The sequence below is a fragment of the Megascapheus bottae genome, chromosome X (assembly GCF_031878675.1).
Source record: "Megascapheus bottae isolate mThoBot1 chromosome X, mThoBot2.hap1, whole genome shotgun sequence".
Lineage (NCBI taxonomy): Eukaryota > Metazoa > Chordata > Mammalia > Rodentia > Geomyidae > Megascapheus > Megascapheus bottae.
Genome location: NC_143547.1, coordinates 53,549,909 through 53,694,087, shown reverse-complemented (window position 1 = coordinate 53,694,087; position 144,179 = coordinate 53,549,909). Strand labels below are relative to the sequence as shown.

The 144,179-nt window shown below is 34.9% G+C and overlaps 1 protein-coding gene across 2 annotated transcripts; it reads left to right on the top strand.

The window, feature by feature from the left end:
• Nucleotides 1–25,683: 25,683 nt before the first annotated feature.
• Nucleotides 25,684–105,876, top strand: Rps6ka6 (ribosomal protein S6 kinase A6). 2 transcript variants are annotated; one of them, XM_090326757.1, is made up of 23 exons: nucleotides 25,684–25,860; nucleotides 45,460–45,519; nucleotides 52,058–52,117; nucleotides 58,753–58,869; nucleotides 66,049–66,130; nucleotides 66,767–66,847; nucleotides 68,446–68,525; nucleotides 73,949–74,055; nucleotides 74,309–74,346; nucleotides 75,029–75,171; nucleotides 77,374–77,444; nucleotides 78,044–78,132; nucleotides 78,921–78,979; nucleotides 80,611–80,713; nucleotides 81,661–81,791; nucleotides 82,491–82,613; nucleotides 83,148–83,237; nucleotides 85,159–85,317; nucleotides 85,899–86,060; nucleotides 90,218–90,294; nucleotides 91,923–92,040; nucleotides 100,129–100,266; nucleotides 100,713–105,876. In XM_090326757.1, exons 1-23 carry the CDS (start codon nucleotides 25,786–25,788, stop codon nucleotides 100,836–100,838), a joined length of 2,289 nt encoding a protein of 762 aa, XP_090182883.1. In that variant the 5' UTR covers nucleotides 25,684–25,785; the 3' UTR covers nucleotides 100,839–105,876. The 2 variants fall into 2 exon arrangements, with proteins under 2 accessions (XP_090182883.1, XP_090182882.1); XM_090326756.1 differs by lacking the exon at nucleotides 45,460–45,519 and having other exon boundaries at nucleotides 25,717–25,860.
• The last annotated feature ends 38,303 nt before the right edge of the window (nucleotides 105,877–144,179 follow it).

Below are 144,179 nucleotides of genomic sequence, written 5' to 3'. Positions count from 1 at the left end.
ACACACACACACACACACACACACACACACACACACACACATGTCCCACTACCACCACAACCAGAATATGTGCCTGGATTTTGGCTGTGTGTGATCAAGACAAAATAAACTGCTATGCATTTGCAGTAACTATTAATACAGCACCCTCTGTCTTCAACTGCCCCCTTAAAGTTGGTAGACACTTTTATGAATTATCTTTCATAATCCTGGTAATTATTACAGGAGATAAATCTAATTACATAACTTGAAAAATTAACAAAATGGAAGCAAGGAGAACTTATATGACTAAGGTTACACAGATAGCATGTAGTAAGAATCATAATTTAAATCTAAGTCTGGCAGGTGCTGACATTTGTCAGTGACACAAAGAATATTAACAAGTAATCAATAAAATAATTATTAGTTAATAAATGCCATTACATACAAAAATTTATTGTGTTATGCACGTTTACTTGGTATCCAATTTGGAGCATCTGTTAGCTTTGTAACTCAAAATATCTTTTAAAGATTTGGACTCAATTTTCCACATTATTTTTTAAAAACATACAAATTCACTAAGACTCTTTGAGGCATCTATCTTTATGACACGTGCCATTCAATAAGCCTTCTTGCATTCAAGGCAATACAAAAAGAGACATGCACAAAGATGTAGTAAGAGAAATATGCACAAAGGTAAGGCATAACATGAATAAATACTTCTTCAACAGTTATTTGCAGAGAATCTACTGTATGCTACTTTGGATTGCTGGGTGATAGAGATATGACATGGTGACAAAAGGTAGCCTAGCCCTACCAACTTAATTTGCATCTACTGAGGGAATTGGACTACAATAAAATAGTACATGTACATGTATGTTTGTAGACTGTATGTGCAAATGAAGTAAACACACTAATGCTGTTGGAAGCAAAAGCAAAATAATTTTGTCTATTCTATCATTTCAGACAGATTAATGCATAAATGTATTCTTTAAACAAATATTTGTTCGATAATTCCCAAGTGCCAGAAAGCAGAAATCTATTCAGATAAAAGAATTGAACAAGATAGATATAGTTCCTGCACCATTGAAGTTGCATGTCCAAAGCATTTGCTATGTAATTGCTTTATTTGAACTCAGGTTTTATAATGTTAGCTACATGACCTAAGAGAAATTGCTTAATGTTTCAAAGCTTTCTTTACTAAATGTAAATATAAATATCATTCATCTTATAATAAGTTATCAACATACAGTAAAGTACTTTAGTAAATGGGATGGGGCTAGTGAATATATTCCAAAGTAAAAAGAGGGACAGGAATACTGAATGAATAGGAATTAGATAAGAAAAATCTGAGAAGTTGGGAGAAAGGTCGGTCTAGCTAGAATTGTATCAGGAAAAATTAAAGTGAAGGTGAAGATGTACAGAGAACCTTATGGTTCATTGTAAGGAGCTTGTATATTATTTTTATGTACATTGTAAATCAAAAGATGCTTTTCAATAAAGGAGATAAAATGGTCTCATTTCCATAGACCTAAATAAACTTGTCAAATACTTGTGGAAATGAAAAAAGATAGAAGAACAATAGACAAAACAGCAAACAAATGACTATGTTTATGATGTGTCATTAACAGAGCATAAAACAGGACTTATGTGTATGTACTGACTGGGGCTTGAACTTGGCATGGGCACTGTCCCTTAACATTTTTACTCAAATCTCACACTCAACCACTTGAGCCTCAGTTTCTTTTCTGCTTTTTGGTGGCCAATTGAACACAACAGTCTCATTGACTTGCCTTCCTGGTTATGATCTTCAAATGTCAGCCTCCTGAGTAGCTGGGATTACAGACCTGGGCCACTAAGTCCCTGGAAATAGTGGAATTTTTATGGTAGAAAGAAATAATGAATTTGACTTGTGATTTATTAAATAGAAGCGATGAAGGACTTTTATGTAAACATATTTAGAAGATGATACTTAGTGCCCAGGATAGTAGTGTTGCTGAAAATACTGATTTAAGTGTCATTAGTATATAATGATATGGTTGAAGCTATGGGAGTAGATGATAGATGGCATCAGTGACAGAGAGTGAATGTGTGCACGTGAATTGAAAGGAAATGAATGACCATGTTTGAGAGGCATTCAGAGGAAGAGTTGTCATCATGTCACCATGTAGCTGAGGAAGAGTCATAAAGTTATGAGAAAAACTAAAGGATACATGAGGCAGAAAGGTAACATGAAAGATAGTAAAGTGTAAACATTAAATAGTCATCTATCATCATCAATACAGCCTGACAAAAATCATCCTGCTGTATGGTGTTTTTTTGTTGTCATTGTTGTTGTTTTATGTTTTCACATTGTTTAGAGATAAATGTCTCACTATCTTGGCTTAGTATTGAACTCCCAGGCTCAACTGACCCTGCCATTTTAGCTTCCCAAGTATCTTCAGGAACTATAGGTATATCTGGCTCTAATAGTTTTCCTTTCTTCCTTCCTTCCTTCCTTCCTTCCTTCCTTCCTTCCTTCCTTCCTTCCTTCCTTTTTTCCTGCCTTCCTCCCTCCGTCCTTCCTTACTTCTTTTCTCCTTTCCTTGCCCTGCTTCACTTTTTTTCCTTTTTATGGTGCTGGATATTGGAGGCAGATCCATGAGCATTGCAGCAAGTGTTCTACCATGGAGCTATATTCCTAGCCTGACAGATATTTTATTTTGCTACACAGAATAACTATAAATGAGACAGAAAGTTGTACACACAGTAAGTTCTAGGATTTTCACTGTAGATTTAGTCCTAGGTAGGTGAAGAAAGAGGGTAATGTAAATGAGTAAAAAAAAATACTACGTTTGAATACAACTGTAGGAAGCAAGTGTAAAGAAACCCCTGCAGCAAGGCTTATATATGGAGAAATGGGGAAAAAGTGAATGTAAATAGATAAAGGGCAAAATATGACAGAAGTAAATTTCTTAGACTTATACATTTTTGCAGGAAGAATCTATGCTTCTGGATTAGATGCTGCAGTGTGATAATTTCCCATACAGACTAATTGTATTGACAGAACTTTATAGCTAATTATTGCTGACAACAGAATAGCTAAGGACTTCCTTTGAAAAACTATATAGCATATGAAGTTTTCTCAAGTTTGAAATCAAGACCTAGAAGTTGCTAGGAGAGGTAATTATGCTTGTGATCTGAATTACTTGTGTGGCAGAAATTGGGGAGATCAGGGTTAAAGCCCAGCCTGGGCAAAAGATTAGGAAGATGGCATCATAGGTGATGAAAAGCTAGATGTGGTGGTGTGTGCCTGTCCTCTAAGCCATGAGGTAAACATAGATAGGAGAATCATGGTCCTGGCTGGCTCAAGCCAACCCTATTTGAAAACAACAACAATAAAAAGGGCAGGGGGTGTGACCCGTTTGGTAAGCACCTGCACAGTTGTTCAAAGTATAGGTTTAAATCTCTATGACTGAAAAATAAGTCTCAGCCTTTGAGGACTAATATTTCTGTCTTATCTCTCCTCCCAAATAACACATTTTAGATATCTTGACAAGTTTCTGGAGGAAAAATGAAGGGACCTAAGAGTTGTTGCCAGTCTCCTTGTAGCATTGTATTTTACCATGATATTGATACCTTAAGTTCATTGGGGGAAAAGTACTAGTCATGTAAAATAAGCCTTGTATTATATTTTAGTCACGCTTTTATTTTTATAAATTATACTTACTCATTTTAGTTATTCCAAAACAGACTAAAACAGGGTATAATCATAAATATTTCAGTTACAAACAAACTCTTCTTACAAATGATTGAAAAAGAAGACCTGCCACAGTTTGTATCACTGATGATACACAGTTCATTTCTATAATGGTTATAAAGTCAGGCTGATTAAATATTTTTCTAGGAACTTCAGTTTTATCTCCAAAAATATGGGATTGTTTATTACGATGTATAAATATTTCTACATAAAGACTTTTATTAAAGTAAATAGGACAACATATACAATATACCTAACTCTGCATTATGCATGTAAATCAAAATACAGATTATTTTTAAGTATAAGTAGGGAAGTGAAATAATGTACTTTTTAAAATTAGAGGCATATTTGCTTCTATGGTAGATGAAAATCAGCTAATGTAAGCAGAGCCCTGTGTCTCAGATAAAGGTTTGAGTGTTGGTTCTAATAAGGCTGAGATCAATAGTGCATTGTTCCCTTTCTATAATGCACACGAAATAAATGGATGACAGCAAATTAGGTCTGAGTAAATAGATAGCCATATCAGAGTAAGACAATTAAGATTGATAAGCATCATTATTTGAGTAGTTAACATGAATGCAAGGACTGAATAGATAAATACCAAAGGTTTCACTCATCTATTTGTGTAGGGTTTATAAAATATCAAGACTTTAAATCTCTCTGAAATACAAGGACAGAGATTCAGCATTCCAGGTAGAAAAGTATACTAAGGGTGCTTAAGTGGACTGCACCTGCCCATTGCCAATAGAAAATAGTAGCCATGGATGGGCCATTTGCAGGCCTAGTACTGTAGTGGTCCCTACCCATTTTCTCATGATAGGCTTAAAAATATTACTGAATAGATGTACTGTATTAAAGGGCTTTTTTGTTGCTAGAGTTCAGAATTACAAATGTAATAACTGGAGATTTTATGTAGCCACTAACCCTTCAGGGGTGCACAGAGAATATGGCTTCAAGCTTTTTCTATTTTTATAAATTATTGATGACTGTTACTCTTTCTATAGTTTAGCTACTGTCCAGCTTTCACCCAATGACCAAAAGAGAAATATATTTATTTTTCTTAGTTCACAATATTGAATAACTCAAGTGATATTAATCATTATCAAAGAGCATGGGTAAAATAGGAAAATTTCTATATGTAACTGAACATTACATGAATAATGTCTTTAGTGGAATCAAGAGCATTATCAGGCTATCAAACCTGTAATTCATGGGTTTTGGAGATAGGAAGATCATAGTTTGAGGCTACCCCAGGCCAAAATTTGTGAAACTAACTCAAATCAAGCTGGACATGGCATTTCATGCCTGTGTTCCCGGGAAGTAGAGATAGAAGAATCATGATTCGTGGCTGGCCCAGGAAAAAAACACAAGACCATTTCTGAAAAATAAGCTAACAAAATAAATTGACTAGGTTGTAGATCTAGTGGTAGAATAGTTACCTAGCAAGTATAAAGCCATGAGTTCAGTCTCAATTACTGCCACAAAAGAAGTCTTGACAGCTGTAATTCAATTCCCCTTCCCCCTATAATTCCTTGGATTAAACACATAATCTTGTCTAGTAGTGAATATTATTTGTTCCAACTTCACAATCTTAAGCATAGGATTATTCAACATATAATTTATTCTAAATGATTTTCCATTTCATTATAATCAATGCATTAGCATCCTTTTTAAAAAATGATATTCAATTGTAATGAGAACCAGAACACTGTTTGCCCTTTTTTTTGCCAGTCCTGGGGCTTAAAGTCAGGACCTGAGCACTGTCCTTGGGCTTTCTCAAGGCTAGAGCTTTACCACTTGAGCCACAGCACCACTTCCGTCTATTTTCTTGTGTATATGGTACCAAGGAATCAAACCCAGGTCTTCGTGCTTTCTAGGCAAGCACCCTACCACTAGGCGAATCTCCCAGAATTGTTTGCCACATTTTTGGGCCTGGGTGCTATCCTTGAGCTTTTCAGCTCAAGGCTACTGTCCTGCCCCTTGAGCCACAGCCCCACTTCCCGTTTTTTAGTGGTTAATAGGAGATAAGAGTCATTCTTTGGTGCCCTGGCTGGCTTTGAACTGTGATCCTCAGATCTCAGCCTCCTGAGTAGCTAGGCATACAGGCATTTGCTCCTTGTTTGCCACTTTTTATATCAGGGAATGCAGTTAAAAGCTTATGAACTGCATGATGTTGGATGGCCATTTTAGAATAAGCTTAGCTGCAGAAAGTAAAGACACACTCATTGGCAAGTTAGAATTTCCATAGGTCATGGTGGCAGCTAAAAGGTGATAAAGTGATGTTATGGAGATATTAGGTGAGTGTTTCATAGATTAGAGAAGGAAGTAAAATGAAAATGACTTGGGAGCAAGAAAGTGAGTAAGGATAAATGAGTAGACAAAAGGATGGGAGCTGGGTCTAGTAAGAATAGAATGAGGTAATGAGGTAGAAGGGAATGAGTAGTGGATATAGGACAGAAAATTTATTGTATCTTGACTTTTAATTTTGCAAGAAATCTATTACAAATATTTAGTCTTTTATGTAAATACTACCATATACTCAATTTCTTCATTTCTTTATCAATATCCATTTCACTAGACAAAATTAACCTTGTTAACATACATTAATTTATATTTATTTGTAGTATAAACCATTACATAGCCAAGATTGTTGTATACATGTTCATATCAGTGAACGTAATTTTATGTCTTTATGATACGTGATTTATGTCAAAATATTTGTAGATATTTATTGAAATTTGTGCACCCTGAGTTCAATCCCCCAGGACCAGCACACACACACACACACACACACACACACACACACACACACACAGTCACATGAAAAATAATTCATAATGCTTTAAGAAATGAATAATCATACAGAGAACTTTCCATATTCTTAAATAAAAATGGACATGGGCCACGAGTTTGGCCTAGCGGTAGAGTGCTTGCCTAGCATCCACGAAGACGCAGATTCAATTAATTCCTTGGTACCACATCCATAGAAAAAAACTGTAAGTGGTGCTGTGGCTCAAGTGGTAGAGGGCTAGCCTCAAGAAAAAAGCTCAAGGACAGTGCTCAGGCCCTGAGTTCAATCCCCAGGACTGGCAAAATTAAATAAAAATGAACATGCTTATTGTGTTACTGGATTATAGGGACAGATAGGAGAGTGATAAATGGCATAGTAATTTGTTAAGCACTCCCCAAACCATTCATCTCTAATATAAATCCAAGCAAGGCATAATATTGAAAAACACCAATATTTTATGTATAACTGTTTAACAATGGTTCTTGAAAAACATTATTCAAAGAGTTCAGAACCCGAAAGAGGGAAAAATTTTAAGGGAGCAAAATTAAATAAGGCTCTTAAGAGTTATTTCAGAACATGTTGAGAGGAGTGAAAAAGAACTGGGAGACTGGGGGGAAAAAGGAAAGTTAAAGGAGGTGAGGCATTGTGAGAACAACCAGCTGGTTATTATAATTTGATGTATTTTAAGTAAAGAGGATGTATGACATCTGTGGATAATTTAACTTCTATTAATTTGAGTCATTTATTTAATTCCCATTTCTTTGCTCCAGTAAGTATAAACAATGTGGCTCCTTAAATTTTCTTGGCACGTAAGCAGGGTAAATAAATTATATATGTAAAAATGTGTTAATAAATAATTCTAATTCTTCTACTACTAATTTACCTTACTAAAAAACAGGTATAATTAAGATTAAGCAACGAGATAATTAGCAATGGCATGTAGCCACCTGGTTGGGAGGAGTGCTAGTTACTAAGCAGACTGGTCCTATGGTTATCATTTCTATTTAAAGAAGTCTAAAATATCACTTTGTTTTTCTAAAATACATCTCTCTCAAATCAGGATCACAGGAAAAGTAGTAATGTGATGATTAGAAATTCGGTATCAAAGGCCTAAATGATAATAAAAACTGCAAAAATCAGTAAATAAAAAGTGAAATCACCTTTCAAAGAATGTATTTGTAATATCAGTATTGATTATATTTCAACAAATATGTCTTGTGATATGAAATATAAAGATTACCTTTGAAATGAATTACTTTCTCCAAATGCCATTTAAGAACATATATTTTGAACCCATTTCAAACGAAGGAGTCTAAGAACACGCAAATGATCGTTCTATTTTCTTTGGTATCACATGCTAAAGATTGAACTGCATTTTAAACAAGTCTCTAATGAAGAAATCTAATTTATAGTGGTCATACTCAAATAACACATGAAATTAAAATATGTAAATTTGGATTTATTTATTTGTAAAAAGTATCCATCAAAATCTCTTAGTGTGAATTATTCTAGGTTATTGTATTTTAGGGCACTCTCTCAGAACCTTCCATTTCTGCCCTCTTTAAAGGTACTATGTTGCTTGCACTGAAGAAATACATTGTAAGGAGAATTACTCAATGTTAGTGGGAGGGAAATTCTGGTGATATAATAGGCTGTTGCTACAAAGGTTTTGATTTGTGATTATATGATAAACACATAAACACATTCACTCATAACCAAAGTAACAAAGGCTAGTTTGGTCACAAAGTAGTCCACCCATTTAAATACTCTCATTGGGTCTCAAAATGCCGTCTTGCAAAATCTCCCAATTTTCCTTCCACTCATAACTTAAAATCATCCTCCATTATTGTTAATTTTTTGAGACACTCATTGTGTAGCATAGAGAGGCCTCAAATTCTTTTTTTTTTCTTTGCCAGTCCTTGGGCTTGAACACAGGGGCCTGAGCACTATCTTTGGGTCTTCTCAAGGCTAGAGCTCTACTACTTGAGCCACAGCACCACGTCTGGCTTTTTTCAGTGTATGTGGTACCGAGGAATCAATGTCGGGTCTTCTTCATGCTAGACAAGCACTCTACCACTAGGCCAAACTCCTGGCCCCTTGAGGCCTCAAATTCTTAAGCCTCAAGCCTCAGCCTCCTGAGTGCTGGGATTATAGGAATTCATAATCAGGCTGGATTTACCCATCTCTATTGCTCATTCTTTTTTGTATCTAGATGTGTATTATGTTTCCCTTTTTTTCAGCTTGTTTGATGTCCATATTTTATAAGTCAAGTTTACAGAGAATCTTGGTACATATTATAATGTATTTTAGAGTACAGTTTACTTGTTTTCTTTTTGTTTGGTTGTTTTTGCCAGTACTGGGGCTTGAACTCAAGGTCTGGGCACTGTTGTTGAGCTTTCTCAAGGCTAGTGCTCTACCACTGAGCCACAGCACCACCTCCAGCTTTTTCTGTATAGGTAGTACGGAGGAATTGAACCTGGGCGTGGAGCATGCTAGGCAAGCACTCTAGTACTAGGCAATACTTTTGGCCTTAGAGTACAGTTTTATAAGTTTAGCAAACATATATTATCATATAGCTACAGCAGAAAATAGTTCCATCACTTCCCAAAATTTTCTGGAATGTTGTACAAAACCTTTGCACTTTCCATTCACATGTAGCCTCTGGCAACCACTTTTTTGTGCCTCTGCTGTAGACATTTTTCAAAATGTCCTACAGTTTGAAATCATGATATATTAGGATTTTTCAGGCTAATAGTTTTTTCATTTGAATAGTGTGTTTACAATTTATCCACTTTACTGCAGTAATTTCTGTCTTCACATTCTTAAGTACTATTCCTTTGAATAAATGCACCACACTTTATCCTTTTTCTAGTTGAAAGGAAGTTTGTTGGTTTCCAGATTGGGGAAATTATTGTTAAAACTGCTATCGCCATTCATATAAAGCTAGGTATGTTGGTGTATGCTTATAATTTTATACACTCTGGAGGCTGCGGTAAGAGGATCATGAGTTCATGACTAGCCTGGGGAATTTAGCGAGGCCCTGTCTGAAAAAAAATCCTATTTATAGGGACTGGAGCTATAGCTTCAGTGGTAAGTGATAGAACACTTGCTTAGTATACATGATTCCAGCTGTGGGTTCAATATTATGTACTGCAAAAATAAATAAAATAGGTAATATAATAAAATGTATACTAATTTACTAAGAAAAGAAAAAAATCACAGCTTTTTATTAAAGAATTTATTAACATTGATTTTTATATCGTATTTCAAATGATATATTTAACAAACAAGTATTCAAAAAGGGAACTTCTACAATCACTGGCATTTAGATTTTAGAACATAACCCAAGATATGATATGGACACCTGCTCAGGAAGTGGATGAATCTCGAGCGAATCATGTTGAGTGAGACAAAAAGATTTTTGTGTGAACAAAAATTTTCATTTTCTTGGGTAAATAATTGTGAGTGTGATGGAGCTCATATGAGTGTATGTTTAACTTTATATGAACAAGTCAAACTGTTTTCCAAATAGGTGTACCATTTGAGTTCCCATCACCAATGCAATTTCTCATGTGCTTTTCTCTCATCTGCATAGCTTCTTTAATGGAATGCCTACCAAGCTGCATGTTTTCTTTTTGTTTTTGTTCTTTTTTCTTATAAGATTCTGAGAGTTTTTTTTATATATTCTAGATACAATTTCTTTTCCAGACATATGATCTGAAAATAGTTTTTGGTAGTATGTGGTCAGCTTTTTTAATTCTCCTAATAGCTTCTTATAAGTGTAAACAAAGTTTCTTTTACGAATCATGTATTAATTTCCAAACTGAGGAAGATTTTACCTAACAAGGAGTCACAAATTTTTCCTTTTTTGACATTTCTTATTTTTCTTGGCCACTGCTTTTGGGTTTGATACCTGGGCTGAGGCACTCTCCCTTAGCTTTTTTACTCAAGGCTGCTCTTCTACTACTTGAGCCACAGCTTTACTTTAGTATTTTGCTGATTAAGTAGAATTAAGAGTTTCCTTCCAAGGCTGGCTTCAAACTAAAGTCCTCCTATCTTAGTCTCCTGGGTAGTTCTTCTTTTAATGTTCTTAATTCTAGATTTTGTTTATAATTTTTAGATTTTACATTCATATCCATAACTCATTGTGTGTTATTTTTGTGTTTGCAAAGTGGATTAAAATTCATTTTCTTCTAGAAGTATATTAAAATTTTACCATACCATTTTTTAAAAATATTATTCTTTCTCCAATGAGTTGTCTTTCTAACTTCATAAGAAGTCCACTGACTATATATGTGTAGGCTTATTCCAGAAATTTGTATTCTGATCTATTTGTCTGTATTTACCCTAAATAAAGCACCGTCTTGATGACAAGAAATTGTAAAGTTTGGTAGTATAAATAATTCAATACATTGTTTCTTGGCATTCAAGAACTTTGCTTTTCTCTATCAATTATAGAATCATCTTACAAATTTCTATAGAAATTGTATCAGGTTGTTAATTAGAATTGCAATGAGTCTATAGGTCATATTGGGAAGAATTAACACCTTTAACCATTGAGTCATTGGATCTAATGCTGAGTTTTTTCCAGTTTGTAGTTTTGGTGTTTTCCACATTTTGGGGGGAGGGGGTGTGTCATGGGGCTAGAACTCTGGCCTGGGCACTGTCTCTGAGCTCTTCAGGTCAAGGCTACTGCCCTACCCTTGAACCATAGCCTACTTCTTATTTTCTAGTGTTTAATTGGAGATAAGAGTCTCTCAGCTTGGTATTGCCAGGATGGCTTTGTACAGCGATCCTCAGATGTCAGCCTCCTGAATAGCTAGGATTACAGGCGTGAGCCACCACTCCCAGCCTTCCACATTTTTTTTGGCCAGTTATGAGGCTTGAAATCAGGGCCTGAGCACTGTCCTTGGACTTTTTCTCAAGTCAAGAGCTCTACCACTTGAGTCACAGCACCACTTCCAGCTTTTTTCTATGTATGTGTTACCAAGGAATTGAACCTGGGTCTTGGTGCACTTTACACCAAACTCCCGGGCCAAACTCCCGGCCCTCCACATATGTTTTTGATACTGGTTTCAAGTTTAATTCCATTACAGTGTGAGAACATACTTTCTATGATTTAATATATTTTAATCAGTTAAAAGATTTAGTTTATGAACTAGGATGTACTCTGTTTAGTGCATATTCAATTCATATTTGCAAAGCATGCATTATTCTGATGTCAGTTGGAATATTGCATAAATGTCAATCCGCTTACATTGATTGAAAGAATTACTTGGATCTTCTGTAACCTTACTGATTTTCTGTCTTATTTGTTCAATCAATTGCTGAGAGAGAAGTGAAGTCTCTTGGAAAATAATGTTGAATCCAGGCTATTATATATGTGAATTTATTTCTCCTTTCAAATCCATCAGTTTTGTTGCATGCATTGTGAGGTTTTGTTGCTATGAACATCTGCAACTGGGATTCCTTGAAATATTTGGTGAATTGAACTTTTTACCTTTATGCAATACCATTTTCTATTTCTGGTAACAGTGTTTCTCTTGAAGTTGATTCTGTCTGATTATTATACAGTAACTTCTGGTTTCTTTTAATTCCTTTTATCATGGAATATTATTTTCTTCCTGTGTATTAATCTAGCTATTTTAAGTAGATTTCTTATAGGGAAGTTATAGTAGGTTTTGCTTTTACATCTACAGTAACCATTTGTTTTGATGGATTTGATGATTTACACTTATTAAAATTACTGACTTTTGAGCCTGGAGTTTGGCTTAGTGGTAGATTGCTTGCCTAGCATGCACGAAGACCCGGATTTCAATCCTCGGTACCACATACATAGAAAAAAGCCAGAAGTGGTTCTGAGGCTCAAGTGAGAGAGTGCTAGCCTTGAGAAAGTCCAAGGACAGTGCTCAGGCCCTGAGCCCAAGCCCAGGACTAGCAAAAAAAATTACTGACTTTTGTTAACTAATATCCTTTTAAATGTTCTCCATTTGTCCTTCTTTTTTCAAATTTTTAAAATTTCCCCAATGCCAATATCTTACACAGACATTTTATAATGCCAGGACATTTATATTAACTCAAGTATATACTCATATTTTTAACCAATTTTGGTTTTCAGTCTCTAGATTTATGAATTTTTATTACGCTTGTAGTTAAAGTATCCATTGACACAATCTGGACACAGAATTTATACACACAACTGAATCACATGTAGCTCAATTACCAGGTGCTGGCCAACACTAATCTTTTCTAAGATTTTTGTTATTTCAACAATATTATACAAGGTAAATCATATACTATATAATCTTCTGAATTCAATTCTTTTAAAACAGAGCAAAATGCCCTAGAGATCCATTCAAGCTCTACTTTATTCCATTTTTACTGTCAATCCTGGGGCTTAAACTCAGGACCTGAGCATTGCCTTTGTGCTTTCTCAAGGCTAGAACTCTACCATTTGAGCCTCAGAACCACTTCCGGCTTTTTTCTTATACTCCTTTTTATTGCTAAGTACTGTTTGCTTGCACGAATGTACCATGATTCGTTTATTCACTTAGAAATTACATGGTATTTGAATCTTATCCAAATATTGGCTAATAAATACACATTACAGACATGTGTATACAAAGTTTTGACATGAACCTGGATTTTGTTTCTTTAATATAATGTTTCTCTAAACTTCTGTGTATGTGTTTAAGAAACTGTCAAACTTTTTGGAGACTAGCTGTACCATTTGATTTCCCACCAAGCAATGACCAAAATTTATATTGCTTCATATCCTTGTCAAAAATTGATAAGGTTAATGCTGACCAGTATTTCAGATGATTTTTATTACACATAACCTATTTGGTGCCATGTTTTTTCGAGTATTTTTCTATTTTCTAATTAGGTTGTTCTTTTCCCAATACATTTATGGAATTATTTATTTATATTTTCCATATGAAGGACTGTTTTAAGATATGTGATTTATAAATATAGTCCTAAATCCTTGCCATGTGCTTTTCAATCTTTTGACCCAAAATTGCAAATGTGCTTTTAAAATTGATACAGTTTAGTTTATTATTTTTTAATCATGCCTTTGATGTCATGTTAAGGATTCTTTCCCTAAGGCTAGTAACTAACTGAAAAAAAAAAACAACTTTTCCCCCTGGTTTTTCCCGTAAGTTTTCTAGGTTGCAGTTTTGCTATATGATACGTATTCAGTTAATTTGCTGTTGATTAGATTTTGGTATTTGCTTGGATAGCAGTGGGACAGGGGCTTTCTTTGTTTCCCTAGTTCAACCACAGTCTCAGGATCTCTGTCATTGGTTGTCAGGACTGGAGTTCTCTCAGTGACACTCCCCACCTTGGCAGCCAGGCAAGCCTCTGAGGAAGACAGTGTTCTACCTCTGCCATTTGTAGGAAGCCTACAATTGTCTTGGATTAGGGTAGTTTTCTGCTCTTTCCTAAGAGTAAGCATTTTCTTTTCACTTTTTCAAATTAATGGGGGATGGGATATGATGTGCAGCCTCCCTTCTATTCTGATACTAAGAAACCTTTGTGGAGAGTTTTGTCCTACCTGCAATAAAAGCTTTTTCCACCACTACCCCTCTACTCCCATCTCTCCTCACCCCTCCTCCAAGCCTGCAATACTCAGAAAGGATTTCTCTAGCAATCATTCTATTGTACAGCTTTCTCATGATCAGCACATAGAAGTTGGTAGAAAATAGTCTGAGCATGAAAACCAATTTTCCTTTTCTCTGCAGCAACAAGTCTATAAACTCTTGTAATGTCACACCTGGCCTTTAAATATTCATTAAGAATTTCAAGTTTATTCTCCTACTTTTAAATTTTTCTCTTGCCTTTAGGTACTCTTACTTAATCCAAGGCTTGCATTGTCTCACCTTGGAAGTGAAATAGTTGACTTTAGACCTTTTTCAGATTTGCTTTGGACCTTACTGGGGTTTGAACTCAGGATCTCACACCTGCTTAGCAGGCATCTACTACTAGAGACTCATCCCAACCCCATTGTATTTAATTATTTTTCAGATAAGATTTCACATCTTTGTCCAGAACAGGAATGAATCTATGATTTTTATACCTACAACCTCTGGACTAAGTCAAAAGGTACATGCCATCACACCTGGCTTACATGTAGAATTAGAGTCTCAATAACTTTTTGCTATGATAGCAAACCATTATTTTCTTGATTTCCACTTGCTGAGTAACTGAAATCATGGGCTTAGCCACTTTACCTAGCCGTGCTTTGCTTATATATTTTTGTTATTTGTTTGTCTTTTGCCCTGAATATGCCAACGGACCCAAGAACTGTTGTGGTAGGGTAAGATGTAATTCAGTGGCAGACTACTGGTCTAGTACGTACAAGACACTGGGTTCCACCCCCAAGCACTATGAAATAAAAGATAATGTAAGGATACAGCTCCATGGCAGAAAGCTCTTTTTTAGTATGAATAAGGCCTGGAGTATATTACTCAGGTATACACACACACACACACACACACACACACACACACACACACACACACACGTTATGGGCCAAGAGTTTGGCTTGATTCCTCGGTACCACATATATAGAAAAAGCCAGAAATGGTGTTGTGGCTCAAGTGGTAGAGTGCTAGCCTTGAGAAAGCCCAAGGCCAGCTCTTGGGCCTAGAATTCAATCCCTGGGATTGGCAAAAAATGTTATAATTCTGTTGCTAAATTATCTCTCTGGTTGTTAGCAATGATGATGTTTCCATCTTTCTATACCCAAGCATAAAGTAGAACTATAATTGATATCTTATAAAAATTAATTTGTTCAAAGAAATCACATGGAGTATACATTAGTTTTTATTTGCTTTTGAGTGCCATACCTCTGTTTATATAGGCATAGCTTTTATTGTCGCTCTAATATGATGTAATGCTAATAATTTAAATTTTTAAAAATCTGCTAAATCTCTCAATTTGTTATTTATATGTTTAGTGATAGAGTATTCTTGTTTCATTGTTGTATGATAAACAAGAAAAGTGTTTTTAGGGTATGGTATTAAATTCAGTTTTAATAACTGTTCATTTAAGAAGAACTTAGTTTAAATTATTTTCATTAAATGGATTAAAATTAATGAGGCATGAAATGCTATTGATAGAGTTCTGATTAGTTGCAAGTTTTAATTTTGCCTTAATTAAATTTTCATTCAAATTTACTAGATCATGCTCAAAAATATAAATAGAGTAATAAAAAGCAATGCTAGCTTTGAACACTTTTAATAATTATATTAGATGTACTTTACAGGAACATGCTGAGAAATTGTGAGATTATGATGTGTAACATTAATATTGAAACACATCTTTTAACGACATCAGGTGAGCTAAAAATATCATCTAGGAGCTGGTATTAGTTCACATTTTTAGTTTGGGTTAATTCTTAGCAGGCTTGTGCACACACACGCGCACACACACACACACACACACGCACACACAAATACATGCCATGTGAAGTCTGAGTCACTACAATATAATTGATGTTTTCAATCATTAATTCTTCATCTATAAATTAAATCATCCACAGTCAAAATATTTGGGAAGAAATTATGTCTATACTAAAAATGTACAGATTTTTCATTTGTTAATATCCTATTAATTGTTTACATAATATTTACATTGTATCAGATATTGTAAATAATTTAAAATTGATTTGAAGTATATAGGCTATATATAACTATACCCTTTTTTGTAAGGAAATCAAGTTTACATGAATTTTAATATCTAAAGTGGGTCATGGTTTTGGAATTAATCTTTCATGGATACTGATGGACAATTGTACTTTTTTTAAAGTGACATTTTATGGCCAGGAATTTGGCCTAGTGGTAGAGTACTTGCCTAGCATGCACAAAGACCTGGATTCGATTCCTCAGTATCACATATACAGAAAAGCTAGAAATGGTGCTGTGGATCAAGTGGTAGAGCTCTAGCCTTGAGAAAGCCCAAGGATAGTGCTCAGGCCCTGAGTTCAAGCCCAGGACTGGCAAAAAGTCAAACTTTATTTTATACAAAGTCTCTCTATATAGCTCTGGCTGTCCTAAAACTTCTGATCATTCTGCCTTAGTGCTGAAATCACAGGCATGTGCCACCTCATCTAGATGGACTTAATTTTAATTTTGTTTTGTTTAAGAAAATTGACATATACCTACTTGTAATTAGATTATTTCTATGATGCCACAGATTAGGCTAAAATGTATGTGATTTTCATCTGATAGAGTCTGAGTAATGTTTTGACAATACTGGGATTTGAGCTCAGGGCTTTGTGCTTGCTAGTTATGTGCTTTACCACTTGAATCATCCTCCTCCAGGCTTTTACATATCAACTATTTTTGAAGTTTGGTCTCACATTTGTTTTTTGTTCTGGACAGTGATTCTTTTACTTATATATTCTCAGTAACTGGAATGTCAAGTATATTATATCACTTCCAAAATTTTTGTTGTGATAGAGTCTCCCTAACTTTTTTGTTGTTGGTGGTGGTGGTCATGGGACTTGAACTCTAGGCCTGGGCATTGTCTGTGAGCTCTTCAGCTCAAGGCTACCGCCATACCCTTTGAGCCACACAGCCACTTCCAGTTTTCTGGTGGTTAACTGGAGTTAAGTCTCACAGACTTTAGTGTCCGGGTCAACTTTGAATCGTGATCCTCATATCTCAGCCTCCTGAGTAGCTATGATTACAGACATGAGCCACCACGCTTGGCTTAACTTTTATTTTTTAAATCAAGGGTAGTATTGAACCACAACCATCCAAATCTCTGTCTTCCACATTGCTGAAATTACAGTTGTGAACCACCACCCTTAGACAAAGAATGAAAATTACTGAGGAAATTGTAATCCTCCACTCTATTTCCCAGGGACCCAATTTTACATAAACACAGGATCATTTAATGTTCCCAACTCAAGAAAGGTTTGTGCTCTAAATAGAAACTGGTTGCTAACTGGGGAAGGCTTACTCAAATAAAATTCTCTTCCAGAGAGCTCTCCAGGGTTTTAGGCCATATCTACTTTAATTTGTCTTAACCTATTAGGTATGCATTCCATGCCCATATCAATGTTTACTTATCTTCCTAATTTTAATTTGCTTATCCATGAATTATTGACAATAAATAACCTACCTATCACCTATCTTAGCTGTTTTCAGTATGATTATATATTATATATTATATATGCCCTTTATATTATACATGTCCAAATTTGCTGATTTTCCCAACTGAATTACTAAACAGAACATTAGAAAAGAAGGGCATTTTTATTAGTCTAAGGCGAATATACTAACAATAAAATTGTTATTAGTATGCCAACCCAACTACTTTTTTTAATATTCTTTTTATTGTAATGGATAGAAGGGTTACATTTGCCAGACAGAGGTGCATTACTTCACAAACATTGAAACCCCTTCTTAGGTTTTTTTCTCCATTTCCTTTCCCCCACCCCCTTCCTTCATCTTGTTTTCCCCCCTTCCCTATCCAATTTCAAATAAACAAATAAACATATATACAATATACCAGATAACAAGTTAAGATACTCTAAAAATATGAGATAACCAAGGGACAACAAAAAAGATGAGAAATAACATAGTATATTAAGAACAACAATCATACATTGTATGGCTCTTCTTTCCATATCCTGGAGGTCCTTTCATTTAGCCTCATCCTATATGGCCTAATATATCTCGGTCAACCCAACTACCTCTATTATACATATACATACCTGATATAAGATTTTCTTTGTACATTCTTTTGCAGTTCTAACATATGATTAAATTACCTAGATTCTTGGAATTGATATAATTTGTGAAACACTTTATTTGCTTTGACTATAACTTAGAGTGATAGTTCTTAGAATGTCATCTTCATACAAACAACATAAAAGTCACCTGGCTACTATGAAGTACAATTAGGAATTAGAAAACAGTTAAGTTTCCTGAACCTAAATGTCACCCCTTTCAACATTGTCACCCACCCTCTCATCTCAACCCTCCCCTTACTTGTCTCAATTTAAGGTTATGTATTGAATAAAATCCATTAAACAGAGCAGTTCTGAGTACAATGCAGATTTATCTGTGTCATAACTTCAACATCTTCACTCCCATTTGACCTACCCTTTCTATTATGTGTTTCACTTTGGTGGTATATACAATGAGTTCTTGCCTGATTCCTTCCCCGTTGTTCTCCTCTTCTCCTTGTGGCCCCAATGTCTCCTTTTGCAAGTACTCATTTCTTAGTGACTGCTTCAGTCTTGGTGACTGCTTCTGCGAATGGCAACTATGAAAAAGAAGGATTATGATTTTGGTAGGAAAATCATTTTGTTAATTTTTTTTATATTGCCAGTCCTTGGGCTTGATCTCAGGGCCTGAGCACTTTCCTTGGGCTTTCCTCAAGGCTAGAGATGTACCACAGTAGCCACAGTACCACTTCTGGCATTTTCTATGTATATGGTACCAAGGAATCAAACCCGGGTCTTTGTGCATGCTAGGTAATCACTCAACCACTAGGCCAAACTTCCGGTCCTGTATTTGTTTTAATATACTTTAATTAATTAGCAAATTCATTTTGGGGCTTTGATTCCAGGAAGTTCTGGAAGTTTCAATGTAGTCCAGACTGGCCTCAAATTCATTATCCTCATGACTAATCCTCTCTAGAATTGGAATTACAATTATATGCAACTAGCTGGGTGTTTTCAAGTATTTTTAATGTTGCCATTGAATTTTCACAATAAACCTTTCCATGCACAAAAAGTCTCCTAAATCAGAAATGTTGAGAATGAGTGAAGCAATCTGTTTGGGCAAGCCTTTGTGATGATTCTGATGTACGCCTACCAACAGCTTAGAGTCAGCTGTTAAATAAGATTGTACTGAAGAACTGGGAATGTGACTTTGTGACAGACTGCTAGCATGCATGAAGCCTCGGATTCCATTCCTCAGTACCACATAAACAGAAAAGGCCAGACGTGGCCTTGTGGCTCAAGTGGTATAGTGCTAGAGTTGAGCAAAATAAGGTGAGGGACAGTGCCCAAGCTATGAGTTCAAGTGCCAGGACTAGAAAAAATAAGATTGTACTGAAATCTAAAATTCTCTGTTTTAGTTTAATGTAAATTCTATTTACAAACCTTGAATTCCAGGGGAACTTAGTGTGCAAATAAGAATGGGCCCAAGGAAATATTTTATTATTACTTCAATGAAGAAAATATTGAGACAGGGTCTCATTCCATACCCGAGGCTATTCTAGAATTTATGGTCCATCTGCCTTGCTCTCCCCAGTTCTGGGATTATAAATATATACCATCAAATTTGGCCTGAATGGGGAGAATTCTAATTATATGTGTGATATTAGGTGATAATAGTTTTACAAAGCTGTATGCAAAAGAATCTAGGCAAAGTGATAAATGTACATGTATGCAACTTTTAGCTTAAAGATTTAGAAATGTGTGATGTTTGAACAGAGTAAAGTAGCTCCTTCCATGCCCTTTAAACAAAGCTTGACACACCTTTATCTCAGAAGAAATTCTCCTGAATACAGTTCCCCTTCTGGAAGAGACCCAAATTGAAAACTGTGAGTTAAGGAAAAGATATCAAATAACCAGTCAAACTGGCTGACTCAACATGGTGAACAATGTTGTAAAGGATATTGCAGTCAGATTATCTCCATATCTGATGTTTTTGCTTTGACTTATAAAATGTATCTATTTTTCAACCATGGATAGTTATTACATTTATTTATATCATCCTTGAAATTCATTTCCCATTGAGTAGATGAATCCTTATGACATATTGACAAGCCCACTATTACAACTTACATTTTCCAGAAAATAATAAGATACAGAAATATTTTACCTCATTTAAACAGACTTAGGAATAGCATAAAACAATAAATATAAATACCTTTCATAACAGTTTTTAGTTAGACTACAAAGGCTACTATAGTTCCTCCTCTCTATTATTAAGAGACTTTATGTTCTACATATCATTTAAAGTTTATTTTTTCCAAAGATGGAAATGGGTCAAATTATTATCATGCTTTCATTTGTTCATTGCTTAAATTTACTTATTTCAACAAATAGGCAATAATAAGCTTGCATTTCACAGGTATTTGTGAGTTATTTGTCTTTCTTCAGTTGCTTTGTAGGGGCCAAATTTTAGTCAGCATTTTTAGAAAAGGAAATTGTTCTGAAATTCCTAAAGATACTGACTATTTTTATTAGTACTTCAATCCTTAAAAGTTGCATGTTTCTATACATAAATCCCATTTAATTTTGGTAATATTATATCTCTAATATAGAAAGCAAGAATCTTTTTGTTTCTAATAGTGCCTTTATGTTTTGTGTTCACCCAACATTTTGTAACTGTTTGGATTAAAACTGTGGGGAAATAGAATGTTGAGAGTTTCTGTTGCTCTGTCTATAATTATACCATAAATATGTATTACTTTGTATATGTCACAGTTTCAAAAATCAGACCCACAGTATTTGAACTGTGGGTGGTCTGTGATCTGCTGATCAAAGCCCTTCAGTTCATATTTCACACCCCTTTAGTGGGGCCATGATGGGTCAGTTAACTTTTTTCCCTTAAATTACGTGACCACCACTTTCACCTCTGACCCTGGTCATCCAACGTGTGCCATTTGTCACAGGGTAGAACAGTCAGTGGAAAGTTTTAAGTGCACCCTTACCCTTATTCTAGAAATACTCAGAACACATTTTCTACTGGTAGTGGAGCCCAAATCATCATGTGTTATGACAAATATTATTTAGAAAATGTATGCAGTATACCTCAAATACAAAATCACTAAATATTACCAAACATTGTGTAATTTACAATACTATGCCATAGTAATTGAAAATCCTGAGAGTCATAGGCATGTTGATAATTTCAGGCTAAAAATTTCCTGAAAACAACAATCTCTGCTCCGTGTACTTGGCAGAAGACTGAGAAGCTAAAGCCTTCACTAACACTTGCTTTTATGTTTAAACAAGATATCATGTATTTTTCACCAATCTTTAAAGTGCCTTCTGAGGCAGATAGTTAAAATGCTTGACAGGTCTTGCTTAGCAGTAATTTGAAATCAAACAACTCATTTTTTGACATAGCCAGTGTTGAACAAATAAGCAGTAAGCTCTATAGAGTTAGTTTTATTTATTTTTGTATAAGCTGACATATGCTGTGAATGAAGAGCTTAATAAATTCTCTACAGACAAAGGCTTAAAATGGCTTGCTAAGGAAAAATGTAAAGAAGAAATAAGGAATTGGAAAATATGTTATGGGAATGAAGAATAATGACCAACTAAATTTTCTGTACAAGATGAGTAGAAGGAAAGAGGAGGAAAGGTAAGACATGAGAAGATTCAGAAAGCATAGAGTGAAGTAGAACATTTGGCATCAGTGAGAACTGGTTTTAATTATAGATTTACCATGTAATAGGTTTGAGATCTTGGAGAAAAAACAATCACTTAACCTTTCCCAAACTCTGGTTCCTTGCTGGTAAAATGTATTTTTTTTTAATTTATCAATAATTTTAATGGCTAGATGGACACATTATGAGTTTCTACCTGGAAAATAGTAGGCTCTTAATAGATAGTAGATGTTAGGATCGGTGGATATTAAGAATAAATTACCGAATGATACCTGGGAAAGGTGAGATGTACATAGATTTTATTATAATATGTAGTGAAGGAAAAACTGGAAGATAGATGTAGGATGGCAAAAAAACATTTTTATTCATAGCTATGGAGTTTGGATATTTTCCTGGAGATGATAGAGATTATTTCAAGAACTGTGATTACTGAAATGTCAGTGAAGAGAATGGATTGTTACGAAGGAGACAGAAAAAAAACAGAGTCAGAAAAACTAGTTAAGAGGAGATACTCTTAATTCCAGGAAATATTCTAAGAGTTGATCTGAGTTAATGGGAGTGTTGATAGAGCAGACATGTAAAAATATCCGACTTAAAAAAAAAGCTTGTTTATGAATAGAAAGTTGTAAGCAACAAATTTGTCGTGCCATGTAAAATCTGGGAAGGGTTTTTGATTATGTTAAAGATAGAAAGATGGGCCGGGAGTTTGGCCTAGTGGTAGAGTGCTTGTGTAGCATGCACGAAGGCCCACGTTAGATTCCTCAGTACCACATACATAGAAAAAAGCCAGAAGTGGTGCTGAGGCTCAAGTGGTAGAGCTCTAGCCTTGAGAAAGACCAAAGACAGTGCTCAGGCCCTGAGCTCAAGACCAGAACTGGTAAAAAAAAAAGGATAGAAAGATATGCTGGTTGCTGATGGCTCACCATCTATAATCGTAGGTACTAAGAAAACTGAAATCTGCCAGCCTGGGTAGGAAAGGCTGTGTGATTATTATCTACAATTAAGCAGCAAAAGCTTGGAGTGGAGATGTGGTCTGCAGCACATAAAGCTAGGTGCGAGTGTGAGGCTCTTAGTTCAACATTCAACTATCAGTACTGGCACCCACACAAAAGGTTATATATATATATGTATATGTATATTTAAGATAAATATAGTTACGATGTTGAACAAATGAAACTTAAAATTAAATTTTTACTGAGGATTGAACCTAGAGATTTGTGAATACTAAGCATGCATTTGACTGTTTTTTCTGCTCACTAGCTTTTATGTTAACTTTTATACGAAAAGGAAAGGAATATACACTCATTAGGAGGAAACAACATCTATATATAGGTGATTCGGTATATTTATCAAATGCATGTGACAATAGTAAAGAACAGATTCATTCAGAAAACTAATGAGCTGCACAAATTATAGTCCACAAATTGTGCTAAGTTCTGAGGAGAATAATTAAACATATACCACATGTTCATTGTTGTCATGGATTAAAAGCAGGGTGCAGCTGGATGCTGTTTTAGATAGCATAGATGTGGAATGACATTCTGCAATGAGATATGAGTAGCAAATTGGGGGGATAGTGAGAGACCATGAGAGGAATAGATTGATTGGGGTCAAATCAAGAGCTCAGTTTTGAATAATCTGAATTGGAAAGACATGATCGATATTCAAGTAAAGATGTTGAATAGGCATTTGCTTTGTGATGGCAGGTGATATTGTACATTCTCAGCATATATATGGGATTTAAACTGCAGATGTGGATGAGAAAAGAAAATACCTGAAACACTGGGGAATATAGAGGTCTAAATATTGGGGCTCCAATAGTAAGTTACTGAGAAGACATAGGTGACATAGCAGAAGAGACAGAAGAAATTGCCAGTTATACAGGGCGGGGGGGGAGGGAATGAACATTTTTATTCCTGAGACTAAGTGAAAATAATATTTACAGAAAGGAGTCTCACAAACAGCATCAAATACTAGGAAGTGGCTAAGCACATTGCAGTAAATTAACAACATGCTTTTTCTGATGGGGTTTAGTAAAAAGAAAATAGATGATGTGGAAAAGCAAATTTCAGAACTAAAAATATGAGTAAGGTAGTGGGAAATGAGAATCAGAAGCTCTGAAGGATTGGTCTTCCTTAAGAACAGTGTCAGTTTAGCTAAACATAAATTTATTTGCATATATGCTCCATGTGTCCATACTTTTCAAAACAGTTCCTTTTGCATAACCATATTCCTAAATTTCCCTCTCGCTCTCAATTTTAAGGTAAATAAGTGGCAAGGCACTAGTAATTCATTGCCAATCTCTGTGGCCTGCTTTGTCACCTCTAACACTCAAAGCTAGGTGGTGAAATTAACGGAGAGCATAGTTCAGTATTGTCTGGGAGGAAAATTCAGTTGCTGTGGGTGTAAAATGGGGAAGAAACCAGAGTTAGTTTAATGCAAAACCTCTCCCAGATACTGAGGTGGTTTAGGCACTGTTGCAATGATTTTGTTTATTGGATATGCCAAAAACAGAACATTTTTTTTCCTTTGAGGGTTTTGATGACAATTTTGATCATACAGTCTCTGTGTGATCGAACTTTATCTCCAATATACTGCTATTGCCCATTATAGTGCAGAGTTTAGAGAAGCAAAGTAATAAAGTTGGATTTTTGGAAGATAAAAAAGATTATAATTACTGTGAATATTCTCAGAACGGATGGTGGAGGTAAAGGTACAATCGTACTCTCTTCCTTTATTGTCCTAAGTAGTCAAATAAGTAGCCTGCACCTCCATCTGTGTCTGTGAGTGTGCATTGGTGTCATCAGAAGTGTAAGAACAAACATGTGGAAAGAGAAAAGCAAAGCTTTGAGAAGAGCAGATGTGTTAATTTTATTTCAGTGCTTTTCTTTCTGATCGTAAGTCCTAGGGAGCTAACATATAGTGGCTTAGAACCTCTGCCTTAGTAGGTGTTACTAAGTAAGTGGGCGTGGTTCAGGTACAGGACACCTGTTTTTGTTGTTGTTGTTGAGTGTGTGTGTGTGTGTGTGTGTGTGTGTGTGTGTGTGTTGTGTAAGTCCTGATGGCAAATATTCATGGAGCAATGTGCTAGTACTGGCTCCTCAAGCACTCAGAAGGGTCTCGCATTTCCCCGCATCCTTTTTGGGAATCTCCTGCCAGCAAGGCTGCTCTGTAGTATTCAGAAGGCCTGCTGAGCATGTGTGAAGAGCGCCGCGCATGCTCTGTGGAGTGGGCAGGTTTACCGAGGCGCTAGCATTGGCTTTTACTACTCTTCACCCGCCTCCCCCGCCCAGCAACACCCCCTCCCCTTCTTTCCCAACCCCAGCACGCGGTCCCCCGCATGTACCCCGCCCCTCTTGCCCCCCCTTCCTTCACTTCACCCCAGGCTGGGGAATCTCCATTGACGTTCGGGTGACGCCGAGCTGCCGCCCTAAGGGAGGGGGGGGTTGTTCCAGGCGCCGTACAGGTAACGCCGTCGCTGCCGCCATATTGACCGAGTGGGGAGCGGGCAGCGGGGAGGGGGCACGAGGAAGTGGGGTAGTGGCGGGGCGGTGGGGGAGGAGGGAGGGAGGGGAGTCACCGCTGAGTGGCCGTCGTTGCAGCGGCAGGGGTGAAGCTAAGAGCCGCGCGCGGCTGCTGTGGGAAAGGAAGCCCAGAGTTGTGTTCTCTATGGGAGCAGCAGCGGGAGGCGGAGACCCCCCGCTCGGAACGTCGGAAGGAGTCGGCGGTGCGGGCAGTGGAAGGCGCTGACGGCCGGGCTGGGGGTCGCGGAGGCGGCGGCGGCGGAGGCAGAGGAGGCAGAGGCGACGGCGGCGGCGGCGGCGGCGGCAACAGCAAAGGCAGAGGAGTTCCACAGACAGGATGCGCGGCTGTGCTGGTGGCCGGCTGCTCCTCTTCCAGTGCTCCTGAAGGGGCGATGCTACCCTTTGCTCCAACGGAGGAGCCCGGGGATCAAGAAATGGAGGTGTTCGGCGGTGCGAGCAGTGGCGAGGTTAGTGTGTTGCTCACGACGGGGCTCCAGCCCCTATCTCCCTTTTCCCCTAAGCATCCTGACTTGGGGCAAAGAGGGGAGGGTGTGCGATTGGAGAGTGGGAGTACTGGGGTAAGCCCCCCTTTTCCTCCCGAGGATGCCAGGCGGTGGAGTATGCTCTGTCCCAATTGTGCTTTCGCTGGGGGAACGGGCGGTGGTGGGGTGCAGGGCGGAAGGAGTACGGACCGCGCGCTGGGGCTGGGCCGCCGGAGCGCCTAGCTTGCGGGCCATGCTGGAGTTGTTGGGACTAAGTTTCTTCACTTTGCAAGCTGTGGAGGGACTGAGGGGGGGCGGGGGTGCCGAGTTTGGATCGGGTGCGTCCCTCTTTTCTGCACGGTGCTCGGCTTTGCTAGTAGAGCACACTTGGGGTACAGCTGCAGACGACAGCTCGCCGTGGAACCCTGGGCGCTGTATGAACGAGCACCCCGTGCAGCAAAAACACACCAAGGTTATCAAGTAACTCTGGGGACCTGTACGCAAACGGAAGAGCGTTTCTTGGTAACAGCTTTGTCGTTTCTTGGTGACTTGTTACGTTCTTTTGGTTAACACCCCAAGTGCAGAGGAACTGGCAGTCAGGTTTGGCGACATTCAGGTGAGGATGTTCAGCTGCCGCCCCTCTAGGTTTCTTTTATGTTCCTGCCCTTTCTCCCCGCCCGTCACCTTTCCCCAATTGCTGACCCCGCCCCGTTGGGGCTGGAGAAAAAAATGCAGGGTGAACCCCAGCCTTTATAAGAGGAATCTTTAGAAAGGCTGAGCGCAGATCCAACGAGGATTTCGATCCTTCTCTCTTTCCACTCCGAAAACTCATCTGGCGTGGCTCTGCTCAGCTGTGCGGTCAGAACTTAGGCTGGGCACAGGTAATTCATTGTTCGACAAAGCAGGCAGTGAGTATTTAAGGACAAAAAAACCCCGTGTCGATTATACAAAGTTGGATGTTTTTTTCTAGTCGCTTAATCAATGGCGTACTCCTCCAGTAGAGGCCACCATATACCTCCTAAAATAGTTGATGAATGGCAAATTGATTCACATTTTAAGATTTTTTTTTTGAGGTAAGACTAATCGTCCACATCTCCGCGGTGCAACTTTCAAGTATATGCTCGATCTTAAAAAAAAAAATACCCCAGACTGCTATACTGCTATTAATGTTTTTTTTTCTTTCTTTAATTTTTAAAATCTGAACCGGGGTTAAATTACAAGGTAGAATAACATGGAACAAGAGATACGGTGGAAATAAATTCAAAAGTACCTTGAAGTTGAAGCATTTAGCCTCATAGTAAATACTGTATTTGTAAACTAAAGCAATTCCAAAATGAATTGTAGTATCTTTATCTGTTTCAAACAAGTTGAAAAAAAATATTTTCTTCTTGAACTGGTGGAAATGTAGCCGCAAACATTTTGTAGCGACTCCACTGAAAAGCTGAAGTTTGTTTCCTATGTGTAATCCTTTTACTTAGACTCAGGCAATTAACATAAAAATGGATGAGTGCTTTTAAGAGAAGGATGGGGTGGGGGTGGGGATCTTTTTGCATGTCTATTTTAACATTTTGCTAACTTTAAATGTAGTATGTTTTAAACTGTGATTACCAAATATGGTTTTTTATTGTTTGCAGTATTTTTAGGTTTTATAGAGATTTAACAATGGGTCTTTCGACCTCAACAATTTGGAAAAATACTCCAGTGGAAATTGTTAATCCCTATGAAGTAAAACGAAAGGTGAAGGTAATGTGGTGAAGATAGTATTTCTGCTTTATTTATCTAAAGTAGTTATGATTTATGACATATAATCCTACAAGTAACATAGTTAAAATATTCCAGGTAAAAATTTTATGCTACATTTTCAACACACTCAGTTCTTACAAGAGGTTTTTTTCATGAGACCTCAGTTGATAAGAAGGAAACAGTTTTAATTCCAGGAATTTATATTTATGTTTAATTATATGTTGCTTGTTGTTGGCTTTAAAAATGCTGACTTTGAGGTGTGAACTTTACAACCCTCAATTGGCACAGTTTCTAAGACTAAGGTGCTTTTCATTTTGTATACCTGTGTGTGCGCTCATGTGCACACACCCCCACACACATATGCTGAAAACTTAAAACAAAATTTAGGTAAGGGGGCTATGATTGTTAGTGTCAAATAATTTATTTTTGTTTCTGTGGTATATCCTGGTAAAATTAGAGATTATACATATTACCATATATTTTGTATTCTATTTTCAGTATGATTTACCTTTCTTGCCTGTCGTGGTGTTTGATAGCCTTTGAATTCACAAGTATGTCAATTGGTTATTTAGTATACTTCATATAGTATCCTATAGCAAAACTTATGTTATCCTACACTTTTAAACCTAGTACTAAAATATACTAGTGAAGACCCAAACCACTGACAATTTGTCCTGTGCTAAAATGTCAAGGTTTTAATGAAGAGCTAATTTGATTCAGTTGAAAGGTGGAGAAAGGACCAGCATAAGAGAAACGCAGCCTCCATTGGTTCTTAGAATCTGGGAAATCCGGGATAAGCAAAAGCACTGGTTGCAAGAGCTCCTGCAACTGTCTCAATTAGGTCTGCTGGGAATAGGAACTTCAAAGGGCATCACCCCTCAGGCAGCCACAATTTTAATTCTTGCCTGGATTCTGTCAGGATCAGGGAAGAGGTGTTACATGAGGTGGGATGGGATATTGGTCATTCCTGGGCAAAGGTCACAAAGAACAGCCTGTCTGAGTAACATGACCTTTTCTGAATTAGTGCCATGAACATTACAGTTTGTGGATTCAGATGTTGTTTTCTGGCGAGGGAGTGCTTGCCTCTTTATGGAATGTATATTTCATATTGTACATCATACAATATATTTAATCCCTGGTATTTTTGTATTTAGGAACACTGCTTTTGTTTAAGGAAATCAATTTTGAGAGTAATACATGATAAATATTGATAACAAGTACTTTGGGATTAAAAGCTTTGAACATTAGAATTATCGCCAGGATAGCAACTAATGGAAGAAGTTTTAATTAGTTTTTACTAGAACCTGTACTAATAGAGGAAAGGACATGAGTTTGAAGCCACATACATCTATGTTTTGACCTCACTTCTAACTCACAGTAACTGTGTGCCCTAGTGCATGTTGTCTCAGAATCATTTTTTTTCTTCATCTGTAAAAGGAAGAAAACTTTCTTCAAAATGAAATGCTTTGCTCTTTTAATACACTTAATAAAGTATCAAGCATGTAGTTGATGTCCAGTATAAAGCAGTCCTTTTTTTCCCACTAAACTTTGAATTATTGTCATTTATAATAAAAAGTTTGGGATTTAGGTAGTCACAGCCATAGCCTCAGCGTTTCTGTAGTCTTTCTAAATCTGACCATTTCATCTAAGTATATTGAAGCTCTTACTCTGTGTGCTTATAATCACAGAGTGGTTTGGGGATAAAATATTAGTTTTTATTTAGAAATAGTTTCAGGGACAAGAAACAAGTACTTTTATTGTTACAACTGGCTAATGAGCTGTTTCACTGACAGTTAACTTTGTTAGATTTTTTTTTCTTTTCTTTTTTTTTTTGCCAGTCCTGGGCTTGAGCTCAGGGCCTGAGCACTGTCCTTGGACTTTCTCAAGTCTAGAGCTCTACCACTTGAGCCTCAGCACCACTTCCGGCTTTTTTCTATGTATGTGGTACCAAGGAATCGAACCCGGGTCTTCATGCATGCTAGGCAAGCACTTTAACCACTAGGCCAAACTCCCGGCCCCTAGATTTTTTTTTCTATTTGGAATTTCTAGCAGGAATTGGTTTGATTCATCAAGTGTTTATTAACTATGGGTCAGTGCAATTTGTTGTGCTGTAATATGAAATGCTTATATCACAAGAGTTCCCCTTACACCCTCAGCATTAAATTTAGGAAGGGAAGATAGGAATTATAGAAAAAGGTTATGATAAAAGTCAGTCAGTGGGGCCAGGAGTTTGACCTACTGGTAGAGTGCCTGCCTAGCATGCATGAAGGCCTGGGTTAAATTCCTTTGTACCCAAAACATAGAACAAAGCTGGAAATGATGCTGTGGCTCAAGTGGTAGAGCTCTAGACTTGAGAAAGCCCAAGGACAGTGTTCAGGCCCTGAGTTCAAGCTCCGGGACTGGCAAAAAAAAAGTCAGCAATGGCAGGGGAGTCTGCTGGTGATGGTAGATTACAGGTGGAAATGATAGATACAGCTTTGTGAAGGAGGCAGAATTTGATGAGGATATTTTAGAGTGGTAATTTTTTCAGAGACGAAAGGAACATATTTCTGGTACATGGAGACAATATAAGAGAAAACACTCTAGAAAGAAGGAGTGATCTTACATTCCATTGCTACTTTATTAGTCTGATATAGGAATGGGATATGTGAGAGGAGGTAGGGGATCTATTAAAAGTAGGCTAGGCCTAGATTATAGACTGTAAAGGTTTAATTTTATTTTGTAAATGGAAGCCACTCAAGGTTATTGAGGGCATGAGAATATTCATGCTTTGAAGAATAGCTACACTAGAACAGGGGAGTTATGGAAGGTAGGAGGTATCAATTAAGAGACTTTTATGTTATTAGAAATACTAGTGAGAATTTTAAACTGGGACCACAGTGGTATACAGATGACTGATAGGAGAGTCTTGCTAGAAATAGAACATCTAGAGTTTAGGAACAAATCGATGTTGAGGATTAATTCAGATTCAAACTTTTTTAAAATTTTGGTACTGGGGTTTGAACTCAGGGCCTCTTGCTAAGCTTTTTTGTTCAGCTTCCTTGTTCACTGTTGGATAATTGGAGGGGGAGTCTCATGGATTTTCCCTGCCTTGATTGGCTTTGAATCACAATCCTCCAGGTTTACACATCTTGAGGAGCTAGGATAGAAGTTTGAATCTCTAGGAATGTAAGTATAAACCACCAGTACCTTGGTAGCTTCATAAATGCTTAATATGTGATTGGTAATAACTTTATGCTACCTTGTAAACTAATACAAATATAAATAGATCTTTGATACATAGGGAGAGAGAGAAAAAAAAAACCTAGTGAACTTCTTTCCTCTCATATTGTCCTGAACAATGTAAAGCTTTATGGTTACACTTGACATATTTAAAATCTTAATTACTAAAAGTGAATGTGTTTTTTATTTGCATTTTTCCCTGCCTTTAAAAGTGGATTATAGGCCTATAATTTTTGTTACGGTAGTATTCATGTTAGTGAGAAGCCATGGTTCCCAAAGTGCTGTTCTAAATACACTGCTTTCTCTAGTAGGGAAAGAAAATAGGGACATCTGAATTTTTGTATATTTTAACTGGGCTTGTATGAAATAGACAAAGGAGTTATATCAGAAGGAGCATGGCACTCCCACACACCAGGGCTTTCCTAGTTCCTTTAAGTCTTAACTTTAAAAAAAAAAAAAAACAGCCTAGTCTGGAAATATTCAGGTCAGTTCCTCTAGGGCAGGGCCTTTCCGTTTCCCTACCTTGATTTGTTCATCAAGGTAACTAATCATTACCTTGCTATTCCATAATGGGCCTAACAATGTTACAGTTGCTTTCCTGGACCATATTACTTCAGTACTACCTCACTCAATCTCCTTTATAATTTTGAGAAGGAATTAAGATTCTTTTCCTTTCTTGTGATTGCTTTCTTGATGACATCATTGTAATTAGCAGCAGCTCTGAAAATTTGGTTACCCTAAGGAATTTTGAGGTAAACCTTTCAGTACTTGTCAGCATTTGACAAATAATGCTTACATTAATTCCAAAGATTGTTAGCTGTTTTGGTTGATAGTTATTTTCTTTGTGTATTTTTTTCTTGTTTGTGTTTAGATGTGAAAAAAATGTGTATAGGAAAGAGGTTTAAGAGCTAAGCTTAATCTGGCTTTTGCAGAAAATAGAGATGTTTTCAGATTTGCCCTGTAGGCATTTTGGCGTTCTGTGTAACTGATTTACTGCTATATTTTAGCCTTTTTCTGTACATTTGAAGTAGTTGTTGCTCTGTGTGTGTGGGGGAGGCAGTAGGGAAAGTATAAGAGAAAGAGGAAAGAAACAGTATTGTTAGTTAATGCTTTTATTTCATAAAGAATTCAAGAAGCTTTATGCGAAATATGATCCCAAACAACCTTTTGAAATTTATAAAAAGGGAAATCATGAAATGGACAATGTAAGCGTAGATGGATACAAAATAGATTAGAAATATAGGCAAGGAAGCTCAAAGGATACATTTTTTTTTTTGCCAGTCCTGGGCTTGAGCTCAGGGCCTGAGCACTGTCCTTGGATTTTCTCAAGGCTAGAGCTCTACCACTTGAGCCTCAGCACCAGTTCCGGCTTTTTTCTATGTATGTGGTACCGAGGAATCGAACCCAGGTCTTCATGCATGCTAGGCAAGCACTTTAACCACTAGGCCAAACTCCCGGCCCAAAGGATACATTTTTAATTGTAGGTGACATATAAACTTGACCTTGAGCTTCCTTGAGGTGATTGTTCTAAACTGATTGTATGTTTGACTAACCTGAGAAATAAAAAAAAATATGTGCTAGTGCTTCACACACACTTAACTAATCTTATGAGGACCTGTACATCATTCCTCAGATGAATATGATATATAGACAATGTTTTTAAAGAAAAAGGCTCTAGGATAAAATAAAAACAAATAATTATCCAGGAAAAACCAATATTATTTCCTAAGCTAGCAAGTAGGAAAAAAATATTTTCTGTGAATTAGGATATTCTTTGTAATTTCTTGCTTTAAGAGTTAATGGAAGTATTGAAATGTTATATAATGATCTTAATATTTATTTTGGAAAAAATGTTTTTATAAGAAAAATAATAAAATTCGAGTATCCTAATTTTGATATAATTTAAGCCAGTTAGTTGGAGACATTTTAGCTCTGATTACAAATTCCAAAGGTTTTCTGGGAGTGTGGCCTAGTGGTAGAGTGCTGGCCTAGCATGCACAAAGTTCAAGGATAGTGCCCAGACCCTAAGGTCAAACCCTAGGACTGACAAAAAAAACCAAAAGACCACAGGTAAGTATATATTCCTTTGCTTCTCTGATTAAATTGTGAGGGATATCAATTTTAATATCTATTATTTTGGTCATACTGTGGTTTGAACTCAGGGCATCATGCTTATTAGATTGGCATTTTACCAGTTGAGCAATACTTTTAGCCCTGCTTTCTGCTGGCTATTTTGGTTTTGGAGTATAGAGATCGTCTTAGCTCAGACTGGCCTCTAACTTTGATCCTTCAGTTAGCCAGGTGAAAAGCTAGTATTTCAGATGTGATTCAGTAGCATGTGGAAACATCTGTACATTTTATTTTAACCTCTTAACTTTGTCTAACATAATAGAGAAAGCAGTAGGACATTGTGGAATATACCAGAAATTATTAGATACTTGTCTCCCATTTTTTTCTTATTTGGATGAGAAAAAAAAGAGCTTTTATATATGGTTAAGAAAGACTTGGGACAATAGCATGGCCTAGTGGTAGAGAGCTTGCCTAGCATGAAGGAAGCCCTGGATTTCTTTCCTCAGTATCTCATACACAGAAAAGGCCAGGAGTGGTGCTGTGGCTCAGGTGGTAGAGCTCTAGCCTTGAGAAAGCCCAAGGACAGTGCCCAGGCCCTGAGTTCAAAGACTTTTTAAGCACTGGTAAAAAAAAAATTCTGTATGTCAAATAGAATGGTACTGATATCATTTTAATCCCTTAAAACTTTGTTTATTGTGGATCACATGACTTGAACTTGGGCTGGGTGCTGTCCCTGAGCTCTTCAGCTCAAGGCTACCACCTTATCCTTGAGCCAAGCACCACTTCCCCTTTTCTAGAGGTTAATTGGAGATAAGAGCCCCAAGTCCTTTTCTTTTTTTTTTTGCCAGTCTTGTACTTAAGGTCAGGGCCTGAGGACTGTCCTTGGATTTTTCTCAAGGCTAGAGCTCTACCACTTGAGCCTCAGCACCACTTCTGGCTTTTTCTAAGTATGTGGTACCAAGGACAAGCACTCTACCACTGTGCCAAGTTCCTGCCCTGAGCCTCATGTCCTTTTGTGCCCAGGCTGGCTTTGAACCTTGATCCTCAGATCTCATCCTCCTGAATAGCTAGGATTACTGAGGCGTGAGCCACTGTGCCCAGCTTACCTTAAAACTTTTGAGTTGAACTAACATTTTTAGTAAAATAGTCTAATTTTATTTATTCAATTTAGGGCTTTGAAAAAGCAAGATATTAAAACAATTATTAAATAAACCCAAATTCCATAAAACTAATCCTCCCAAATGTTCTTATTACATTACAGCAACTTTCAAAAGTTCATATGGAATCATGAGATTTGAGAACTCATCACAGAGGCAGTGTAAGAAATTTTTATCAGCAAATGTAATTGATCCTATAAATTAGAAGTTGCTAAATTCTACTTTTGTATTTGGTTTTATTTGGTTTTATTTATTCTTCCAAATAGCACAGCATTTCTTAATGAGAGTAATTTAAAAATTGTTATGTAAAGGTGATGTACAGAAAGGTTACAGTTATAAAAGTCTTTTTGAGCAATGTCATCCCTTCCCTCGCTTTCTCATAGTCTATTCCTCCTATCCCCACCTACAAGTTGCATACTTAAGACAAAAGGTACACAAAACAAAAGCAGCAACAAAGGGAAAAAGCCTTGTTTCCATTTCATGTAGTTCATTTTGATAAATAACATATATGAGCATATGTCCATAGCAATTGAATCTTTGTGATCCTAAGAATATCCTCCTTTGATCTCAATGTGTGAATGTCTGGAGACCTGTATAATTTTATGTCCAAGTGTATTTTTAACAGTTAAAAATTAATCAAAATAGGCTTAGGCCTGTAATCCTAGCTACTCAGGAGGTTGAGATATGAGGATCTTGGTTCAAAGCCAGCTGGGCCACTAGACTCTGTGACACTATTATCTTCAGTTGACCACTAGAAAATTGGAAGTGGCCCTAAGGCTCAAAAGGCAGTAACCTTGAGCTGAAGAGCTCAGGCACAGCACCCATGCCCAGAGTTCAAGCCCCACAACCGACAAAACAAAACAAAACAAAACAAAAAAATTCTGTGCACTCACACGATTTTTTTTTTTGTTGTTGTTCTTGTTGTTGCCAGTCCTGGGCTTGAGCTCAGGGCCTGAGCACTGTCCTTGGACTTTCTCAAGGCTAGCCCTCTACCACTTGAGCCTCAGCACCAGTTTTGGCTTTTTTTCTATGTATGTGATACCGAGGAATCAAACCCAGGTCTTCATGCATGCTAGGCAAGCACTCTACCACTAGGCCAAACTCCCTGCCATACTTTTTGTTTTTTAAATGCAGTATTGAAAGAAGGATTTGAATGACATGATTATTCACAATTTAAAAATTAAGAAAAATGATTGAGTCGTTAGGTTTGATTGGATAAAGAAAACTTTTGTATTACCTACCAAGTGCAAGGCCCTAAGTTCCAACCCCAGGACTGCAAAAACAAAATTAAAAAAATGCTTTACATTTATGCTTGCTCACTCAGGCAAATACAACATTTAACTTTTACCAAAAAGAGTGTGAAAAAGAAAGTCACTTGAAAAAATTCTAGCAGTTTTCTTATTTTTGTTTTTGCAGTAAAGCAAATACCTTTGTTTAAATATTGCACTTGTTTTGCTTCCCCACAGAAGAGCATTGATTGGATTATGGTCTAATTAAATATAGTTTATTATAAAGTGATCTACACATTTAAAAATGATAAGCTATTGTATTATACTAACCATTATTTTTTTAAATTCCTGCAGTTTGTTAATGTTTCTGTAAGTGGCTTCATCACAAAACTGAACTTCAAAATCATTTAAAAAATGTATCTCAGAGGGACTGGGAGTTTGGCCTTGTTGAAAATGCTTGCCTAGCATGCACGAAGACCCAGGTTGGATTCCTCAGAACCACATACATAAAAAGGCTGGAAGTGGTGTTGTGGCTCAAGTGGTAGAGTGATAACCTTGGAGAAAGCCCAAGGACACCGCTTAGGCCCTGAGTTCAAACCCCAGGATTAGCAAAAAACAATGTATCACATAGAAAATATTTTAACAAATGTTAGGAAATCATTTTGCTACAAAATTCCCAAGTTTTATGTGCCCCTAAATTAAAATTTTTAGAGCAATAATTATATATATAAATATCAAGTATGAAAAGTGAATTGATGAAATAATACTAGGTTACAAGTCTAGTTATGAAATTATGAAGTGTTTGGGAGAAAACCCATAGTGTTAAAGAGAGAAAACTATCAGTGTTATTGCTTGCAGTAGTTGGCCATGTTAAAATGTTGAGTTAGAGAGAAACGTGTAGAAACAACATATTATTGAAAAATTAAATTGATTTTTATCATTTTACATTATTTGTGGTTTTTCTCATCTCAGACTAGAAATCTTCATGTTCTGTGTTGTTGTAGAGCCAGCTATGCAGTTACCATTTGCTTATTTTCCAAAATTATCGCCTTCATGTCTTTTCATATTACTTGTGTTTCTAGAATGAAGAACTACATAAACCTTTGGCACTTAAGAATGACATTAGTTCTATTAGAAACTGTTAACTGCCTTAGTATTTTTACTGGCTTTGAGCTTAGTTAATGATATGTCCCCAGCCTTCTTATGTTAAAGTGTAAAATGACAGTATTGTGCTAATTAAGTTGATTGTTATTCATAAGGAAAAATAAAAGTCGGTTAGCTATCTCAGATTCTTTTAGCAATTCTGAACAACATAGCATATTAAAGAAGGTGCTATACAGCGAAAGTACCTGAGTTTAAAAAATTTTGACAATTTTTTTAAAATGTGACCAGGAGAAATTATTTCTTAATGTTACCTACCTGCTTTACCTAGTAATTACTTTTAAATATGTCACCTATAATCCAAGTTATTGAAGATTAGTATAACTACTACATGATTTAAAGCATCCTATATAATTTTGGAATGATTAATATTTTTTCTTTAAAGGCTTTTTGTTCACAAATGCCTTGGTCATTTGAATCTCCATGTGCCTTAAATTTTGAAACATCTTTTTCCTTGATTAGTTATAGTATTTTTCTTATTCATTCCTCAAGAGGACAGTGTTATTTTACTGAACTATTTTCTATATCCTCTGAGCTTTTGTCGTATGTCTATTGAGCCATGATTTCCTCCAGATAATATCTTAAAAAAAACTTATAATGGAAAAAGGAGCATACATCAGACAGGATTTTACCTCAAGCTAATAGTTTTGAAGTAGCTGCCTTTCAACCTTTTATCTCTGTACATTATCATTCTGAATAAATTTTTTAGTTTTTCCTATTTTTTTTTTACAAAGTGACAAGAGAATAATGTATAGGGCATTTAGGAACTGTGATTCAGTGGTAAGTTTTCATTTTGGTTGTAGTGGGTATTGGACTTAGGCCCTTGTACCATTGTAGTATTTGAACCACATCTGCTTAGAGTCCTTTTGACTTTTAGATTTTTTTTGCGAGGGTGGGGCACAGATAGTGCACTTTTGTGCAGTGGCTTTGGAGTATTCTCCTGCTACATCTGCCTCCTGAGTGTCTGGAATTGCAGGTGTTTACCATCACACTGGGCCCAACAACAATCTTCTAATATGTACTGCATGGGTGTACTTAGTATAACTTGGTAGTAAATTAATAATGTAAACACTAGTACTCTTAGTACTAGTATAATGGTATTTGTATTGATTTTAATTCTGGACATTCTGTAAACATTTATTCATTAATTGATTATTAAATGTTTACTTTGTGTAATGCAAGTTAGTTACTTAATTGGATTTATTTGGTTACTGCTAGAGGTTTCTGCTTTAGTAACGAAAGTTCAATTAGCTATACATCTATTCATTTTACATAAAGATAAGGGCATGTATAAGCAGGGGATAAGTTATAAATTTAGGACAATAGAAAGCTTTTGAAAAATATTTCTGATGTGGGATGTTTTAAATCCTGTGATATTACTCAGTTGCTCACGGATCTTTTTGCCATCTTCCCTTAAAAAATATTAACAGCAGTTGGGCACGGGTAGCTCTCCTTTCTCTTATTATGACTGCTCATGAGGCTGAGATCTGATGATCACAGTTTAACGCCAACCTACATAGAGAAGTCTGTGACACAATCTCAAGTTACCCAACAGAAAGCCAGTTTCAATATTGAGTAAAAAATATAAAAAATATAACTGAACATGGGTGATACTGATGGCTTACAACTGTAACTTTTTTTTTTTTTGCCAGTCCGTGGGCTTGAATTCAGCACCTGGGCACTGTCCTTGGACACTTTTTGCTTAAGGCTAACACTCTTGCCACTTGAGCCACAACAGCACTTCTGGCTGTTTCTGTGTATATGGTGCCAAGGAATCGAATCCAGGGCTTTGTGCATGATAGATGAGCACTGTACCACTAGGCTACACTCCTAGCCTCATGCCTGTAAATTTATGTTCAGAAGGCTAAGATTTGAGGATTGTGGTTCAAAGCAAGTTCAGGCAGGAAAATTTGGGAGACTTTTATCCAAAATAAACTACCAAAAATAAAAAATACCCCCAAACCCTGGAAGTGGAGCTGTGGCTCAAGTGATAGAGTGCTAACTTTGAGCAGAAGAAGCTCAGGTATAGTGCCCAAGGCATTAAGTTATAGCCCCAGGACTGGCAAACACACAGTATGTCAGTTCAGTTTGTGACAGCTATTTCCTCTTACTCTGGTGTTAGATTATAGAAGATAGAATTATTGTGTGTGGACCTTTTACAAAAAATTTTTGTCACATGCAGAAGGAAATATTTTTACTATTAAATTCATCTTTTAATATTATCTAAATGAATGGCTTTTGAACTGAGTACTTTTAGCTCCTGAATTAATAATGAAATGATGAAGTTTCTAGTGGTTGGTTTGATGGGAGAGCAGAATACTTTAGAGGGAGTGATTTTTTTTTCAATTTAGGAATATTTGATTTAGTATATTTCACAAATACCTGAAGTACATGCTGAAGCTATGTTATAAAACATACACCTGATATAACAATCCCAGAATCTTGCAGAGAATCTATTTTGCTGGCCACTTTATTTGTTTTAATTGATTTTTGTGCTGGTTCTAGAATTTGAACTGGGTTTGTCCCTTGGCTTTTTTACTCAAAGCTAGCATGCTAACTCTTTTTTTTTCTTTCCATGTATTTTTATTGTAATTACTAGAAGAGTTACATTATATTTACCAGATAGAAGGTGCATAACTTCACAAACATTGATACCCTTTCTCATGTCTTGGTTTCCCCACTCCCACCCCTCATCTTGTTTCCCCCCCTTCCCTATCCTATTTCAAATAACCCAATATGCATATATACAATATATCAGATAACAAGGTAAAATACTGTAACAATATGAGATAACCAAGAGACAGCAAAAGAGATGAGAGATAACATAGTACATTAAGGACAACAATCACTCATTATATGGCTTTTGTTTCTCTATCCTGGAGATCCTTTCATTTAGCCTCATTCTATATGGCCTTATGTATCTAGGTTTTCCTCTATTGTATATCTCTACTTGGAGATCCCAAGATTTCTACTGATTATGACAAATGAGGGAAACCATTGAGTCTATGTTGTTTGGAAAAAAAGATTAAAAAGACTCAAGAAACACTGTAGTAAAATAAGGTGGAATATGGGTTGAGTTTTATAAAATTATGAATGTTTTTTGTGGGTAATACAATATCCTGTATGTAGTATAATAATTATGAGAGAATAATTTTAGTTGCCGCTCTTTAGTCTTGCTAGGCTGATAATTCTTGAGGCTTTTTTAAGGTTATACTTACTATTTAAAAACTATATATTTTATATATTTTATGACAAGCCCTGTTGACGCACTACTGTAATCCTGTTTAATCATGAGGGCAAGACCTGGAGGACCCAAGTTTGAAATAAGTCTGGGCAGAAAAGTCTGTGAAACTCCTATCTCTAATTAGCCAACAAAATGTCACATTGGAGACAAGTTTAAGCGGTTATGCACCACCTATGAACAAGAATTGAGACAATGAGAACTTAAGTCCCAGTATTGACAGATTAATTTAAAGGGGCATGATTTTTTCCCATGAAGTAATGGTATTCAAATTCAGTTTTTGATAGTTATAATCTTGAAGGCCATATTTACAGTAAAAAAGTTAACTCTTAAAAAAAAAGTTAACTGTTAAAAAATATAACCTTTTGGAATAATTTCCATGCAAGATATAAAATACAAGAGTATTGTTTTTAAAAGAAATCTGATGACTAATGCATGCTAAAATATTAAAAATGATTTTGATTTGAAAACCTTTTGTCTTTTACAATTTAAATTCAGAGATTATTAGAAAAATGACGCTGGAAATACATTATGAAACTAGCTTTCAGAGTTGATTTTAGACGTTTCAAGTAAGAAAATAGAACAAATGCATTCCTTATTTGAAGTTATTTTATCTATATTCATCCAGATCCTAAATTCAATAATTGCATTCTATAAATATTTTAAATAATATGTTAGATCCTAGAATTATGAAAAATAATAAAATAATATATGCTGATGGCTCACACCTGTAATCCTAGCTACTAAAAAGGTTCACAATCAACCCTGGGTAGAAAAATCCAAGTCTTACCCAGAGTTAACCACCAAAAACCAAAAAAACCAAAAAGAAAAATTAACAAACAAAAAAGAGCTACAACTGGAGCTGTGGTTCAAGTGGTAGAGTGTTTGTTTTAAGCAAAAATATTTAGGGGCAGTGCCCTGGCCCTGAGTTCAAGCCCTGGACACAGACATTTGCCTCACCCATGTGCACGTTGCACACGCATGCATGTGTGCACACACACATACAATGGTGATATCTGACAGAGATGTGGATTCAGATAGTAAAAAATATGTTTATTGATAGAAATCTGTTGAAGTATATCAAGTAGAGGGAATAAGGGAAAATGTTGATTTGTGTTTTGATACAAGTTAGATGAGTTAACATTCAAAAGCACAGTAAATCTCACTGTGATTCTGTGATTAAATTTGATTATTTCTATGCATTAATTTGAACTGTGGACAGCTAATTCATTTTGCAGCTGAGCATCACAATTTTTCTTAAATACTTCAGTAAAGGATTGAGCACATGTGTGTACGCACACAGAGAAGATGAGCCTTTGCAACTGATTTGGAATAGATTAGCCCTTTCTTAACAGTTCCCTGATGCAATGCCATTGGTTAGGGCTAACAAACTGAGATAAAACAATGAGAATATATACTGTAGCTAGAAAGCCAGGAAGGATCAAAACAGATAACCTTTAATGAACGTATAGGTTACATCTGATTTCCCATAATAGTAAGTTGACTTTGGAATTCAATCTAAAAGTTTAAAATCACTAAAATTTAGTGCAGAAGTCATCATAATTGTCAGTAAACCTGTGAAAAGATTTGATAGTTTAAAAGAAAGCACTTGGATTGATCTTTTGTAGAATATAAAACAATGGAAAAACAAAGACAGGTTATTTTGAGAAATGCCCTCTCAACAGACTATTTAGAGAAATGGATAAATTGTGTTAGAGTAAAATACACAATATAATTTTTTGCTTCTCTCTAATTCTTCCTTCCTTCTGTCTTCCTGTCTCCTTCCCTCCCATCCTCCCTCCTTTACCCCTCCTCCAATCCCTTCTTCCTTCCCTCTGTCCCTCCATCAGGCCATCTGTCTTGTCTTCTGTGCTAATTTTAGAGATTGAAATCAGGCCCTCATGCTCTTTGGTTGTTTTGCCCAAAGACTTGTGCTTTACCATGAAAGCCATGCCTCCACTTTGCCAATTTGTTATTCTTAAAATAAGAAGAATACTTGTGAGTATGTATATACCTTTATGGATTGTTTTGGGAATTTTTTTCAAGTTGTTTTGAAAATTATCTCACAAAATATATGAAAACTAAAACTACTGGGTCAACAGTATATGATTTGTAGCAGTGTTTTGATTCACAGAAATAACGTTTTGTAAATAGATGACATTCAAATTCTGTATTTTGAAGTATATGATATATTAAAATTATCTTTATGTAGCTGTGCAAAGCAGTTCATGAATGCCGTTGTTACTAGTCACTTTGAACTATTTCCTTTGAACTATTTATTTTTGTGGATTTACATCTCCTTTTTCCTCTCTTCTCCATAATACTTTCAGCCTATGATATACACACTTCTCTACTTATAAGATCACTTTTAAAAAGTCCATTTTGAGATCATCATTAATTTGGAAATGTGAAATCTAAAGCATCCAAAATTCAAAGCATTTTGAGTGCCACAGGATGCCACAAGTAGAAGGTACCGCATCTGACCTTCTGTGATAAGTTAAAGTCAAAATATAGCAACACTAAAAATCTTACATGAAATTAAGTTCAGAACCAGGATGTGGAAATATTTTTTGGAGGAGGCAAAGGGGAGGCAGTGTACACTAAGTTACAGTGGATATGGATGAGAAAAGGGAAGCAGGGGAGAAAGAAGGAAAAGGTGATCAAGAAGCACTATATAACTTGACTTACAGATTTGTAACCCCTTTGGACAACTACTTAATAACAAAGTAAATGCAAAATTGCAAAAAAAAGTTCAGAATATATATTGTACACATATATCTATGTCTATGTATATATATATGTATATGTATGTATGTATAAAATAAATTTTGTACTTGAAATGTAATCTCAAATAACTAAGGTATATGCTAATATTCCACTTCCATTCTAAAGTCTAAAATATTCTAGCTTCATGCATTTCAAAGATTATTCCCTTTTATTTATCCTGTGATTTTTTTTATTTCACTTTGCATAATATTCTCTAGGTTCATACATTTTTGCCTTGAAAGACAAGATTTCATTTTATTTTGTGATCGTCTAGTATCCTAGTGCATAAGTATGCCACATTTTCTTTATTCATCCACCAATGGATATTTAGGTCGATCCTGTATTTTGGCTGTTGTAAATATAGTTGCATTAAACATAAAGGTTCAGATTATCTCTTCATACTGATTTCATTTTTTTCAATTTTTGTACAGATTTTAAATATAAGAGCATGAATGAAGGAAAACTGAGAAAGAAATGGAGAAACATTTCTTGGTCCCCATGAGAACATGAAAGTAAAGATTCCCTAATTTCATTTCTTTTGGATATAGTATAGTCATGGGATAGCTACATAATTTTTGGCAATGTTGAACAGTACGACAGTTATTCTGTAAGATTGCATTTCCTAGTAAGATTGTATGTATTTTAGTTTGAGTAAGTATATGCTATAATGTTCACATAATAAGTTGCTTAAGGACACATTTCTCAGAACATCTTGTCAGTAAGCAAGGCATTAATGTGTACCCAGTCGTGACATTATTGTTCATGTAAGTAGAAATTCTATATTTAGTTTTGTGTATGTGTGTGTATGTGTGTATGAGTGTGTGAAATCTCCATGTTCTTCTCCCTAATAGCTAACTGAATTTTTGTTTTATTTTTTTCCTATATTTTGGTTTTGGCAGAAAATATTCACACATAATTCACACATAATGCCTTTCTTACCGTTGCATTTTAACTGAGTTAACTGACTACAAATCATGCATTTTTAGGCATTTGTCAGACGTGATCTCTTGTTATCTTACCAAAGGAAACAGTGCTCTAACACAAGCTCTCGGTTTTCCTTCCTGTCCAGTCCCTACCACCCACTAGTCTCCATTTTATCTCTATAATTTTCATTCTTTTGTACCCCATATAAGTGGGTTATTCAAAATTTATAGTTTTGAAACAAGCTTATTTTACTAAGATTGATGTCTTTAAGGTTCATTCATGTTTCAGTATGTGTCAGTTTTCTTCCTTTTAAAGGCTGAAAAGATACCCCATTGTATGGATATGCTGCATTTTGTTTGTTCATCTGTTCACACATGTTTAGGCTGCTTCTTGCCTTTTATATGTTGTGAATACTGCTATTATGACTGGCTGTACAAATATTTCTTTAAGGCCCTATTTCCAGCACTTTTGAATCTATACCCAGAATGTGAATTGCTGTATAGTATGCTCATTCTATTCTTCTTCTTTTTTTCCAGTCTTGAGGCTTGCACTCACGGCTTGGGCACTGCCCTTGGACACTTTTTGTTCAAGGCTAGCGCTCTGCCTCTTGAGCCACAGTGCCAGTTCTGGCTTTTTCTATGTATGTGATACTGAGGAATCGAACCCAGGACTTCATGCATGCTAGACGAGCATTCTACCATTAGGCTATGCTCCAATCCCTCTATTCTTAATTTTTTTGATGACCAACCTTTCTGTTTTCGATGGTGGCATTCTTTTTTATCACCAACATGATACACAGAGATCACACTTTCTCCACATTTGCACCGATTATGGAATTTCTTAAAAAATATTTTTATTGTAAAGACTAACATTTTTTGAAAAATATCAAATTTCAGAGCTGGGTACTGGTGGCTCACGCCTAGAATCCTAGCTACTTGGGAGGATGAAATCTGAGGATCACAGATCAAGGCCAACTGGGGCACAAAAATCTATGATACTCTACCTCTAATAAACTACCAGAAAACCAGAAGTGGCACTGCTGCTCAAATTGGTAGAGGGCTAGCCTTGAACTATTCAGCTCAGGAGCATAACCACACCCAGAGTTTAAGCCCCACAAGCAACCAAAAATTTTTCCAGTACGTGTTCTGGGTTTAGTATGCATTGGGCCTTTTTCTTTACATCTTTCATAGCAACAAAGCTATGCTTTTGGTATGTCATGTTCAGAGGAGTAATGATCAAGAAATTGAAAGTAGAAACAGGTTTTCTATAATGCATTAATAATTGATTTTTATAGTAAGCAGCATTAAATAACAAAGATGTAACTGTTCAATATTTCCTCTCTTTTTTAGAGTAAGAATATATTAATTGCACAGAGAGGTTTCATTGTGATATTTTCATACAACTCTTCAGATCTTAATTTAGCCCTAATTGGCCAAATGTTTTAAATATTTGTAATATTTTCTAGAATGATTTAGTGGCATGTAATTTACAGTTTCATGTCAACAAATTGAGAACAAAGGCATTTGTTTAATAAGGATGTATTTCTAAAGTATTAAACTAAAATTTTTCTCTAGAAATTTAAAATTATAGTATTATTCACTAATATTGATTGTAATGATTATTTCTGTATAACAACATAATACAAATTTATTAGATTAAAACCAAGATGGATTTATTCTCTTACAGTTTCTATTGGCCAGGAATCTGGGCATATGACTCAACTAGGCTCTCTGCTTAGTCGAACAAACCTGTAATCAGGGTTTGGCTCTTCTGCATTCTTATCTTGAGGTTTGACTTAGATGAATCTGTTTGTAAACACCCACAGATTCTTTCCTTAAGGTTGTAGTAAGTACGATTCTGATTTCTTTTTAATATTGACTGGAGATTTTTTTTTCTCAGCTCCTAAAGGCTACCTATACCTCCTAGAGAATGACCATTATCCCTTGCCATGTGAGCTTCCTCAATATCACCACTTAAGTCATGCCAAAAGAGTCGTTAGAGCCCTTTATGACAATATGATCATATAAGTGAAATACCATCACCTGCTATTTTGTTTTTGTTTACAATCCAGCCACAGGCTATGTTCACGATGAAGAGGACAGACATTATACCAAGGCATGAACATGAAGAGGTGAGAATTGCGGGGGCAGGGGCCCATCTTAAATTATGTCTGCTTTATTTAATCAACTGGGGAAAAATTTGTTATGCTATTGGCTTAATTCAATATATCTATATTACCTATATCTATATTATTGTAGGTAGATGTCAACCCACATCTATTTATTTAAATGAAGTTAAAAATTTCAAGTATTCATTATAAAAGTTACAAGTTGCCAATATATACACTAGAAGTTGATTTGACCAAAATTTTCTTTAGAATGTTAATTTTGTATACATTTCAATATTAGATACTATAAAAATGCAATGATTTTGGTTGCTGAGTACATTATAGGGATCCTAGAAACTACTTGTTAGTTTATAGTACTATCAAATATGCTGTGGAAACTTGTTTTTTATATATGTTCCGATAATCTTAATCTTAATAATTTATATTACCTGTATTTTTTCTTATTAGTTTCTTTTCTTTGTATATCTCTATTGTTTCAATACAATTTTCAATACCATACTTTTAGATTTATTATTCCCCAGTATAGCACTGAGAAATAAGTGTACTATATGTGTCTTAGAATCATGGCCAGTTATATGAAGCCTCTTTCATAACTGTTAGTTTATATTTCACTTTCTCACATTACCTCCAGTGCTAAGCATCTGAAAGAGAATAATTTTCTTGGTTCAATCTGTGTTGATTGTGTTATTTTATCAATTATAAAGAAAATGATAGACTTGAAGTGGCCTATGATATTTTCTTACATCAAGTGACTAGTATAGCAGCTCAGTTTAGTATTTTTATCTGCCTAGTATACTTGAAAATGATTTTGAGCATGTTTTGATAAATAATAATTCTAAAGTACTCTTTACTAGGCTGTGAGATGAGAGTGTTCATTTCGAATATCTGAAATGATTACCGTCATTATATTCAATTTTTTGGAATCTTCTGTAGGAAGCTATTTCTTCCCCACTTAACACTTAATTGGAGAAAACAACATGTTTATGTTTTTCAAATTTCAAATTTTGTGTAAGTTCAGGAATCATTTCTATAGTTTATTCAAATAAAAGGTTACTGTGAAAATTCTGAAAATATTTTTTTGTTTTTATGTGAGTAAAAAGGATTTAAATTTTAGTAATCAGTGAATACTATAGTCCTCTGTATTCTTATACAAAAGCCTGGCAAAAAGAAAACCTGGTACCTTGAGAGTAGATGAAATAGGAATATTGGAATACTTTTGTTTTGCAAGGCTGTTAGTGGTGACTGACATGATTTTTAGGATAGAGTGATCCTTTTGACTCAAATTCATTTTATTTCTAGTTCTTTCAGACCCACAGCTTCATGATAAATTAGTCATAGGATGGTATGAATAGGAAGTAACCAAGTAGTAGCTAGGTAACAGAGGAAAGAAATATTTTTGCTACGGGTAATCTTTTTTCTATGCATCAGCCTAGGATTTTTGTGTAGAAAATCAAGGAATTCTTATAAAAATCTTTTTTTATTAGAATTCTTACTGGCTTCTTGATGTTTTGCTAGATGCTGTATGTTAATGATGAATCTTGTGCTTTTAGAAAGTATCCCAAATTGTCTTTCTGTTCTGTTGAAGTGAGATGGTAATGCAGAAGTGTCATTTATTGAAATATAGGAAATCTATAAGAAGGGAAAACATTCATTATTATATTGTTTATTTTGAAGAGACACGTAAGAAGTGGGAGTGTCAAGTATATATTCGGATATGTGACCAGGAATTCATAATAGTCATTACTAGATGTGAATTGTATCTCAGTAAAATGGTTGAAGACTCAGAGTGCTTGATCACCTGTGACATGCTTCAGTGGGATAAGTAACATGAGGATTGATACAGCTGCAGTAATAAAATAGACATCATCAGTGACCTTACTTGATTTTTGTATTTTTAGAAGAATGTTACTAGTTAGATAGATGGGACTTAGTTTACATTGTAGTAGTTTATTTTAAAGTTGTATTAAGTGAAAATATTATTTGCATGATTGTAAGAAGAGACAAATTTTAATGCCATACGATCACCAATACATCAAGATGAATTTTTTTATTTTTATTGTTGGAGTAATTTATAAAGCGGTTACAGTTACATTCATCAGGTAGTAAGTGCATTACTTCTCGAACATTGATACCCCTTCACATGTTTTGTCCCCCTTTCCCTTCTCCAATTCCCTTCCAATCATCTTGTTTTCCTCCATCCCTTCTTTATTTCAAATAAACATATATTCAATATACCTGGTAACAAAGTCAGATACAGGGATGACATGAGATTAACCAAAAGAGGGGAAAAAGGGAAAAGAAATAATTGCACATAGTATTTTAAGAACAATAATCACAAAGATAAATTTGTTTCCATATCCTGGAGTTTTGTTTAGAATCATCCTATATGTCTGTATGTACGTAGCTTTTGAGCTATTGTGACCTTTGCTAGGAGTATCCTAAATGTGTACTAATTATTACAAATGAGGGAACCCATTGTGCCTATGTTCCTTTGGGTCTGGCTTACTTTGCTTAATATGATTTTTTCCAAGTCTTTCCATTTCTTTACGAATAGGGTGAGTTATTCTTTCTGATAGCAGCATAGAATTCCATTGTGTATAAGTATCACATCTTTTTGATCCATTCAAGATAAAGAATATTTTTAACTACTCTGAATTTACATATTTTGCATCATGTATCTTTTTGTCTATATCCCTGTGACCACTTTGGGTTTTTTCAGAATGTGACGTAAACAGATTAGTACTTTATTTTCTTTTATCCAGTTCTTTTTTTTCCAGTCTTGGGGCTTGAACTCAGGGCCTGAACACTATCCTAGGGCTTTCTCAAGGCTAGCACTCTACCATTTGAGCCACGGCACCACTTCTAGCTTTTTCTATATATGTGGGGTACTGAGGAATTGAAGCTGGTACCGAGGAATTGAAGCTGGTACCGAGGAATTGAAACTGGTACTGAGGAATTGAACCTGGAATCCTCAGATTTTAGCTTTCTGAGCAGTTAGTTTTCAGGTGTGGGCCCCAAGTTAGTACTAGGGTTTTGATTCCGGGCCTCAATTGCTTGGAATTTGCTTTATTGTTGTACCACACCGCCAGCCATTTTGTCTTTGTTTTTGTGTTTGTTGTGTGTTTGTGTATGTGTCTGCTGTACCTGGGTTGAATTTAGGGCTCCACTCAGGCTTGTTAGCTTATGATTGCTCTTCTGCCGCTAGACAAGTGTGAACGTGTAGCTGGCTTTTTCCTGGTTCATTGGGCATACAGTTTTGCAGACTTTTCTTCCTGGTCTAGCTTAGAACCATGATCTTCACGGTCTTAGCCTTCTGAATAACTAGTATTACAGAAATGAGCTACCCCTGCCACCTTGGCTTTTGTGCTTATGGTCTGGCTTCCCACTTGAGCATAGGCTTGGACTGCAGTTTCACCTATTTTAAAGTTCATGTCATTGATGTGATGACAAGGTTTGTTTGCCATCACGTCCATCTTCCCTGTGCATTGAGTTTTTATTGAGTCTCTGAGCTACTTGAAAAATGCCATCCTTCCTATTTTAGTCTGGCATTTTCTTTAGGATGACAAACACACACCACTGCTTGCAGGTATGGCTTGAGAAGGGATATCTCAACATTTTCTGACTGGGTTATCCCTGAATTGTCATTCTCCCATTCTCAGCCTCCCAAGTATTTAGGGTTGCAGGTGTAAACCAGCAGCACCTGGCCATATTTCTTATGGGATACTACTAACATGGATTTTGGACCATCTGATATTGTTCCACATGCTTTTGGGCCCTTGCTTATTTTTCACATTTATTTTTTGGTCAACCATTTGACCAAGTATTAAATATAGCATGATGTTTTGATTCATGTATACATTTGGTAAATATCAATTCAGTAGAATACCTTAAACTTTTATCATTTCTTCATGATGAGTACATTGAAATTTTCTAAGTGTTTTAAGACACATAATACATTATTGTTAATTATATTAATTCTTCTGTGCTGTAAGGAAATAAAACTTTTCCTGTCTGATAATATTGTACAGATTGATTGACCTTTGTTGCTCTTCTGTCCCTCCTGTTCTCCCTAGCTTCTGTAAAACGAATTTTCTTTCAACATCTATTAAATCTACATTTTAAGGTTCAGATATAACATGTGGATGAGATTATGCAGTTCTTGTCTTGTGAGCCTGACTTGTTTAGCTTTATATAATGTTTCCCTGGTCTGTCTGTTTTATTTCAGGTGACAGGATTTCATGTTTTAATGATTCAGTAGTATTCTATCATGTGTATGTACCAACTTTTATTTATCTATTCACCTGTTGTGGACATTTATGTTGATACCATATAGTGGCTATCAAAACTTATCACATCATATCAGCATAGCATGTGGTAGTGTATTGTAAATTCTGCTGCAAAAATCTTTTTGGGATCGTTGAAAAGGTGATTTCATTTTGCTTTGGTTATGAATACAGTAGTAAAATTGCTGGGTATGTAGCAGCTGTTTTAGTTTATTCAGTGTTCACTTAACACTGGATGACTTCTGATGATTAAGTCCTCAGCATTACTATATTTTCTTTCATCTGTATCTTTCTTTACTGAGTCCTGCATTTTTGAAAATTCATTCATTTTTTGGCAGTTCATCTATTTCTAAATTAATTTGATTTTTTTGCCAGTCCTGGCCTTGAGCTCAGGGCCTGAGCACTGTCCTTGGACTTTCTCAAGGCTAGAGCTCTACCACTTGAGCCTTAGCACCACATCCTGATTTTTTTCTATTTATGTGGTACCGAGGAATCAAACCCAGGTTTTTGTGCATGTTGGGCAAGCACTCTGCCACTGGGCCTAACTCCTGGCCAAATTACTTTGATTTTTTTATTAAAGAAGTTATTAACATTGATTTTTACATCATATTTCAAATGAGGTGTTTAACAAGGGAATCTCTATATACACTTACTGGCACTTATGAGAGATTTTTATTATCCATTCAGATGTATTTATTTCTTGTCCTAAATAGTATAGCCAAGATAGCTATTTTCAAGTGTTTGACAGGTATTTGAACATTTGAGTAATTTTGGAATTGGTAAAATTTTTTCTTGCTTGTTTCAGCAAGCAATCTACCTTGTTTGGTGACTACAGATTTCTAGTTCTTTCTCTCTGGATAATGGTTCCAAAACTTCGTTTTGTTTTCACATTATTTGCATCCGTGTTCTGCAGATGCCACTCAGCGTGCATACTAATCCAGAGCTCAGTGTGAGTCTTGACCAATGTTTTATATTGAGCCTATTTGGTTGAAGTCCCTAAACATACAGTTTTTTGTTGAGAATATAAGTTACAATGATTAATACACACAATTAGAAGGTCTCCAATGAGCCATGGTAAAATCTTTTCTCTAGACTAGCTCTCTTTTGCTTAATTTTCAAACATTTTATATCAGTAGTTGTCACATGCTTTCTGTTAAGGGCCAAAAATAAATATTGGACAACTTGTAGACACAGTTTCTCTGTGTCAAATACTCAACTCTGCTCTTCCAGTGTGAAAGCAGTCATACACAATATGGAAAGAAGTGGTGTTGCTAGCATAAATATGACCTGGCGTAGACCATATTAAGCCCATAGGTCATAATGTATAGACTTTTTAAAACTGTTGTCCATTTTTTTATTGTATTGTGAGGGTAATGTTTAGAGGGGTTACAGTTACATTCATCAGGTAGTGAGTACATGACTTCTTGAACATTGATATCCCTTCTCATGATTTTGTCCCCCTTTTCCTTGTCCCATCATCTTGTTTTTCTTCTTCACTTCCCTATTTCAAATATATATACATATATATATATATATACAATATGTGAGGTAACATAGATACAATAACAACATGAGGTAAACCATAAGGGGGAAAAAAAGAAAAAAAGAAATAACTTCACATAGTACATTAAAAACAGCATGAGGATTATCTTTGTGATTATGTGTAGATCTTTGAGCTAAGCCCGCTACTTTTTCTTTATTTGTAGTTGAGAAATATGCATAATTACCTTCTTAGCTTTGTATGTTGAAATAATTTTGTTTCCATGACCACTTAACTGCTTTGTCTCTTTGATTTATTCTTTTGACTGGTGTCTTATGATTTTAAACAGAATCTTATATGATATGAGAGGAATTCAACACCAGTATAATTATATAAAATCCTTCTCATCCTAATGTACTTTAAATATATACAGGCTCTACTTAAGAGTTATACTTTTTTGTATGATAAACCTTTGTTTGAATACAATCTTAATGAAAATACACAGTTCATATACTTAGTATATGGTCATCCATATTCTAAACAAAATGAAATGAAACCTAAAGCTCTGGGAAAATCAAAGATTTTCATGTAGAGTCTGGGACTCTATTAATAGTGTTACTTTTTCAGGTGCCTTTTCCTTATCCTTTGCTTTTATAATTTGCAGTAAACATGGACCATGTTAGATTGTGAAGGGAAATTCTTAGGGTTATATTTTTCTTAGTTATTATTACTATTATTTTGCTATTTCTGAACCTTAAGTTTTAAACATTTTTTTCAGATAAATGGTAATAAAATGACTGAAGAACCAATGGAAGAAGGAGAAGCAGATTCTTGCCTGGTAAGTGCTCATGTTAATTTATTAAGTAGTATTTTTAGCTGATAAGAAATTGGAAAAAATGCAATAATTGGAAAGAAGACAATGTATTGAAATTTATCAAGGTAAGTTAATGGTAAATAAGTACAATGAGTAAATTAACTGTATTTTTAATTATAAGGCACATTTTTATTATTTTTTATTGTAATTAATAAAAGGGTTACATGATATTTGCCAGATAGAAGGTGCATTAGTTCACATATATTGATACCCTTTCACATGTCTTGGTCCCCATTTACCTCCCCTCCACCCCCCCCCATCTTGGTTTTCCCCCCTTCCCTGTCCAATTTCAAATAACCAAATACAAATAAATCTAATATATCAGATAACAAACTGAGATACTGTAACAATATGAGAAAATCAAAGGACAGCAAAAGAGATGAGAGATAACATAGTACATTAAGGACAACAATCATTCATTATATGGCTTTTGTTTCAATATCCTGGAGGACCTTTCAATTAGCTTCATACTATATGGCCTTATGTATCAAGGTTTTGCTCTGTTGCAAATCTCTGCTAGTAGAGCCCAAGGTTTCTACTGATTATGACAAGTGAGGGAAACCATTGAGCCTAAGTTCCTTTGAGTCTGGCTTACTTCACTTAATATGATTTTTTCTAAGTCTTTCCATTTCCTAAGAAATGGGGCGATGTAGTTTTTTTCTGACAGCAGCATAGAATTCCATTGTGTACAAATACCACATCTTATTGATCCACTCATCAACTGAGGGACATCTAGGTTGTTTCCATATCTTTGCTATGGTGAATAATGCTGCAATGAACATTATTGTGCTAGTGGATTTAGTATGCCCTAGTTTCTGGATGGTTGGTAAATGCTTAGAAAGGTACATCAAGCTATTCTTTTTTTGTTTCTATGCATGCTTTTAACAAATCCACAAGTAAATGCTTCTTGGAATTTTCAAAATTATCATTTCCCCCCCAACGAACTGGCCTATTTCCTCTCAAATAAAGCAACTGTTTGAACAGATGGATGTTATGTTATTACATAAAACCCAACAGATTTTGGCTTTAAAAATCCCTCTTCTGTTTTGAGTTGTTTTCTGGACGTTAGTTATGAATTACTTGAAACTCTTGAGTGATGTCTAATATATCATTAATAGGTTATCAGTACCTTTTCTTCTAATTAAAAGTGATTTCATTTATGTAAATAAGTTGTTAATAAATGGTGCATTAGTGCATTTGTCAGTTTATAGTATACTAAAAATGTTTATTAGTGTATTTTTACAAAGAGGTTTTATGTATTTCCATATGTCCACATATTATACTTTAATCCAGTTTCTCCTCACGGTTACTCGTTTTTTCTTTCTCTGGCTATTTTAACAGGTTTTGGTATATTTAAGTATACTCTTTTATTTTTGCCAGTCCTGGGCTTGATTTCAGGGCCTGAGCCCTGGCCTTGGACTTTCTCAAGGCTAGAACTGTACCACTTGAGCTTTAGCACCACTTCCGGCTTTTTTCTATGTATGTGGTACCAAGGAAACGTGCATGCTAGGCAAGCACTCTACCACTAGGCCAAACTCCCCATCGCTCTCTTTCCTTTTACTTTCCCTTCTCATTCTCATAAATGTGTGTGTATCTATGTATATGGTGTATTATTATGTGTATGTGTCTGTGTGACCTAGGTTCTGCATATGAAAGAAAGCATATTGTGATATTTCTCTCTAAATGAGTTTATTTACTTAATGTGATACCCCATTTCATCCAGCAAGTCAAATTTCAATTTTCTTCATGGGTACGTAGACTGATTCCATAGCTTGATTTTTTTGTTGTACAATTGTCTATGTATCCTGCCTGACATGTTATCTCCAAAAGTAGTATTGCTGAATTCTATGGAAGTTGTATTTTTCATTTTCTGAGAAACGTACATACCGATTTTCATTGAGGCTGCACAACTAGTGCATTTCTACCCACAGTAATTGGGGCCTTTTCACTGAGTCGTTGCTGATATTTATTTTTGGCTTAAGGATAACACTGTTCTATTTGAATCGCAGATCTACATTCTGCTTTTTGCTAATTTTTTATTGTTATTAAGAATCTCACAGATTTCCCTGCCCTTGCTGGCTTTGAACCACACTCCTCAGATCCTTGTACTTAGTGTCCTGAGCTAGGATTACAGGTGTGAGCCAACAGTGCTGGCTTGTTAGGGTAGTTTGGGTTTGTATTTACTTTCTGGATGTTAAATATTTCTGCATGTACTTATCGGCCATCTATACTTCTTTTGAGAGCTGTCTATTCAGCTCCACTCTTTATTAGATAGATTGTTTCTTTTCATGTTTGATTTTTGGAGACCTATATTCTATCCCATTCTAGAGACCTCCTTTATATCATAGTAATTGCATTCTTTTCTGTGCATACACTTTGATTTGATCCAATCTCTTTTATAACTTCTTACTCTTATTTACTGAGTTATTTTCTCTGTAGTATTTTTTCTGTAGTAATTTCAGAGTTTCAGTTCTTATATTGAGGTCTTTTAGCACAAGAAGAGAGACATTGATCTAGTTTCAGTTTTCTGCGAGGAGATTTTTAGTTTTAGTTTTAGTTTTTATCGATTCATCAATAGTATTTTTTCCTTTTTAATAAGAGGGGGTTTTGTTTTTGGTTTATTAAAGGTGATGTACAGGGGGGTTACAGTTATATAAGTCAGATAATGAGTACATTAATCATCATGTCCCAGTTTTTGCAACACCATTTGTTGAAGAGACTGTTTTCTCTCTAATGTGTGTTTATGACATCTTTGTCATAATTGTGTAGTTGTAGCTGTATGTTCTTATTTCTGAATCCTCCCTTCTGTTCAACTGGTCTTCGTATTTGCTTTTGTTACAGTACTATACTCTTTTATTTTACTTCTGTAGTATATTTGAAGTCAATTATTATGATCACTCTAGCACCGATCCTTTTATTCAGGATTGTTTGGGCTATTTGGGTTTTTGTGTTTCCATATGATTTTTTCATATGATTTTTTCCATATGATTTTTCCTTTATTTTTTGAAAAATGTCTGTGGAATTTTGAAAAATACTAGGTAATTGAGAAAAATAAGATGGGGAGTTGATTAAATAAGAGAGACCAACGTTGGTTTTGATATACTGACAATAAGATACCTAAGACCATACACATGATAAATTAACTTCAAGATCATACACATGATAAATTAGCTCTAAAAATCTAAATACACAGGTATGTGTGAATGTATATGTGTGCTTACATATATTTGTGCATATATGGTCTTTATTTGTGTTTGTGTGTATATAACTATAGAAATATAGTGCTTTTGCTCACCTGAGTTCTACTGAACTGTAATCTCTGAAAGTGCAATTCAAACAAGTGTATTAAATATTTCTTCTGCAAGTGGTTCTTATGTGAAGCTAGAGCATTATGGTTTATTATCCATTTAAAGGCAAGTGAATTATAATATACATATAATATAATGTATAGTTGTTTTGTGAAGTTAAATATAGGTATATTTAAAAAGGAAAGTTGCCAAGTATTAAAATAATTTCAGTATTATATAAGTAAAAATTTTTGGTCATGTCCTGTATTGTGATGAATAGAATACTAATCATGAATTAAATGTGTTTACTCCTCTTAAGGAAAATGTTTATTTTGTTGAATTTAGAATTAGAAAGAATGGGCCTCCAGTTTTTCTGTTTATTTTATGTATTAAAAATAAGTTACTGGTCTGGGAGTGTTGCCTAGTTGTAGAATGCTTGCCTAGTATGCATGCGCCTTGGGTTTGATTCCCTGGTACCACATACACAGAAAAAGCTGGAAGTGGTGCTGTGACTTAAAGGTGTAGAACACTATGCTTGAGAATGTGCAAGGACAGTGCCCTGAGTTGAAGCTACAGGACTGGCAAAACAAAGTTTCTGTTTTGTAAAAATGTTCAGTTTTGATGTTTTAGTTAATGGTATATATTTGATATTCAGTGATATTTTGACATATATAGTGAAATGATTACCAAAGCAAATGAGTAACCAAAGGAACATACCTGTTATGTCAGTTATCTATTTGTTATTTCTTTGGTTTTCTACTCCCATAAGAGAAAAAATATATTACATTAGAAAAACAGAGGTGAATGTAGTTAATACCTGCATTCAATAAGATTACAGGTCAGTGAGAAAGACAAGTTGTTAAGGTTACAATGTAAGAACCTATTGTGGTGACTACTAGCATCTACTTGCATTTAGCTGCTTTTTAGCTGTAGGGTATATACTACAATTGTAGGTATGTATGGATCTTAATAAAGAGAAGGAACATTGGACAGTTTAATTTATAAAGTTTGGTTAAGTGTGGTTAAAGTGATTGAGTTGTTTTTCCTCTTAATTCTATAAGCCATGGGTGTCATTACCATTGACGTTTATAATAATGATCTTATTCAATGTACGTACTTGACATGGGCCAGCTTAACCATCAATAATTTCTTAGGTTCAGTATGAAGTTACAGGCATAAAGGAATGCCTTAGAACCCCATTTATTAAAACCTGTTTGTCATTTGAGAGTTTTAATATAAAGCAAAACTTAAAAGATTTATTGACTTTTCCTCTTCCACACAGGACAAAAATTCAGTAAGTCATAATATTGATAAGATTATACATTATTTTAATGAACATTTTGGTATATATATCATATATATGAAAATAATGTAACTAATGCAGTACGAGAAGAGCTGAAAAGAATGTGTACAAACATTTTTAAAAGTTCTTGATTTCTTTTTGTACTAATTTTTTTTAACTCGGGGCCTTACATTCATTAGGGAGACACTCTACCAGTTGAACCATGCCTATATCCAGTTTTGATTTGATTTATTTTTTAGATAGTTTTTTTTTTGTGGGTGAGGGTGCCCAGTCATGGAGCTTGAATTCTGGGCCTCAAGGGTACCCTTAACCACTTTGAGCCACAGCACCACTTCTAGTTTTCTGGTGGTTAATTGGAGACAAGAGTCTCACAAACTTTTGTGCCTGGAGCTGGATTTGAACCACAATCTTCAGATCTCACCCTGCTGAGTAGCTAAGATTTACCGGCATAAACCACCAAATCCGGCTTTAGACATGGTTTTGCTCTTTGATCTTCCCACCTACTTGTACCTCCAGTGCAACAGGAACCACAGATCATTTTTTCCCTGTTGCCCTCTAACCTAGTCTTCTCTCTTAGTTATGATTACAGGTTTGGGGCCACTATGCCCATCTTCTAGTGACTGATTTTTTAAAAGCTTCTTTCAAATGAGGAAATTCAATCCTACATAAGATTGATTTATTTTCAAAAATCCATTTATAGATCAGGCATGGTGCTTCACCAATAATCTCAGCTAATTTACAGGTAGAGATTGGGAAGTTCATATTCAGAGATTAGCCAAGTCCTGGCTCAACAAATAAGCTTGGATTGTGTGATACATCTGTATTACCAGCTGCCTGGTGGGAATGAGTAGGGGAGATGAAGACTCAAGTCAAGCTTGGACAATAACTAAAAACAACTGGAAAATAACTAAATCAAACAAGGCTATGGCTCCTAGTGGCAGGATGTTTGCCTAATAAACACAAGGCCCTCAGCTTAAATATAAGTACTACTGAAAAGAAAACATTTGTAAATCACAGACTCCTTAAGACTGGTGAAATATCATTCTGATGCATCACATGCCTTTAGAGGTAATTTATTTAGTAGTAGATCATGTTACCTAAAACTAACATACGCTCAAACCTCTCTTGAGGTTTGATCCCTTATGTAACAGTTTCATTATTGCCATGAAGCCTACCTCATTTGGGAACATAATCTTGTCCACTTTGGTTGCAACCATGACTGATTTAGCAATTAATCGAAGGATAATTGATCAGTAACAATTTTACCATCCAGAACTGAATTGATATGGTGTAAGGCTTGTAGATATTGTGATTAACTAGCTATTTTTCTTCATTAGTATAAGTGAAAGTATAAAGACATGCAGTGCAGCTGAGATTTTTTTCAGCCTAGCTACTGTGATTTTCTCAAGGGATTAATATTAAAACTCACTTCATAGTAGTCCTCACAGCTGAATGCAGACCTGCATCAAAGTGCACAAATACTTCATGGGTGGCTTCCTTTTCACCTGACCCAGAAAGTAGGAAAGGTGGCATGTAACTTATATTTACATTTTCAGTAAAGGGGTCATAGGCTTGGAACATTTTTTAGGGTCTAAAATTTTTGACTATGCCTGTTTCTTTTCTATTGTGGTTAGCTGTATATTTAAATATTTAAGAGTTTATAGTGAAATACCATTTAAAAATCTTCTTAGAGTTTACAATTTTTTTCCTGCCCTATATTGAAAAGGTTGTATCTAGATTTCTTTATAAATTATATTGTGGCCATTAATATTTCTATTTTACTTTTATTTAATTAGAAAGCTAAAACATAAATTTTACTTTACAAGCCTCTATTGACAAATTATATAATAGGAAAGGTATATGAGTTGTTTCTTTGTATGTTACAAAATTAAGTTACAAATCTCTTACGTTCAACTGAAGGAGTATAATATTATATAATCTCTGATTTTGAGTTAAACTAATCAGAAGGTAGTAGAATTACATTTGAGTATTGTTTGGATTTTTTACAGGATGAAGGTGCTGTTAAAGAAATCCCTATTACAAATCACGTAAAAGAAGGATATGAGAAAGCAGATCCTGCACAGTTTGATTTGCTCAAAGTTCTTGGTCAAGGATCATTTGGAAAGGTAATACTCTCTTTACATTTTTTATTTTCAGCATTATGTTAAGTGCATATGTATGCGTTTATAGGTACACATACATAGAAATCTAAAATATTAAATTCATTCCTAAATTTATCAAAGAATGTTTACAAAATGGACTTTACTGGTATTCTTTTACTCATTTTTTTCCTTATGATATTTAAAGTTTTCTAATCCTTTGAGATTACATTTCTTTAGGAAAATAGATAGCCATATCCTTTTTTAGTGGTCTAAATAAAGGTAGTTTAAAATCGTTTTTCTGGCATTCATGTTGTCACAAAACAGCTTGCTTTTCTGGTAATGTCATCTGCATTTATTAAAAATTATCTTTAGTACTTGTACAAGGGCTTTCAACTCAAGAAATCAGTTTATAAGTACAATACAGTGTGATCAGTGTTCCATAGCACACGCTTATTGCTGCATTTTTTAATTCTATGTAAGAGGTTGAAATTTTTATCTTATCATTCATGAGTTCACCTATTATCAGAAAGAAAACTAGAACAGAAATTTGTAAAGAGAAGAAAAGCAGATCATGATATACTTAAATTTTGAATACAGCAAAAAATTGTATAAAACCAACTCATACTAACATGTTTCTTGGGCAAGAAGTATGTGGATTTGATTCCTCACTTTGATATACCTAAAATCAAAGTTATGAAAATTAAACCAGGATCCTAAGATCTCAGCTTCTTATATAACTATGATTACAGTCAGGGGGCACTGGCTGCCAGCTTAAAAATGTATACATAATTGCTTTTGTGATAGAGAAGTCTAGCTCTGGGACTTAAAAATGTTTTTATAAACATTGAACCCTTGGATCTTAAATAAATGATAAAATATCAAGTGGTGTGGTTTTGAAAAATTGTTTGCAGTTGGTTATTTTCTATAATCAGCAATTAAAGTTATGTAATAATTGATGCATGTTCCACATACTTTTAATAAGTGCTAAATGGAAAACAAAGAAACAAGCCCAGTACTAGTAACTCATGCCTGTAATCCTAGCCACACGGAAAACTAAGATCTGAGAATCACAGTTCAAAGCCAGGCTGGACGGGGAAGTCTATGAGACTTTTATCTCCAATTAACCACCAGAAAACCAGAAGTGGGGCTTTACAATGTTTTAACTTGGTATATACATTTATTAATATATTCATTTAGTTCTAGCTTTGTTCCAGAAATGTTTTAAGGCTTTCATGAATAGTAAATATAGTAAAGTTAAAAATAAGCGACAGATTTGTAAAAAGAAAGAAAGAAAGAAAGAAAGAAAGAAAGAAAGAAAGAAAGAAAGAAAGAAAGAAAGGAAGGAAGGAAGGAATGAATGAATGAATTGGAATGATTAAATGTGGTCAGAAATACATATTTGCTCTTCATATATATGACATAAGGACTGTCACATTTTCTAGTAATAGACTAAAAATGAAGTCTTCTGGAAGTTATTAAAAGAAGCCCATTTATTTAAATGTATTAGAATTACCATATCTTTAGGTATAAACAGATAAAACAGAACAGACATACCTTTTATGGCTCTTCATAAAATTATAAATACAGTATAACATAATTAAAATGTCAATAACACCTCCATGTTGAATGTAACATTAAGTTGACAAGTTGTCACTGTAGCCCTTTAATGTAGGAATCACTTCAATTGTGCAAGAATGCTAGTATAACAGCTATTATTAAATTGCTTTCTACATTCCTAATACTAAAATACAAAATAGTGATCTATGTAACATACCAACCAAAGAAATATTAAAGAGGTGGCCTTCTTTTTGCTTATGTGAACATACTTGCTTGTCTAGATTGCATCATTTGTGTAGGCATTGTGTGGGAGTGACTTGTAAGCTGCTGAACCTATTCAGGAATTTGGCCAAGACTGTGAATCAGATAAATGTAGGAACAATTCCAAGAAACTTTAGACTGCAGCCTTATTTAAGTTTTTCTTCAAAGGTTCCATTATTAAAATTCAAGAAATGAAATTTTTAACTTGATGTGTTTCTTGACAGTAAATGTTTCTATAGTATATTTAATAGGATGATATTAGTAAAATTAAAGTCAGTTAAAAATTATCATTATTTTCTTCATATATTTTTATTGTAATTAATAGAAGGGTTACATGTTATTTGCCAGATAGAAGGCACATTAATTCACATACCTTGATACCCTTTCACATGTCTTGGTCCCCATTTCCCTCCCCCCCCCCACCCCTCATCTTGTTTTCCCCTCTTCCCTATCCAATTTCAAATAACCAAATACAAATAAATCCGATATATCAGGTAATAAAGTGAGATACTGTAACAATATGAGGTAACCAAGGGACAGCAAAAGAGATGAGAGATAACAGTACCTTAAGAACAACAATCATTCATTCTATGACTTTAGTTTCTATATCCTAGAAGAGGGTTGCAATAGAGCAAAACCTTGATACATAAGACCATATAGTATGATGCTAAATGAAAGGACCTCTAAAAATTATCATTATTAACGCTGCATATAAAATTATGTTCTCGGCATACCAAATAGAATGTTATTAAAATCACTAATATATAGGTTGAAATAAATTCTGAGAGCAGAGTTCAGTATTGTCAAACTGGACTTTTTTTTGTCAGTCCTGGACTTGAGCTCAGGCCTGAGCACTGTCCTTGAACTATCTCAAGTCTAGAGCTCTACCTCTTGAGCCACAGCACCACTTCTGGCATTTTTCTGTGTATGAGGTACTGAGGATTCGAACCCGGTGTTTGTACATGCTAGGCAAGCCCTCTACCACTAGGCCAAACTCTCAGCCCTCAAACTGGACTTTTTATATTATACCAAATCAAATTTATACAAAATAATACATTCATAGATTTAAAAAAGAAATATTTTTATTTTGTGCAAATAGTGAGGCTGGAACTCGGGGCCTGCGTGCTGTCCCTTTGATTTTCTGTTAAAGGCCAGTATTTTTCAATTTGAGCCATAGTTCTACTTGTAGACTTTTGATGAATAAATTGGAGATAAGAGTGAGATTTTCCTGCCTAGGATGTTTACAAACTATGATCCTGAGATCTTAGCCCCTAAGTAACTAGGATTACAGACATGGGCCACCAGCTTCCAGTATATATATATATATATATATATTTTTCTTTTTGATATAAAACTCTAGTTCTGGAACTTAAAAAATAAGCATTGAACACTTGTGTTTTAAATAATAAGATATTAGATGGTGGTATTCAAAAATTTTGTAGTTTGTCATTTATCAGTAATCTGCAATTAAAGTTGTGATAATTTAATATCTATATGCTGATTAAGTACTTATGGAAAATATGAAAGTCCTTGTCCATATGATTCAGAAAGAATATATTGTAATAACTCATTTATTCTCTAGGAGTTTATCAAAATTGGATTCACTTAAATAAAAAGAATTTTTTACTATACCAGTAGATATGAAGCTGAGCACTGGTGGCTCATGCCTGTAATCCTAGCTACTCAAGAGGCTGAGATCTGAGGATCATGGTTCAAAGCCAGCCTTGGCACTAAACTCCATGACACTCTTATCTCTAATTAACCACCAGAAACTCTCAACTCTTGAGTACAAATTTTCAGTATTCTCTGTTGCAATGAAAAATATTAAAACATTTTACCTACAACCTCAAATACAGCATTTTCTCAAGGTGGAGAGTTTTTGTGAAGTTTTGAATTATAAGATGAACTAGCCAATTTCTTCATACATATTGCCATTTCTACCTGAGACAAATGACTTGACACTGAGTATTATTTGGGTACTTTGTATATATCTTTTCTGAACTGAAGTGAGTCTGTTACATAAAGAACTACAGTGTTGTTATCTGTTGTAAAATTACAAGTTCAAAGCAAAAATTACATTATATGTTATGTGTTCCTTTGAGCTTGACATTTTAATACTTTTTGTGATTTCATAACTAACTGAATTGGTATTTTTGTGTTGACTAGTACATGGTATTATCGATCAATCATATGTACAAAATCCATTGATAATACAAGGTAGAACTTTTATAATTGTAGTTCAAGCAAAACATTTTACTTGCAATGGTTAATGTAGAGAAAAAAAGGAAAGAATCCAACCATCTTGTTTTAATCAAACATTTCACAAAAATGTAATTCAGTTTAAACTTTACATTAACTTTCTGGAAAGAACATTTATGTTCACATATAACAGGCTTATTTTCAATTAATATATGCAATTTTCTGTTAATTTTGCTGATTATCAGCTGTAACCCTATTGAGTATTTATTAACTTTTTAAGATTTTGAGACTTTTTAGTGTAAATGAAAAGATTTAGAATTGCTTTCCTAAAGAGATTGATCTGACTATGAAGAAGAAATCTGGCTAGCTGCATTTAATTGACATCCTCGATAAAACCGAGTAAAACCTTTGATCTTGATTCTTAAGGTTAATGTGATTTATTTAGCTTTGAAGAGCTTTTTTTTTTTTCATTCAATTTTATGCTTGTAAAGTACCAAGGATTGCCACTGAAAGCAGCTGTAAAGACATGGAAATGTCTTTATCACTAAATGAAACCTGGATAAAAGAAGGAAATTGGTAAATAAGTCTTTCCATTTCCTTACAAGTAGTGTGATGTCATTCTTTCTGATGGCAGCATAGAATTCCATTGTGTATAAATACTAATGGTTGTAACTTCTGTAAGCTTATTACATGACGTTTAGGGCCCGAAGATAGATCTACATTTTATGTATATCTTTTCCAATTATCTTGAAAAATTTACTTCTTTGATTCAAAATCATGAACTAGTAATAAAATGACATAAGATAGTACTTTTAATCTGTTAGTCTGCTCAATACATAAATAATTCATGGTTATCTGTAAGATATATGGTTTGGTTTAGACTCTGAAAATTCAAATATTGATTTTTTATTGCCCCCCCAAGCCCTAACATTTGTTAAATACTTACCATTTGTTAACATGTGGGCAGTCTTCATTAGTGTGTGATGTGGACTATTCATTTACTAGTTTTCTATGGATTATGGTCAGGAACTGAGAGTTTAGGATTAGAAATTTACAGCAATTTAACAGACCAGTTTTATATACTCACATTACATATTAATTTAAAAAGTATTAGCATATATCACCTGCATGGGAGATTTCATTGCAGTATTTTCATTCATGCATATAATTATCCTATGTCATACTCACCTCCCTTATCTGACTTTCTCTCATCATACCTTTCTTAAAACAATTTCAGCAGATGAAATCTGTCAGTTGGTAGAAAGGAACAAGAAGACTGGTTCTTCTACCCAGAAAGTGTGAGCAGTACTACACTGAATCAGTGAAAAAAGTTTCATTTTGAGTTGTCTCTTTAGTTTAGGACTGACCTGAAGTTTTACTTTCAATGAAGAGAAGAGGGATAGCATGAATTGCAAGAATATAGCTAGATATGAAGTTGAGCCTTAATAGATGAATTAGTTAAAGGGTTCAAATACTGGGTCAGATATTTTGAATGAGCAGCCCTCTATATTTTGATGATGGGTAGATAAACATGGAAGATATGAAATGAAGCATTGTCAGATATACCTTGAGAAAGAAAAACTATTTTTCTTATATGTAAGTTTATGTGAATAACTTAGGTACTTATTTTTATTATTATTATTATTATATTATTATTAACTGAAAACTGCATTTTCAGTTAAGTGATTCCAGTTTATCAGAACTTGTTGTTGCATTGGCAGGTTGTAGCAGAGAATAAGTATTGTTCATTAATTCAAACAGAAACAGGGTGAGGGATTTAGCTCAGTGGAAGAGCAATTGCCTGGCAGTTGCAAGGACCGAGTTTCCCCTTCAGCTCTGCCAAAAAGAAAAGAAAGTAGGGTGGTGAGTTTGGCCTAGTGATAGAGTGCTTGCTAAGCATGCACAAAGACCCGGGGTCAATTCCTTGATACCACATACGTAGGAAAAAGCCAGAAGTGGTGCTGTGGCTCAGGTGGTAGAGTTCTAGCCTTGAGAAAGCCCAAGGACAGTGTTCAGGCCCTGAGCTCAAGGCCCAGAACTGGCAAGAAAAAGAAAAAGAAAAAGAAAAAAAAGGAAAAAAAGAAATTAAAGAAGAAACCATCCTTTAAAAGTAAATAGTTAAACACACACACACACACACACACACACACACACACACACACACACACACACATATATATATATATATATATATATTTACTTGTGGGGCTTAAACTCTGGGCCTGGGCACTGTCCTTGAGCTCTTCAGCTCAGAGCTACTGCCCTACCTCTGGAACCACAGTGCCACTAGTGGTTTTCTAGTGATTAATTGGAGATAAGAGTTTTAAGGACTTTAGTACCCAGGCTGGCTTTGAGTCATGATCCTCAGAACTCTGCCTTCTGAGTAGCTAGAATTATAGGCATGAGCCACCGTGCCTGGCCTATTTTTAGAACATGTTTTTGTAGAAACCTAGGTTTTATTTCCATAATTATATTGAGGAATATCTTAAGTTTATAAGTAATGTCAGAGTAACTTGTTATTGAAGTGATTTGCCATCTTAACTCTTACCTGACTGAATGGTAAAAAACATATTCTCTATTTTTCAGTTAGAAAACAGAGTACTAAATAACTTCTAAAACAGACCAACAAGGAAATTTGGGGTTGTACCATTTGATTTTTATTATGTTAAAATTGCTTTGAGTCTAAAAAACATTGTGCTCAAAGCTAGTGCTCTACCATTTTGAGCCACAACCCCATTTAGGGTCTTTTCTGCTCCAGCTGGTTTCGAATCCTGATCCTTAGATCTCAGCCTCCTCAGTAGCTAGGATTACAAACACAAACTATCGGCACCTGGCTTAAATTTTCTTTTCAGTATGCATATAGATTGTGATTGTCCCACTGAAGGAGAGACCATGATACAATATTAAGTGCACATATTCATAGAGTAACTTATGGGGGAAGGCCTACATTCATACTAGAGAAGATACAAGGACAAAAACATGTTATAATTTGTGTAAACAGTACACAAAATTGTTCCCCTCCTTTTTTAGCTGTTAAAAATATGCAGTCCACAATTACCTAGAATATCAGTAGTTGTCTTGCTTTACAATAGCATAACATAATCTTTTTTAACATTGTAAGTATATATCATCCCTTAAAAATGGTTTGGATTATGAATTCCATTGTTTTTTTAATTCCTTTAATAGGTTTTTCTTGTGAGAAAGAAGACTGGTCCTGATGCTGGGCAACTATATGCAATGAAGGTGTTAAAAAAGGCGTCTTTAAAAGGTAAAAAATTACAATGTTTATTCAACTAGATTTTGGTAGATTTTCTTTTGAAAATGATGTTTGAAAAATAAGTTGTACATTGTTATATGAGGTGAATATTTCTATAACAATGTTAACTATTAAAGTTTTCTGGCTAACAAGTACTACTTCTGGGGTTTTATACTCAGATTTGCATTAATTTAGGGAGAGAATATCACAGTAAAAGATTAATGCTAAGGAATGTAAGAACTGACTAGTTTTATTAAGTTGTATTCTTAGAACTGACTAGTTTTATTAAGTTGTATTCTTTTTTCTAATGTCTGTTTTTCCTGTTTTGTGTTTGTAGTGCATATTGAGAAAGTATGACCACCTCTATACATGTTCTTGTACATTGGTAAAATACTAAGAACAGTTTTTATTAATATATTTCAGCAATTAAACTTACTGAATAAGAAATATAAGCTAATTACCTATCTATGCCACTTAAACTCATTTCTAAGCTAAACTTATTGGCTTTCAGAATATATTGTCATATCAGAATACAGACACTAATCAGCCGATTTTGATGTTATACTTTAGTTTTTGACTGGCAAATTGTTGATCAGATAGTTACTGAAATTGTGAACAAATGAAATATTTTATTCTTACAACTTTTAGTTCGAGACAGAGTTCGGACAAAGATGGAGAGGGACATTCTAGTGGAAGTGAATCATCCATTTATTGTCAAATTGCACTATGGTATGTAATTTCTTGTGATATTAGAGACTTTTTACTTTTAGATATTATGATATTAATACTTGAAACTTACTGAATTTTACTGTAGTAAAATGCATTTGCCTAAAGCAGGTATCAGTACCTAGCTTTTACTTATAATTTTTGTCTTGTTTGGGTAATTTGTGTGTGTTAATATGATAATGCCTTTAATTTACTTTTCTAGTAGCATTTCTATAGAACTTTGTATCATCAGTGATCTTAGTCTATAATTACTGTGATAATTTACATGAGAATTCAGTATGGGTGCTAGTTGCTTACACCTATAATCCTACTGAAGAGGCAGAGATCTGAGGATTCCAGTTCAAGGATAGTGTGGGCAGACAAGGCCAAGAGACTCTAATCTTCAATCAACAACCTGCTTAGAAAATGCCAGAAGTGGTGCTATGGCTTAAGTGGTAGATTATTAGTGTTGAGGAAAAAAAAACTCAAGAGACAGCATCAAGTCCCTGAGTTCAAGCCCCAAGGACTAGACACACACACACACACACACACACACACACACACACAAAGAAATTCAAGTGTTTGATCAGAATGTCTGCATTAATCTTATCTTTCTAGTTCAAGAAGATAATGCAGTAATATTAGTCTATGTGAAGTATTAGACTTGGAGAAGGATATCGGTAAGAGGTAGTGGATGTAATGGAAAATACATAAGCTTTGAGGTCATACTGTTTGAATTATGGCTCCTTTATTAACATAACAGGGAGGAGAATGTACACTATGGTTTTCTTGGGAAGTAAATGAGAGATAAATAGATAAAATCAAATCATTTGTGCAATCTACTATGTCAATTTCAGTTAAGGCATTTTAAGAAGTAGATATTAATTCTACTCTTACTGTAATTTTTACATTTAACCAGTCATATTCATAAAGATCCTCAAGAATTTCTGATCCATTATCATTATTTTATTCATTATTTCCCTATTGAAATAAAAGTAGTAGTATATATAAGGATTTGTTGATCCTTGACTATATCATCAGAATTGTCAGTAAACACCTCTGTGTGCAAAGCACCATATTAAATGTAGCATACTATAGTATTAAAATAACCTCTGACCAGGAAAAATTCATAATCTGTGTGTGGAGGACACAAATGTATATAAATTAATTGTACTATAAAAGGCATAGAATACCATGAAATCTCAAAAGCAGTTGCAAGTAATTTTGGTCAGAATTGAGGATAAGAACTGAAAAGAGAGAATTTCTGAAAAACTTAAAGGTGGTAACATGTTAAGCTTTGTAGAGTCATTTATACTTTCACTGGATTGTTGGGAGGCAATAGAAAGTAATGTGTCATGAATCAGGAAAATGGTAATGGTAGAAGTTTTCATGTAAAGCCGCAAAGCTGATTATATTCTAGGAAGGAATTTATAGTTATTTTAACACTGGATTAAACATGGGATTTAATTGTGAGATTATTATGCAACAGGCCATGTGAGTAACTATTTAATTGTTGTATAGTGTTTAGTGATAAAATTCTAAACAGATACATTAATTAGGAAGCACATTAAGCTTTTTAATGCCTTTGAGATTGGTCTGTTACTATTATAATTTCTACTTAGCTTTTCAGACTGAAGGGAAGCTGTATTTAATACTGGATTTTCTCAGGGGAGGAGATGTCTTCACAAGATTATCCAAAGAGGTAAGTAAGTGTCTTCTTATCAATTTTAACTCTTACTTTATTGAAATGAAAGAAATATTTTCCTATCAAGATTTTGAATGGTAATTTTTAAATTTCAGTGTATTTAGTCTTATGTCAGTTAATGGCTTTTTATATGTGCTTGGGGTTACAGTCAGGTTATGACTACATTTCTATTAAAAGTATATGCAAATAGCTTATATGACCAGTGACTTCCATCTTATATAAGAAGTCATAAAAATATAGATTTCTCATTTATTTTAGATGGAAGTCACTGATCATATATGCTATTTGCAAATACTTTCTTGTGGTTCATTGTGTATCTTTTAAATTTCTTCATTACATTTCTTTTTAGTTTATGATATAAATGATTTGGTGCCAGTCCTAGGAGTAGAACTCTGGGTCTGTGTACTGTCCCTGAGATTTTTTGCTCGAGTATTGTTCCACAACTTGAGTCACAAGTTCCAGTTCTTGGTTTTGGCTAGTTAGTTGGAGATAAAAGCCTTTTGGACCTATGATTCCAGGTTGACTTTGAATTGCAGTCCATAGATCTCAACCTTCTTCATAGTAGCTATCATAGCTGTGAGCCTCTGGCATTAGGCTTAATTTTTAATTTCTTATTTAAAAAACATTTGCCTCATCTTTAGTGAGATTTTTCTCCTGTATATTCTAAAATGTTTGTGGTTTAGGTTTACATTCCTGATTTTTTTTCATTTTATTTAATGTGGTTTTAATTAATGTTTAATGTGGTTTGATTTAATGTGGTTGCAGCGTTGTGCTGAAGAATTATTATATAAATAATAATGTCAGGCATTCTTTCATTATCATTGGAAAAGCCTGTTAGCCTGTTCTCCCTCCCTCCCTCCCCACCCCTCCCTCCCTCCCTCCCTCCCTCCCTCCCTCCCTCTCTCTCTCTCTCTCTCTCTCTCTCTCTCTCTCTCTCTCTCTCTCTCTCTCTTCTTTTTTTCCTTGCCAGTCCTGGGGCCTGAGCTCTGCCCTTGGGCTTTCTCAAGGCTAGAGCTCTACCACTCTAACCACAGCCACCATTTTCAACTTTTTCTATGTATATGGTATCAAGGAATCAAATTCGGTCTTCCTGCATGCTAGGCAAGCACTCTACCACTAGTCCAAACTCCCAGCCCTGACTGCCCTTTCCTTAATGAATTATTTTATACTTTTGTTAACTCAATCTATCATATCTAAGAAAGTATTTCCAGTTTATTTTCACTGATACACTTATATGTCTTTATGATGACCTTTAGATGTTCTGAAATCAGCTATTGAGTTTCATGAGCTTTTTTCTTTCTTTTTTTGTCATATTGTTTGGTCTTTTTTTAATATTTTTTATTGTAATTAATAAAAGGGTTACATGATATTTGCCAGAAAGAAGGTGCATTAATTCACATACATTGATACCCTTTCACATGTCTTGGTCCCCATTTACCTCCCCCCAAGGCCCCTGCATCTTGGTTTTCCCCCCTTCCCTATCCAATTTCAAATAGCCAAATACAAATATATCCAATATATCAGATAACCTAATGAGATACTGTAACAATATGAGATAACCAAGGGATAGTAAAAGAGATGAGAGATAACATAGTACATTAAGGACAACAATCATTCATTATATGGCTTTTGTTTCAATATCCTAGAGGTCCTTTCAATTAGCTTCCTACTATATGGCCTTATGTATCAAGGTTTTGCTCTGTTGCAAATCTCTGCTAGTAGAGCGCAAGGTTTCTACTGATTATGACAAATGAGGGAAACCATCGAGCTTAAGTTCCTTTGAGTCTGGCTTACTTCACTTAATATGATTTCTTCGAAGTCTTTCCATTTCCTAGGAAATGGGGCGATGTAGTTTTTTTCTGACAGCAGCATAGAATTCCATTGTGTACAAATACCACATCTTGTTGATCCACTCATCAACTAAGGGACATCTAGGTTGGTTCCATATCTTTGCTATGGTGAATAATGCTGCAATGAACATTGTTGTGCTAGTGGATTTAGTATGCCCTTGTTTCTGGATGGTTGGGTAAATGCCAAGTAGTGGAATTGCTGGGTCATAGGGGAGCTCTATGTTTAGCCTCTTGAGGCACTGCCATACTGCTTTCCATAGTGGTTGAATGAGTTTGCACTCCCACCAACAGTGTAGTAGTGATCCCTCCTGGCCACATCCCCTCCAGCATCTGCTGTTATTACTTTTCCTGATCCTGGTCATTCTAACTGGAGCGAGGTGGAATCTTAGAGTTGTTTTGATTTGCATTTCTTTTATGACCAGAGATGTTGAGCATTTCTTCATGTGTCTATAGGCCATTTTTGTTTCTTCTTCAGAGAAGACTCTCTTTAAGTCTTTGGCCCATTTTTTAATGGGATGGTTGTTACTTTGGAGATTAGTTTTGGAGTGATTCAGTTTTTTGAGCTGTTGATATATTTTAGATATGAGGCCTTTGTCCGTTGTATGGTAGGTGAAGATCTTCTCCCACTCTGTAGGCTTCCTAGTTAATTTACTAGCTATATCCTTTGCCATACAAAAGCTCTGCCGTTTGGTCTTATACATTATGTTTTCAATTATGTTTAGAAATGTTTCCAGCCGGACACCATGGCTCATACCTGTAATCCTAGATACTCAGGAGGCTGAGATCTGAGCATTGTGGTTCAAAGCCAGCCCAGGCATGCAATTCAATGAGACTCTTATCTCCAATTAACCACCAGAAAACTGGAAATGGCACTGTGGATCAAGTACTAGCCGTGAGCTGAAGAGCTCAGTACAGTAACCAGGCCTAGAGGTCAAGCCCCACAACCCACCACAAAAAGGAAAAAAATGTTTGCAATTGTATTTAGAAAGTAAAAATGTATTTTTTTACTTTATGAAAAAACATCTCCTTAAATTTTGATTGAGATAATATTGAATGTATAGCTCACATTGCAGAAAACTGACAATATTGAGCTTTTGTATAAACATGATTTTCCTTTCTCGTTATTTAGTCCTTGATTCATTTCTATTAGCAATTGTTGTTTTCATTAACTAAGTCTTGCATATGTTTGAATCTTGTTTTGAATAGAACTGATTTCTTAGCTTCAATTGCAAAGGGTTGGAAAACTAGTTGACTTATTTCTAATATTGGGCCCATTTTATATAAACTTATAATATGAACTTATTGCCTTATTTCTAGTTTCCTCAAGCTTTTAAATTTGTTACCTTTAAACAGGCAATTTCAGTTCCTTGTAGACATTATTTGTTTCTTTTATTTGTACTTGTTACACTAGCTTGGGTGCCCAATCTTGCGTTGGCTAAAATTGGTAGGCACAAACTTTCTTGACTTGTTTCTGACCTTTTGGGAAAGCTTAATTTCACCATGAATTTTAAAGGTCAATTTGGGTACATGGTTTTCTTAAGCTAGATTCCCGTTTAATACATTTCATAAAATATGGTCTAAACTTATTGAAATTTTCATTTAGTCTCCAATGGGTCAGTTATATTGATTGACAAATATTGAGGCAACATTACATTTGTAGATGAATCCTACTTAGTCATGATATATTATCAGTTTTGGAATATTGCTAAATGATGTTTTCTAACACTTTTGCCTCTTTTTATTGAGCAGTAGCTTATTATAATTTTGACTTTATAGAATGAAATTAATATGGGGAGAATTTCTTCAATGTTTTTTTGGAAGTTTGTGAATTTAATAGTTATTTGTTTTAAATGATTTATAGAGTTTGTTAGTAAAGCCCTATGGTCCTGGAAGTTTTGTAGAAAAGGTGTTTGACCAAAATTTCAATTTATACAAACTTAGACCTATTTTTTATTATTGAGTGAACTTGCTAGGTTGTATCTTTTAACTAATTTATTTCATTGTTTTCCAAGTTTATCAAGTTTTTCATTGTTCATGTGCTGAATTTAGAGCCTGGACGTTGTTCCTTTGCTTTTTCTGCTCAAGTCTAGTATTTTACTATTTGAGCCACATCTTTGCTTCCAACGTTTTGCTGGGTAACTGAAGATAAGAGTCACAGGCTGGCTTTAAAGAAAAATCTTCAGGGCTCAGCTGATTCCTAGGAATACTAGATGAAATTTCCTTTTTCCTTTCCTTTTTTTTCCTTTTGTTTCCTTTCCTTTCCCTTCCTTTCCTCCCTTCCTTCCTTCCTTCATCCCGGGGTTTGAACTCAAAGTCTGAGCACTGTCCTTGAGCATTGTCAAGGCTAGCGCTCTACCACGTGAGCCACAGCATTACTTCTGGATGATTTATTTATTTATTTATTTTTCTTGTTTTTTTAATTAAATAATTTATTTTTTAATTTAAAAATTTATTAACATTGATTTTTGCATCATATTTCAAATGACATGTTTAACAAACAAGTATACAAGAAGGGAATCTCTATATACAGTCACTGTACTTCTGGATTTTTTTTGTCAGTCCTAGTGTTTGAACTCTGGGCCTGGGTGTTGTCCCTTAGTTCTTCACTTCACAGCTACCTCTCTAACCCTTGAGCCACAACGCCACTTCCAGTTTTCTGGTGGATAATTTTAAATGACAGTCTCACAAATTTTCATACATAGGCTAGCTTTGAAGCATGATCCTCAGATCTCAACCTCTTGAGCAGGTAGGATTACTGACATGAGCCACTATGCCTGCCTGTGGCTTTTTCTATGTATGTGTACTCAGGAATCGAACTCCAGTCTTCATGCATTCTAGGCAAGCACTCTACCAATAGGCCAAATTCCTGGCCACTTTTTTTTAAATAGCTGCAGTGTCACTAGTTAAGACACTATGTTAATGTCTCAGTTGGTTATTTATGTCTGTCTCTGTCTCTGTCTCTTTCTTTTTGTCTCTCTTTGTGTCTCTGTTTCTCTCTCTTCTCGCTCTCTCTTGTCCTACTGAGCCTGATTTCAGGTTTATCAGGTTTATTTTTATTATTAAAAAACCCAGCTTTTATGGGCTGAGAATGCAGAGTATAACTCGGTGATTGAGTGCTTGCCCAGCATGCATGAAGCCTTGCATTCAATACCAAGCACCTTTTGGGTGTATTTCCATTGTTTATCCCATTGTATTTTACTTTCATCACAGTTCAAAAGCTGCCCAGTCCTTGAGACTTATATCTCCAATTAACCACCAGAAAACCTAAGTGGTGCTAAGGCTCAAGTGTTAAGAGTACTAGACTTGAGATAAAGAGCTCAGGGATAGTGCCCAGGCCCACAGTTCAAGCCCCATGACCACCCCCCAAAAAAATAAATCTTAGTAGAAATCTCTTTTCTCTTTTATATCCAATAATTATGCCAATAAAGTAAGAAATTAATGCTTAATTTTATTTTGCTCTTTTCCAAGATTAGTTTTAAAGAAATGCTTTTGAAATTTGAGTTTTTGACAGAATACATTTAAAAATAACATTGATAGTAAGATGAAATGCAGATTCCTATTTCGTTCTAGGTTCTGTTTACAGAGGAAGATGTGAAATTCTACCTTGCAGAACTAGCTCTTGCTTTGGATCATCTGCATCGATTAGGAATTGTATACAGAGACCTGAAACCAGAAAAGTAAATATTTATTTGAATCTGTCTTCTCTACATTTTTAGTTAACCTATATAGTAGCATACAGTTTTATATGAAATTACCCAATAATTATATAATTACAAGAAATTGATTTGTGAAAAGTAATCTTCATAAGATAGATCTTGATTTTAGATATGTTGACATTTTTAAACGTAGCAACCTTATGATATTTTTATATAAATATTTCAAGCAAAGTGATTTTTTTGTATCTTACTGAATTTGAATTTTGCTTTGCAGCATATTGCTTGATGAAATAGGACATATCAAGTTGACAGGTATGTAAATTTCTCTGCATAAACCATTAGACCTATTTATTCATTTTAATATGTATTGTGTCTACTTTCTTGTTAACTTTTGTTACATTTTATTTCATCATAAAAGAAGGTTCATTTAGAGGACAATTTTCAAAAATTTCTGGTTATTATTTTAAAAAACACACAATAGGAGCACTGTCCTAATGTAAAAATAGTTATTTGGAAAAAAAATAGTTATTTGGTTTTCTAAGTGAAAATATTTTATCTTAGTTTCAATCCAGAGAGAAAGATTTCTCATAGTCATCTCACTGAAATAGTATTTCCTTCTCTTGATAACTACTTACCTGTTCTATGTCTTTATAATCTTGTTATATTTACAGTAGTATATGAACCAACATTTTCAAACTATAGAATGTTTTGGAAAGTACAGATAACTACCTCCCATTTTATATAACTTATTTGTTAGTCCTTGTTAGTTAATACTTTATTCTAGACCTGAAAGGATTTATTTTGAAAGAGATTAATCTGAGCAATCCTTTCAAAGTTTCTTTATGAAATGCTTTCAATTGGTCTCATAGTACTTTTCTTAAGAGTAACAATGACCATTATAAAATGTTGTAACATTTAATTATTTTGCTCCTGTGGATATTTAAATATATATGTATATATATAAGTTTTAAATATATTTTTACTACTGTTGTAGATTTTGGACTCAGCAAGGAATCAGTAGATCAAGAAAAGAAGGCTTACTCATTTTGTGGTACTGTAGAGTACATGGCTCCTGAAGTAGTGAATAGGCGCGGCCATTCTCAGAGTGCTGATTGGTGGTCCTATGGTGTACTTATGGTATGCAGTAGTATTTTACTTAATTATACCAACATGTGGTTAATAGAATTTTATTATAGGTTAAATTTTGGGACATGCCAGATAAGAAAGAGGTTCTAATAATTCATGATTACCATATATAGCTAGCTGGCTATACAGTAGAAATTGGATTTTGAGAAAGCTCAAGGACAGTGCTCAGACCCTGAGTTCAAGTCCCAGAACTGGCAAGAAAGGTGTGGTAGATTCTAGATTTCATACATTGCCACATAGAATCTTGCTACTCAGTTGTTTCAGGCATAGTCTCAAAATATTACCATCCTTTCAAAGAGAGAACTTGTTTCTTATATAATTTACCATCTTCCCTAATAACTAGCATAGTGGGCATGTTAACTAAATCAATAGGACACATTAAGGTTTGACTTTTCAATGTTAAGTATAATGATAAGTAAACAGCCCTCAAATCAGAGTTTATTTTGAAAATCTGATCATCCATTTTGCTTGTTTTTTTTTTTACTGATATACATCCTGTGTAACATCCGTATATTAAGAATCTATTAAAAACAAGTATTTTCGGAAGGTGGTAAGGTGAGAACTAATATTTGGCATTTTCACTGACCTGTTTGGCCAACAATGGAATAACTAAATAAATTGTCTCACAATATCTTACGTGTTTAGAGATTACTTCAGAAAAGTTGGTAGATAAATAGAGGAAATTTAGCTAAGACCCTGAAGAATGTATAAATTTGAACAGTTTAATGGGAAAAAGTTTTGTGATCAAATTAACAAAGGCTTGGCAAACCAGTTTAACTTGAGTAGTGATGAATATAGGTAAAGGTGGAGGAAATAGAGCTATAAACCTGTAAAATATTTTTCATGTGATTTTTCTGGGTACTAGTAAACTATTATAGATTCTTAAGGAAGATAGTAGTTACTAAGAATATATATTTTAGGAGCATTAGCCTTGTTTGCATATTGGAAGCAGAAGAAACTTGAAATGGGGAGACCAAAATGATCCCCTTACAAGACAATTGTAAAATTGTATAATTTTTACTAAGGGATGTCTTGGCAGTAAATTAACTGACATAAATGAAACTGAGGAATAAAATCAAAGATAGAGGTCCCTGTAAAATATATCAAATTTAGTGATATGAGCGAATGGTGGATTAATACAGAAGAGGTATCTAATGGCAGTTGATAAGGAAATAATTTATTTTGGGCCTATAGTTTCACTTACAGTATTTTAATAGCCAACTCTTCCTTAGTGTTTGTGTTAAATTTTGTTAAATTAGGAAAACAGATGAACAGACAGACAAATGGGTAGATAGATACAGTTTTACCCCTCTATTCTATACTTTCATCCACTTATCCCATTTTTCTTCTATTTGTCATTACCACATTTATACCTTTAAACCTCAATGATGGGCCAAAACTATGGATCAGGAAGGGAAATCTGAACTTGTAGAGTGATTGAGACTGGAGTAATTGATTTGGAATGATCAGGTTGCAGCTGTGAGTTGAATGGATGAAGTAACTTAGATTTCAAATTTAGATAAAGTTGTAGAGGACTGAGGTCAAAATGAGTATGGAATTAAATTTTGAAATTTAAATATTAGGCATAAAAAGTTTTATTGATGTCTAATTTTAGATCTCTTACACCATTGTTTAATCTAGCTCTCCCATTAGATCTCTCTGGGAAGAAGTTTTGCTTATGTGAAGTACAAATATCTGTTTTTTTTTTTCTCTGAAAGGTATTAGAGCACATACATGTATGTATTTTACCTAGTTTCCTACTGTTTTTTAATTCTGTTTTTGTAAATTGACTTAGAATGGTTAAATCTTTCTTTCCCATTATTGTTACTTGCCTTGAAAATGCTAAATTTCATAGATATTTAAACTGAAAAATATCTGCTGATTTTATCTTCAATTCACCCATCACTTGAGCTTTATGGAGAGAATAGGATATCAAAAATTTACTTTGTGGGCAAGAGATATGGCTTAAGTGCCCAAGCACCAGGCCAACAAATACTAGGGCCCCAGTACTTTTAAATAAATTTATTTCACACTTAAATAACCTAATTTCCTGGTCCTGTATTGATCCACTGCCATGTAAGTCCTAAGTATTATGATGATCCTGTTGTACAGTTCTCAGTGTTTTTCTTAAAAAAAATTCTTATTTAATGTTTTGCTAAATTCACTATGTGGTTACTTTTTGCTTTGTTTTAGTTTGAAATGCTTACTGGTACTCTGCCATTTCAAGGTAAAGACAGAAATGAGACCATGAATATGATACTGAAGTAAGTATAGACACTATCTTTTTGTTTTATTCAGTTTTTTCAGACTTGGGGCTTGAATTCAGGGCCTGAGCACTGTACTTAGGCTTTTCAAGACTAGAGCTCTACCACTTGAGCAACAGGAACCAGACCCAGGGCTTCATGCATGCTAGGCAAGCATTCTACCAGTAGGCCATGCTCCTAGCCCTATCTTTATTTTGGGAAAAAAATTCACTTTCAGTTTTGAGGAATATAATTGGGATCTTTAATTGAAGCAGAAGAACATTTTTGACTGCCTGTTCCTTTCAGTGGTTTGGGGACATTATTTGAAAGTAAAAATTTAAGAAAAATATCACTTTAGAGCCTGGATTGTAGCATAGTAGTTGAGTTCTCGCCTAGAATGCACAAAGCTCTGGGTTCTATTCCTCCTGTGTATGTGTACCATATCCAAAGAAAAGCCAGAATTGGTGCTGTGGCTCAAGTGGTAGAGTGCTAGATTTGAGAAAGCTCAAGTATAGTGCCCAGGCCCTGAGTTCAAACCCAAATTCATTTAAAGAATTTTCAATTTACAAATGTGACTTGACTTATGTAAATCACTAAAAAAAAAAACCCTTCTTTTTTAGAGCAAAACTTGGAATGCCTCAATTTCTTAGTGCTGAAGCACAAAGTCTTCTAAGAATGCTATTCAAAAGGAATCCAGCAAATAGATTGGGTATTGTTTATTTTCCTAGTTCTTATAACAACATACTACATATTTGGAGATAATTAATGTCTCTATACACTTTTCAAATAAAAGTTTTTTTCCTTTTCCTAATTGTTTATACCTGCACACCTGCAATTGTGCATTTTTGATTTGTGTTCCTGAAATGATAAACTCATATCCATGATTTAAAAAGTCTAGATAATATAAACTTCTCTTAAGGTCTATTTTTAGGTATATAATATTGATTACCTCTTTTAAAATAACTCAGAATTTTAGCTTATACGCAAAAATTCTTTTATATATATGAGTGTGAATATTATATACCTCCTTATGTTCTTCAAAGTAAATATTATGCAGTTACACTGCTCATGATTTTACCACTTTCTTGTAAGCTTTTTCATAAATCAAAATGTGAACCTAGTTGCAGTATATGTGCTTGTGTGTTGAATTTCACTGTCATTTTTTTCATTGTAATTTTTAATTTGACATAAATATCAAGTCATGATTTGATTTTTAAAATAAAGAAAAAGTGTGCTTTTTGTATGTTGAATACAATTTTTATTTTACTTTAGAAACTCATTAGTATTTCCTGCTCCTCTGTGCAGTTCAATATGGGTACCAGTGTTTGTTTCTTTTTTTTTCCTTATGGTAAATGTGAAAGAGGCAATTAATAAAATGCTAGACAAGAAATCACAGATATTTCATTTCAAGGAATTTAAGAGAAGTATGTCATTTCATTTACAGGTACTAGCCTAGGAAGTAATAACATAATAATCATAAAAATTTTTCTTTTTTAGGTTCAGAAGGAGTTGAGGAAATAAAAAGACACCACTTTTTTGCAAATGTTGACTGGAACGTAAGTTGAATAGGAAATTTGATATGTTTATATTAAACTGAACAAAACCAGAAGTTATAGTGACTGTATAATCCATTGATTTTATATTTAGTATTATTTATGTAGGCTTTGCATATCATGATATCTTGAACCAGTAGATGAATGGGTAATATTTAGTAAATGTTTGTTATTAAAAATTTAATACTATGCCATTATTTGGGGAGTAAGGAGAGGAATAAAAGGGAATACAGGAAGAAAGCCCTAGCAGATTCTTATAGGTAATATATTACAAAGATTTTAAACTAGTTTGATTTTGAATAATTTATTGGCATATATTCAAACAATTTATACTTAATAAAATTCTTTGTCTTGTTTGTAAGTTTGTATGTTTGGGAAGGATTATAGAGGGTGGCAGAGAAATGATAGGACTAAGGATGAACAAATACACTATGCTGAAAATAAGCTATATTCCTTAGGTGTTGGTTAGGCAGACAGTGAGGGAAGGGAAGACACTTTAAAAAGAAACGTATTTATTACCTGAATACATTTATGTAATCACCTATATAATAACAAAAAATAAGAAAAAAAATCATTTTTTTTCTTTTTTTTTGTTGGACAAGGGGATTGAACTCTGGGCCTGGGAGCTATTCAGCTCAAGGCTAACTCTCTACCACTTGAGCCACAGGGCAACTTCTGGCTTTCTGCTCGTTAATTGGAGACAGCTGTTTTAGTGTCTGGTCTGGCTTTGAGTCACAATCCTCAGATCTCAGCCTCCTGAGTAGCTAGGATTACAGGCATGAGCCACTGGCACCCAGCAAGAAAAAAATTCTTATAATGAATATTTCATTATATTTTGAGAGAATATGAAAATGGGAACAATGAAATTATAAATTTCAGATTGGTGTTGTTTATCTTAGAAATTAATTTACATTTTGATATTACCATATATGTGTACAGATCACTTTGAACAAATTCACCCCTTCCATCTTACTATTTTTTATTCCTTTCTCTTTTGCAAGTAGCATTTGTTTGTTTATAACTATATAAGACATTAGAATGAATAACCGCAAATGGGCATTCAGTGCAGATAGTGCATAGGAAACTTGTAAAATTATATATGTAAAAAAAATAATAAAATAAAATAAAATAAAATTATATATGTAAAATATATATTTTTTTCTTTTGGTATCTTTTTCTTTTCATTTTTAACCAGTGCTTAATTTTTCCTAATGTTAAAAAAGAAAATGGTCTTTTCCTCTATTTTGTTATTCCTAAACATTTTCAGTTCAATATTTTCCTTTTTAAAATTTAAAAATCATTAATAGACATTCAGATAGAGTGTATATCTTTATGAATTACTATGTGATACTTTTGATTTTTGTACTTGTAATGTACATTTTATGTGAACTTTCAAAATCTTTGTAATGTTTATGATATAATGTACTGGTATTTTTATTTGTAGACACTTGCATTTTGGTTGTAACCTATAACATGAGATTAATTATGCAAGTTTAAATTTGTGGTATCATATAGACAACAAAATAACATTCAATTTAGGAGTGTTTGGATTTTAGATTTTTTTTAGAGACACTCATTTTGTCCAATAGTATTTTAACATGTTAAATGTTTTTGTATTACCTTTTTACTTCTAGAAATTATATAAAAGGGAAGTTCAGCCTCCTTTCAAACCTGCTTCTGGAAAACCAGATGATACTTTTTGTTTTGATCCTGAATTTACTGCAAAAACACCTAAAGGTAGTGTACTCAAGGCTTTATTACTATAATGATTACATAAAGCATTATTAGGCAAAATCCAAAAGAATGGTAATTTTACATTGGGTTGGTTTACACGGTTGGTTTACCCTTTTTTGGAGCGTAGATTTGTATATACAATTATTTGGTGCCTATTAAATAGAAAACATTTTTAAAGCTATGCAAATACGGCCATATAGAATGAGGCTGGGCAAAATGAATTCCATGATATGAAAACAAAAATAAAATAAAAAAATGTTTCTATTCTAGAAAAGGTTTATCTTTGCTCTTAATGTACTATGTGAAGTTACTTCTTTTCTCTTTTTTCCCCCTTATGATTTATCTCATTTTGTTACTATATTTGGCTTTTCTACCTAGTATATATGTTTATTTGGTTATTTACAATAGGGAGGGGAAAGGGAAAACAAGATGATTGTGGGATGAGGGGAGGGAAAGTGTGAGAAAAACACACTGATATGAGGGATATCAGTGTTCCAGAAATAATGTACCCACTACCTGACAAATGTAGCTATAACCCCATTATACATCACCCTGACAACAAAATAAATTTTAAGAAAAGAAAAAGTTTTGGAAAAAAGAAACATTTTTATTGAGAAGTTGAAACTAGGGCGAATAGCTTATTTTACTTCTTAATTTGTAAGTATTTTGATGGGCTAATGATTTATGGGATACTCAGTAATAGGTAAGATGAGCTGACTTAGTTTGGGATTTAAAGTGGTTCAATTGATTGTTATCTGTTTTATTATTTCATTCAGTAAATAATCAATGCCTACTATACACTGAACAATGAATCTGCAGCAATCAAAAGGAAGGCCAAATATTACCACACAGAACTAGAGTAGTAAATTTATACTTGACAATTAGTAATATTAGCACGTTATGTCATAAAAATATTCTTTGTAATTCTAATTAAAAACTCTAAATATTAGATTCTCCAGGTTTGCCAGCCAGTGCAAATGCTCATCAGCTTTTCAAAGGATTCAGCTTTGTTGCAACTTCTATTGCAGAAGAATATAAAATCACTCCCATTATGAGTTCAAACGTATTACCAATTGTTCAGGTAATTCCTGCTTAATTACTTTATTCAGTTTGGGGACAATTATTACTTTCAGTTACTAATAGATTTTTAATAATTTTAAAAAGTGATTTTTAAGCTGGGTGCGTTGGCTCACGTCTAATCCTAGATACTCAGAAGGCTGAGATCTGAGGATCAAGGCTCAAAGCCAGCATGCCCACAAAAGAAGAACCCAAGACTCTTATCTCCAATTAACCTTTAGAAAACTTTAGAAAACAGGAAGTAGTGCTTGGCTCAAGGGTAGGATGGTAGCCTTGAGCTGAAGAGCTTAAGGAGAGTGCCCATGCCCAAGGGTAGGGCAGTAGCCTTGAGCTGCAGAGCTCAGGGACAGTGCTCAGGCCAAGTTCAAGCCCCATGACCTACCAAAAAAAAGTGATTTTTAATCATTGTTCATTATATAAATGACCTAAAGACATTTCTATATGTTTTGGGGAAAAGAGCAAATAGTAATAACTTTTCATTATATTTGTGTATTTGTATTTACAAGAAAATGTTAGAGGGGTTTATATGCATACATTTCCCTTAGTATTCTAGAGAACTTTCGATTTAGAATTGGTTCAGGTACCGTCTAGGCACTTCAAAAATATTGATAAACAGTCTAGAATGAATTAATTGGAAAAGCAGGACAGAAGGTAGAAAATTAAAAAATATTTTTTATATTTTACTTAAAAATGTTTTACTTAGATAAATGGAAATGCTGCACAGTTCGGTGACGTTTATGAATTGAAAGAGGATATTGGTGTTGGCTCCTATTCAGTTTGCAAGCGATGCATACATACAATCACCAACATAGAATTCGCAGTGAAGGTATTATCTCTGAGTATTGTTTGATATGTGTAAATTATTGGTACTGAATTGTACTCATTAATTGACATGTTGAATTGAGACCCTTTTGTATAACTACTTAAAGATAAATACAAAAACAAAATAAAATAAATTGTAGCTTAACTTAATATATATTTTCAGTGAATCAATTGAAAAAGGAAAATGTACAATGATGAGAAAGAAGCTTGAGACTTAATTTTTCATTTTGAATTTCTCTGCAAGGCTTCATTTTATACAAACAACATATTTAATTTTTTTGCTTTTGAATAATTTTATTTTAATGTAGTAATATTTAAGATTGAGCAGTTTTGACAATTGCAATCACATTTAGCTCATTATCATTTAGTATCATCTCAGTGAAATGGAATATAATTTCAGTGTTTTCTGGTTCAGTTTGGAGAAATTTTTAAGTATATGTCATAAATCTTAAAAAAATCGACATTATTTCATTCCATTTTAGAAAAGAAAATAAACCACAGATAATTTTCTGAGATTTTTCTCCTCTCTGTATCTTAGATCATTGACAAAAGTAAGCGAGACCCCTCAGAAGAAATTGAAATTCTGATGCGTTATGGGCAGCACCCCAATATTATCACATTAAAGGATGTAAGTAATTTAAGTATTAAGGATATTAGATTGGCTGGGAGTTTGGCTTAATTTTAGAGTGCTTGCCTAGCATGCTGGAAGACCTGGGTTTGATTCTTCCATACCACATACATAGAAAAAAAAAGCCAGAAATAGTTCTGGCTGTGGCTCAAGTGGTAGAGCTCTAGCCTTGGGAAAGCCCAAGGACAGTTTTCAGGCCCTGACTTCAAGCCCATGGAGGGAAAAAAAAACTTAGAAAAAAAAGTATTAGGAAAATTAATATATTTATGACTTAGAGCTTTATATCTGTTATTTTATGCAAAAATGTACTAAGAATCCCTTGATCTGCCACTATAGTTTTCATTTGTCCCCATACTCCTTTTCTTATAGATGTAGAAGAGTGATCTTATTACTTGTATCAAGTCTAGCTTGTTAAGCAGTTGACATTGCAGCTGGTAACATTTATTACTATCTAGTACCGTGAATTAAAAAAATTAAAAATATGCCACATCTTTTTAAAGATTATACTTTCCTGTTTGTATAACTGTTTGATATTGAATTGCAGATTGTTCCTTGAGTAAAATAGTGTTAGTTTGTATGTTCATAGTTGATTAGTTATTAGTTTTTTTGTAATCCATGTATTAATGGTACAGAATGCTGACATTTCACATTTCTTCTTGTAGAAGGCAACAAAAAAAAAATCAACCATGAGCAGTCTGTTTTAGATAATATGATATATACTTTGATTTGTAATATTTGAATAGAATACTAGTTTGATTATACATATATCTAAATATGGTTGTATATTTACATTGATGCTTTGTAAACAATTTATTTATAGTGGGGTTTGTATTTAGTACCTTGTGCTTGTTACAACAGTGCTGTAGCACTCATGCCACATATTGGAGCCCCTTATTGCTTTATACATTTATTTTAAGATTTTGCCTATGGACTATCTGGACCTCAGACTCGTACCTATGCCTCTCAAGTAGCTGAAGACTATAGTCAAATATTACCTTGTCAAGTTCTTTCTTAAGATAGGGGTCTTACTTTTTCTTTACCCAGGTTTAACTCCAAGAATCTCTTGAGTAGTTATAGTTGATAGGTTAATTGAATTTAACATGCATTTAAGATGCCATGTCACATAATGAACTGACAAACATTTAATGCCGTAGTTACAAAAACAAGATATTTTGTTTGAGAGGCACAGCTTTCTAAGTTCGTTTATATTCATTTATAAGCTTAATTGCAGTGTATTAATAGAAAATGTCAATTTTTTTTGGTCAGTCTTTCGACTTGAATTCAGAGCCTGGTCACTGTCCTTGGCCTTTGTCAAGACTGTGTTCTACTACTTGAGCCACAAGCACCATTTCCTGCTTTTTCTGTACATGTGGTAACTAGAAATAAAACCCAGTGCTTCCTGCATGCTATGCAAGCACTCTACCACTGGGTCATGCTCCCAGCCCCAGAATTTTTAATACAAAAATTTATTAGCAAAGAAAATCATATATAGTTGAAAAGCTGAAATTGTAATTACAAATAATAGCTTTAAGATACATTTATTTTTACCAGTCCTGATGACTGAACTCAGGGCCTGAGCACTGTCCTTGGGTTTTCCTCAAGGCTAATGCTCTACCACTTGAGTCACAGCACCACTTCTGGCTTTTTTCTATGTATGTAGTACTGAGGAATTGAACCCGGGTGTTCATGCATGATAGGCAAGCACTCTACCACTAGGCCAAACTCCCAGACCCAAACTTGTACCTGGTTGAAAGCAGATTAGACAGAGTAACTAGCAAAATGGTAAGCTGCAAGTATGGCTCATGTTGTAGATTGGTAGTCAGAAACAGTAAAGCATGAGAGGTCAAGGTACTAATTTCAAGCCTAAGAACCAGCATGCGCACGCATACACACCCCCCAAAAATTGTACATTCTTTTTTAGGTCTTTGATGATGGGAGATATGTTTACCTTGTTACGGATTTGATGAAAGGAGGAGAGCTACTGGATCGTATTCTGAAACAGAAATGTTTCTCAGAACAGGAAGCTAGTGATGTGCTGTATGTAATAACTAAGACAGTTGACTATCTTCATTGTCAAGGAGTAAGTTATAGTTATTTTTCCCTTCAGTTATGGAATCTATATATTATGAATTTATATATACTATGTATACCTAGATATGTCTTTGTACACACATGTACACATACATCTGTATATACACATGTGCATGCATAATTCTATTGTGTGGATTCATGTATATAAATGTAAGTGTATGTTATCCCCTAAAATAAATTTGTTTTTCTATTACTTGTATATTTTAATAGAGAGTATCCCAATGAAAGTCATTATGATAGTGAAGATCCTACTCATCTATGTTTATATGTTCTCTGTCTATCTGTCTCTGTCTCTGTCTCTGTCTCTCTCTCTCTCTCTTTCTCTCTCTCTCTACCAAGTATGGGTAATTTTTATATTTATGTCCAGGAACCGAGAGCTGAGGTTGGAAATGCATAAGAAGACTGATAGCTTGATTAGAAACTGGAACATCAGAGCTCATTTTCTATGTTCATTTCAGATCTTAGACTGGAGCAAAGCTCATGTCCAAGATTTATGATTGAAAGGTTTTTTTTATGGAAATTTACTAAAATGTTTCACACAAATATTATGTTTTGCTGTTTATATTCAAGATTGTTCATCGTGATCTTAAACCCAGCAATATTTTATACATGGATGAATCAGCAAATGCAGATTCAATTAGGATCTGTGACTTTGGGTTTGCAAAACAACTTCGAGGAGAAAATGGGCTTTTATTAACTCCATGCTACACTGCAAATTTTGTAGCGCCTGAGGTATGGTTTAGCAATTGTCTTTCATTGTTTTCCTAAGTTGAGTATGTATTAGTCATTGATATGTTGTAGAGTTTACTTTTCTTGTTAACTCTTGAATATAATATCTTTAAATCAATAAATTTTGATAATACTTTTCTTAAGTATTCAGATAAGTAGGATTAAACTGAACCTAATAATCAGACTATTATATTCTCTTGAAGAGGTTATATTCTAATTTCAGAATCTTAAAATTTTAAACTTGGATATAGGGTAGAGATAGTTGCAACTTCAATTTATTATATATTGTAAATAAACAAATTCAAAATACTAAAATAATTTATTAAAATAATTTATTCATTTGATAACAAAAGTCACATATTTTGGTTTCTGATAACTGAAGATGAAATGATTTAAATTCTTTCATATGTAATGTATCCCTTCTTTAGGATTTTCATATGTCAGTCTTAGGGGGAGGATCAGGAAAGATAAAACTGGAATGCAGATTTTACATTTGGGAAACTCCAGTTGATAGCTATGACACTATCAACTATAGCAACAAAAGTAAAAGTGGTGAAAAATGAATTGGAGATAGTGATAACTAGATAAATGTTATTTATAAATCAGGAATTGTTCTTATGTATGATAGACAGTAATAATGGATTTAAATGACTATGTGTTCCAATATAAACTCAAGACTGGAAGAAAGTCACAATAACTTAATTTGAAGATGAATTTCTATCATACATATTTTGTGATTTAATTGTTTTGTGTCAAATATTTGCCCTTTAAGCTATTGTATTTAACAAATATATCTATATATGGTTGTAATGGGAGTTTGGGCTCAGTATTGTGCTTATGAGGCAAGCTGTCTACCAGTTGAAAATGTCCCCAGTCCCCCTCCTCTTTTTTTGTTTTTTTTTTTCATGTAGGATATCTTGAGGTTTCTTTGCTCTGACTGCCCTAACACAGTGATGTTCTTAATATGCACCTCCTGAGAACTGCAATGATGGTTGTCAGTTGCTGGGCCTAAATAATGAATTTGTATTTTAAAGTATGTGTTAAAATAGTTTTATTGTAAAAAATCAATATAGAAGATTTTTTCCAGTACTATGGACTTCATGTTCTGCAAGCGATTTTATACTTTAACCATGCCTCAATCCTAGAAGAGTATTTTTTCTGATCATGAAAATTCTTACTTAAAAATGTTTAAAATTTGCTGTATCATTGGTGAATAGGGATATTGCTTGTTTTTTTTTGCCAGTACATGTTACTGAGCAATTGAACCCAGGGTTTCATGCATGTTCAGGGAGCACTCTATCACTAAGCTATGCTCCTAGCCCCATACTGCTTGTTTTTGTTTTTGTTTTGGTTTGGTTTTTTGCCAGTCCTGGTGCTTGAACTGAGCACTATCCTTGGGCTTTCTCAAGGCTAGTGCTTGACCACTTGAGCCACAGCACCATTTCCAACTTTTCTATGTATCTGGTACCAAGAAATTGAATACAGTTCTTCGTACATACTAGGCAAGCACTCTACCACTAGGTCACACTCCCGGCCCATACTGCTTGTTTTGTTTTGGGTTTTTTTGTTTGTTTGTTTGTTTTGTTTTTTTTCATACTGCTTGTTGTTAAGCAGTATTTCGTGTCATTTTCCTGGGAGCTGTATCACAAGAAGAGGCACATTTTCAGTCCTATGCATAGTGAACCATAGTCACTAAGTCTCTTTTCTTCCAGGGAAATGCATGAATATTCAAACTCTTCTCTATAAAATGATTGCATATACCTACAGTATACTGTCTATATAGTATACTGCTGTGTTTTTGTGTAATCTTCATTTTACTTTTGTGAAGAAAAATAAAAGATACTGAGTATTTGATCCAAAATGTGTAATCTGTAGATATATAGATCTATATCTGCCAGTGTCTATCTAGATTATTTAATTTGGATATAAGAATCACTGATAGTTCTACAACATATCAGTGGTTTATAGAAAGACAGAATATTTGAAATTAGGCCTCTTCTGTTAAATATAAGATATATTATGCTCATCATAAATATTTCCCTGATTTATGAAGTAAGCATGACAGCGGAGTATATAGTAACCATTTTAATGGCCAATTTCTTAATATTGACTTAATTGTGTATACTTGGACTCTTTAATATTATGGAAACTTTTCACTGGAAAAAAAGTTAAGGGTAAATGTGTCCCAAGTGAGTTTGTCAATACCACACAAGAAAATGTATCTGTGTTTAGATTAATGGTTAGGTAAATATTTTAAGATTAATGGTTGGGCAAACGTTTTAATATGAGTTCATATACAAAGTAGAATATAGTTTTTTTTAAATCCTAACACACACTCATTGTAGTCAGACACTTTCATCATTATAGTAGTGAAAATTTTTTAGTTGGCATGTGGAGACCACTTCTCCATATCTAGGCACTGAACTATACCTTGTACTTTCAAATGATTTGGAAAATTTTACCTAATGCTGAACTGCTAGTAATCAATAAATATTTGTAATTTTTATGAATGAAATAGAGATATCTTTTCTGAAAGGCATGTTTCTGGAATTTCATATCCTGTCATAAGATTTTAGAAAAGTATTTTTCAATTATGTATGTGGTACCGAGGAATCGAACCCAGGTCTTCATGCATGCTAGGCAAGCACTCTAAAACTAGGCCAAACTCCCAGCCCAATCCAGCTTTTTCTTTAAAAAAAAAATGGGCCGGGAGTTTGGCCTAGTGGTTAAAGTGCTTACCTAGCATGCATGAAGACCCTGTTCGATTCCTTGGTACCACATACATAGAAAAAACCCGGAAGTGGTGCTGAGGCTCAAGTGGTAGAGCTCCAGCCTTGAGAAAGCTCAAAGACAGTGCTCAGGCCCTGAGCTCAAGCCTGGGACTAACAAAAAAATGAAAAAAAAAGAATAAAAAAAACATAAACTTTTATTGTTAAAGTGCTACAAAAGCCAACTGAAAGAATGTGGCCAAATCTAGAACAATTAGAGAAAGTCAATAAACTATGATTTACTTTTAACCAAAAATTAAAAAAATAAGTATGAGGAGTTACTATCCAGCTTGTGAGGAATTACTATCCAGCTTTTTCTTTACTTGTATTATCAAACCTGGGTCTTTGTGCATGCTAGGCAACCACTCTACCAGTAAGCGAAAGAATATGTTATGGAATTGACTGCTTGTTTACCACACTCCATCCATTACCCTTTCTTGTCCTTTATGGACATTATTTTTGACTTTGTGTAGAAAATTAAACATTATGCCTCTCACTTTAAGTTAAGTTAGGTACTTATTTATGCCTGGAAACGGCCAAAGCCAAGCATTAATATTTTTTATCCTTTTATATGAAAATTCCATACTAGTGGTTATACAGTCTCCTATGTTATTACATTAATGTTTTTTTTGTTCATGTATACCTAGAAGCTTTAACAGTAGTCATATACTTCTAAATGAATAGAAATTGCCTCATTTTGTCTCTTGATTTTTCAGATAAATGATTTCATAGATAAATCTCACGTGAATATATAAAAATATATTGTTTTTATTAATGTGTCCAAATCAAAAAGACTTACATAAATTATTGTATGAAATATTAATGAAGCTATTCATATTTTATCAAATGCACATTTGTAGTACAGAAATATTCTTATAAAGATATCAGACTGATATAAAATATAAGTTTGTACTGCTTTTCTAATATCACATATTATCATAATATAGCACATAGCTGTTCTACTACGGATTAGCTCTGTGACAATGAGCATATTAATTCAGGCTCCAGCACCAGAATTAAAAAGTATTACTGCATTTATAGTATAAATGAAACTCTACAAATTAATTTCATGTTTCAATATCTATATATCTGTGTCCTTACAGAAGACATAAAAGCTCACTATCAGGTATTTAGGTCTTAAAAGACTGTGGGATTCTCTTTCTTTGGTTTTTGGTTTTGTGGGGATTTTTTAACTTAATTTCATTTATTGATAAAAAATACCAGTGTTTTTTAGTGTTGGGACAATTGCATAGTACTTTACTTTTAACATTAAGTCCATGAAATGATGTATGTTTTTATAACATGAATATTTATGAGATCATCAAAAGATCCTTTCAGTGGGAATACTGAATTTACATTGAGTAATATTACATAGTGTATTTCTTTTCTCAGGTGCTTATGCAGCAGGGTTATGATGCTGCTTGTGATATATGGAGTTTAGGAGTTCTTTTTTACACAATGTTGGCTGGGTAAGAAACATATTCATGTTATTTTGATTTCACTTACATATATAGGTAGAGTAGAAATACAAAAAAATTTAAGAAAAATGTCATAAATACTTAAAAATGTATAACATCTATAATAAAACAATATAAGCAATAGAAAAAATGTATGATGAAGAACTGTTAGGATAACAACCCAAAACCTGGAAGTAGAGATGTAGCTCCAGTGGAATGCTAGCCTGACAGAAAATGCTGAGGGTTAGTGCCCATTCCCTGAGTTCAAGACCAAGTACAAAGCACAAAAACAGAATATACATTTTTATGTTTATTTTTTGTTCAATATAATACTGTGTCATAATTGCATATTTCAACAAGTATTGATCCTTAAATTTTTCATGGGCAATATGTAATAAGATCTATGATTTTTAAAACTTTTGAATGAAATACTAAACTGAGGAAGCAATCTTATCACTGCTCTCAGAAGGATAAAGATAAAGCTAGAAACAAATAATGTTACTAATTTGCAAGTAGTATGGCTTTTAGTAAATAGTACTTTTAGTAAAAAGTATATACTTATGGTTATAGAAATTTTTTGATCAAGGCAAAGTCCATATTCACAAATAAATATATGCATACATGATTTATTAAATTCAATTTATTTTAACTGGTACTTAATAAATGCAGTCATATTATTTTTAAAACCATATAATTTTAGTTTAGCCTGATAGTTTTCAATTATTTGCTTTATGATTAAACAAGAAGTGATTGTGTATATGTGTCCCTAGTATCTCAATTACTGCTCAAATAAGAGAGATACAATTAACTTTAAATCCTTTAATTTTGTTTTGCCAGTCCTTTAACTTGAACTCAGGATCTGGGCACTGTCCTTGTGCTTTCTCAAGGCTAGCAGCAATTTACCACTTGAGTTGCAGCACCACTTCTCACTTTTTCTGTGCCTGTGGTATCAAGGAATCAAACCCAAAGATTTATGGATGCTAGGGAAGCACCCTACAACTTACTCCTAAGCCACACTTCCTGCCCAAATGCATTCATTCTTTTTTTTTTCCAGAGCTGAGGACAGAACTCAGGGCCTTGCACTTGCCAGGCAAGAGCTCTTCCGCTGAGCTCAATCCCAAATACCAAATGCATTCATTTTTAAGAATTATTTCAACTCATATATTCATCTCACATCCAAGAATAATTGGTTCTACAATTTGAGTATAGAGATTTTTATTTTATTGATATCAATAACTAATCCATTTTTGTAGATATCCATTAAATGTATTGTATTATTTCCACTGATAATACTGGTAAAAATAACACGCTACTGAATTAATACAATAAATGGATTATAAGTATATAAAACTATGGTTTTATTCATAGTAAGTATATTTCCTTGTTATCCTTTGCCTTTGAGAATACAAAATTTGAGTGTTTTAATGTGGTCTAGTAATAAAACTATAGGCTTATGTAAAATCTTTACATAGTTTACATTGTTTCACTAATAAAAGAAAAAAGAATATAGTCAAAGATCTTCAATTTATCATATAATTTATTAGGATTAAATTCACTGTCTGAAATATAAAATTTGATGAGGGAATGCATTTTATATTTGTGCTGCCTCTTGTGTCCATTAAAATTTATTTTATTAATAGGTATACTCCATTTGCTAATGGTCCCAATGACACTCCCGAAGAAATACTGCTGCGTATAGGCAATGGAAAGTTTTCTTTGAGTGGTGGAAACTGGGACAATATTTCAGATGGAGCAAAGGTATACATAAACATGCGCTATTTTGTTGCAACTCATGTTAAAGTGCTAAAACCATATGTTCTTATGTGTATATCTAGTGGTGTCATGTATTGTTCCAAACTAATTTAACTCACATTTGTCAATTAAGCTTCACAGTGATTTTTTTTTTCTATAAGATTTGGGCCATCATTCTTTCTTACCAGCCTGTATGTGTTCAGGGCATATAAGCTCACTCACTCTCTGAATCAACCAAATCAGAAAATGAAAACCTGAGGAACGATACATAAAGCTTATTTGTACATTTAGTGTATTTTCCACATCATCTTTAAGTATTGATAGATGTGGTTCTTTAAATATAATTTATTTTCATTTGACATATAGTTGCATGTTTACCAAGTACAATATGACATTGTATGACAATGACATGTGTAATGGTCAGATCAAGATAAGTGTAGCAAATCTATCACCTCAAACGTTTAAGATTGCTTCAGCCTTTGAAACATTGAAAATCTATGAGCTGTTTTGAAATAGATAATTAATTGTTAACAGCCATACTTATTTAGTTATTTAGTAGTACAGTAGAATATTGGAAGTTCTATCCAGCTACCTACTGTACATATTCACCAGCCTCCATATATACCTTCCTCTCCCCACACCAGGCTCCACTATCTGCTATTCTACTTTCCACTTTATTACTTTTAATGGTGGTGTTACACAAGTAATGAAATGTAATGAATATTGGAAAATGACCAGTTTATTTGCTACTTCTCACTACACAGAAAGAATCTTATATAATGAATTTGCTAATTACTCTGATTTGGTCAGTATACAGAGTATTGCTGTATTGAAATGTCACATTGGGCCTCATCAATAGGCATAAACATTATGTTAATTAAAATTTAAAAATATAAATCGACACAGTGACAAATATTTGAAACGTGGATAGTGATTTATGTTCCAGCTGTGGTTGTCAGTTTCCTGTGTCCTATGTGCTTTATGTTTTGATCTGTCTAGGTTAAAGAAATCTTATATATTGCAGTTGTGTTTTAGTGTTAAATATTTGTCTTATAATTGAGAAATTCACACAGGAAAAGATACTGACTAGTATAGTTGCAATATCTCATAAGGATTTTCATGTAGTTCTATTTTTGTGTTAAAGGACTTTCGTCTTGACTTTTCTAAGTTGTACAAAAATCTTTTACAAAATCATCTTTGTACATTTTAACAATCTTTGTATTAAATGAGTCATGAAAATAAATCATCAGTTGTTCATAGCCCTTTGGCTAGTACCTTTTAGAAACCTGCAATATTTTTTCTCACTTGATAATACTTTAGTAATTTAAAAGTTACTTTTCCTTCTGTTAGGCCTTGTTGATGTTGGTTACCAAAACCAGAAATATAAACATTTAAATGATTGTATCTTGCCCATGCAGAACATTTGGAATTGTTTTATTCAAATTGTAGTGGAGGTTGAGGCGATTGTGGGAGTCACTGTAGCTTTGTGTATCTTCTTTCTTCTTGCTGCACACGTCCCAGCTCAGACTTTGGTAACATTGGCATTGCTGCTAAGAGAAAAATAGAATCTGTTTTTTTGTTTTGTTTTGTTTTGTTTAAAAAAAACAGCAACAAAGATACAAGAAGCAACCAAACAGCTGAAAATTTCAGGATGTTACTTGCTTCAAGTATATATATTCTTGGATGGCAAAGCATTGGCTGGTAGACAGTTTAGTGTTAGTGATGAATGAAAGTTCCACCAGATTGTACTAGGGATAGTTATTTATCATTTCATTAACCAAGGCAGAAAGTATAGCCTAAATCTTTGTGAAAATTAGTTTTATTTCTATTGAACAAATCAAAATTTTAACACATTTCAACATTCAGATGAATAACTGTGATAAAGTTTTTATGCAAAAGTGAGGCATTTATTAACCATTTATCAGTAATTTCCAAATAAATGGATTTCCTTTTTGTGTGTGGGGGGGTCATGGGCCTTGATCTTGGTGTGGGCACTGTACCTTAGCTCTTCAGTTCAAGGCTACTGCCAGTCCCTTGAGCCAAGCCCCACTTCCTGCTTTCTAGAGGTTAATTGGAGATAAGAGTCAGCCTGGGCTGGCTTTAAACCTTGATCCTCAGATCTCAGCCTCCTGAGTAGCTAGAATTACAGGCATGAGCCACTGCACCCAGCCCAAATAAATGGTTTTCTTATGGGTATTTTGAGGAACTAGAAAGATTGTTCTACTATTATATTCATGTATCATAAAACTTTTACTTAAAATATGTATAAAAATTAAACCTTGAACAACTACTTAAACATAATACAAATATATAAATGAAGAAATATTTCAAGTTTAGGCCAAATTATTACTCAGTTTTGTTGCTAGTGGTTTCTTTCAATTAAGTTATCAAACAATAAATATCCAAGTAAGTAAATCCTGGTCATATCTACTTTGGGAGAATGAAAAAAATGTTTCAAAAGGAAATGAGAAATTTTTGAATTGTGGGTGAGCTCAAAAAATTCAGTGACTATTACTTAAGATATAGACACTTTTGTTCTTTCATTTGTCATACATCCTCCGCTTGTCAATCTGTCACGAAGAACTTGCTTTTTTCTGCCCTGAAGAATGTTAAAAAAGAAGTAAGATAAACTAAATCCTCTTTAAACTAATTTCATGCTTTAAAAGTATCAAAATGTTGATACTTGTCTGAGCTATTTTGTGGTTTAATAACCATCTTATTAATGTCCTTCCTAAGAAGCAATAATAATCAAGCTACGGCATGGTGTAGTAGCTCATATACTGACATGATGTCATAAAAAAATTGAAAAGCATATAGTAGTACATTCCTCTAATCTACTTCACTTGGGAGGCTGAGATGGGACGATATCAAGGTCAAGGTCATTCTGAGCTACATAGTAAGACTATGTAAAACATTTATTAAAATTTTTGGAAAAATAAAATGTAGTTTAAGGTAGGAACTGTCATAGAAATATAGAAAATGCTCATTGTTTATATTATGAAGTCATCATTTGTGCAAAATCTAAAAATCATCTTCCCTAATAGCCTCTATTTCCAGATTGCGTTTTATGTTTAGTTGCCTCATATGAGAGAAATAAGTTAGATTCAAGAGAGAACTCAGTCTAATTCCCAGTGGGGTGAGGTTAAGAAGAAAGAAGTAAATGAATGACAATAAGAGGAGAATTCTCTCAAGAATTCAATGTATTGGACTCTAGAACAATTTACTGTGTGTAGAACTAAATGGCTGAATTCGTGTAGGTCCTCTATTCTGTTCCATTAATCTGTTTTCATGCTGGTATAGTGCGAGTTTTTATTACTTTGGCTCTTGGTATGTTTTGAGGGTAAGAACTATGATAACTTGCAGCGTTGCTCTTTTTAATCAAGGTTGCTTTGTCTTTTGGGGGTCTTTTGTGCTGCCATATACATTTTCTTCCTATGAAGAATGCCAATGAAATTGTGAGAGAGATTACATAAAATAGGTAGATTACCTTTGGTTATGTTGTCATTTAAAAAATTAACTCTCCAAATTCATGGAGATCTATCCATCCCTAATGTCTTTTTAAAATTTTTTTAGTGTTTTGTAATTTTCATTATTGAGTGTTTAGGAGCCTTTTATTCCCAAAAGTACCTTTAAAGCTACTATTATTGGTATTTTTCATAATTTCTACTTTTTCAGTGTTTTTTTTACTTCTTTATTTTGATTTTTGTATCATTCTATTTTACTGAATTAGTCCATGGGTTGTAAGAATTTTGTAAAACAATATTTAGTGTTTTAGAGGCCTATGTACAAACAGGGATAATTTGGCTTCCTACTTTCCTATTTATAAGCCATTATTTCACTTAAATTCTTTAGCTAAAACTTCTACATTGAACAAGAGTCCCCACAGTGGATAAATTTGTCACATTCCTAATTTTTAGAGCGTTTTTTTTCAATTTTTCCCCATGCAGTATATTTTAGCTGAGTTTGTTGTATACAGATATGTTACTTCTATGCGTAATTTCTTCCATATTGTTAGGAAGGAATGTTGAATTTTGTCAGCAAAGATTTTCTGATTTTGATTGGCATTTACTTTATGGTTCAGAATGTTAAAGAAATCTTTATGTATTTATTAGCCATTTGTGTTTCTTCTGAGAACTGTTCAAATCCTTTGCCCATTTATTACTTGGTTTGTTGTTTTACTGTTTAATTTTTTGAGCTCTTTGTATATTTTGAATATTAATCCAGAATAGCTGTCAAGGATTTTTTCAATAGCTTTCCAGGATTTTCTCCCATCTTGTGGGCTGTTTGTCTGGGTTCTGATAAGTGTGTGTGTGTGTGTGTGTTTGTGTGTGTGTTTGTGTTAGTTTGGTTTATTTTTCTGTGCAGGGACTTTAATTTGATACAGTCCCACTTGTAAATTCTTGTTTTCTGAGCAATTGGAGTCTTGTTCACAAAATAGCTTTCTTCCAGATTTTTCCTTATATTTTCATCTGACCACCGAAGAGTTACATTGTTTTGCTTTTACATATTCTTTGTGTCTATACATTGCAATTTACATGTGTATTGGAATGGGTGACTAGTTTTTATGAGACAGTGTCTTAGTGGGTAGCTTTGTGTTGTACTACTCAGAGGAGAGAAAGCAGTAAAGAATCCATCATTTAAAATAACAATCCACATATTTACATGTATTAAAAAACACATAGGAAATATCAGCTACATCCCTAATAAGCATGCTAGAGTACTTATACAAATAAACTATTGATTTAAAATTATTAAATGCATACTTCATAATTAGAAAAGAAGAAGAAAAGGAGGACTTAGGAAAGCAGGAAAAGTATTGGCGATAACAGTGTAAGAAATATTGCTAAAAGTTAGCAAAGATAGAGTGAGATGAAAGTATTTTATCAATATAATATCCAGGCTGTCCACCATGGCTCATTCATATAATCCTAGCTACTCAGAAGGCTGAGATCTGAGGATGAAGGTTCAAAGCCAGATTGGGCACGAATGTCCAGAGACTCTTAATATCACCAGGAAACTGGAATTGGCACTGTGGCTAAAAATTGTAGAGCACTAGCCTTGTGAATTACACAGGGACAGCACCCAGTACAACCCCTACAACTGGAAAAGAAAAAAAACAATGTAATACCCAAAAGAGATTGATAAATGTGGTATTGTTAAGTGACAGTTCCTTTTTACAACTAATTAAGAATAAACATTTTTTATTAAAGGATTTATTAACATTGATTTTTACATCATATTTCAAATGATGTGTTTAACAAACTAGTATTCAAAAAGGGAATCTCTGTATACAATCACTGGCACTTAGATTTTAGAACATAGTTAAAATTAGGCTAAGGGTTTGTATGGCATGGATACATATTAATCTATGAAATAAAACATGTCTATAGAGTCATAAATCTTTATGTCTATGTAGTTGTGTTTATATTTCCAATACCATGTCCATAGCATTGGGTATGCAAATATTAAAGATAAACATTTTTTAAATATTCAAATACTTTAAGACGATATTTCTTCCCTTGTAAGGGATATAAAGTACCAATGTTTCATATTTCCTCCCAGATTTACCATATTGACATTTACTTGGTGTTCAAGGCAAGTAGGTATTGCATTGTTTTCTCTCTGAAATCAAAACAGGTTAGACTTGAAAGGGCTGTTTGGAGGCTAAGCCCAGCCCTGCCCTTTTCACAGTTGTATGCAGTAATATGACCACTACTATGCTGAAATTCTGCCAGCATTCTATTTATCTATGACTGACAATATGAGGGGGAGAGAAGCCACTCCCAATGTCATCTGAGCCCAAAAACCCTTTAATTGGAAGTCCCCATGCTGTGTTTCTTCCAAACGTCTTAAGCTTTCTGAATCTAGACATCAGTCATGTCACCACAGTCTTCACTGATAAGAGTGAAGCATGTGTCCCTGCGTGATTCTTCATTACAATACTGGTCTTCTCCATCCTAGTACCTGCCCCAGCTAGTTTTTTTCCACTTTTCGAAGTCCAGCTACAATGCTCCAAGTGTAATCACCCTTGACTACCATCTGCAGTGATGCCCACATTTCCCACCCAAGTGAACCTGCATTACAATGCCTGTATACAGGCTACAGCTAAGTTTCTTGTGCTCACAATGATTCTTAAACCATTTGGTTGCTTAGTCTCTGGTGCTCTCTCTCACCTGCTCAAATGTTTGACTTCTTTTGGAATTATTCTCCACTATGTTACCAGTGAGTAAATTTGGAAACACAGAGGGCCCTTCCTCCAGTATCTCCTTGCTCTGCTGTTCTCATATTTTCCATATGTTTCAGACCGTGTGACCTTTACCTTTTACTTTTATTCTCATCTTTTTTTTTTTGACAGTTCTGGAGCTTGAACTCAGGGCCTGGGCACTGTCCCCAAGCGTTTTTTTTTTTGTTTTTTTTTTTTTTTTGCTCAATGCTAGCACTTTACCACTTGAGCTATTATGCCACTTCTGGCTTTTTCTCTGTATGTGGTACTGAGTAATTGAACCCAGGGCTCCATACATGTTGGGCAAGCACTTTACCATTGAGCCACTTTACCAGCCACCCTTTTCTTTTTACTTAAAGCTCCGCTGGTGGAAGAATCAGTTTTCCCCTATCCTGTTATCTTTATGCAAACCTAAGTCAGTATTTCTGGTTTCTATCTGGTGTCTGTCTATAATGAATTAATGCATTCGCACACTTTCCATACCACCAACCCTCACTGTAGCCATCCAGATATATAATGTTTTGTGTCAGATTTTTGTTGGCAGAGGAAAATGCTTTGTCTGTTCTACCATATTCCTCTCCTGGAGTTAACTTATTCTTGAATGCTCACTAGCACTGACCATCAAAACTATCTGGACTTGGATTTTCTTCTTTTTGGGTTTTTATATATCAATTTAATTTCTTAAGTAAATGTATGGCTATTTAGATTATCTTTCTTCTGGAGTAATCATTGACTTCCTTTTCCTTTCAAGGAATTATTTGTCCATTTTTTTTATTGTTGGCATAATTTTTTTTCAATTTGTATTGTCAGGGTGGTGTATAGAGGGGTTACATTCTGAGTTGTATTTACCTTTTTATTTTGAAAGGTAAATATTAGGCTTTGAAAAGAAAATGTGTGCATCTGTGTGTGTGTATGCGCGTGTGTGACACCCACACGCACACACGCGCACACACACACATTCTCAATTGACATATTTTCCTGTTCTACTCCCTTAGTTTCAATTAATATAATTAGTTTGAGCCAGGCATGGTGGCTCACATCTGTAATCATTGCTACTTGGAAGGCTGAGATCCAAGGATCCCAGTTCAAAACTAGCCCAGTCACTATAGAACTTGAGACTCTTAGCTCCAGTTAATCACTGGAAAAGGGAAAGTGAGGCTGTAGATCAAGGGGTAGGGCTATAGCCTTCATCTGAAAGCTCAGGGACAACGCCCAGGCCCTGAGTTTAAGCCTCATGACCCACCAAAAATTGTACTATTATACATTTAAATTTCTTTTTACTATGCATTCAAAATTCTTTTATTGTAACAGATATCAAAATAATCATATATGTTGCTGTTAATGGAAAACTTATGTCCACTTATGACCAATGTCATGTTAGCAGCTAGTTACTAACATATTTATGCTTTATCTCCTTCGATATGTTAGAGGATATAAGTAAATGACTTTCCATTCTGTGCTATATCTGTACATATACCCTTATGCACCTTAAAACCCAGCTTACAAGGAAAGCTCAATATAGTTCCTTCTGTTCTTAACCATTTAACAGATTTCAGGACACCTATTTCCACTTCACACTTTTTTTCCTCAAGTGATCACTGACTTCTTTCTAGTTCTTAGGGTTTGGCATTCTTTAACTTACAAATAATACTATCCAGTGAAAAAGATCTATTTCAAGATTAAATAAAATTAAATATTCAGAGTTCAGATTTCATTTTTACTAAATATGTGAAATAAACAGGTAACAGCCAGTTATCTGCAGGTGGCTCACTGCTCTAATTCTAACTGCTGAGGAGGCTGAGATCTGAGGATCTTTATTTGAAGCCAGCCCGAGCATGTTATATATATAATATATTTTCTTTTTCATTTAGGATTTGCTTTCCCACATGCTTCATATGGACCCTCATCAACGATATACTACTGAACAAGTATTGAAGCATTCTTGGATAACCCATAGAGGCCAGTTGGCAAATGACCAGACAAAGAGTAATGATGCATCACAAGTTCCGGTAAAACAAACCAACTTTTATGTGCCTTTTTAATAATACATAATATAGACATTATTTGCTATGACACTGTGGTAGTCCTCTTTTCCTCTACTCTGATAGTGGGAGATACTAGTTAAACATCATATTTGCAGTTAAGGATAAAAGGAGACTAAATGCAAGATATCTATGCAAGTGAAATATTACTGTTTTTCTAACCATTAGTTCCAGTTCCTGATTTATAGGCTTTGAACTGTATTTAAATCCATTGTTTTAACAATTTTTCATAAGAAACAGATATTTATGTGAAAAATACTTAATACTGAGGTGTTATTTCTAAAGACAACATCAGTATCTTACCTTCTTGGGAAATAGTTTTGCTATATACAAATACTTCATGATACACTTTGAAAGATTTTTCACCTCCAGATGTTCATTATTCAGTGTATGATGTTTCCTCATTATGACAGGAAAGAGTGATCGCAACATATTCTGTCCTGACTCACAAGACTTTTCTACCAATCCTGGAGCCTGTTGCTGCTTCAAGCTTAGCTCAGAGACGGAGCATGAAAAAGAGAACATCAACTGGCGTGTAAGAGTGACAGTATTCCTCAGCTACTTGGATGAAGAGAAAACTAAGTGTGTGGCTTTTTTGCCTAATCTTCTATCAAAGGCACTGTTTCTGCTATATTACTTGAATATTCTGTTTAAGCCCCCCCCTTTTTAGGGGGAGTCAGATTAAACAAAACTTACACAGGTCCACAATATTCATACTTGTTATTTTGCTGTAATGTCTCAATGTTTATTTAAGCATAAATTTGGTGTTCACAAGGTCTTAACTTTTCTGCACACTGACTTATAATATTCCTTCCAAATAAATTTCCCATCTGTTTTTACTTTTTCTGGTTTCATACAGTAATGGTTTAAGGAGTCAAGAGCAAAACTCAAGATGCTTATAGTATAGGGCTAAGCAGTGCCAGTATTTTTAACAACAGATCCTGAAGAAAAAGGCCTCTTTTTGAAGAGAAAAAAAGTATTATAGAAAATCGTTCTTTGTGCACAACCAAAGGACTTCATTCATTTGTGTCTCTGTAATACCTAATTAGTAGTCATAGTAGTTTGGTCCCTGAGCACAATACATTTGTGCTGATTTATGAACTCCTGATATGGTTTGTGCCAAAGTTTAATACAAGAATTAGATCACCAGTGATGTGTGCATACAAATATGTATATTATCCATAAGTGGCCTAATGTAGTGAACGTTTCTATAAAGCTAACATTTGACATCCAATGGGATTGTAAAGAGTTTTTACCCAAAGGATATATGTTAGTGTTGTAATCTGCTAAATAGATTATAGGTATGCTTTTGAAAACAAAGTACATGATGTTGACACTACCTTGGTGATGTGTAACCTGACTATGAATATAACCAATTGGATTTAATTGTCATCTGTTCCCTTTTAAGTGGAGCTATACTGTTGTATATCTGACTTCCATGTTTGGGGCTACAGTGTGGTATATTGATCTACCTTGACTCCTATGGTAATGTAGTGAAGTTTTACTATAGTGGACTTGTGCACCTAGCACATATGATATAGAATAATGTATTTCAGTGTTAGATGATGCTACATAATAGTTATACTTCAAGAAGATTAACATTTTAAATAGGAAGTAATATGTGAAATTTGAGCACATTAAAATCATATTTATAATGAAATAAATAGTTGGCCAAATTGGTCTTATAAAATCTATGATTCAGAACCACTGTGTAATATGTATCATTTTCTCTAAGTGCTAAAATAAAAAAAATGTTGGGGAAAATACCATTACTACTGCTACTGACAGAAAGCATTCATGAATGTAAACTGGAAGTTTTGTTTAGTGAACATAGTGAACTACTTGTGTGTGCTAAGTGTACTGTTTCTTGTGTGTTTTATTTTGCTTAGTTCAGAGAGAATTGATTACTGAATATATCATTTAGGCTAGGAGACATGTAACTGGTATTTAATAAAGGAAATTATACATATTCTCTTTACAATGTATGTGATCTGTATTCCATGCAAAAAAATCTGTTTCCTGGGTGTGATCTAAAGTATGTATTCTTACAATAAGGTATCTTTCTGAATAATTGGAAGACACAGAAAACACATAATGCCACATGATAATACTGTGTAAAAGTAGATAGATGTGTATGTTGTGGATTTTATGTTTCAATTTGACACTTTCCTTGCTTTATTACAACAACTACTTGCATGTATTAATTTGTGTCCATATATTTGAGTTATTTTCATCCTGTCATTACTTATCTTATTTGTGCTTCCTATCAGAGTTGATTTGTCATACTCGAATACAGTTTTGATCACTTACCACATAAAATTTTCCATGTATACTTTTTAATAAGATTAGGGGAAATAAATTGGAAAATGAAAATATGATCACAAAGTAGCCTTTATTTTATTTTCTATAATCCGTTCTTTAAAGTAGATGATCTTCATTAGTTTTTATTTAACCATAGAATCTTGTCCTGAAAGGAACGCTGAAAATGAAGAAGTAGCACCATTCCTAATTCAGTGAGGATTGCCAATGTACAAAAGACACAGTATACCAGTAGATGGAGCCAGTTTTCTGCTAGAAAAATAAAATCCACCAGACTAACAAAAGTAGCAGAGACCAATCCAAGTTTAAGTGAAAGCTTCAGACTATACCCTCATTTTGTAGAAGGAGCCCAGGTAGGGTTGCCCAATCCTCTTTTGGTTAGAAAAAATAGATGTGATAAATGCAGGATTGAATGAGTATTTTACTAAAGTCTTGTTTAAATGAGTGACTGTTAAAAAACTACCTTACCCCAAGGCTTAAGGATACTATGGTTTTATGAACAATTATTTTGCTTTGATTTTCTTTTCTAATTAGTAGTTACTGGTAGTATATAATGATGATTGTACAGTTTGAGGGGTTTATAAAAATTGTTTTGGAAGGGAGAGGATATTGTCCTTATTTTTCTTAAATGGAAATACTATTCATTTAGATGGACTATCAGTTAATTGTGCTAAAGCATATATTTAATGAATAAACTCGGAAAACCATTTGCAAGAAAATAATGATGCAGTGCTTATGATTATAAACTCATAGGCTAAAACCATGGTTCATCCTTTCAGGAAGATCAACTATTAGCCCATTTTGTTGGAATGCTTAAACATTTGTTGTAACTTTTTTTACCATTAATACTTAAACAGTAAAATATTTTAATAACCTCTCTGCTCAGCACAAAAGAGAGACTTGGTAATTTTCATGCTAAAATATACTGCCTGGAAAAATCTAACTCATACTGATTGAATAATGTCAACAATAAGAGACCATTCATCTATGAAGAAGGAAAGAAATGCCTTGTACTCTTAAGTGCAACTAGAAATATTACAGTTTACTAGTTATAATATTTTCCTCCTTGATTAAACCCTGTTCTCCTCCCCCCACCCCGCCATCCTATTCTGTGATCCTGACTTCATCATTAAGACTTAATCTAGTCCTGGAAAGATTCAGTCCTCCCAAAAGGTTTCCATTCTCTTAGATGAGGTCTTATCAGCTAAAAAGGTGAAAAGGGAAGCTGTCTCATTAAATTAATTCACACTTTTCTATGAATGGCTTAGAAATTCCATTAAGCACATGAACTTTTACTCACAGGACTTTTCATCAATGTTAATAAACAGAATGATTTGAAATGCAATTAATAACATTTTCTGGATAAAAAACTTACATACTAGGTCCAGGAATAAGAGTAATCTAATAAACTTTCTTTTTTGTACAGTTCCTTTCTACTTCTCAGTCTGAATTTTATCTTAGACTCTTTCAATCTTTTTAATGATGAAGAATTTATGCAACAAACTCATGTAGCAGAAGGCAGGGCTAGATTACTGATTCTTTACATGGTATTTGTTAAGCTCATATTTGTCTGTATACTTGTTTGGCATATGTTTTATAAAACGTTTACCTCACCTTTGTGTTGATAGAGAAGGAAAGAATAGAAATTTTGTATGTATACCAGATGTGGTATATATTGTATACCATTGTATAGATTTTAGAACTTGGAGATCCTGTTATCACAATGTTTTTTCAAAAAATGAATCCACAATAAATATAGATTGGCCAACTGAAATTAAACTCATATTTTTATTTCAAAGCTTATGCAGACATTTTTGGTTGGTGAAATCATAAATCAGTATTGTGTCATATGCCTTCCTATGTAGGAGTGTATTAATATCTATATTCACATTAAACATTATGCTCATGATGCACTGTTTCTCATTTTGGTTTTACATGTGATTTGAGTGAAATGATAATACTTGATTTCACAAAATTCGACTTGGTTGCTAGTACATAGGGAAATACTTCCGGTTATAGTAAGTTTTAAAATACACACATCCGTTTCTTTTAAACATACAATGGAGAAATTCAGGCTTATTACAATATGAAAATGTATACCTTTCCATTATTGGCCACCAAAAGAATTTTAGTTAAATCATTGTGTATTTGTATCTGTGTGTGTCTGTGATTGTCAAGTTGTCTTAACAAAAGATAATCTTTGGACAGCTCTTTTATTTTGTCTAGTTATGGAAACTGATTTTCTTGTCTAACAAGTGCATTTTCTTTTTAGTAATTGGCATTATGTGACCAATTAAGTATTTGGTTTTCTTTTCTCTCAAATAATATTGCTCAGTAGCATTTGATTTCTCTTTTTAAATATATCTCCTTTGAAAGTAAGGTGGTTTTAGTGTAATAAAATCATTTTTGACACCAGGAAAGCAGGTTAGTGAGAGACTGCCATTTTTAAGATTATACATAAAATCTTCATTAAATTTAAAAATGCCAACATTGATTGGGAATGAGCATTTATCATATTTTAAATTTCATAGTACACAAGAGAAGAATATACATTTCTTCTAAGTTTTATTTTGTTGAAAACAAGAAATAATGTTTCTAATAATTCACACACAGTTTGCTATAGCCACATTTAAAAAAAAACGAAAATGTTTTGCCAATATTTCCCTAGTACTTTTGAATTTCTATACTTATTTTCTGGTGTGGAAGTATAGTCCCTTGCATTTCATTGCATTTCTATAGACAGAAATGGTTTTAAACATTGTGTGCAATTTGCTTCATGTATACTTAAAATCCAGAAGCTATAAATTAACAAAAGACCCCACTGTTCAATAAATGTATTTTCTTTTTTTCTCACTATTACAGATTTTATGCCGTCATTTACTTTATAAATATTTTCTTTAAGGCCCTATTTTTTGACATTAACATTTTCCTTCATTGTACAAAATTTCTCATCATGTAAAATCAAGTTCAGTAGGACATTTTACTTTGTTCTTTTCCCTCATAGTGCTGCTAAAGAAATGTTTATCATTTTGAATTTACAACATGCCAAAGATGACAAATTATATTTATTTTTGTTGTTAAAACTGTGAGCAACAATTATCAAGAAATCATGTTCAACTACTGGCATTTTTCTGGGTACTAAATAAAAAAGCTTCAACTTTCTAACCTTTTACACTTGAGCTTGCTTGGTCATTTATAGATATAAAACTTTATTATCACATACAGCTAATTGCTGAATGAATTGAACATTCTATACATTGTTCGGGAGCCGGGTGTAACAAGTGTTTCAGCATACTGCTTGATCATACAAATTCTTTAATATTTCCTGAATCGTAATATTTATATCACTTCTGTTTTTCTCTTGATGCTTGTATCAGCTAAAGAAATTCAATAAAGTATGTATTTATCAGCAAGTTATATACAGTGAAAATGTTTTCTGCAATGAGGGCATATTGATATGTTAGACTCTAAGTATCGATAGAATTCTTTTATACTTTGAATCCAATAGAATAACAGAAATTTACTTAAAATGAGATGTCACATTTGTAGTTAAGTTCAGTTATATCATCTGTACACAAAAATGCATTTGAAGTCTGCTGCTGCAACTCTCCATATGATATTTTTTTCCTCTCAACATCTTTTTTTATATATTTTTATTGTAATTTATAGAAGGGTTACATTATATTCACCAGATAGAAGGTGCATTACTTCACATACATTGATACCCTTTCTCATGTCTTGGTCCCCATTTCCCTCCCCCCACCCCCACCCCTAATCTTGTTTTCCCCCCTTCCCTATCCAATTTCAAATAACCAAATACGCATTTATCCAATATAGCAGATAACAAAGTGAGATAACCAAGGGATGGCAAAAGAGATGAGCAATAACATAGTACATTAAGGACAACAGTCACTCATTATATGGCTTTTGTTTTTATATCCTACAGGTCCTTTCATTTAGCATCACACTCTATGGCCTTATGTATCTAGGTTTTGCTCTATTGTAAATCTCTGCTAGGAGAGCCCAAGGTTTCTACTGATTATGACAAATGAGGGAAACCATTGAGCCTGTCTGTGTTCCTTTGCCTCTGGCTTACTTCACTTGATTTTTTCTAAGTCTTTCCATTTTCTTACAAATGGGGCGATGCCGTTCTTTCTGACAGCAGCATAGAATTCCAACCATCCTAAATATCTACACACCTAATCCCATAGCACCGAACTTCATCAAGCAAACTACATTCACTGAAACCATACATAGATCGAAACACAGTGATTGTTGGTGACTTTAACACACCACTCTCAGCTATGGACAGATCAACCAGGCAAAATCCTCTCACCATTTTAAAGGCAAACAAAACATTCTAGGGCAACTTTAGACATTCAATAAAAAATTGTTCTCCACTGGCCACCTCTTTTTAATCTCTTGTATTTGAGCATGCCCTCCATTTCCCAACCCCTCAGTAAAATATCTGCTCCACATTTTTACACAATACCTCAAGAAGTGAAGAAGGGTGAATACAGTCAATACTTATGTGTTTGTGAAAATGGAAGTGAGACTATTGACAATGGCTGGGAAGTGGGAGAGGGCAAATGAGGGGAGTGATGGAGGAGGTGTGCCTGATTAAGGAACATAATGCACATGTCAAAACGAAGCCCTCTACCAAGACATGTGAAAGGGTATCAATGTATGTGAATTAATGCACCTTCTATCTGGCAAATATCATGTAACCCTTTTACTAATTACAATAAAAAAGTAAAATAAAAAAAAACAAAATGAAGCCCTCTTGTATATCTGATGATACTCAAAATATGTGAAAACAGTTCACACAAAAGTAGTACATTCCATAATGATTTAAACAAACTAAAATGGCAAATGCATTCCTTTTTGGTTTGTGACTCCTTCAAATAATTTATGTGTATTATATCCTTAATTTCCATGTGTTAACTTGGTGATTGAAAAATTAAGGTGTAGATTAGTTTATTATTTCCAGATTCCTTCCATTTCTTCATAATAGTTTATCTGTTAACAATTGGCTTCTTGTAGAACCTAGAGTCTCCACTATCCAAGTACAAAGAAACCTCCAAATTTTAAGACTGTCCTTCACTCATATCTCTACCCAACTTCCCTGTTAAGGCATAAGTTAGCCACCCATTGCCGTATTCTAATTCAAGACTCCAGTACACTTGCTGTATATCATGAGCATAGGTATATTTATTTGTAAATAAACATGACAACTGATTATCCAGTTTTTAGGAAAAGAATCCTCAATAGATTTTAGGCAACAAATATGTATTGTTTCTGTGCCACACATGATTACTGATTTCATTCTTTTTTAAAAAAATACAGTTGGGGACCAAGACATGAGAAAGGGTATCAATGTATGTGAAGTAATGCACCTTCCATCTGGCGAATGTAATGTAAACCTTCTATTAATTACAATAAAAATTATATGGAAAAAATACTAAAAGATTTAAAGAAGAAATAGACAATATAGGGGACAAAAGCATTAGCAAAAGTAATTCTACCATGATTACCCTTACGATTTTTAAATAGAATTTGACACTTTTATTAAGATAACAAAATAAATCTTTTGAGGAAAAAAGATACAGTTGATTATAACAACAGATATGTACAATAAGGCTGTTAAAATTGAAACAGGAAAAGAAAAATTATCAAGAAAAATATGCCAAAAACCAAGGCCAAGAGATCATTTGCGCTTTAATATTAAATTTAACTGGGAGGTTTCTAATAGGAAAGGCAAGAAGAGAAATGTGTAAGAGGATAGGTGATAATGTGATAAGTATTTTAATTTTCAAGATAGCAATTTGGCTAGTACTTTAATTGTTAGACAAAAGTTGAACCTTACAGTATCTTAAAATGTAATTTTGTAGCAAAAGCATTAATTAGGAATTTTAAATTGTTTTTATAAAGGTGATATACAGAGGGGTTACAGTTAAATAAAATTAGGATTGTTTTTTTTTTTAGTTCGCAAGGGCTGATAACGAACTCTAACTTAAATATACAAAGAGGATTTATTGGGTGGATTCATGTCTCAGTGAATGTCATGAGAACCTTTTTGTCTTCACTTCTCATACATCTTCATTCTCATTCTATATGATAGCAAGATGCAATAACAAGTTTAAACATAAACTCCTCTCTTAGCTCCTGGGCATAAAAGAATAAAAATACTTGACCTAAAAATCTGAATACTACTGACTTACTTATTATAAACTTAGCTACATAGGAAGCTAAAATTGTGAAATCATGGTTTAAGGTCAGCTATACAGAATAAAAGTATGCAAGACCCCGTAATGAAGAGCTGTATGTGGTAATGCATGACTGGTATTAAGCATGTCATATGGTTTATATTTATGCTGACCAGCAAGCTTCCTCTAAGCAATAATTATTTTTTAATTACATGATTTTAGACGGATCTTCTCCATGTTATTTATTGCATTGTATGCATTATGTTCTTTCCTTCAGCAGTCTGGATTACAACACTAATCTGTGATTTCTTTTTCCAAAATGACTGACTCCTTAAGTCTAGAATGTGTGCATGACTCACCTGAAGTATTCTCTTTATTTGCTATTATAAATTTCAATATGATATAATACCTTTTTCTCATTGTTTCTGTCATTTTCATATCACTGGGTAGTTTTCCCTGCTGATCAGAATTTAATTTAGAGTGGCAATGTTCTTGTGTTTTTCTGTCTTCTGAGAGATTAATCTTTTGCCTGGCCAGGTAATAAATTTCTAGAACTGTTTTTGTCAAAATGAGACTCTATATTTGACATGTCCATGAGAGGTGACATTCTTTGTCAAGATTACATGTTTTTTTTTGTATCTATTGTATAATCTTAGGAAAAGAACACAGTTTAATTTGCTCAGGCTAGCTGTTTTTATAACATGTTACAGGGACTTCATGTAAGATTTTATTTTGATTTAAATAGGGTACAATTTCATAGCTCTATATATACATATATATGGAGAAATTCTTATGTAATTTTTCAAGTTTACATAGCTTACTACTTATGTAGAAAGGAAAACATCTTTTAAATTCTAGATACTATAGCTTTTTCTCAAAATTACTTGAACATCACAGCATGTTTTCTACCTTAGCTTGTTTTTTTGTTTTTACTCTAGCACTTCAAATTGTAACATAAAGGATTCTTGATCAGCTGATTACTTTCCTACTTTGAATTCTCTGGTTCATGTACTTGTTATTGCTGATTACAATATAATAATGGAAATTATTTGTATTGATATCTTAATGTAGCAATTTGATACAGTTCCAAATCTAATTTCTATTCCAGTGTTAATAATTTTCAACACAAAGTCATATGTGTGACTACCTTAATCCTCTGACTAACATTCATTTACTCAGCCCATCAAAGTAAACTAAGAGAAAAGACTCAATTTGATGGAATGTATTTAACTTTTGTATCCCAGGTTGAGTGCTGAAGAAGTCAACCACTCATAAATGTGGAAGTTGCAGATAAAAGAAGCTACTAACAAAAGCTTTCATTTTATACTAAAACATATAAAGGCTAGCTTACTTAGAAAAATGTTGAACAATAAATACTATGTTACAGATAAACACTGCAGAAATAACTCAACTTATCCTCACCCCTGGCAGTAAAACCCAATTGGAGAGTCCATTCATCTTCCTTACTAGGATATACTGATGACTTTTATATATTTTATTATTATAAAGTTGATGTACAGAGGGGTTATCATTGCACAAGTCAGGAAAAGATTATTTTTCTTTTTGCATAAAGATATCCCATCCTTGCTCTCTCCCAGTTTTCCCCTCCTATACATACTCATAAGTTATATAGTACCTTTTCAACATAGTGTCTTAGCAATATCACTGCTGTGTTTGCTCACCGTTTGTCCCTTCATTTCTGTGCCCTACTTACTCTCCCAAAGACAGAGAAATGAACAGACAAAAAAAGACAAGCAAAAACCACCAATAAAAAAGAACACGTCATGTTTCTATTTCTTCGAGTTCAATTTAGAAAATATTTTATATGATCATATGCACACTATCATATGCTGCTATTGAGCCTTTATGATTCCTTAATAAAGATATCCTTCTTTGTACAACTATGTAAAAGCTAATAAAAATAAAGACAGGCACCTGTGGTTCATGCCTGTAATCCTAGCTTCTTAGAAAGCTGAGATCTTAGAATTGCCAATAGGGGCAGGAAAGTCTTGAGATTTGTAAAGGTGATTAGTTATATAAAGATAACAAAAAACAATATTGATGATATGGGAGTATGTTCAGCACTGGTTAAGAAGCAAAATTCTTCATTGTTATGCACCAGTAAAAATGGAAAGGCCCTAGAGAAGTGGAAATTAGGTGCTACAAGAAATTAGCTGCATACAAAGGATGTGGAACTCTAGATACCCCTTATCAAAAGAATCAGCAAAAGAGCCTATGTGTAGGTGGCAAGGATGAGTTTCTTAGTTTTCTTTCCAAAGCTCTAAACAATTAAGCCATACTGTTGAGTGTTGACTACATCTGAGTTTGTAATTGATCCACAGAAAATTCTCTTTATTTTCATACTTGGGAAATAAATGATAATATTGTAAGTCCACTCAAGAATGAAATGATTCATGACATAAAACCAAATTACACTGTTGGCAGGCATCAAGTAAAATAAGTCAGGTTTAAAAGGCCAAATACCTCATTTTCATTCATATATGAAATTTAGAAAAGGATGGAAATAAACAAGGAGCTATTTGAAGGGAAGTGGCCCAGAGATGACTGGGATGCTGAGATGACTATAATCAAAGTACAGTATACCGTACATGAAAATAATCATAAGAGGATGCACATTACTTTTTGATTGTCAGTCCTGGTTCTTGAACTCAGGTCCTGGCGCTGTATCTGCATGTTTTAACTAAAAGATAGGGCTCTACAACTTCAGCCACAGCAATACTTCTGGCTTTTGGATGGTTAATTGGAGATAAGAGTCTCAAGGTCTTTTCTGCCTGGGGTGGCTTTGAATCACAGTCCTCAGATCTCAGCTTCGTAAGTAGGAAGAATTACAGAAGGGAGCCTCCTTCACCTGAGGAGATATATTTCATTTCATACAATTAATATACTGATAAAAATGAGTGAAACCTGTCTTACGTCATATTTGTTACAATTTTTGTCTGGTTCTGAATCACAGAATAGTAGGAAATTCAGCAGGATGCATCATTGTACAGGACAACCCTTCACACACCAGAGAAGTGAGTTTTGCCAGTTATTTTCAATGTGTCTTCCATAATTCCGCATTCCTAAACAGCAGAATATTTGCCATCTCCTCCAATAATCCAATCCTCTATACATAGTATTAGCATTGTGTGTGTGTGTGTGTGTGTGTGTGTGTGTGTGTGTGTTGGTGTCATGGGTCTTGAATACAGGGATTGAGTGCTCTCCCTGAAATTCTGGTTTTTTTTTCCCTCAAGACTAGCATCCTACTCCTCTTCTCTTCATTCATCTGCCCCTTTACTCATATCTCACCCTCCTGAGTAGTTACAATTACAGGCACTGGGTCCCAGCAGTTTCAATATTTTATCCCCCCTCTTACAAAACTCTTGTCAGTCACTAAAGCTTACCTTTGGGTATTCACTTATTCAGAAGGGAAGTGTTCAGAACTCAAGGGGAAAAGAGAAAAGAAAGTGCAGCAGTGGAGCTCAAATTTAAAAAAAAAAGTAAAAAGGAAAAGAGGTGGTATAAAAAAGAAAGGAGGTGGATTGATTTTTTTTTTGGTCAGTTGTGGTGCTTGAACTCTGGGCCTGGACACTATCGCTGTCCCTGAGTTCTTTTAAGCTCAAGTCTTCTGCTCTACCCTCTGAGCCACAGCACCACTTCCAGTTTTCTGATGGATAACTGGAGATAAGAAACTCCTGAACTTTCATGCCTAGGCTGGCTTTAAACTTTGATCCTCAGATCTCAGCCTCCTGAGTAGCTAGGACTACAGATGTGAGCCACCAGCACCCAGCATTGATTTTTTTTTATAGTTTTTATTTTTTATTAATTTTGATTTTTTGCCAGTCCCGAGGCTTGAACTCAGGGCCTGAGCACTGTCCTTGGACTTTCTCAAGGCTAGAGCTCTACCACTTGATCCTCAGCACCACTCTGGCTTTTTTTGTATGTATGTGGTACTGAGAAATCGAACCCGGGCCTTTGTGCATGCTAGGCAAGCACTCTATCACTAGGACAAACTCCTGGCCTCTGTAGTGATTATTTTTTAATACCAAAGAAAATATAAAACTCAGAGAAGACTCTCTTTAAGTCTTTGGCCCATCTTTTAATGGGATGGTTGTTACTTTGGAAATTAGTTTTGAAGTGATTCAACTTTTTGAGCTGTTGCTATATTTTATATATGAGGCCTTTGTCAATTGTATGGTTGGTGAAGAACTTCTCCCATTCTGTAGGCTTCCTAATTAATTTACTAGCTGTGTCCTTTGCCATACAGAAGCTCTGCAGTTTAATGCAGTCCCACTTATCCAGCCTTTCTCTGATTTGTTGCGATTCTTGGTCCTTAAGAAAGTTTCAACCTGTGCCAAGGAGGCCTAGTGTATCTCCTATTCCTTCTTGTCAAGTTTTCAGTGTGTCGGCTTTTACCTCGATGTCTTTGATCCATTTGGAGTTAATTCTAGTGCAGGGTGACAAAGAAGGATCCAGCTTTAGTTTTCTGCAGGGGCTTAACCAGTTATGACAGCACAACTTGTTGAAGAGGCTGTCTTTCTTCCATTCTATTTTTTTGGCTCCCTTGTCAAAGATTAGGTGGCCCTAGGTCTGTGGTTTAATATCTGGATCCTCAGTTCTATTCCATTGGTCTTCAGGCCTGTTCTTGTGCCAGTACCAAGCTGTTTTGATCATGATAGCTCTGTAGTACAGTCTAAAGTTCGATATTGAAATTCCTCCTGCACTGTTCTTTTTGCTAAGAAGAAAAAAAAAATGACCTGTAGACACATGAAGAAAAGCTCAACATCTCTGGTCATAAAAGAGATGAAAATCAAAACAACGCTAAGATTCCACCTCACTCCAGTTAAAATGGCCAGGATCAAGAATACTAATAACAACAGATCCTGGAGGGGTTGTGGCCAGGAGGGATCACTACTACACTGTTGGTGGAAGTGCAAACTCGTTCAACCACTATGGAAAGCAGTATGGCAGTTCCTCAAAAGACTAAACATAGAGCTCCCCTATGACCCAGCAATTCCACTACTAGGCATTTACCCAATTGTCCAGAAACAAAGACATACTAAATCCACTAGCACAACGATGTGCACTGCAGCACTATTTACCACAGCAAAGATATGGAACCAACCCAGATGTCCCTCAGTTGATGAGTGGATCAACAAGATGTGGTATTTGTACAAAATGGAATTCTATGCGGCTCTCAGGAAATGGAAAGACTTAGAAAAAAATCATATTAAGTGTAGTAAGCCAGACTCAAAAGAACATAGGCTCAATGGTTTCCCTCATTTGTCATAATCAGTAGAAACCTTGGGCTCTCCTAGCAGAGATTTGCAACAGAGCAAAACCTTGATACATAAGGCCATACAGTATGACGCTAAATGAAAGGACCTCTAGGTTATAGAAACAAAAGCCATATAATGAGTGATTGTTGTCCTTAATGTACTATGTTATCTCTCATCTCTTTGGCTGTCCCTTGGTAATCTCATATTGTTACAGTATCTCACTTTGTTATCTGATATATTGGATATATTTCTATTTGGTTATTTGAAATTGGATAGGGAAGGGGGAAAACAAGATGAGGGGTGGGGGTGGGGGGGAGGGAAATGGGGACCAAGACATGAGAAAGGGTATCAATGTATGTGAATTAATGCACATCCTATCTGGCAAATATAATGTAACCCTTGTATTAATTACAATAAAAATATATGAAAAAAAGAAAATATAAAAATCAGTACTTTGAAAAAAAATCAGTACTTTGGAAATATTGGAAATGTGTGACCTAATGTACAATTTGTCCAATACTAGATATAGAGTGTTGGGCCTTATAGACAGTGTTGGGCTGTATAGACACTTTACCACTTGAACCATGCCTCCATCCTCTTAATTTACACTTTTACACTCATACATGATGTCTATTCAAAGAAACTCTTGTATGACATAAAGTAAGTTTACTGAATTCTGCAATTTCAGTTACCACTACCATTATTTCCCCTGTAGGTGTTAGAAGTAAACCAAAATTCTATCATTTTGTAATTCTTTACTTTGTGTACACAGGTTTACTTTGTGTACACAGATTTACTCCCTATACGCTAATCAGTTTCACTCCCTCCAATAGCATTGTGAAAAATTTTCAACATTGAATGATTTGGACTGTGTATTTTCAACACAAGTGACTATGATTTTGAAGTTTGGGTCATAAGTTTTTGTTGTAATACATGCTCAAATATTCTTGCGTGTTCCCAAGCATAAGGACAAGTGTGACAAATCAGGTTACTTGCCAGCATAAAAATTTTAAGTAACCTGCTCAAGGGAAAACACAATTTGCATCCAGATCTCAGTTCCATATTCTATGCACAACTGATTTCTTCAGACTTCAGGGCTTACATTTTTCCCCCCAGGAACTTCATATGGACAAAAATTTGGTTGTTGACAAATACTAGATTCTCTATGTTTGTGAAACATAAATGTTACCTGGAGGACATGATCCTTTTTAATGCTGCTTTCACTAGAGCAATTTAGGCTATTCAATCCATTTGTAAAATCTTGAATAAAAGATGCTATTCACTAAAACAAAAGGGATGGTGCTGCTGACTACACTGTAGAAATGGGAAACTTTGAAATCTACTTCAGAAATGGGACAATGACATAGGAGAATAAAGAGTGCCCAGAAAGAAATGGGACAGTGAGAGTGGAGTAGCCCAAGTAAAAGGAATAGAATGTGGACACAAGAGGAAAAATAAGAGTTGAATATCTTGAAGGTGTGCTGTCATTCACTGTTTCTAAGTTTCTTCACAAAGCAGAAAGAAATTGGTTTAACCTAAAACTCCAACTCTAGAGTATGACTTCTAGTTGAATTTAGAGCTGTTGCCAGTTAAAGAGGAAAGCTATACTTTTGTTTCTCTGTTATGAAATGTTCTGCACAACGTAATAAAGGCCAACCATCTGTAAATATGTGAAATCACAAATAAATGTGTGTTATAGGATTTGTCCTCAAATCCTCATGCTTTCTCACTTGTGCCATGACCACATATTTTTGTCATATTTATTTTGCAAGTAGCATTTCTTCTTTTTTTAACACAGTCTTCCCTGGGCTATAGTCTTGTTGCTTACATACCTGTATAATCACGATCAAAATGCATAACACTATATCTGATTACTTATTGAGATAAAGTCTCACTAAAATTTTGTATATCTCTGCCTCAAATTAGAATCCTCCAATTTCTACCTACCAAGTCAGTGGAATTACAGCTGTCAGACAATCTACCTAATTCTCTGAGATTATTTTTTAAACAGTTTTAAGAGCTTACCAAGACTGATCTCTTCAAAATCAGTACCTGGCCTACTGGGACTGTCTTCTTAGAAAACATAAGGTAGAAAATCTAATTTATTTTACTTTTTTGCCAGTCCTGCCCTTGAGCTCCAAGCCTGAGTACTGTCCTTGGACTTTCTCAGGCTAGGGCTCACCACTTCCGGCTTTTTCCTATGTATGTGATACCGAAAAATTGAACCCGGGTCTTCATGCATACTAGGCAAGCACCCTACCACTAGGCCAAATTCTGGCCAGAAAATCTATTTTTTTAGTATACAGATCAGTATTGAATCCTTATATTCCAGCTTTACAATTTTGATGTTTATAATAGCAAAATGACCATACACAGAGCTGATTATGAAGCGTATGAAGCTTAGTTGTGTGACACCTTCCTTCTCCCTAGTTCAATGTACCTCATCTATCTCCTTTATTCTATCTGCCTATTTCCACATTCAAGTTAACGCTTATCTCCCCCTAGACCTACAACTACATTACCAGTCCCATGTTCTACTCTCATTAAACAACTGATTATCCAGATATATGCACCACTGCAATTTGTTTCTCTCTAGGACGTATTTTTACTTCAGCCTTAATAACATTTGCATTTCAAGTATTTTTTTCTTCTTCTTCTTCTGTCAACCCATAACACAACTTAGGCAACCAATGTTTATGAATAAGGCTGTTTAAAAATCATTATCGAAGCCTTGCAATTACCATAAAAAGTAGCTGGGACTTCATGTGCCTTCAGCAAAGTTCAATACTCACTAAATGTATTAAATCATTCTTCTCTAGGCATTTCCACCCTGCTGCTCCTTTCCCCATGATGGTTGCAATATTTGAGTTATTATAGACTTAATGAGGAAAAAAATATCTGGCAAGTAAATGCAAACTTTCAATTTCAGGAAAAGGTATACATAGGAAAACAACATACCTTACCTATAGTCTTAGCCTTGGCAGTATTTATTCTGTCAGTCTCTGTTAATAAACTAGGGAAACTTATTCTCATATAAATTCCTTAAAGCTACTAGGTTGATGGTAGGTCATGCATTAATCACCTGTATCTAGTGTTTTCTCTAGAAGGTTTCACACTGGAAGATAGATTCCTCAAATACAAAACTTGCCCAAATAGTGTTCATTGGATATAGGATTACAATATCAATTTGTATTTTCCTGTATGTATCAGAACACAAAGTCCTAGCCTCACTTGATTTTCAAAACGTGTTAAATGATTTTTATATTTTAAATAAGCAATAAAAATGTATAAGGCAGGAATATATACATGTTGCATTGAAAAAATTGTGAATAGGATGCTATTTAAGCAAACTCTTAAAGCAAAAACAGATATCTAAGTTGAAATTGATAGTAGTAATGGGGAACATTTTTATTAATTAATTTCCACATGCTAGGTACTGATCAAATGTTTTGTCTTCCTTATTTCTTTTAAACCTCATGACATGCCTACAAATTAGACATTGGTATTTTGCTCATTTTTTTTCTGACATGGACATGAAGTCTCAGAGAGATTCATATAGCTAAAGAAGGACTAACCTGGATTTGAACCCACTTGTCCCTGATAGCAAGATGATTGCACCCAACCACTGCTCAGTGACACCTGTTGTCATATGGGCTTATGACAAGATGTAAAGGACATGAAGAGTTAGGTAAACAGAGAATGCCCGATTAATTTGTTGGAGACATAAAGGAACATGCGGGGTGTGTGTGTGTGTGTGTGTGTGTGTGTGTGTGTGTGTGTGTAAGAACAAAGACTGAGTTCATGCAGGTGTCTGTCCCATTTGGCATGGCTTTTCTGTCTTTTCCTACACAGCTATGAGCCAAATTAGGGTTTCTGTTTACACTATTTAAAAGGTAAAGCTCATAAAATGAGAGATTGTGGGTGTGGGGGGTATGTGTGTGTATGCTGGTCTTGGTCTTTGAACTCAAGGCTTGGGCACTATCACTAAGCTCTATCACAGCTCCATTCCCAGCTTTTTAGTGGTTAACTGGAGATGAGTCTCAGACTTTCCTGCGTTAGCCAGCTTTGAACTACAATCCTGAGATCTCTGCCTCTTCTGTAGATATGAATGACTGGTGCCCATCTGAGACCCTGATTTTTGAGCTAAGGTTTTTTTCTTATTTTTATTTTTTTATTTTTATTTTTTTGCTTGAGCTCAGGGCCTGAGCACTGTCCTTGGACTTTCGCAAGGCTAGAGCTCTACCACTTGAGCCACAGCACCACTTCCAGCTTTTTTCTATGTATGTGGTACCAAGGAATTGAACCCGGGTCTTCATGCATGCTAGGCAAGCACTCTACCACTAGGCCAAACTCCCAGCCCCCTTATTTTTATTTTTATATTTTTATTTTCCTCTTCCCAGGACTTGAGCTCAGGGCCTTAGCACTGTCCTTGGGCTTTCTCAAGGCTAGAGCTCTACCAATTGAGCCACAGCACTACTTCAGGCTTTTCTCTGTATATGTTGATGTTTTATGTTAAACCTAAGTTTTAAGAAATTCTAGAGCCTTATATATCTGAAATTAGTTGCATTAGAAGGAAAATTGAAATGCACAATTTCAACTGATTTCAAACTGACTCTTACAGAGGAAAAGAAACCAAACTGATGTCAAATTGTATCCTATTTAATATTTGGAATTAACCTATGATAAAGTCTCAACACTCTTATTCATAGCTTATTCATATTTGTTTCCAAAATGTCACTTTTCATTTATGATTTCAGGAATTTGAAATAAATCAGCCTAGGTTCTCTAAATTAGATGACCCGTAATATTCCTTCTATATTGAAAGCTCTGAAATGTTCTTAAGCGACCCATAATTTGGCTATTAATAGGCTACACTATAACCTTGCAATATATAACAGGGATTAAGCATATGGACTGACTACATCAGTTCAAATCCACTCTCTCCCATTAACTAGCTGTGTGGCATTATGTACATCCTTGTATGTTTGCTTCCTCACCTATAGATAGAGCTTCTTCAAAGGGCTATTGTAAAGGTTGAATGGAATGATAGAAGTATCTTACACATAATATCGACCCATTATATGATACCTATTGCTTAGAAAATAAATCATATCGAATAGACTTATTTGCAATGGTCATATTTATTTGTGCGTTGTTATGTTCTGTTTTACAATTAAACGACCTTGTTTTGTGTCAAATTCTGTTGTGACTCTAAAGAAGTTAAGCAGACACTCTGTGCTATTGAAAGTGATTGATTCATTTGTTCCATCAGCAAGCTAAGCTGAAGGTAAGATTAAAGCTTGTTTATCTCAGTTTTACAACATATACACAAGAGAAAAGTAAAACTTTCATCCACATTAAATGTTGGCAGTAATGACAGAAAGCAATGTAAATAAGCTTCAAAAGTAAAATGTAAAAGGCTTAATAGAAATTTTAGAATGAAGAGAGAAATAGGGGGAGATTGCTGTCATAAAATTCAATGCACACTGTACAAAACCTAGAAAAGTGAGGGAGGAAATGGTGCTGTGTCTCCAAGTGGTACAGCACTACTAGCCTTGAGATGAAGAGCTCAGGGACAGTGCCCAGGCCAAGAGTTTAAGTCCCACAGCTGAAAAAAAAATATAGAGAGAGAGAGGAGGGAGAAGGGAGGTAGGGAAGGAAGGAAGAAAGGAAGAAACAAAATGAAAAAGAAAGAAAATTGAGGGAACGGTGGGGTTGAAAGGAATGGGGAAGAATGTTGAAACTAGTGACACTAATGAAGATGTATTCATAAACTACTTCATTGAATGACAACTCCTTTGAATAATTACTTGAAGACACTAATTTAAAACAAAAAGAAAAATCTATCGACTCTAGAAAATATGAATTTTATAATTATAAGTAAAGAAAATGTACATATACACTACTTAATAACATTATATGTTTTTCTTAAGTAAACATGGACTAGTCTCCAGAGTAGTTCATATGTTATAAAGTGTCAATAGTTATTTCTTCAAAGAAGACAAGTAAAGGTATATTAAAATATCTTTTGTAGGATTCTATAGTTTTCATTAAATAATTCCTTTACACCTTTGCTTAGGTTAATTCATAAATATTTTATTCTTTTTTTTGCCAATCCTGGGGGTTCAACTCAGGGCCTGAGCACTGTCCTTGGGTTTTTCAAGGCTAGAGCTCTACCACTTGAGCCACATCACCAGTTCCGGCTTTTTTTCTATGTATTTGTTACTGAGGAATGGAACCCAGCTCTTCCTGCAAGCACTCTTCCACTAGGCCAAACTCCCAGCCCCAATATTTTATCCTTTTGGGGGCTCTTGCATATAGTATTATTTTCTTGATTTCTTCTTGTTTGTGTATTGTGGTTTACAGAAAAAATACTGACTTTTGAAGGTTGATTTTATATCCTGCCACTTTGCCAAAGTGATTTATTAGTTCTAGGAGTTTGGGAGTGGAGTTTATTGGGTCATTCAGGTATAAGATAATGTCATCTGCAAATAGGGATAGTTTAATTTATTCTTTCCCTGTGTGGATCCCTTTGATGTCCTTCTCTTGCTTTATTGCTCTGGCTAAAGGTTACAGCACTATATTGAAGAGAAGTGGAGAGAGTGGGCATCCCTGTCTTGTTCCTGAATTTAAGGTAAATGGTTCTAGTTTTTCTCCATTTAGTATGATACTGGCTGTATGTTTGTCATATATGGCTTTAATTATTTTAAGGAATGTACCTCCTATTCCTATTTTTTCTAGTGCTTTCAACATGAATGGATGCTCATTTTGTCAAATGCCTTCTCAGTATCCAAAGAACTTATCATATGATAAGAACTTACTTTTAGGTGGTTTGTTGTAGGTGGTCCTATGACCACTGTTTGAGGGGAATTTTTGGAAGAAAGGCTCAAGACACAAGAATTTTCCTTGGGAGAAGTTGGCAGAGGATAGAGCATAAAATTATGTCTGGATGGCTATTAATTTTATGGTAAAACTTTTTCTTTTTTTTTACTGAATCTTATATTATGTTTTCCTTTGCATTTTGTTTTTATTTTCACAGGGAAGAAAAATTCTTGGCAAAATAATCTGAAATGTTATCAGATTGACATTCAGTGAATCAAGGGTAGTGGATTATAATTTTTCTTTAGTTTGCATAATATAGTAGGATTGCTATTGTAATAAGAATACATTTATAAGAACAAGATCTCTGTCTGTCTGTCACACACACACATACACACAGAGAGCAAGAGAGAGAGAGAGAGAGAGAGAGAGAGAGAGAGAGAGAGAGAGAGAGAGAGAGAGAGAGAGAGAGAGAGAGGAAAACCAGTTCAATTAGCTTATCTTCAGAGAAAATAAAAATGACCTGAAATTCAAAGTGTTCCAAGAAATGAAGTATTTAAAACCGTGGATTGACCTTCAAGCCGCCCAAACACACCTTCAATCACTCCCCCCTCCACAGGCACAGGGCATCTGATGTTTTCATCCAACTATAAGAGCATTTTAATTAGCAACAGCAGCAGGTTTGAGTCACTCTATTAGGAAGCAAGTTTAGGAGAAGGAAAGGCTGAAGGAGGGCAGTTTCTCTGTGGCAGTAAACAGCTAATTTCCTTGTGTTCCTGGAAATGCTGCTGAGCATACAAATAAGAACACCTTGCATTTCCATTGGACAATATGGCAAGACAAAGTGTTTTTCTATTCTCATTCACTTTTCCCTGGAACCTTACTATAATATTTTTAGATGAGAAAACTGAGGTCCAAAGAGGTTTAGAAGACCTACTGAAAGCTAAAACATTGCTATTTTCTAGTATTTTTTAAATTTTTATTGTGTTAGAGTTACACAAGTAAGGCAATGAGTAAATTCCTTGGCAAACATTGTCACCCCCTCCTTTGGTCTCCCGGCCCCCACTTTCCCTCCCCCTACTCCCATTTACCACAAGTTGTAAAGATCATTTCCAACATAGTGTCTTGTGAGTGGTGCTTTTGTATTGATTCACCCTTTGTCCTATGTCTGGCCATTTTGTTATTCCCCTTTCCTTCCCCAAATCAGATAAATGTATGTACAAAACACAGTGTACCAAAATAAAAAAATGAGAACAGGGGATAAACCCAAGGAACAAAATGATAGCAAAAAATAACATCACGTAGTATATTAATAAGCAAAGAAAATGCTCTTTTGTTTCCATATCTTGGAGTTTATTTCTTTTTGGGGGGTTCATTTCGATTAACATCATTTTATATGGTCATATGCACATAGTTGTTGAGATATTGTGATCTTCTGAACTTCTCTGAAGAGGAAACAATAGCCAACAGAGGGGCCAGGAGTTTGGCATAGTGGTAGAGTGCTTGCCTAGCATGCACGAAAACCCCAGTTGGATTCTTTGGTACCACACACATAGAGAAAGCCAGAAGTGGTGCTGAGGCTCAAGTGGTAGAGCTCAAGCCTTGAGAAAGTCCAAGGACAGTGCTCAGGCGCTGAGATCAAGGCCAGAACTGGCAAAAAACGAATAGCCAACAGACTCATGAAGAAATTCAAATCAAAACTACATTGAAATTCCACCTCACCCCAGTTAAAATGGTTATTATCAAAAAAATCAAATAATTACAGAGGCTGGCAGGGTTGTGGCCCAAAGGGAAACTTCTTCACTATTCATGGAAATGTAAACTTGTTCAACCACTCTAAAAAGTAGTGTGGCAGTTCCTCAAAAAACTAAACATAGAGCTCCCCCACCATCCAGTAATCCCACTCCTGGACATTTGCCCTGAGGATCACAAACAAGACCACACTGAAGCTACCAGCACAATGATGTTCATTGCAGCATTATTTACCATAGCTAAGATAAGGAACCAACCCAGATGCTCCTCAGTAGATAAATGGATCAAGAAAATGCCGTACATATACCCAATAGAATTCTATGCTTTCATGAGAGAGAATGACATCACCTCATTTGTAAGGAAATGGAAAGACTTGGGAAAAAATCATATTAAATGAAGTAAGTCAGACACAAAGAAACATAGGTTCCATGTTCTCACTCATTTTCTAATTTTAATTATTGTATTATTAGCATCATAAGGAAAGGATCATACTTATACTTTGCAGGTATGATGTCACTGAATTTCCAAAAACAATCTTGTGTGGCAGGGAGGAAGGAGACAGTTGATCAATGGAAGTATGGGGGATTTGAGGTAAAAGAAAACAGAAGATAGAGTTAGTTAGCCTAGGGATTAAAATGCAATATATGTACATCTAAAACACTGTGATTATACTCCTTGGTCCAATTAATACACATTAAAATGAATAAGAAAATTAAAACAGGTAAACAATTATTTGGCCATTGTTTATGATGGATTTAGGGGAAAAAACAAAATTTTACAGCATCCATGCTCATATGTGTGCATTGGTACCTATCTTCTACATTTTTAATGATGTATAGAGATAACATTTGGTAAACAATGAATATTGTTAAAGGACAAATGAAGAAAATACCTAGTATTCACCAAGATTTTGTATTATAGATACTAAAGTCTATGAAGTATTATGAAGATAACAATTAAAGTAACTTGAAATTTAAAATATGAGAGGAAATATTTATGATATAAGATTCAAGTGAAGAATATGAAGTCTATCTGAGATGAGGAAGGAAAGATAAATTGTAGACAAATCCAAACTGATCCAGTTATTACAAAATACAATCAAATATGCTATAGAATTGCTATACCACTAACTAAATGAGGCATAATGAAATGCTAATAAGAAGGAAAAGGGAATACTGAAAGAAACCTTCAACTTCACAATTTTATTTTCTCTACTAATTGAAGTTTTATTATTAGCACATATATTTTATACTTAAAACATAACCATCTATGAAAAGTTTGTAGAATACGCAGAAATGTTCATAGTAATTGCACGCTGGATATTTGGGCCCTGAATTCTTTCCCAAAAAATCTAATGGGAGTATGTTTAAAGTGGACAATAAAAATGGAAAACTGTAAAATAGAAACTGGCAAGGAAAGAGCTAAGTTGTCATTTATGTACACCTGACGTACAAATATCTGACAAAAGTGAGAATCAACAACTTTTCTTTGATCTGTGAGCGATTTTAGGTCATAAGACAAATTATCACCACAAAAATTGGAGAAGCAAGTGGATGCAGAAAATCACAGCTCCCTGTGAGTCAGTGCTGCCAGTAAATTGAGAAATCAATGGAAATAGATCATTAACCGGCTTGAAAGATTCAAATTCCCAGGGAACCAGTGTTAGGGTGCTGTCACACTTGTGAGTTTTGTTATTAGAAACTAGACAGGGTGTTGAAGGTGAGGATTAGAGAAAAAGCCCTCCTTGCTGTGGTCACGGAGAAGGATAAAAGTAACATTCTGTTCCTTAAAAAAAAAAAAAGCCTTGGAAGTGGCGCTATGGCTCAAGTGGTAGAGTGGTAGCCTTGACGTAAAGACCTCAGGGACAGCACAAAGGCACAGAGTTCAAGTCCCAAGAGTGACCATAAAAAAAAAAGAATCATTCATTAGAGTAAAATTTAGCTTCTAAAACTTGGGAAAGAAAACAATAAACACATTTCTATTCTTAGCTGGCTAAATTAAAAAAAATTACACGAATGATCTATGTACTTTTAAATTAAATACATAATGTTTACCTTTCAGTCAATGATATTACAAAGAATACATAAGGAGGAGGAGGAGAAAGAGGAAGAGGAGGAGTAGAGGAGGAGGGGTAAGGAGAGGAGGAGGAAGAGGAAAATAAATAAACCATCCAAACCAGACTGTCATACAACAGGGACTTTGAAATAATCACACTGAGACTTTCCAATAACTATGATTAATATGCTAATGCAAATTTGAACGAAGTGCCGAAACTTTTCATATAGGAAATGTAAGCAGAGAGGTAGAAATTCTAAGAAGGAATTCTATGTCTCCTGCAGATATGTTTGTGCTTTTATTGCTTGCTTATCTCCTGTAAATAAATAAATAAATATCCACAATATTCAAATAATTGGCTAATTGACTTTTATGGTACTGGAGTTTGAAAGTGCCATAGCTCTACACGCCTCTCATATTATTACTTTAGTTATTTTGGGGTAATATTCTTGCATAGCTAAAACACCAATATACAACCATATCCAGATTGGGAGCTGAGGGGAGGAATCTTCCTAAGTTTTGTCTGAGCTCTCTTTGAACCAAGATCCTCCTAATGTCTGTCTCCTGAAAAGCTGTTATTACAGCTTTGTACCACTACATCCAGCCTGAAAGAATTCTTGAACCTCAATAGAAAAGAAAAAGCAATTTAAAAAGATAAAAGAACGGACTGAATGTCACTAAGGAAGATATCCACATGGCAAATAAATACATGAGAAAATTCTTCACATAACAAATTAAGACAGTTGAGGGATTGAAAGTTGAAATAACTTTATACACTTATTTAAATGGCCAAAAGCTAAAATATTGTTAACACCTAACATTGGCATGGATATGACTTACCTTCTGGTGGGAAGACAAAATGGTACACTGAGGAAGTTGATGGTGTTCTCCAAAACTAAACACTACAATCCAAAATTAGGGTTCCCTTGACATTTTCCTACAGATTTTTGAACTTTTGTCTCCTTTCAAGCCTAAATATTAGTATTTATAGCTATTTTACTCACAATTGCTAAAAATCCCAAGGAAGCAAGCTATTCTTCAGTAGGTGACTAAACAGAAACTCAATTATATATTAATATTCAGAGGCTGAAAGGACACAGAGGAAAATAAATGCCTGTTAATATAGAAAATATACAAATATTCTAAGTTTACATGCTCTATGATTCCAACTATGATCTTCTAGTAAAGGCAAACTCTACATAGGGACAGTACAACTACCTGTGGTTGTCAGGGATTTGAAGAGAAGGACAAAGAGATGGAAAACAGGGTTTTTAGAGCAGTGTAACCATTTTTCATACTATTAATAATGACATGTCTCTATACTCCCACAAAAATGTATGGAACTACAAGACCTAGAGCAAACCCTAACGTAAATTTACAAACTGGATTTTAGTTGCTAATGTGTCAGTGTTGGATCATCTACTACAACATATATGCCACTTTTGCATGAAATATGGACGTGAGCGTAGCAATTGTTTGAGAATTCTCATTACTTTCACATCAACTTTCCTGTGAGCCCCATAGTGTTGTAATAACAAACACACAAATAGGAAATCCTAAAAATTCAAACACTGTAACATGCACATGTATGTACTCTCAGGTACTGGAATGCTGACATAGAGTTCAAGAGATAGAGGTTAGAAGGAGACTCCTAACAAGATATACCTTTCAATAAGAAAACACTGTAAAAGAAATGAACACCGTTTTGTTCCTTGGCAGTATTAGGACTTAGAACTCAGGGCCTTTCCTACTCATTTGATTTACTTCCTCATGTCTCAAACTCAACCTACAGCTTGAGCTTTGACTCTAGTTCAGCTCTTTGATGGTTATTTGGAAATTGAGTCTCATGGACTTTTTTCTTCCAGGGCTGGCTTCAAATACAAATCCTGCAAAGGTCAACCTGCTGAGTAGATAAGATTATAGGCTTGAGCCACCAGTGCCTGGCCTTTTTTACTTCGTTCTTAATTGCTCTAATAGATAACTGTTCAAAATAACAATGAGAATAATCTATCAAGTGATTGTAGTTAATAGTAACTAAAATGAATGTCAGCAACAGTAATGATTGGGAAGGAAAGATGGGGAGGAATCCATTAATTCATAGTACGATAGAAAACAGGAACTACTCATGAGCCAAATACTTCATAGTATTAATTGAAAATAGACTGTACTTTTACAATGGCTTCCCTCATTTGTCATAATCAGTAAAAACCTTGAGCTCTCCTAGCAGAGATTTGCAACAGAGCAAAACCTTGATACATAAGGCCATACAGTATGACGCTAAATGAAAGGACTTCTAGGATATAGAAACAAAAGCGATATAATGAGTGACTGTTGTCCTTAATGTACTATGTTCTCTCTCATCTCTTTTGCTGTCCCTTGGTTATCTCATATTGTTATAGAATCTCACTTTGTTATCTGATATATTGGATATATTTGTATTTGGTTATTTGAAATTGGATAGGGAAGGGGGGAAAACAAGATGAGGGGAGGGGTTGGGGAGAGGGAAATGGGGACCAAGACATGAGAAAGGGTATCAATGTATGGGAATTAATGCACCTCCTATCTGGCAAATATAATGTAACCCTTCTATTAATTACAATAAAAATATATGAAGAAAAATTAAATATACACAATAACAAATTCATCTTTCTTTCTTTCTTTCTTTCCTTCTTTCTTTCTTTCTTTCTTTCTTTTTTCTTTCTTTCTTTCTTTCTTTCTTTCTTTCTTTCTTTCTTTCTTTCTTTCTTTTCTTTCTTCCATTCTTCTTTTTATTATTTTTTTCTAGTCCTGGAACTTGAACTCAAGGCTCAGGCAATGTGCCTGAGTCTCTTTGTGCTCAAGGCTAGTGCTCTACCACTTGAGCCACAGCAGCACCTCTGGCTTTTTTCTGAGTCATTTCTTAGAGATAGGAGTCTTACAGACTGCTGCCCAGGTTGGCTTTAAAGGATGATCCTCCGACTTCAGCATTTTGAGTAGCTAGGATTACAGGTATGAGCCACCAATGCCTGGCTATTTTTCTTTCTTCTTTTCTTTTAATATTATCTTTCACTAGCTGTACAAAGGAGTTGCCATTTAACTAAGTAAAATTCTTACCATGCTTCTTACTAAGCTTGGTTTCAAATGTAAAACCTCCTGCCTCAGCAGGAGGAAACTACCTCACCTGGCTAAAACTTGCCATTTTCATGAATGCTTGCATTTCATCCATTCATTCATTCATTCATTTTTGTTTTGCCAGTCCTGGAGCTTGGACTCAGGGCCTGAGCACTGCCCTTGGGCTTTCTCGCCCCTAGAGTTCTGTCACTTGGGCCACAGCACCACTTACAGCTTTTTCTATGTATGTGGTATTGAGAAATCGAACACGGGTCTTCGCGCAGGCTAGGCAAGCACCCTACCACTAGGCCAAAGTCCTAGCCCATTGTTCATTATTTTTGTTGTTGTTTTTGACAGTACGGGGGTTTGAACTCTAGTCCTGTGCTTGCTAGATTAGCATTCTTATTGCGCAGCCACATCTCCATTGCTGATTTTCTTGTTATTTTGGAGATAAGGTGTCACGTGATCCACCTTTATTCTGCTTCCCCGTAGCTAGGATAACAGGTGCATCAATACCTCTAGCGCTTTGTTGTGAAAGTGTCTTGTGATTGATTTAAAAAAAAAATACAGCTCACAATGTCTTTGAACTGGAATCCCAACAATCTCATCCTTCTAAGTAGTTAAGATTAGAGGTGGGAACCAGTCACTGCTAGCATAATTTTGATCACTCTCGTAAGTGTAATAAAGATCACAATATTATTGCTACCATTGCCAGTATACAATTCCAGAATCTTTTCATTATTGTAACCAGAAATTCTGTACAAGAATTTCCCCTTCCCCATTTTCTACAGCTCCTTCTAGAGATTCTTTGAAACACTGAAAGGGTAAAGCCAAGAACTTTGGTACTAGAATTTCAAAATGCATTTTCTAGTCCCCATTTCCTTTTTGAAGCAGTTTATTTCCTTGCCTCGGGGCGTAATTTCCATGATTGTATCTGGTATTTTACTGCACCTCTGTGCTCCATCCACTTATCTCTTAGGGTTTTTTTTTTCTGTCTGCAAGACCAGACTCCATTCTTTGAAAATTGTTTTTCCAATATTGACCTTTGCCTCAATCCCTTGAACCAATACCATATTCTTAATGATTATGGTGCCACCTGGTGGCTAAACATGATCAGTCTTCTGGGCTCTTTGGATTTAAGGCTTTGTTTATGGACACTTCTGTCCTCTTTTCCTCTCTCTCTCTCTCTCTCTCTCTCTCTCTCTCTCTCTCTCTCTCTCTCTCTCTCTCTCTCTTTAGTTGATTTACTTAGAATTAAATTGTAGAAATCAGTTTATTAAAGGGTTTTCTGAAAACCTACTGATTATCTAATACCTACATTTTTATATAATTCAATACAATATTATGCACGCACATGCTTGTGGGATCAGTCTGCTAAAGTCTGTTCATTGTAAAGGTTAGATATTCAAACAAGGTTGCCAAAATGAAATTGCACCTGAGAAGATTTCACTTTGTGAAGCTGAAAGACCTGTGAAGTAATGTAATAGGATGAGCTATTGGTAGAACATCATTCCTGACAGAGTAATCGTCACAGAGCTTCTGTTGGCCTTTTGCTTTTCTAACAGCATGATGGACATCTTAAAGAGCACTGGAAAGTAGATCCAGAAGGTCCAGGTCACAGGTTGAAAAGAGATTGTGCTTATTTAGTGGGAATATTGATCCTCAGAATAAGGATAATCAACCAGTCAATTGTACTTACTCATAGCTCAGCTTCCTCCTTGTGAATTTGCCCCTACCAGGCTGCTTGGATTTTGTTTTTCATGAGGGAGTGTCAAACGTCTACAGAATGGTTGTGGAACTATATTCAAGTGAAGAGAACTGTATGAGAAATGCAAATCATCATGGAACCTCGGCTCTTATGTGACCTTCGTTTTAATATAAGTAGCTAGCAAAAGAAAGAAAAGATTACAGAAAATGGCAGCTTGAAGTTGGTCTCTAAGCACATTGATAGGGTCAGAGGTAATTTTGTTCACATTTCTCCATCATTAACTCACATATCATGTCCTTTATTGATAAGAAAACTGTTTTACACTTCCTTCCTTTAAATTTTCAATTTTATCAGTTTTTGTCTGTACTGGTTCTTGACTCCAGCCTTAGCATTCCATTATGATCCTGTGACTTCCACTTGCATTGGTAGGCTACTTATACAAAGTATATATGGATGAACAGACAGCCTGAAATAGAAATCACAGGAGTGGCTGAGTGCTGGTGGTTCATACCTGTAATCTTAGCCACACAGGAGTCTGAGATTTGAGGATCGAAGTTGAAAGCCAGCCCAGGCAGAAATGCGTTGGTGAAACTCACTGAAAATAACTACTTAAAAGCTGGAAGTGGTGTGGTGGCTTAAGTGGTAGAGTGCTAGCCTTGAACCCAAAGAGGCTCAAGGACAGCGCCCAGGCCCCGAGTTCAAGCCCCACAACCACCACCAACAACAAAAAAAAGCAATCACAAGAGGAAGATGACTTTCTTTGTTTTGGTGATTAGAACGTGCTCTGTTTAAGTATACTCAGTCTCATTTGCCTATTATGCATACAAAATGATCTGTCTGTATATATGGGTGATTTGAAAAGTAATTTTATGTTGTTTTGTTATATATTTTGAATAGATGTTAGACTTTCTCGTAGCAGAAACAGATCTTAGTCACTACTAACAATTTCCAATTCTCAACTTCCTACAAGTTCCGCAGATGGTTGGTGGATCCAGATATCTGCCTAGGACAGCTACTTCCTGTTGCTTATTTCTCCATGAAACAATCTGATGCACCTTCCTAGCTTTATCCCACTGTCATATATCCTTCATGGAATATAGGGATATACCATAGGATTCACCAGTCAATGACAGCATGACTCCATGAACTCATTCATACTTGCTCTAAAGTCAATATTTAGAATATCCCAAAAGAGGGCCTAGAGTGTGGTTTAGTGGTAGAGTGCTTGCCTAGGATGCAGGAAACTGTGGGTTCAATTTCTCCGTACCACATACACAGAAAAAGCTGGAAGAGGTGCTGTGGCTCAAGTGGTAGAGCACTAGCCTTGAGAAAGCTCAAGCAGAGTACCCAGGTCCCAAGTTCAAGCCTCAGGACTGGGGAAAATAGAATATCCTGATGGAGTCCTGCTTAGTAATTCCTTGGTTCCCAGTGGAGGCTTTGACTAACGAATACTTTCCTCTCTGTGTTTCTGACTCTACATCTTTCCTCTCTGTGTCTCTCCTCTTCCTCATGCCCATTCTACCTCCCTTCCACACTCTCTATCCCTCTTTTGGTATCAACGGTGAGGAGTGAAGTGAGGAGTCACTTTTGCACAGACCAAAGCAAGCTTTACTAAAGCTATTTTTAAATGATTTTCCTAATACACATTTAAAGAGGGTCAGAGCATTAGAATAAGTATACCTGAGGTTTGTTTTATTTTGTAGCGGTTTTTATGAGAAAAGGGTGGATTTCATAATTGGCATACATATTTTAAAGGTTAAAAGAAACATGTAATTTTAAATTAGGAAACGCTCCTTTCAAAAATATAGGTGTTCCGGAAGTTTAGTCTAGTGTAGAGTGCTTGCCTATCATGCAGGAAGACCTTAGTTTGATTCCTGGGAACACAGAAAAGCTAGAAGTGGTGCTGTGGCTCTAGCGGTAGAGCACTAGCCTTGAGGAAAGCTCAAGGACAATGGTCAGGCCCTGAGTTCAATCCCCAGGCCTCACAAAAAAATAAAATAGAATGAAAGGAGAGATGTTAAAAGTGTCAGTAAAGTTAATCACACAGTAAGACAGGATATGATATTGATTTATGATCAATGGCAAGTGTTTTCACTATATAAAATTCTTAATATTTAAATATGTAATATGACTATACAAAATGGCTGCTGAAAGAAAGTGACAAAGGTCCTGTATTTTAGTAACCACTTTGGGCCTTTTTCAATGTGAATTAAAAGAAAGTGACATTGTGGTTCAAAATAGTAGAGTGTTAGCCTTAAGCAAAAGAGCAGACAGTGCCCAGACCTGAGTTCAAGCTCCACGACTTACAAAATGAATTAAGATATAAATGTGTATTTTTAGACTGGAGAATTTCAGGTCTGGGAAAAGGGTTTAAAACTCTGAAAATAAAGAAAAATTAATTTCTACGTATTTTAAACTATGTCTTGCCCAGTGGTCTCCAAAACATGTACAATATAAAAAACTGAATGAGGGGCTGGCTACTTTACATATGACAGTGAAAAAATGACTCTAAAACCAGAGTTCCATAGAAATGTCAGGCTAGCCGGCCCTTAGTGGACAAAGGGAAAATGCCATCCACTTCTTCTAAAGAATTTAAAGAGATAGGAAGCTCCAAATATTAAAAAAGTAAGGAAATAGAAACATTATCATTGATTTGATCAGCAAGTATTACACACACACACACACACACACGTTACAATTATACATTAACCAAATATTTGAAATAATATGTTTAAAGAGATAAAAATTCAACCACCTCAATTTAATTCTTTATACACAGTATACAGATAAGATCACACTGTACCCCCACAAATTTTTGCATTTAAAATAAAAATTTATTTAAAAATAGTTATGCAATAAAGGATGTCAAAAAGAGAATCTGCAAATGTGTAATGGTGTTTTGTAACAATTTGTACAGAGCATCACATTAGAGATGTTACTGAGCTCAGAAGAAAATATTTTAGATACCCCAAAGGAAGTATTTGCTGAGCTATCAAAGCTAGGGGCTAATTAAAAGAGTCACTCCTATTGTTTGAACGTGAAGTGGACCTAAACAACTAGAATTCCATTTCTCAGTAGGATATGTGGAATCTCTAGTATAGACAGACCATCTTCCTGATACCCATGTTTTGAGAAGGAACCTTAGGACAGAATGACATCATTATTAATAAGAAGGTAAATTTGGGCTGGGAGTTTGGCCTAGTGGTAGAGTGCTTGCCTCACATGCACGAAGACCCAGGTTCGATTCCTTGGTATCACATGTATAGAAAAAAGCTGGAAGTGGTGCTGAGGCTCAAGTGGTAGAACACTAGCCTTGATAAAGTCCAAGGACAGTGCTCAGGCCCTGAGCTAAGTCCAGGACTGGCAAAAAAAAAGAAGGTAAACTTGCTGCCCTTTCACCACAGTTTTTGGTGAATAGAAGGCAGGCATCTCAAGGATTATCCAGTTTCCTGTGGATACAAGCCAGGATTCAGAAAAAAAAAGCAGAGCAAGTTCAATATTGTGTAGTCTGTATATTAGCACTGACAGACGTGTGAAAAGAGATAACTAGAAATAGATATTACAAGTGATCTTTATTTATTAGAAATCTGTGGAAGATGCACAAATGGACAAAAATGTCTGAACAAACAAAAATGAGATGTATTTCAGCACTCTATTTTGTCAGTGCAAAGAAAAAATAATAAGGGCCGGGAGTTTGGCCTAGTGGTAGAGTGCTTGCCTAGCATGCACAAAGATCTGGGTTCGATTCCTTGGTACCCCATATACATAGCAAAAAGCCGGAAGTGGTGCTGAGGCTCAAGTGGTAGAGTGATAGCCTTGAGAAAGTCCAAGGACAGTGCTCAAGCCCCGAGTCCAAGCCCAGGACTGGCAAAAAAAGAAAAAGAAAAAATAATAATTAGATGCCCATATTAGCAAAGGCAGTGTATATTGACTTTGATTTGTACTCGCACAAAAGCCAATCTCAACTGGATTATCACCAGAAACTCTATTTGTTACTCTTATGTATGGGCAAAGCATGTGTAATTTAGAAAAACCTATTTCAATACCTGCCCTACTAATTTTACTATCTGTCATTTAGGGAACTGGTTCTATTGTTCATGTTGTTTAACCTTGTGAGCTTTATTTTCACATTCTTTGATGTCAGATATCTCTTTGACTTGCTGAGAATATCAAAATCTGAGTTATTGCTTCCTGGATTATGAGCTAGAAACTCTGGGCAGACGGCAGGTGTAATTGTAGCGCTCTCCTCCTTCATTTCCATTGTCTTTGTGACCACAGTCATGTGAGGCCTCATCCCAACATTCACTTTCCTTTTTTTTTGTTTTCTCTTGAGACTGGAATTCAAACTCAGTATCTGACACTTTCTCTCTGGCTTGTGTTCTACCATCTGAGACATACCTCCAACGACCAAACATATGCTTTTGTTTCTGTTTTTGTGTGTTCATGCAATTGCTCTGCTTTTTAGGTTAGTTCAGAGGGAATGGGAAATTCAGTTCTTATTCCTCTATTATGTCTGATGATAAAAGTGCACCTTTAAATGTTAGCCCAGAAATCCCATTTCTAACATTTTATCCTCAAAACATACATGTCAAAATTATGAAAATGCTTTTCTGCATAATACTGATCAATGTAAGATTATTTCTTACTCAAAACAGTGGAAATCCAAGGTCCTGTGGAAGAAAATATTGAAAATTCTCTGACTGGAGATCCAAGTGAAAAAGAAGAGATGAGGACCTCTATGTGTTGTCCTGGGCAGATATTTAGTGGAGGGTTATGCAGAAAGCCTAAAATGTAAAATACTGTTTTAATTCCTTGTGTAATAAACTTTGTTACTTACATGTTTAAGAATGCATTTTCAGTCTGGCACAGGTGGCTCACACCTATAATCCTAGCTATTCAGGAGGCTGAGATCTGAGGATAGCGGTTCAAAGCCAGCCTGGGCACTAAAGAACCGTGAGACCCTTATCTCCAATTAACCACTAGAAGACTGGAAGTGGCGCTGTGGCTCAAGGAGTAGGGCGGCAGCCTTGAGCTGAAGAGCTCAGGGTCAGCACCCATGCCCGACAATTGACACACACACACACAGAGAAAAGGAATTCACTTTCTCACTGTAACAGGTGAAAAAAATCCAAATTCTATACAAATGTTTACCTATAAAAGGGAGAGTAGATAGGACTTTTATGTTTTAACTATTTAAATGTAATTTGTGGTGGTGAGGACCATGTGGTGGACAGGATTATTTGGGGGTTCTATAAGCTTTCTGTATATGCATGTATAAGCTTTCTGTCCATGTCTTTCCCAAGATCAGAATTTTTTTGGCCAGTCCTTGTTCTTGAACTCAAGGCCTGGGCACTGTCCTTGGGTTTTTATTCTCAAGAACCCTATCCCTTGAGCCATAGCAGCACTTCTGGATTTTTCTATGTATGTGGTACTAAGGATTCAAATCCGTGTCTTCGTGCATGCTAAGCAAGCACTCTACCACTAGGCCAAACTCCTGGCCCCAAGATCAGAAATTTTTTTTCCTGACATTTGAATTGGTGTTCTATACCTCTTTTATTTCCTCTTTTTTTAGATATGCCAATAAAATGTATGTTTGACTTTGTAATGATGTTCCAAAGATCTTGTATACTTTTATTCTTTTTAACACATTTCTGAGTACTTTTAAAAAATTAGATGTCTTCAGAATCTGGTATTCTTTTTTAACATAATTTAATATGTTGTTGCAATTTTTAACTAAGGTTATTTTTTAATAATCTGATTTATTTAGCTCTTCATTCCCAAGGTTTGTGATTGGATCTTTAAAAAAGCAAACCCTCTTACCATAGTACATGGTTTTCTTAATTTGATTAAAGTGTTTGAGTTCTCTTTGATCTAATTGAACTGTTTTACAAAATTATTCTGAAATTTTTCTCCCAGAAAATTGTAAATTACATGTTATTAATAATTAGTAAGATTATTAAAGATACCAGACATAATTTTCTCTAAAAAATTCTTCTGAATTATTTATCCGGCATTGAATCCACTGTGTAATTTTTTAATATATTACCATAGAGAAGTGATCGATAGGAGGCATTTTCATATTTCTATGTTCTTATGTCGACATTTTCGCATCTGATAAAATGGATATCTCTACTACTCTTTTTATTGTAATTAATAGAAGGGTTACATTATATTTGCCAGATAGAAGATGCATTAATTCACATACATTGATTCATGTCTTGGTCCCCATTTCCAACCCCTCCACCCCCACTCTACTACTCTTTTGGTAACATTCTTATTTTTATTTTTTGGTTGGTTGTGGGGCTTGAACTCAGGGCCTGGACATTGTCTCTGAGTATTCACACTCAAGGCTACTCTTCTACCACTTGGAGCCACAGCTGCACTTCTGGTTTTCAGGTGTTTAATTGGAGATAAAAGTCTCAAGGACTTTTGTGCCTGGCTGACATTGAACCACAATCCTCAGATCTCTGCCTACTGAGCAGATAGGATTATAGACTTGAGCCACTGGCACCTGACTTTGACAGTAGTAGTCTTAGGAAGTAGCTTTCTCCGTAAGATTTGTCTTAGTATATTCATTTGTTAGACTATGTTGAGTCTATCTCCTTCTGGGCATGATAATGGAGTCTCTGTGTGAGTGGGGTAGGGCACCATACTGGAGTAGGAAAACCACTTCTCCAAGAAAAGGGAATATTTCCACAATTCAGGAAGGTGTGGTATAGACTGAAGAATATGTAGTATGCACCTGTTGTGTTTGCTTCTACAGGAGCGGTGTCCCTGTCAGGTTATGGGTGTTTCTACAGGAACTACTGATAATGACTTTGCTACTTGAAATATTTCTATTACTGACTTCTCTAATTACGGTGTATGTCCTGAAACACTTGGATTAGTATGGTTCCTGGTATTTTATGGGAAGCGGTGGGGGTTAGGAATTTTCCCCCATTCACTTCAGCAATACATGATCAGACTATGTGTACGTGTGTGTGTGTGTGTGTGTGTGTGTGTGTGTGTGTGTGTGTGTGTGTGTGTGTGTTTGCTGCACAGGGTTTGTAGACGTGTGCTGCCAGCCCAAGTTACTGGTTTCTCCTCCACTGGTTCTGTCGGTGTGTCTAGCTCAAGATCAAGACCTCACACAGCTGTATGTGCCTCCAGGTGAGTCAACAGATGGGGGATTTTCTGTGATTCTTTAAAATAAAATGAGTCCTGATTGGAGTTGGGCAAAATTTCCCTCAGTGATAGGATAATCACTCAACATGTGTGATGCCTCAAGGTCAATCTTCAGTACTTTCCAAACCAACCAACAGCACAATCAAACACCAACCAACTAAGCAAAACCAAAAGAAAGTGTGAAAAGTAAACACAACAAAAATACATAAATAGGTAAAAATTTAAAATTCAAGCTAAAAGAACAGTAAATAAAAAAGTCCCAGCCCAGTGCCAGCAGCTCATGCTTATAGTTCTAGCTACTTAGGAAGCTAATAATAGGAGAATTGCAGTTTCAGGACAGTCTGAGCAGAAAAATCCATCAGAATCCATTTGAACAGATGAGAATTTGAATGGTATGAAGTGTTCTTTTGATTGCATAAACTAAAGGAAGCTTCAGGTAGATGAAGCATGACTCTGTCATATATCTTTCTGGGAAGCCATACAGCAATCCTAAAAAGTAACCAGTGAAAGAAGACCTTGTGGCTCAATGGTAAAGTTCCTACCTAGTAAGCATACGGGTCAGAGTTCAAACCCCAATATGACCAAGAAAGGGAAAAAAGAAAAAAGATTTTCATCTAGAAGATGTTAGATGATGAAGCAAGAGATACCATGGCCTAGTCTGGTCCAGCCATGCTTCCATATGTATCTTCTCAAGTTCTGTGCTCTTGGGACAGGACGTCATTGGTCAGGGGTTCTTACCCTTCAATTCTTTTGGTTGTAACACCTGCCCAAATATCACAGGCAGCTAAAGCCAGTCCAAATTATGGTCATGAAAGGTACTCCTTGGAAGAAGCTAGAGTGGAAGGAGTAGGTAGTAGCAGGCAAAGTTTTGAGTTTCATAGGGTGGGCAAAAACAGTCATGGGCTTGTTGGAGAACACTCAAGATGCCCTGTGAATAAGTGGAGTAATGGGACCGTGATGATGACTGCTGGGAACAAGAGAATGGCATACCCATTAAACATGCAATTCATTTATCAGGTTTCCAGTGTCAAAAGAGAGAGGATCGTCATCGATCTCATTTCTCAAAGATGCTTCCCTCTGCTCCCATTTGTTTGCCTCAGTGTGGCTCACTGCATGTTTGTATCAGGGCTACACCACTTCACTCTGTTTCTGAGGTAGCTGTCTACTGAGGCAAGGGTGACTTGTGGGGTCCCAAGGATGGGAATATGCAGGGATTTCTGATCCTTAGAATACTTCAAATTCAAGCAAATGTCCACTGCTTAGTAGTTTATTGGAGATGAGAGTCTCATGTACTGGTTTGGATTGAAAGAATGGTTCTCAGATCTCAGCTTCCTTAATAGCTAGGATTACAGACATGCACCACTGACACTCAGCTTACAACAATATTTTCAAACTGGAGAAATTCCCACATACAGTAAAACACAAAGATGTCTTTATTCCCAAGTCTTAGGAACTTTAAAAAAATCAAATTAACCTCTCATCAAGAAGACTCTCGGTGCTTATCATTATCCCACTAGCTGGAGAAAACCAAATAGCCTGTTTCTTGTGTTGTGTGGGAATTCATTCACAAGAAACAGAGAAGCCACACTTTGAGAGGTGGAATCAGGAGTGTTCGTTGGAAAGCTGGTGACTTCAGATAGACTTTTGTCATAAAGATCTCAAGCCCCCTCAAATACACTTTACATAGTTGGAAAACTGAGCCATGACAGTAGTAAAGCAAAGAAAAAGCAGAAAAACTATACCAACAAACCAGAACAACTCCAGTGGAGAGCTGCATGAGAGCCAGAAGACAAGAGACATAAGACATCGTGGTAGGAGTATCTGAGCTGATCTAGGACAAAACTGGGGCAGGGTCACAGGAAACTTGAGAGACTCTGAGTTTACATCACGGGATTGACATGTCCAACAATCCATCCTCTAACATCCTGCCCCTACCTCTAGGAATTCAGCTGACCACCTCAGGGGTGGGCCTTTCTGCCTCTACCATGAAGACAAGATATCTCCAGTTAAACCTCACTTCCTGTCATCTACCACATGGTCCACATGGTGCTGGTTAGATCCCTTCTCCTCACTTTACTTGTAATTGGAAACACTGAAGCAGAGGGATGGGAAGATGGGAAAAAGTTGGGAATACTGGTCATTCCATTCTTAATCATATAAACAGTTTCTCAGAACATATAACATTCTGTGTAAACTGTCATTTCATCAAAAAGAATGATATTGGACTCTGCCATTTAAAACATCAAGCAGCTGTCCTAGAAGCCATGACTAATTCATGTTTTATTTCTGGATATTCCTGTGAAGAATTTCTCCAAAAGTGAATGCCACACACAGAAAAAGATTCTTTCTTTTGATTCATCTCTAGTGAATGCTAGGGATATGCAGAATACAGAGTGGTGAAGACAGAATGAAGTATCGACAGTGGGATTCAGTAGTTCAAGGACACATAAATCAGATTACATCTAACGACCTTCCACTATGAGGAGCAGGTACTTGTAATATCCCAGCCATTTTGGGGGGCCCCGAACTCCCAGCAATAGTCACTAGCACTCAGTAAACGGAGGTAGGAGTCAGTTTAAGAGCAGCACAGCAGCTACTCTCCACCTTTGGCCCCTCTCAAGCTTTGGGCTGATAGAGAGCAGCTCAGACCTTCAGTGGGGCTGAGCTTTTCAAAGACACTCACCACATGCAGGTGGTAGTCACCTTATGATGTCACCTTAAGGATGAAACCATACGCAGGTGTTCATAATCACTCTCAGGTGGTCAAGTAGGTTAAGCATTTTTATAAAAACAAAAACAATTTGGCAGCTAAGCCTGCCAGGTTATTACAGTGCTACCATACGGAAGTACAAACATGTGTTGTCTATTTAATAGTTACATGGTAGCTGGAGTGTATACTCCATTCTTTTGTATGTGGCTTTTTAAAATTATGTACACCATTTGATTTTGCAAATAGTAAATTATTCTACTTGGTTTTTGAGCGGGTAACTTTTCTCATGTGCTGGTAGTATGGTTTCAGGGCCCTGTGCTCTTGCTTGGCTTTTGAGTTGAAGGCTGACACTCTACCACTTGAATCATGCTGCTAGGTCTGGCCTTTTGCTTATTAACTGGAGATAAAAAAAAAACTGACACAAGCTTTTCTGCCCCAGCTGGCGTTAAATGGAAATTCTCAGATCTCAACCTCCTGAGTATTTGGAATTAAGGTGTGAACCATTGACACCTCACCAACAGATGGCTTTTATAGGTTCTATATATTCATTGTTGAGTTAAAATTCTTTTCATGTGGTCTGCCCTTGGATCAGTTCCTTTTCCTGAACTTTCCACTTAAAATGCTTTTTTGTTAGCATAGATTGATTGTGCAAGGGGATTTTCATTGTGACATTTCAATAAATGAACATGATACACCTCATCAACCTCATCCCTCTATCATTCTCCTTTATCTACCCCCCCCACCGCCCTTAAAACAATGTCAACATCTTTCCTTGCTCTATTTCCATATATAGTTGTGAAGCACTGTGACCACATTCACCTTCGCTTCCCATTTTTGGCCATAAGATGGTGGTATTGTCTCATGCATTGAGTATTGCTGTACTCTTACACTGTCCTCTATGGTTAAATTGAAAAGAAATCTTGGAAATTGTTCTTAAAGCTAGAAGGTCTGTAGCTTTGGAGTCAATTTAAACAAGAATGGACCCAGAAATCATGCACAGCTCTGTTTAGAACTGAAATCAAATATAAGATTGTCCTTTAAGAGAAGACCAAATCCAGCCCTCACTGCTTCCTGCTGGGCATAAATGAATTTGTGCATTTTAGAATACATGCTTCTTTCATAATACATTCTACTAGGGACTTGTTGCCAGTGTTTAGCATGATCAATAATACACCCTAGATTAATCTCTAGTTGAAGGACTGGAGTTAGAGCAGCTAGTGCAAATTTTTGCATAAATACATGAAACAAAAAAGTCATTTTACAAATTGATTACCTTCTTTCATATCCAGGACAGTCATGTTATACTATGTATAAAACAGCTCTTCTATTTGCCATTCATCAATTTTTCATTTTAACATTTTGTTTTGTTTCTGGTGGACCGACACTTTCTCTGTGATAATACTGACAAAAATTACATACAATTTTGATAAAATAAAACAATTATAACTGAGAAAATGCAAATATGTGAAAAAAGCTCAAACCTTTTTCTCTAGCCAGTAACCAAACAAAGGTACTCAATCTCTTCCCTCCTATTCAACATAGCATCTTAATTCTTAGCTAAAACAAGAGAGAAAAAAAGGAAATGGGAAAACCAATAGCAAAGATTACATAACTCTGTACTTAAAAAACCTAATTACTCTACCAAAAATATCCTAAATTTGATAAATATTTTTGGCACAGTAACCACCACATATTAAACACCTAGAACGAATGTGACAGGGAGGATAAAAGACCTCTACAATAAAATGTATAAATGAAAACAATAGTAGGGATTGGGAATGTGGTTTAGTGGTAGAGTGCTTGCCTAGCATGTACAAAGCCCTGGGTTTGATTCCTTGATATCACATTCCCAAATGTGGAATGATGATGTAGCTCAAGTGATAGAGCCGTAGAAGTTTACTCACAGAATGACATCCACCTGAATCTTGATAAGCAAATAAACAACAAACATTGGAGAATAAAAACCTAGCCTCCTCAACAAATGGTGTTGAGAAATCTGGATTATCACAAGTAGCAGAATGATACTAGATCCCTATCTCTCATTTGTATAAACATTTAATTGAAAATGGGTCAGAGATTTAAATGTAAAATCTGGAACCTTGAAATTAATAGGGGAAATCAATTAAGGACATGTGGATTAGAATATTAAATCCTCAGGAAATAAGAGCAAGAGTAATTAACTCTCCATATGCTTAGATTCTGTATTGTTTCAACACAAAACTTTGTGGAAAGCTGGGCACTGGTGGCTCATGCCTGTAACCGTAGCTAATCGGGAGGCTGAGATCTGAGACTTGTGATTCAAAGCCAGCCCTGGCATGAAAGTTTGTGAGACACTTATCTCTAATTAACCACCAGAAAACCAGAAGCGGTGCTGTGGCTCAAATAGTAGAGCCATAGCCTTGAGCTGAAGAGCTCAGAAACAGCACCCAGACTCAGAGTTCAAGCCCCACTACCCCCAAAAAATCTTTATGGAACACATTTGCACACTGTCATTTTACACTGCCCTCCAGTTCACATGCTTGCCAAAAACACAACATACTAATGGGATGGACTGAATTGAATTTGAGATATCATGAAGTTAAGATCCATAAAGTTGTGGTGCTATTGCATCTGCTGATTAACAAAAAGGTTGAATATCATTCCTGACTTTTCTTTCTCTTTAGTCAGTCCATGTTATCTATTGCATTGCCTTTAATTCTGCCCTCTAAACTGCTGTTAATCTGCTACTTTCATTGCATTATCAATACCTTTTGAAACATGTAAAATAGAAATACATAACTGAATAGGATGCACTAGTTATCTTTTTTTATCCTACCAGAAATAGGCATGAGTGCTGCTGAGCTATAATTATGATATGATTTCTTAAAGAATGACATGAAGTGATTACATTTAGATATTATGGCGATAAACTCCCCAAACAAACAAACAGAAACCTCAGTTTTTCTCTTTCACTGTTCCCTCACTAAAAGGTATGTATTCAACAAATACATGTGATTGGACAGACAGATGGATGTAAAGAATTATGTTGCACAAGTAGGCAAGCTTCATGTGAATTATTGGTCATTGAAATACTGTATCAACATTGAGATGAATTCTAAGCTCAAGTGGAAGCAAGCAATATTCTCATTTCAACCAGCAAAATCTAAGAATATTCAAGATAGATTCTGGGCAATTGAATAGGACAGTATGGAGAAGACTCATGTGCCACTAGTTTTCTGTGTTAGATGGAGAGTAGACAGAATAGCATCATTATTCTTGTGTCCTCCCAGAGATCATTTTCATTGTACTCTTTCAGGATCGAGCTTTGTCCACACTTAAATTTTTGCCAGTATTTATTAGTGTATATTTATTATACACAGGAGTTTTATGGTGCTATTTATATTCATACATGCATTCCATGTACTTAGATCAAATTTACTCCCTTAGTTATTCTTACTCATTTCCTCTCTCTTTTAAAAATTAATTTTTAGATGATTGGCCAAGTAGTGGAATTGCTGGGTCTCTACAGGGGAGCTCTATGTTTAGCTTTTGAGGAACCACTATACTGCTTTCCATAGTGGCTGAACGAGTTTGCACTCTAACCAACAGTGTAGTAGTGATCCCTTCTGGCCACATCCCCTCCAGCATCTGTTATTAGACTTCTTGATCCTGGCCATTTTAACTGGAGTGAGGTGGAATCTTAAAGTTGTTTTGATTTGCATTTCTTTTATTACCAGAGATGTCGAGCATCTCATTTTTATGTGTCTATAGCTCATTTTTATTTCTTCTCAGAGAAGACTCTCTTTAAGTCTTTGGCCCATCTTTTAATGGAATGGTTGTTTCTTTGGAGATTAGTTTTGGAGTGATTCCATTTTTTGAACTAAAGCCATATAGTATGATGCTAAATGTAAGGACCTCCAGGATACAGAAACAAAAGCCATATAATGAGTGATTGCTGTCCTTAATGTACTATGTTATCTATCATCTCTTTTGCTGTCCCTTGGTTATCTCATATTGTTAAATATTTCACCTTTTTATCTGATATATTTTTTATAATGAAATTGGATAGGGAAGGGGCTAAATCAAGATGAGCGGGGGGGGGGGGGGAGAGGGGAGGGGAATGGGGACCATGACATGAGAAAGGGTATCAATGTTTGTGAAGTAATGCACCTTCTATCTGGTGAATATAATGTAACCCTTATATTAATTACAATAAAAATATGGAAAAAAGAAAGAACCCCCCAAATAATAATTTTAATAGATTTTATTATTCTATTTTTATAAGTATGTATAAAATAATGTGGTCCTATTTATCTCATTTATTGTCCTCTCACCCTTCTTCAATTCCAGTAGCTCCTACTTCCTGTCTCTGGTTTATACTTCTGCCATTAATTTTCAAATAGCTCTACTCATTTTATTAAAACATATGAGATCTATTTCACAAAGCTCAAGTCACTTTTTAAAATTAGGAAATTCAGTCAGGTGCTGGTGACTCATACCTATACTCCTATCTACTCAGGAGGTTAGTATCTGAGAAACATGGTTCAAAGCCAGCCCAGGCAGAAAAGACTCATGTCCAATTAACCTCTCAAAAATTGGAAGTGGCCTGGTGGCTCAAGTGGTAGAGTGCTATCCTTGAGCAAAAAGTAGCTCACGGACAGACTCAGGCCATGATTCAAGCCCCACAACAAAGAAGTGAGAAAACCGGTACTATTTTTGGATATAAACAAACCATAAAAATTATATTATAAAAGAGATTGTCTAGTTTAAGAAAGCATATATTTATAAAAATTGTCCAT

What these genes read in the sequence shown, in the direction of transcription:
- Rps6ka6 (XM_090326757.1), top strand. Translation starts at nt 25,786, where the DNA reads ATGCTACCCTTTGCTCCAACGGAGGAGCCCGGGGATCAAGAAATGGAG. An exon ending in GAGAAGCAGATTCTTGCCTG is followed by an intron (nt 52,118 to 58,752) that starts GTAAGTGCTCAT and finishes GATTTTTTACAG; the next exon opens with GATGAAGGTGCTGTTAAAGA. An exon ending in CAAATTTTGTAGCGCCTGAG is followed by an intron (nt 86,061 to 90,217) that starts GTATGGTTTAGC and finishes TTCTTTTCTCAG; the next exon opens with GTGCTTATGCAGCAGGGTTA.